The sequence below is a fragment of the Asterias rubens genome, chromosome 1 (assembly GCF_902459465.1).
Source record: "Asterias rubens chromosome 1, eAstRub1.3, whole genome shotgun sequence".
NCBI lineage: Eukaryota > Metazoa > Echinodermata > Asteroidea > Forcipulatida > Asteriidae > Asterias > Asterias rubens.
The window spans coordinates 4,305,434-4,447,575 of record NC_047062.1 but is presented as its reverse complement, the minus strand read 5'-3'; the positions used below and the strand labels follow the sequence as shown (position 1 = coordinate 4,447,575).

General features: G+C 38.4%; 13 protein-coding genes across 13 annotated transcripts in view; 4 read left to right on the top strand and 9 right to left on the bottom strand.

The window, feature by feature from the left end:
- Positions 1–9,609: 9,609 nt before the first annotated feature.
- On the bottom strand, positions 9,610–12,694 carry LOC117294311. Its single transcript, XM_033776674.1, has 3 exons — positions 12,507–12,694; positions 11,854–11,989; positions 9,610–11,429 (listed from the first exon to the last, which is right to left on the bottom strand). The coding sequence occupies exons 1-3, from the start codon at positions 12,692–12,694 to the stop codon at positions 11,097–11,099; spliced, it is 657 nt and encodes a 218-aa protein (XP_033632565.1). The 3' UTR covers positions 9,610–11,096.
- An 11,127-nt stretch (positions 12,695–23,821) lies between these two features.
- Positions 23,822–27,753, bottom strand: LOC117297452 (lactadherin-like). Its single transcript, XM_033780499.1, has 4 exons — positions 27,279–27,753; positions 26,199–26,310; positions 25,119–25,471; positions 23,822–24,016 (listed from the first exon to the last, which is right to left on the bottom strand). The coding sequence occupies exons 1-4, from the start codon at positions 27,633–27,635 to the stop codon at positions 23,873–23,875; spliced, it is 966 nt and encodes a 321-aa protein (XP_033636390.1). The 5' UTR covers positions 27,636–27,753; the 3' UTR covers positions 23,822–23,872.
- Positions 27,754–30,323: 2,570 nt separating this feature from the next.
- On the top strand, positions 30,324–37,884 carry LOC117292953 (maleylacetoacetate isomerase-like). Its single transcript, XM_033775138.1, has 7 exons — positions 30,324–30,380; positions 31,743–31,794; positions 32,488–32,630; positions 34,668–34,745; positions 35,568–35,615; positions 36,434–36,615; positions 37,620–37,884. Exons 1-7 carry the CDS (start codon positions 30,369–30,371, stop codon positions 37,744–37,746), a joined length of 642 nt encoding a protein of 213 aa, XP_033631029.1. The 5' UTR covers positions 30,324–30,368; the 3' UTR covers positions 37,747–37,884.
- A 5,146-nt stretch (positions 37,885–43,030) lies between these two features.
- LOC117302883 (left-right determination factor 1-like) lies at positions 43,031–45,632 on the bottom strand. Its single transcript, XM_033786886.1, has 4 exons — positions 45,313–45,632; positions 44,629–44,887; positions 44,095–44,331; positions 43,031–43,373 (listed from the first exon to the last, which is right to left on the bottom strand). The coding sequence occupies exons 1-4, from the start codon at positions 45,599–45,601 to the stop codon at positions 43,031–43,033; spliced, it is 1,128 nt and encodes a 375-aa protein (XP_033642777.1). The 5' UTR covers positions 45,602–45,632.
- A 1,711-nt stretch (positions 45,633–47,343) lies between these two features.
- On the bottom strand, positions 47,344–51,911 carry LOC117296737. Its single transcript, XM_033779784.1, has 4 exons — positions 51,782–51,911; positions 50,205–50,404; positions 49,365–49,478; positions 47,344–48,809 (listed from the first exon to the last, which is right to left on the bottom strand). The coding sequence occupies exons 2-4, from the start codon at positions 50,371–50,373 to the stop codon at positions 48,646–48,648; spliced, it is 447 nt and encodes a 148-aa protein (XP_033635675.1). The 5' UTR covers positions 50,374–50,404; positions 51,782–51,911; the 3' UTR covers positions 47,344–48,645.
- A 386-nt stretch (positions 51,912–52,297) lies between these two features.
- On the top strand, positions 52,298–64,453 carry LOC117294149. Its single transcript, XM_033776601.1, has 17 exons — positions 52,298–52,397; positions 53,021–53,183; positions 54,082–54,277; positions 55,387–55,505; positions 56,016–56,142; positions 56,693–56,783; positions 57,121–57,292; positions 57,656–57,778; positions 58,178–58,285; positions 58,874–59,011; positions 60,006–60,119; positions 61,207–61,398; positions 61,920–62,062; positions 62,778–62,930; positions 63,332–63,472; positions 64,171–64,383; positions 64,436–64,453. The coding sequence occupies exons 2-17, from the start codon at positions 53,060–53,062 to the stop codon at positions 64,451–64,453; spliced, it is 2,172 nt and encodes a 723-aa protein (XP_033632492.1). The 5' UTR covers positions 52,298–52,397; positions 53,021–53,059.
- A 27-nt stretch (positions 64,454–64,480) lies between these two features.
- LOC117295755 lies at positions 64,481–67,316 on the top strand. The gene is made up of 4 exons (XM_033778494.1): positions 64,481–64,551; positions 64,804–65,055; positions 65,958–66,162; positions 66,658–67,316. Exons 1-4 carry the CDS (start codon positions 64,516–64,518, stop codon positions 66,693–66,695), a joined length of 531 nt encoding a protein of 176 aa, XP_033634385.1. The 5' UTR covers positions 64,481–64,515; the 3' UTR covers positions 66,696–67,316.
- A 2,439-nt stretch (positions 67,317–69,755) lies between these two features.
- On the bottom strand, positions 69,756–76,602 carry LOC117291140 (replication stress response regulator SDE2-like). Its single transcript, XM_033772685.1, has 7 exons — positions 76,403–76,602; positions 74,643–74,760; positions 73,902–74,013; positions 73,372–73,541; positions 73,002–73,113; positions 71,941–72,247; positions 69,756–71,292 (listed from the first exon to the last, which is right to left on the bottom strand). The coding sequence occupies exons 1-7, from the start codon at positions 76,505–76,507 to the stop codon at positions 71,068–71,070; spliced, it is 1,149 nt and encodes a 382-aa protein (XP_033628576.1). The 5' UTR covers positions 76,508–76,602; the 3' UTR covers positions 69,756–71,067.
- A 71-nt stretch (positions 76,603–76,673) lies between these two features.
- Positions 76,674–96,590, top strand: LOC117291129. Its single transcript, XM_033772677.1, has 19 exons — positions 76,674–76,978; positions 79,361–79,565; positions 80,137–80,303; positions 81,116–81,413; positions 82,001–82,086; positions 82,829–82,948; positions 83,388–83,490; positions 84,158–84,333; positions 85,220–85,453; positions 85,982–86,190; positions 87,286–87,423; positions 88,613–88,753; positions 89,439–89,667; positions 91,068–91,272; positions 92,033–92,299; positions 92,603–92,803; positions 93,839–93,990; positions 95,101–95,317; positions 96,206–96,590. Exons 1-19 carry the CDS (start codon positions 76,817–76,819, stop codon positions 96,343–96,345), a joined length of 3,450 nt encoding a protein of 1,149 aa, XP_033628568.1. The 5' UTR covers positions 76,674–76,816; the 3' UTR covers positions 96,346–96,590.
- A 2,763-nt stretch (positions 96,591–99,353) lies between these two features.
- On the bottom strand, positions 99,354–111,879 carry LOC117292906 (DNA polymerase alpha subunit B-like). The gene is made up of 14 exons (XM_033775086.1): positions 111,706–111,879; positions 108,648–108,772; positions 107,874–108,005; positions 106,979–107,082; positions 106,019–106,209; positions 105,576–105,664; positions 104,929–105,150; positions 103,910–104,080; positions 103,397–103,435; positions 102,968–103,035; positions 101,885–101,990; positions 101,191–101,297; positions 100,335–100,521; positions 99,354–99,622 (listed from the first exon to the last, which is right to left on the bottom strand). Exons 1-14 carry the CDS (start codon positions 111,797–111,799, stop codon positions 99,470–99,472), a joined length of 1,788 nt encoding a protein of 595 aa, XP_033630977.1. The 5' UTR covers positions 111,800–111,879; the 3' UTR covers positions 99,354–99,469.
- Positions 111,880–113,589: 1,710 nt separating this feature from the next.
- Positions 113,590–123,026, bottom strand: LOC117289750 (NF-kappa-B inhibitor epsilon-like). The gene is made up of 4 exons (XM_033771017.1): positions 122,274–123,026; positions 120,260–120,365; positions 119,300–119,558; positions 113,590–116,617 (listed from the first exon to the last, which is right to left on the bottom strand). Exons 1-4 carry the CDS (start codon positions 122,711–122,713, stop codon positions 116,208–116,210), a joined length of 1,215 nt encoding a protein of 404 aa, XP_033626908.1. The 5' UTR covers positions 122,714–123,026; the 3' UTR covers positions 113,590–116,207.
- A 3,469-nt stretch (positions 123,027–126,495) lies between these two features.
- On the bottom strand, positions 126,496–138,035 carry LOC117300636. Its single transcript, XM_033784327.1, has 8 exons — positions 137,865–138,035; positions 135,098–135,176; positions 134,802–134,901; positions 133,262–133,386; positions 131,283–131,517; positions 129,938–130,075; positions 129,184–129,291; positions 126,496–127,355 (listed from the first exon to the last, which is right to left on the bottom strand). Exons 1-8 carry the CDS (start codon positions 138,025–138,027, stop codon positions 127,278–127,280), a joined length of 1,026 nt encoding a protein of 341 aa, XP_033640218.1. The 5' UTR covers positions 138,028–138,035; the 3' UTR covers positions 126,496–127,277.
- Positions 138,036–140,082: 2,047 nt separating this feature from the next.
- Positions 140,083–142,142, bottom strand: part of LOC117298126 (neudesin-like) — a 2,781-nt gene continuing 721 nt past the window's right edge. The window contains exons 2-4 of the mRNA XM_033781341.1: positions 141,268–141,328; positions 140,848–140,951; positions 140,083–140,357 (exon numbers count right to left, since the gene is read on the bottom strand). Of these exons, the coding sequence (XP_033637232.1) occupies positions 140,217–140,357; positions 140,848–140,951; positions 141,268–141,328 (306 nt within the window). The 3' untranslated portion in view covers positions 140,083–140,216. The remainder of the gene's footprint in view (positions 140,358–140,847; positions 140,952–141,267; positions 141,329–142,142) is intronic.

Genomic DNA, 142,142 nt, shown 5'->3' with positions numbered 1-142,142 from the left:
TATGTTAAAAATTATTTGTAGTAACGTAACTACAAATAGTGTCCAGTGCCTCTTAAAGGAACACGTTGTGTTATGTTCATCTCTGCCCCCAAAGTTACGTCTTTTGGTATAGCGCCCTCTCGTGTTGCGCTAGTGCTCTTCGCCAATAAGTTTTCTGTAGAATTCGGTTTTCGTCGAACCACTCAGTAGAAAGTGCCTCTTTTTCACCTTAAAGGATGTTATGACCTGTAGTTACCTTGAAGTCTATCTAGTGGTAAGCTTGTATTTTATTGTAATGGTATTGTAGATTAATTTTCAGTAAAATGTTGTCTAATTAGCATGTATTTTTCAGTCATGTTTTCCCGCCGTATCATTTTCCGCCTTCTAGTTTTTCTCTCATTTACGTAGTTTTCGTTCCTTTTGTTCCCTTGATTTATCATTTTTGTGTCAAGGCCATTGTTAAGCTGTTGGGTAGTTTAGTGAACTAGCTTGTCCAGGCTCCCTTGCTTAGGGATGTTTACTCTTCAGGAAGTTCTAGGGCCTTTTTATGGTTGTATAACTACGCTAGTTGTGTGAGTTTAAGACTTAGTTTTTGTTTATAGCAGGGCTCGCCTAAACACTTCCACTCGCCATTTTTATTTTGGACGCTATGAATATTCATGAGCTTGTTTCCTTATTTGGGCCTTGCCTGCTTATGACTGGAGGGCTTTCACTCGCTGTGTGTAGTGAGTGCATTAAATAATTTATGCATTGTTGTTTATTTTTAGGTTGAAGATGACGAGAAGAGTAGTGTTTTGAGCAGAGGTTTATATTGTTGAGGACATCTTGAGCCCGAAGAGAGAACAATTCTGTAAGAGTAATTTCATGCTTGGGAAATTGTTATTTCTTTAATTAAGTGGTTTTTTGGTGATCTTTTTTAGTTATTTGTTATTCCGGATGTTGTTATTGTGCTATTAATCTTTATTCAGTTTGTACTTAAATATATTGCTCTGTACTTATAGTTGTTGTACTTTCTGCATTAAACTTTCAGTTTTACCGTTTTGTGGTACACTACACATTGGTTATCTGTTTGGAGTAGAGGGCGCCCCGGCTCCCCAAGTCCTTCACACGTTGCCTTGGATCGATCGAGTTGGTCTTTGAAGAGCGTTTGTAACCGTTTGTTATAAAATGCATAATATGGTTGGAAAGATGTTTTAAAAGTAGAATACAATAATCCACACGAATCTGCCTCGAAATTGCACAGCTTTCCTTTTACCTCGTCGACAAACACGGTCGGCCATAAAAGGCCGACCATGTTAGTTCGCAAAGCAAAAGGAAAACCACGCAATTTCGAGGCAAATTTGTGTGGATCATTGTATTCTACTTATAAAACATCTTTCCAACCATATGCATTTTATAACATACGGTTACAAATGCTTTTTATACTGACAACTCGTCAGATCCAAGGCAAAGTGTCCCTTTCAACTCACTTTACATGCTAAAAAAAACCCGGATCCAACGGTTCACTATTGGTGTAATTACAGAAGCACACATTGACTCGAGCTTTAATATTGTAACATTGATATTCTTATTACGGATCGCCACGTGTGAGTTCTGTGGCCGAGGTCCTTTTTGTCGGAGTCCGAGTCTCTCAGGTCCATGTCCGAGTCTCATTCTACACCCCCAAAAATAGACTCGAGACCGGTCTCGAAGGTGAGACCGGTCTCGAGTCCTCAAACAGTGCCGATGCTTTTTATTGTTTAAAGCCATTGGACCCTTTCGGTACAGAAAACAAAAGTTCACAGATTTACAAATAACTTACAGGGTTTACATAAGGTAGTGGTGAAATACTTCTCTTAAAATTTTATTCCGTGAAATGCTTTACTTTTTGAGAAAATAGTAAAACAATATCAATTCTCGTTAACGAGAATTACGGATTTATTTTAAACACATGTCATGACACGGCGAAACTTGCGGATACAAGGGTGGGTTTTCCCGTTATTTTCTCCCGACTCCGATGACCGATTAAGCCCATATTTTCACAGGTTTGTTATTTGATATAGAAGTTGTGATACACGAAGTGTGGGCCTTGGACAATACTGTTTACCAAAAGGGTCCAATGGCTTTAAAGGCAGTGGACACTATTGGTAATTACTCAAAATAATTATCAGTATAAAACCTCACTTGGTAACGAGTAATGGGGAGAGGTGTATAAAACATTGTAAGAAACGGCTCCCTCTGAAGTGACGTAGTTTTCGAGAAAGCAATTTTCCGATTGAGCTCAAATTTTCACAGGCTTGTTATTTTATGCATATGTTGAGATACACCAACTGTGAAGACTAGTCTTTGACAATTACCAATAGTGTGCGGTGTCTTTAACTGTTATGGTTTGCCATAATTATAATTAATATTTACACCTTAAACATTACCTTTACTCTTTACACTTCAACGGCAGCTTTAAGCAACCTTTGAGTGGAGATGCAAGCTTAAAAAAGGGATGTGGGTTATCCCCCTTGGCAAGTTTGAAGCAAATATAGGCCTTGTCCCCATCGCAACCACCCATTCCGCTCAGAACAGCTTCGGTCTTTATGTGCAAGACGCCTCCAGACAGCGGTGTGCTACTTTGTCCCGATGACAAACTTTGTTTGATATCTGGCGCTCCAGATGTAACGTTTGTTCTGCTGGCTGAGAGTGAGAGCTTCCACAGGCCGGTGCCTGTCAGGTCCTGAACAGTTGACGAATACGTGGTTACTTTGACCCAGAAGGCAACCCTCAGATTGTTCACACCAGGAGCTGCCCCCCACGACGATAAGCCGAATTTGGCAGTATGAAATGAAACGTTTGGTATGACTGAAATATAAAGGACACATACATTAAGTCATTAGGGTGATCGTCAAGATTATTTTAGGAGAACAAAATACGAAACACAATAACTGATCTAGGGCCTACCGTCTGCGTTGACCATGTCAGAGTATACAACAAGCACGGCTCCGGCAAGCAGGAGCAACGCCCAGGCTGAGGGTAGTCTTGCCATTTTCCCGTTGTCTTCTCAGTAACCCGCGTGAATATACAGATTCAAACTTGGTTACATGTGAGCTGAGTAATGAATTCTACAACAAGTGGGGACCGTTGTGTTTGCGATTTTCTTTTGAATCATTTTGTTGAAAACAAATGTTATCGATTTCGCTGCTGCCAGTGGCTAAGCCTCCTCATTCAGTCGAACATGACATTTCGAAGGTTCTAATGTCTATTGATGAACGAAAGTTTTTACCATAAATACAACATCTGATAAGAAAGCTTCACACCTGAAAAGATGTGATTTTCACTATTATTAAATAATCAATGACAATCAACGATTTAGCCTCAAAACGGTATTTAAATCATTTGGGAGTTATGCATCCCTCCCCCACGTTTCATTTGTTCACATTCAAGGTCCCTAATTAAAGGTGACGAATGGTGACGTGTTTTGGTAATTAACCGTAAAGTAATAGTGATACCATGTACCTCCCAGCTGCACACGTTTCTCTAAAACTCTCATCTGGGTTAAGCACACGGATTCCAGGTCGCAGTGTCCTACATAATTTCTGTCAAAATTGCAGTCTTCTTTTTCATCACAGGCTTCAGTATAAGGCCGTGTCCGAAACGGCGACTTAGGCTACAGCTACGGCTAGATCGCGCGCGTCTGCCTATTCTTCAACACTGGTAGACGCGCTGATCTAGACGTAGCTGTAGCCGAAGTCGCCGTTTCGGACACGGCCTTAGCCTTTTTGAGATATGGCGGACACAATGCTACAACACTATATAAGGCTTGGGTAAGTCTATCTGTGTACACCCAAACCAAACAGTACACTCCTATCACATCCGCTATACCTCAAAAAAGCTTATACTGAGCGTGCTTCCTTACAGTGGACCCGGCAATATCTTGGTGCCAATAATTGTGGTTTCGATGTCGTCACAGCCGTATCCATGACGTGTGGATTAAAATAGTATTAGTGCCATACATCATGTATTAAATAAGGGAATGAAAGGGTACCGATGAGTTCTTAAACGGTCATTTAAAACCGGCAGCAGGGTCGTTGCCGTGTGATAAAGGCCCGAGCCAAATGCGAGGGCCTTTATCGCACTGCAACGACCCTGAAAGGTTTTAAACGGCAGTTTAAGAAAAGTCACTACTCTTTTATTCCCATTTATAAATGTCTTTTTGGTTAAAAGTCGTAATAAAGTAAGAAACTCTGTAAAACTTATCCGTTTTGCGACGCGATTGAGCTCTGTACGTCCGTGTGTTGCATTAGGGACTTTTCGTTTTCGACGACGGATGGTTCTGCGACGGTTGTTCATGCTAAACGTTGTCGTTTTCAGCACAACGAATATTCATCCCAAGTACTGTCGTAGAAATTGAGGGACGACCGTCCTCAAAGCCGACGCATGCGCAGATGACGCCAAATGAGGACATTCTCGATTCCCTTGTTTTTATCCGCAAGGATAAAGAAAGGTATTTGAACAACCAGAGATGCCACTGGATAAACGTGCAGTGACGTAAGCATTCAGTATGTTGTGTTTGGATTGGTCCGAGGTGACGCTTGGATCTGCATTTTATGTATCTAGGTGAATGTGAAGATGGACGAGGGTTGACCTACGCTGAGGCCACTCAATGGTGTTATTCACGAGCCTCAAAGTGTGACGTCAGATGTTCAGGCTAGATTTACTCGTCCCCATCAGGGAAAAATTTCATAAAGCTGTTTAGTTTGCTAAGCAAAAACAGACTGTGGGCACTAGTTGCAACATTGTTAATGTTATGGATCTTTAGTTGGTAACCAGTTTCTACTGGGCAAGATTTGTCTGTGCTTAGCAAGTTCTAGCAAGTTCTTCCCCTGCAGGGCTCTATACCGCTGGATTCTGCGGTTAAGATCACCATGGTCCGCTTGCTAAGCAAGCGCCGAATTCCTGTTATAGCCATGTAGGCAAATAATGCCTAGTTTGGCGCGGAGAGTAAGTACGGGCTCAGTCAAATACGCTTGACGTTTAAGCACGGAATTCCCTGCTTCTGTAAGCGCCGATTCTCTGAGTACGGCTAGCAGAACCATCAAATTGGGCCCTGCTCGTGACACCCAATGTAAACATCACCATTGACTCTGTTATTTATTAACCTATTTCTTTTGCGTGGGTAACAATCAATCGGCTGGTGGAATTGATTTAATTTGGATTAACTTGAGTTTGGGCTATTTTCAGCTCATCAAGGGCGAATCAAAAAGAACGACTTTCACTACCGGTGGAGAAAAAATCGAAGTATATTGATTAAAGACACGTACTCTCTTCCAAATTTTAAACGCGCAGCTAAATTTGTATACGTTAGTCATCCCCCAACATCAATAATCCTGATAATAATGGCTGTTTATAGGTAAAGCAACAACGTGGCTTATGTATGTCTTGATGGTCGTGTTTCCTGACGTATGCTGCAAAATCTCAGTACGTACACGTGTTTTTTCTTGTTTGCTCGGCTGACTGCCGCATTAAGCGAGTAGTTGAAGCATAGCAGGACTAAAGTCCTAGCTCTATGGTTGAAGTGGGATAGGTCCAGCCGACTTTTTGTTTCCTTTACAGTTTTTCTTCTTATGAACAAAATTCATTCCTTGCATGTGCAGCAGCCGTTTCACAAAACGCTATAAGGATTAATCCTATCTCGAGTTAAAGACAATGGACACTATTGGTAATTACTCAAAATAATTATTAGCATACAACCTTACTTGGTAATAATGAGTAATGGGGAGCTGTTGATAGTGTAAAACATTGTGAGAAACGGCTCCCTCTGAAGTAACGTAGTTTTCCAGAAAGAAGTTAGTTTCCACGAATTTGATTTCGAGACCTAAGATTTAAATTTGAGGTCCCGAAATCAACCATCTAAACGCACACAACTTCGTGTGACAAGGGTGTTTTTTTCCTTTCATTATTATCTCGCAACTTCGCCGACCAATTCAGATCAATTTTTTCACAAGCTTCTTATTTTATGCATAGTTGAGATACATCAATTTGAGAAGACTGGTCTTTGACAATATTAACAATAGTGTCCAGTGTCTATAACATGTAAGCATAAGTTTCTTTAAGCATAAGACGAGTATCCCGTCCTAGCTAGACGGGTTCAATGCGCGAACTCGTCCTATATGGTTAATCCAAAGTTCAATAGTTAAGCCCGGTTCATACTTCATGCGAACACGAAGGCGAAGCGAATTTGACGTGAATTTAACGTCACACCCTCCTTTCGCAGCGATTATTCGCAAGGAGGTAGAGCAGAGTTCAACTGCTGCGAATTGTTCGTTGCGAATTTGTGACGTCAAGATTCGCTTCGAATTCGCATTCGCAGGAAGTATGAACCGGGCTTAAGAGTTTGGTGAAATCGACGGCAACCTCAGGGGGAGCTGTAGATACGCTCAATCTTCTGCTTTTGAAAATAATTTTGTTTGACCATCACACTCAGGATGTCCTTGATGATGACAAAGTACAGCTTGTGCCCCCAGCTCTCTACCAAACCATAACCTCTTCCTCGTTGATCGGTTCCATCATGACCATGGAGGTTTCCTTCCTCCATTGTTCCACTGCCTCTAGCCAGAGCCGTATATTGGGATTGTAGTGAATGGACAGCGCCCTCTTTTGAATCAAAGTCCTTCCGGCATTGCACCGCGTAGGCCTGTGGCAGGAGATACTATCCCCGGAGATTCTGTGTAGTGTCTTCTTATTGGGCAACATCAAAGCGAGCTTGTGGATTATGCATTACACCTCTCCTCCCCAAAACGGTAGAAATCAGTTAAGAAAAACATAAAGCCACAAAGCGATTTCGTTATTAAGGCTATTCGCTGCTACGCCATTCGATCGTGCTGGTTTTGGGTTTTTTTTTTGCGTGACTTGTGGGTAGCTGCTGCGTACGCATTGAATAAAGATTTAGGTTTCCGTGTATTTGTAATTTTATATTCCCGTGACTTTATTTTCCCTCATTAAAAAATTTCTCCGCAGTCAATATCAAAAACACATCAAATCTTACTAATTAATCCCCATTTGTTTCAGTGTATAGTTGACAATCTTTATATAAAACTGAACAATAAAGCAACAGGCTACAATACACGGAAACGATATTGTCCCTGCGTGGGAAAATCCCCACGTACACAGAAATTTTGGTCTGAGGGCAAAATGACTAAAATTTATACCATCCTGTGTACGTGGGGATTTTCCCACGCAGGGACAATATCGTTTCCATGTATTGTAGCCTGTTGCTTTATTGTTCAGTTTTATATAAAGTGTTATCTAATTATAGACAGCTCGATTTCAGAGTATATAGGCCTATTGTGTTTGTCAAACGACCAGAAGGCAGTTCCCGGCTATTAAGGTCAACTTGCCTTCTTGTGGTGGTGATGTACGTGCTTCAACGAATGTTACCATGGCGAAACTATCATAACATCGAGCTTAGTTGAGGCAACCACCACAAACAAAAACAATATTGACAGGCAATTTGCGTTCAAGTGTTTAATTTTCCTCATTTCGCACACCAAAACGCATGGCAGAGTAAAGTGTTATCTAATTATAGACAGCTCGATTTCAGAGTATTTAGGCCTATTGTGTTTGTCAAACGACCAGAAGGCAGTTCCCGGCTATAAAGGTCAACTTGCCTTCTTGTGGTGGTGATGTCCCGTGCTTCAACGAATGTTACCATGGCGAAACTATCATAACATCGCGCTTAGTTGAGGCAACTACCACAAACAAAAACAATATTGACTGGCAATTTGCGTTCAATGCAATTTATATGTTAGAAAACAGTTTTTATTTCATCTTGAGTATAATAATAACGTCGATGTAGGCTAACACTAAACAGCACATTTTAGAGATATATTATTGGAAAAGGCAGCTACAGAGTCATGTCAGAACTCGTGACGTTGCGTTGCAAAAATCAGCATGCAATAATACCCTCACAACAACGGCACACTGTTTGATGAGCGATTGTGTCGTGTGGCCAAAGTCTTCAAAATAATCAATATTCGGGCAATAATTTATTCAAAGAAATTGCTCTCATGGAAACTTTGACCTATTTGTAACATGTCAATATGAAAACGCTGATGAGGCGTTTGTTATTCGTTGAATAGTTAAAATTAACACTTAAAGGAACACGTTGCCTTGGATCGGTCGAGTTGGTCTTTGAAAAGCGTTTGTTATAATATGCATATGGGTAGAAAGATGCTGTAAAAGTAAAATACAATGATCCACACAAACATGCCTCGCACGGTTTTCCTTTTACCTCGTCGACTAACACGGTCGGCCATTTATGGGAGTCAAATTTTTGACTCCCATAAATGGCCGACCGTTAGTTCGCACAGTAAAAGGAAAACAATGCAATTTCGAGGCAAACTTGTGTGGATCATTGTATTCTACTTTTAAATTATCTTTCCAACCATATGCATTTTATAACAAACGGTAACAAACGCTTTTTCATAGACCAACTCGTCCGATCCAAGGCAACGTGTTCCTTTAAGCTCCAGGGGCAACCCTCCAATATCCTAGCATAGGCCTCTACAGTGCGAAATGCTAAGACATAATATTCGAAAATACTTATGAGTCCCACAGCTTTTTACCAAAAATCTTACAACAATATAATATTTGTCAATTCCTGGCTTGTGCACAGTCAATTAGTTTTCATGATTAATTATTTACAAATTTAAAAGCAGGCCCGTCCCGAGAGGGCGCTGTTCGTGACGTCAATCGAGGCGCGATATTTGAAGAGAAAGTGTGTAGTCTGGCCCCATACACTACGTTTGGGTACCTTATCGGCATAATGCCTACTTACAGAACTACTGTCACATACACTCTTAAAAAAAATGGGTAAAATTTACCCAACTTTTACCCAAAGATGGTCGAATTATCAACCGCTTGTGAGTTGGGTATTTAGTACCCAACGGTATTGGGAAACCCTTTTTACTAAAAAATGGGTATTTTTCTTTGCCCATTAATTGGTTAATACGTCATTACGAATCTATTGGGCAAAAACTGTAAACCATATAATTGGGTAAATATAATTTGCTCAACAAATGGTTCATTTTATCGTTACCCATCTGTTGGGTTTAAACGTTTACCATATAATTGGGTAAATATAATTTGCTCAACAAATGTTGTTTTTTCGTAACCCATCTGTTGGGCATAATCGTTTACCATATAATTGGTAAATATAATTTGCTCAACACTTGGTTCATTGTTCATTACCCATCTGTTGGGCATAATAATCGTTTACTATATAATTGGGTAAATATAATTTGCTCAACACTTGGTTCATTGTTCATTACCAATCTGTTGGGCATAAACGTTTACCATGTAATTGGTTAAACATATTGCTCAACAATTGGTTCATTGTTCATTACCCATCTGTTGGGCATAAACGTTTACCATGTTACATGTAATTGGGTAAATATAATTTGCTCAACAGTTGGCTCATGTTTCGTTACCCATCTAATGGACTAAACGTTTACCACTAAAGTTGGTATTTTTTGACTCTGTAATTGGTTCTCCTGTCCTTATTAATTGGGCAAATTAATTTTACTGCTGATTGGAGAAATGTTGTTTGGTCTACAATTATGCCCATGCATTGGGATGTTTTACTCAACAATGGGTTGTTTTTTCTTTTCCCATCGGGGGGGGGGAGGGGGCGTTAACTACTTGTTTGTAAACTGATGTAGCTAACTCATGGGCACTGTGTTTCCTAAATATTGATTACAAAGAGAAAGATAAACACATTTTTATAAATTATTGATATTTGTATATTTTGTTTAATCCTGGCAAACATATCACATCAACATCAAGGTGATTCTTTAATTTAGCAGACATAATCAGCATGAATAGTACACAAAAATAAAATATAGGTTTATATATATATATATATTGCATATCACGATTAAAACACTATTTTTTAAAACACTTAAACGTGATAAAACTTGTTTTACTTAACTACACAGACCACATTGGGTTTGCAAAAAGAGGAAAGACAAAAATACCTCGGATTATTTCATGTTTAGATTACCAACTGCACCAACCCTGTATTTGCTTAACGAGGCAGTTGTGGCATTTAGAGAAATATTCCTGAAAATGATTAATTTTTTTAGATGTGAATTTTAGTTATAGTAAAAAAAGTAAATTGATGAATTTACATGGAGCTTGAGGTAGTTCTTTAAAAACAACTAAGTGCTGCTTTATACAAAACGCTTCTATGTAAATATAACAATGGTATGGATTGTGATCAATGAGTGTACATGTAAAAAATAATGGTTGCAGCTAATTAATATAACTATAAAGTTTTATCATGGTGCAGCCATCTTGTTGTTCTTCTTTTCAAAGTAATGTAACCAAACTGAGGCTCAAATGGCAAATAACCTTGTAGCCCTCTCCATGATTTGAAATTTTGTGCTATCTTTTCCAAGAGGGTGAATATGCTCAGGGCAGGCAAAATATGGCTGCACTGTTCCAAAATTCAAAGTGGACTAACAAAATATCCTGTGATTTTCTCAAGTGCTTAGTTGTTTAAAAGCTCAGTGAAAGTACAATGTTATTGTACAGACACAAACAAATGTGCTGACAATTTATTAAGTTGAACTGCTCACAGCTTTGGAGAACTCTTTATATAACAAAAGTAATGAATTAAAGGTATAATATTATGGCTTTGGTAATTTTAGTTTAAATCTGAATTTTTACAAAGGTGTTGTACCAATACGGATGAGAAATGTTTGCATCTAAAACATTGCAATCTTTGAGTGAACTGTATTTGAAAATGCAACAGTTTCAATTGCAACAATTGAAATTCGCACAATATAAAAGTCCACAAGATGACTGATAAAGAAGAAATAGTAATTAGCTGATTGAAAACAAATGAACACCAAGTTTGCTGAAGATTTGTATGGATTAATTTTTGTGTGTGAATTTAATTATTGTTTTCTTTCTTTTAGAAAACCCGTTTTCGGAAATGGGGGGGGGGGAACACACCACCTTTTACAAAATAATGTAAAACTTTGTAACATGAGAACAAGAAGAATTTTAACTTTATTAAAAACGGTGTCAAGAGGTCTGGTGTAGAAAATGACACTGGCCTGACCAATATAGTCTGTCCAACAATCTATCTATCTAATGCCTTTTCTTGCTGCTTCCATTAGGTAGGCACGCATGTCTCGCACTGCAGGCCTGACTTTTCCTGGAAGTTCATAAATCACACACTGAAGAAACTCCCAAACAGCTTTTACCTTTTGCTGGTAAGACACATTAAATACATAATGTGCCTTAAAGGCCATGTCAATTCCTTTGAGTAGACTCGGCGCCTCAATTGCTCGGCGTTCCATTACTGTGAACACCTGCGATGGTAACAGTTTGTTCTTACCAACTAGAGCAAGAACAAATGGCTGCGGTCTCTCCAATCCGTCAATACCCTTCAAGTAGCCTTCAATGTTGGTGATTGCCTTTAATAAGAAAGAATTGAAAAATTATTTACCTCACCAGCAGGCCAGCTATGTATGCAACAATGTGGATGCAGCCACAAACTACACCTCTCCTTTTTGCCAAGAACCTTGTTAATGTTAGATCTTGCAGCTTGATTAATGCACTAAAACCCTGAACAAATTGATTAATTTGTTTAACACTGGAAACACTACTGTGGCAGTGGCAATAATGTTATGAAGGCACAAGCTAAACAAAAAGAAAAAAGAATTCAATTCAATATGACATTTTAGTCCTATCCAAACAGGTTTTTTAATAGATTCCTTGTTTTTAATCTTTTTGTGACTGATTTGGTGACATCTCCACTGACATCCCCCAACGCAAATTTGTTTGCTGGGAACAGCCATCCCCAAACTAAAGCCCAAGATAGAGCATTAATATTCTTACCGGTTGCAGGTCAATGAATGCCTCCATGGTCATACCAAAACATCCACCCACTTGTCCACCCTTTGACTTTGCACCAAGAAGTAGTGGCAATGTGTAGAATGCCAAAGCCTTCTTCTCTTCTGTAAACAAAGAATAACTTTTTTAATTGAGAAGGAAATGTTCACCAATAAGAAAAAAATATTCACTTACGAAAACAACATTTTAGTCACTTGAGAATTTATACAAAATATTTGGTACACCTTGCTTGTTGAGCCTTTATCACTGCTTAGTTGGTTGATTCGTTGTCAATGTAATAGCTGCCTAGTCAACTTATGATATTAATTTCATTTAGTTTTTCATGTTGTGCTCTTTGAGGCTTTGGTGGTGTAGGGACAGTCAAGTTTTTTTGTTAAAAGGCCTAACATCACAAGGCCTAGTGTGTTTTCCACACAACATGCTGTTTTGCTCTTGGTCATAGAATGACCTTTTTATGACATCTTGGGAAAATAAAAGAAGCTTGAATTTGAATTGAAAAAATAAATAATTGCTGGTGCACAATTCAGTGCAGTGGGAATTGCTTGGCCTTCTTGTGAAGTAATAATTTGGCTTAAAACACAACACGGAAAACTAGTCAGGATTAAGCAACATACCCTAGTATGTTCAATTATTTTTACCTGTCGACAGGGTATTCACATCTTGTACATGACACGCCCAACTGCTCCTTCCATGAAGAGTTCATTACTGATGCATAGAGTAAGATAGACTCAATGAAGTGAGGTTGGTTGTTTAACTTTATGGGCGTGTTTGGCCAGTATGTGCCTCTTATAACTAGAGCAGTATGAAAATACCTCAGTACAGCCATCTTGGATACATGTTATTTTTTGTTTACTTCCAGAATTAAGGCCATGAATAAATTTCAGATGACTAAATAAATGTTTCACTCCTCCCCTGACTTTGGTCAAACACTTAAAACAAGTGTACTCCATTTTGACATGAACTAGCACAACTTACTTCTTCTCTCCAACCATGTAAGAGCCTAACTCTCACCCCAACTTTGGCAATCAGTTCCTCTATAGATTTCTCATCCAGCAGAGAGAGTGTCTGTACATCTACGTGCTGATCTAAACACACAAATAAATAAATAATTAATGCAGGAAAACACAATTAAACTAGACATAAGAATTTGTTTGATAACAAATTCGAGGTGTTCGGATTTCTGGCCTGAATTAACGAGCCATCACTTTTTAAGTTTAGTTGACTAGGGAGATAGTGAGCTATGCTGTGTGTTATTGTGAAAACAAAGTGAATAGCTATTAAATAACCTTTTTTCTAAGCGTTTTTTAGAACTTCCAGTTTAGACAGGTGAAAAGGTCAATACAAGGTCATCAACATATTCTTTTTTGTGACATTAATAAAATACACAATTTTGAATGGACATTTTTTCATATTTTCATTCACTTAGGCTCTAGAGCCCAAAATAACATGAGTTGTTACTTTAACTTCCGATTTCGACCGGAAGTAAAGGTCAAATGGGGTCACGTTGTGCACCGCATTTGTAGATCTTTATAAGAGGTTTCATGTACAAAAAGAATCTTGAACGTAGCTCTTTTGGTTTTGAAGATATGATTTTTCAAATTATTTAAGGTTTATTTAACGTTTATTTAACGTAATGACGTCACCATTCCAAAAAAGTTGCGGAGCCGTCTACTCACCGAGGTTGATGTTCATGAGAAGTTTCAAGTTCATACAAGTTTCAGTTTTTCTCAAAATTGGCGGAGAACGTTCAGGCAGAAGAAGACGGAGAAATGAAGGTTTGTCATATTAAACTTCAGCTTCCGGTTTGACAGGATTTAAAGGTCAAATGGGGTCACACTTTGTGCAAAACATATAGAATTGCCAGAGAGCTCAAAATTGATGTAATGATTATTAATGTACCACGTTTCATTAATAAGATACACAATTTTGTATGTACAAACTTATACTTCCGGGTTCGACCGGAAATGAAGGTCAAATGAGGTCACACATTGTAAACATTTGTAGAATCGTCGAAGGGCCTTAAAATTAAGTTATTATATTAATACACAAAATAATATTATTCAGATACGATTTTTTATAAAACAAACTACTACTTCCGGTTTCGACCGGAAGTAAAGGTCAAATGGGGTCACACCCTGTGTAAGATTTGTTTAATACTTCATGACCTTTCATATGGTGTAAAGATCACGTATGTAGCATATCTGATTCTGGAGATATGAGTATTTTAATAAAAAACTTCAATTTAATATAATGACGTCATCGATGACGTCATCATTCCAAATTTTGTTCTTTGTCATATACACGCTTTGGTCTAAGTACGTGGTAAGTTTCAAGTCCGTACATGCTGTATTTTTTGAGATAGCAAAATAATTTTTTTTTCGACCTCGTGTACCATTTTCGTTGTGACGTAGCTATGACGTCACACATTATATTTTTAGAATGCTCTTGAGTTTAAAAAAATTTTATGCATTGGACATTTTTTCATATTTTTATTCACTTAGGCTCTAGAGCCCAAAATAACATGATTTGTTACTTTAACTTCCGGTTTCGACCGGAAGTAAAGGTCAAATGGGGTCACGTTGTGCACCGCATTTGTAGATCTTTATAAGAGGTTTTATGTAAAAAAAGAATCTTGAACGTAGCTCTTTTGGTTTTGAAGATATGATTTTTCTAATTATTTAAGGTTTATTTCACGTTTATTTAACGTAATGACGTCATCAATGACGTCACCATTCCAAAAAAGTTGCGGTGCCGTCTACTCACCGAGGTTGATGTTCATGAGAAGTTTCAAGTTCATACAAGTTTCAGTTTTTCTCAAAATTGGCGGAGAACGTTCAGGCAGAAGAAGAAGACGGAGAAAACTAGACATAAGAATTTGTTTGATAACAAATTCGAGGTGTTCGGATTTCTGGCCTGAATTAACGAGCCATCACTTTTTAAGTTTAGTTGACTGGGGAGATAGTGAGCTATGCTGTGTGTTATTGTGAAAACAAAGTGAATAGCTATTAAATAACCTTTTTTCTAAGCGTTTTTTAGAACTTCCAGTTTAGACAGGTGAAAAGGTCAATACAAGGTCATCAACATATTCTTTTTTGTGAAGTATGTGGAGCCCTTTCATATGGTGTATATTGTCGAGATGGCTTGTGTAGTTAAGGAAATATGAATTTATGAATATTGACGACTGTAGAAGATTTGTTTAATACTTCATGACCTTTCATATGGTGTAAAGATCACGTATGTAGCATATCTGATTCTGGAGATATGAGTATTTTAATAAAAAACTTCAATTTAATATAATGACGTCATCGATGACGTCATCATTCCAAATTTTGTTCTTTGTCATATACACGCTTTGGTCTAAGTACGTGGTAAGTTTCAAGTCCGTACATGCTGTATTTTTTGAGATAGCAAAATAATTTTTTTTTCGACCTCGTGTACCATTTTCGTTGTGACGTAGCTATGACGTCACACATTATATTTTTAGAATGCTCTTGAGTTTAAAAAAATTTTATGCATTGGACATTTTTTCATATTTTTATTCACTTAGGCTCTAGAGCCCAAAATAACATGATTTGTTACTTTAACTTCCGGTTTCGACCGGAAGTAAAGGTCAAATGGGGTCACGTTGTGCACCGCATTTGTAGATCTTTATAAGAGGTTTTATGTAAAAAAAGAATCTTGAACGTAGCTCTTTTGGTTTTGAAGATATGATTTTTCTAATTATTTAAGGTTTATTTCACGTTTATTTAACGTAATGACGTCATCAATGACGTCACCATTCCAAAAAAGTTGCGGTGCCGTCTACTCACCGAGGTTGATGTTCATGAGAAGTTTCAAGTTCATACAAGTTTCAGTTTTTCTCAAAATTGGCGGAGAACGTTCAGGCAGAAGAAGAAGACGGAGAAAAAAAAAAAAAAAAAAAAAAAAAAACTTAACAATAACAATAGGTTTTCGGCTAAAAGCCGAACACCTAAAAAAAAAAAACTTAACAATAACAATAGGTTTTCGGCTAAAAGCCGAACACCTAACTAGACATAGTGTTTTTTGTTAATTACAAAAACACGGTGTTCGGTTGGACGTTACGTGATGACGCAGTTCAAAAACATTGAACCATAAAGATGTTTTTTATACAATGCGTCGTTATTTTATAGTTAAGCTTGTATCACACTTTTGAACGCCTTGTTTCTTCACAAATGCAATATGTTTGTGTGAGATTGACATCAGTTTTTTTGTTTGCAACTTATGAAAGCCCTTTAAAAATCTAGCTCACCCCTGCACTGGATGCTGTACACAGATTTGATAATCAACAGCGCCCTCTTTGGGGGCAAAAAGAGAGCGCTGTTGGGAATTCCCCCACAAACTTTCGCGCCATATGATTTTTACACATTTTATTGTTATTCAATACCTGATGACGTCATTATGACGTAATTAGGCCTGTGTTGTCTTAAAAATACTAAGGTTCAACTATCTATTGAGTTTCAAGGTTCAAATCGATCTCAATCTTGAGTTATGCCGTAAATAAGCTCAAAAGTTGTTTTTTTATGAAAAAAACACGAAGGCGAACTTTGACCCAGGGTAACGACCCGGAAGTTAAGGTGGTACGATTTTAGTGTTAACTTTTCAAATGTTGTCCAAGTCTTTATCTATCCGATGCCCAAGTATGAACATCATAGCTTTTATATTCGTTGAGATACAGCAACAAGCAAATGGTCCTTTTTTAACATTTAAAAAACCCTGTCATGACGTCATCATTCTAAAAAAGTGGCGGTTTCATCAACTCACTGGTGCCTATGTACATAGTAAGTTTTAAGTTTATACAAGCTTAACTTTTGTTTAAAATTGCTTGGGAAGGTTCAGAGGTAAAGAAGAACACGAGGAAAATTAAATCTATGAACAGATTGTTGATAGCTTTTTAATTTTCACAGAAAGTAAAAGTGTAAATCTATTACATTTATACCTTTCTTTGCACAGAAAACAAATGCTAAGTTTAATACTTGTTAAAGCGATGTATTTTATTAGTAAAGAGCTAACTATGTGCAAAGTTTAAAGGTTTTGTGATCCTTGTGATGTTTAACTCAAGAGTAAACTTCTTAAAAGGTTAAATGGATTTGGGGAAACTTTATACGAAACAACAGTTTACTAATTTTAGACTTGTGAAGTAAATAACTGTAAAAGACTTATTTATTAAGTATTACAGAGGTTTCGCAAGTGTACGACACGGGTACAGATACAACTAAGATAACTGGGATGCACGTTAGATTTTGTTAGGCATTAAATAAACACTTATTTTGAAAAGCAATGATTTGTACACAAAGCTTTACCGTGTAGCGCGCTTAACACTGCCGTGAGTGCCGGATAGAAACACCCTTCACGAGTCGATGTCACGAATCCGCTTCCCGGTGTTTGATCAAAACATAACCAATGTTCGTCTTTTTCTGGTTGCATTTTCTCACATAATTAAAAGTCATACGAATCGCTGCAGTAGGTGGCCATCTCAGCGAAGCTTCGTCTTTAATTCCGTTTTGATAATTAAGCCATGAGAAGGGCGAACAGGGGAACAATTTGACGCCGAATATGATATGAGCGGACTTCAATTGTAAAATGTTGGTACACCATTAAACTAGCGCTACGTTGTAAGTACAATGACCTGAGACTTGTCAAAACATGAATCGAAATCACGCGTACAGTCAAACGTTGCACTATTCCGAGCAGAACACACAGGCCTCGTGGACTGAACAAGGTGTGATCAATGGAGCGGAACGGCCAGCCAAAGCACTTTTGCAGTGTACGCAGTTATCACGCGGGTCAACACATCCGTGGGCTTTATCGTCCGATTTCGACCAGAGTTTCAGGTCAAATTGGTATCATCTCTGTGGGAAAGTTTGAGCAGGATCACTCATCCATAACGGGATGCAAAATTTATGTTGAAATGTTACGTAGTTTTAGAGATCAAAAATTGTAAAATTGTTCAACCTTTGGTTTGAACCGGAAGTCAAGGTCAAATGGGGTCATTTTGTGTGTAGCGTTTTTTGAAGTTTGATCGACCTGTCCGATGATATGTAGATTGTCAAAATCCACCATGTGGTTCAGGAGTTATGATTTCTTTAAAATATTTAACTTTGATTTGTTGTAATTCAAAACCTGATGACGTCATCATGACATCATTAAGTTTGTGTGGTCTTATTATTAAGGTTCAATTGTCTGATGAGTTTCAATGTTAAATTCCATATCAATCTTGAGTTATGACAACAAATTGTCTTTTTTTACAAAAAAACACAAAAAACACAAAGGCAGAGTTTGACCTTCCGGTACGACCGGAAGATGAGGTCATGCGATTTTGGCGTTAACTTTTCAAATGTTTTTCAAGTCTTTATCTATGTGATGCCCAAGTATGAACATCATAGCATTCATATTCGTTGAGATACAGCGAAAAGCAAATGTCGTTTTTCAACTTTAAAAACCTTTCCATGACGTCATCAATGACGTCATCATTCCCAAAAAGTGGCGGTTTCGTCTACTCACTATTGCCGATGTACATAGTAAGTTTTAAGTTTGTACAAGCTTTACTTTTGTTTAAAATTGCTGGAGAAGGTTCGCAGGGAAAGAAGAACGCGAGGGAAAAAAAAAAAAAAAAAAAAAAACAGAACAATAACAATAGTTGTTCGGCTGTTGGCCGAACACCTAATAAATAAATTAAAAAACTAGTGCTGAAAAAGAACTGGCCTTATTTTACAAATGCAAATATAGTAAACACTCCATATAATTAACCGTGCCAAGCCAATAAACACAGCTATAGGAAAACTTCACACTAAACTTCTCTGGAATTGGTAATTCCTGAATTAGGAGAGAAAAAAATCTGAATGACCATCGATGGGCAATTATATGGATGGGAGTTTGAACATATTTTTGAGCTGTGCCTTAAAAAAAAAAGCGAACAATTCTTAGGCAGCTTTGGCAAAAACAATGTCCAGCAATCCAGTATAGACCAATATAAATACATGTCGGCGAGGCCAATAAACTGTTAACTGTAAGAATCAACTTTTTAAATGGATTAATATAGTGTTCACACATGGTTGAGCATGAACATGCCAGAAAGTGTAAACCAGGGCATAAACATGCCAAAAGCACTTGGGTGGCTACATGGATTCATCACTCAACAGAGTCAATACACTATGTAGCTATTTTATGGTAGTCGGGTCAGATTCAGAGCATGCACATCGTGTCATTTGACAACAAGATGATTGTTCCTTGCATGAAAAGGGTAGAGATTGTTTACTATTTTTCTTATTACAAATACATGTGCATGTATTGGGCCTGAATTAATAATGGAGATAGTTTCTCAGTAGTAGATTTTTAAAAATTATTAACAAGTACTTACCAGGCTTTTCTCCCTCTCTTTTCTGTAATGCCACTTCATTCTTTTGCTGTTCCACGGCCACTTGCGACCAGGGCCACGGCAGAGGGACCCCGTCGACGTCGTACTCGTAGCATGCAGAAGCAGCACTGGCTGGGGCCTGGTGGTAGAAGATCCCCCTGAATTCTCTCGATGTTTAGAGGTTTAAATTTCGGAATCGATCCAGGCTTCTTACACAAACTTTGAAACTTCTAGTGCATCCACAAACAACCAAATAGTCGGCAGTATTTATAGCTGATACACTAGAAACAAAAAGCTTCGTAGCACACACGCACGCCTGTAGTGTGGATGAAAACGCATACACAACACACGGAGTAACATGGCGTAATCTTTGTTTACTCTCGTTGCTTCATGGGTGTGACGTCACCATTTTTTGACCGCGTTCATGACGTCCGCTGGTTTACAAATCCGCTTGGATTTCAGTGTTGGTTTAATAGCCGGGAACCAGTACAGGGCGGGAAATTTCAAAATCGAAGAATCGAGGTCAAATTTTTTCGGTCAAATTGTAGCAAAACTATTTGGAGAAAAACATGACCACAACAATGAATTGATAGCTGAACACAACATAAACAAGTTCTGATAGTGATTTTAATGTAGGAGTACCGTTATAGTCCATGTTTAAAAAATATTCTTTACATCAAAATGTAATTTGCTAATTACAAAAGCCTCCCTTAATAATTGAGAGTCGCTGAAAGCATTTGTACATTAATTAGGATGACAGCATTGTCCTTGTTTGAGTTACGCTTGACTTGTTGAAATTAGTCAAACTCACTTTAAGGCAAATTATCTCTTATTATCTATTCGTCTTACCTTGAGCGAAAATTAATCTAATTACAAAAGCCTCCCTTAATAATTGAGAGTCGCTGAAAGATTTGTACATTAATTAGGATGACAGCATTGTCCTTGTTTGAGTTACGCTTGACTTGTTGAAATTAGTCAAACTCACTTTAAGGCAAATTATCTCTTATTATCTATTCGTCTTACCTTGAGCGAAAATTAATCTAAAGTTAAAGGTCTGTAGTTTTAACCCTAGCAGAGTCTTTCGCTGGGGCTACATGCCCCGGTTGGAGTTATGCTCGACAGTCTCCTGACGATGGCAAGATCAGGTTAGTCTAAACGCTGGGACCAATTTAAGAACCCAATCCACGGCAGTGTTACTATAGTTAATAAGGATCATATAGGCTAAAGTAGTAGTCCCAGCCAATTTTCTATACCTTCTTCTCGTCAGGGCCCAATTTCATAGAGCTGCTTAAGCACAAAATTTGCTTAAGCACGGAAATAGCTTGCTTATTTTACACATGTTACTGAACAAAATTTCATGACATATACATTGCTTGTGACTGGTAGTTAGCTGTTGTTTACTTAGCATAACAATTGAGTGGAGTCCTGGCCGGACACAATGGTTCTACGGACACAATGGGTCGGACACAATGGTTCTACGGACACTATGGGTCGGACACAATGGTTCTACGGACACTATGGGTCGGACACAATGGTTTGTAGGACATAACGGGTCGGACACAATGGTTTGTAGGACACAATAGGTCGGACCCAATGATTCTACGGACACAATGGGTCGGACACAATGGTTCTACGGACACTATGGGTCGGACACAATGGTTCTACGGACACTATGGGTCGGACACAATGGTTCTACGGACACTATGGGTCGGACACAATGGTTTGTAGGACATAATGGGTCGGACACAATGGTTTGTAGGACACAATAGGTCGGACCCAATGATTCTACGGACACAATGGGTCGGACACAATGGTTCTACGGACACTATGGGTCGGACACAATGGTTCTACGGACATAATGGGTCGGACACAATGGTTTGTAGGACACAATAGGTCGGACCCAATGATTCTACGGACACATTGGGTCGGACACAATGGTTTGTAGGACACAATGGGTCGGACACAATGGTTTGTAGGACACAATGGGGCGGACACAATGGTTTGTAGGAAACTATGGGTCGGACACAATGCTTTGTAGGACACAATGGGGCGGACACAATGGTTTGTAGGACACAATGGGTCGGACACAATGGTTCTACGGACACAATGGGGCGGACACAATGGTTCATAAATGATGTCGGACTTAATCGTCACCGTCGGACACAATCTTGCGTAACACACGTACCACACACTACACAAGCCCTGCTGCTGAAACCATGCCGCTTTCACCAAACTATTGGGCGGATAGGCAGGCTAGGCGAGGCCGAATATGTTACCAAGAATGGGCGTTGTGGGACAATTATTTTGGTATCGTTGGGAAAGCTCTGGGCGGGGAGGGGGAAGGGGTCTTCTGTTCTAGTGAAGGCCGTATCTTTTGCATTTAAGGGGTGTTATTGTTGTTGTTTAGTTGTGTTTTTCCCTGAAATGATGTAATTTACCTTTAACTGCATGTGTACAAAGTTATCTTTAATTGCTGTTTGGGATGATAGTAAAAAAAATATCATGCAGGGCCGGTTTCCCCTTCGGCAATATTGGAACGGTCTAATGTTGTAGCAAAGAAGTAATATTTTAACCAATTTTTATATACACAACTTGTTACAACAGTCCAGTTAAAATTGCCCTAACTCTGGTAAAATCCATTTGTCCAAGTCATGGCATTTACGTTTGGGCAATTTTATAACAAGCAGTCAAAAAACAGTGGACAAACCGATGGTATTCAATAAAAATTGCATTTTTGTTTTGTTGTTAAACTCCTGATAAGAACTTAAATTTTAATCAACTATTTTAAGTCACCATGGTCAGGTTATTTTTGCCCAAATCCATCATCTCTAGTCATGGCAATTGCTTCTGGGCAATTTATAACCAGCAGTTTAATAACAGTAGCCATCCGTTGGTTAACTTTCAAATTGCCCATCTTTTAGTGTTATTAAATTCCCAATAAGAAGTTAAATTTTAACCATCTATTTTAGTCACCATTTGTTACCCAATGGTTAGGTTAGTTTTGCCCAACTCTGGTAAGATCTATCACCCCTAGTCATGGCAATTGCTGTTGGGCAATTTATAACCAGCAGTTTAATAACAGTAGCCATCCGTTGGTTAACTTTCAAATTGCCCATCTTTTGGTGTTATTAAACCAATAAAATATAAATTTTAACCAACTTTGCTAGACTTTCCTGCTTCCCAACTGTTAAGTTAATTTTCCCCAAACTAATAGTAAAATCCATTTGACCAACTCTTAAAAGTCAGTGTTGGGTGATTTTTTACCATAATTACCAACAGTTGTACATAAACAGACCAACTGTTGGCTAAAAGGGGATTGCCCAACTGTTTTTACCCAACTTTTTAACAGTGTAGCAGACTGCACGCATGGCTGCTGTGCGGACGGTCCACTCGGATTACCCGGCACGGTGAATCGCATGCAGTGCCAACACAAGATATTGACGCTATGCGCAAGTTTAAAACATGCCCTCAAAGTTGAAACAATACCCGATTTTGTTCACGTAAAGCAAATGCTCCTTTAGGTTCGTCACGTCTTTCAGGTACCTTCTTCGACTTCCCACTAGCTTGAAAAATTGTTGGGATGGCGTCGAAATGGTGCAACCAAGACCAAGAGTTATCATCATGGTTTATGACGTCATAATATCCAGTCTTCGTTCCAGCCGCAGTTTGGTTACATGGAAAGGGATGAAACTAAAGTGCCCTTGTATAGAGCGATATAAGTTTCACTAATGCTACTTGTATCATGCTTGTACAGAGCGGTATAAATTTCAATAATGCTATACTCTCACACTGGGGAGAATATGCTAGCGAATGTGCTCACGATGAACGGAAATATTTAACAATTGCTCACACTTCGCAAAATCTGCCGTGTCTTCGTTAGATTTGGTAACAAATTCGGAACGTTCACAAGTTATTCTTCACACCTCAATTCATGATCGGTCAAGTTATGATGCTAAGGAAAGGAAATATTTGACACTCGCTCAAACTTTTCGCAACATTCGCCGTGTCTTCGTAAGCGTTGGTAACAAATTTGGAACGTCCACATCTTAATCCCCACCTCATTTACGAAGATCGTTGAATTTAGAAACCGGTTTCTAAATTGCAGCGGATGTTGCGAAGACGGTCATTCACCGTCGAATTGGTACGGTTGGTAAAGCGTGCGTAAGCGTTGGCAACGTTCATAAAGACAGTGACAAGCATTGATAGTAGTGGGTGTGAGACCAACCGCCATTTTGGACGAATTCAACACGAAATTCAAATATTCGTCTTCGCAAGAACATTCGCCACTCTGTCAGAGCAGCAATACGAAGCGCTTCCTAAATTCAAGTGATTGTTGTGAAGACGGTAATTCGCCATCCGTTTCGTAATTAGCGTCGGTAAGCCATTCGTGCTGTTAGTAAAGCGTGCGAACGCGTAAGATCTTGATAAGGAGAGGTTTAAGGACGACCGAGGACATAATATTCACTATAAAATCGAAACATTTTGGCGCATTCATCGCGAATTTCAAAGATTCATATTCGCAAGAATATTTACCCAAGTGTGAGAGTAGCGTTTAGCAGCTGTGGCGATTACCAGTTGGTTATGTATAAAATAATAAACCAGTCAGGCATGGCGGCATGAGTGGCCAGCTCATACAACACAGCCAAGCAGTTCGAACCGAATAGCAATGAAATCGTTCCACTCCACCGGGATAAGGCGCACCACTGTCATCAGGATGGGCGCATCAAAGCAGCTTTCCACAATACCATGCGAGTTAACATTGCCATCAAAAACCTGGGTTGTTAGGAGAGAGGAAAAAAACCCATTGCGGTAACGTATTTTCAATAATGATGGATTTCGTGATCGACCGCCATATTTGATGTTATATAACTGACATACAGATCCTTGTCATTTGATTAGTTGAACTTACTTCACACGTGACATTCACTATTATTACTCCCATCCGCACCGGCAATCAACTATTCGCCCATGGGGAATGGCATTTCCCTTTCAACAGTTAGGAGCATCTATGTTCTCAATGTTTTGAGCCGTACAGTGCCGCCGCGCTGCTGCTAAAACAAAGGAGCACCTATATGCAAAAGGTTGTGATCTGATTGCTATTAAATTTGTGCATTGTTGAATACAATTTTTTCCGAACCAGAAATTTGTGTGATTTTTCATGTTATACTTTTAAAATACATCAAATGACAACGATATATATGTCAGTTCTTATAAAACAAATATTGAGTGGCTCAGAGTGTAAATTTCACCTTGCGATAATATTCCTCCCATTCCACTCTGAGCCACTCAATATTTGTATAATAAACAATGGAAAAGTGAACGCGTGTTCGCGCTGTAATAGACCAGCAATAGACCTTTATCACGCTTTCACCATATTGGTCATATTGTTTCATGTTTCCACGTATTAATATGAATGCTAATATTCATTGCGCATGGCACCGGACTAGTATTTCGTCCAGCCTCAGTTTGCTTACAATGAGTTGGAATGGAGTAAAATCAAGATGACCACACGTGATAAAGGTCTATAACCTTGCTCGCGACCGCGTGTACTTCAGTAAATGGTGGTAAATGACGAATCCATCTATTGGAACAACGAACGAAATGCTCTGGTCAAACTGAGCTATCGTACCATGTTTTTTTATTTTTGTGAACTAAACCGTCCGCCATTTGCCAAATAATATGGATATTATTGTGACAGTAACAAAAAACAGCTCATGTTTAGTTCATTAGGGAAGATTTCCGTATCCTGGCATCACAAGCGAGATGCTTAGACAAGTGTTTATGTTCTGAAGGCCATTTTACCTAGTTTTCAGTGCTTTCCACACATCGGTGTGTGTGGGTAAAAAACGACTAACATAAGAACAGTTGTTCTCACCTGGGACACTCCGAAGTCATCATTCACAGCAAGTAGGGATGACGTCAATGTCTCTCTGAACTGAACTTTGTACTTGGTCACCCATTGGTTCGTATGATCCTGACGCCCCTGTATGAGTACGCATGTCACGTAGGTCGGGCTGCCTAGATCTACCTGTATCCATTGGTCGAGGTTTGCAACGCGGGGTTGCCACGCACCTATGATATCCACGTGTGTGGGAACTTTGTTGAGACGTCCATCGGCGGGAGTGCTGACGTCGATGTACCCCCCTTCTGCGTTCCAACTGCTTGAAGCGGTGATACTGCCGTCAGAGATGGAGCCATCTTCCATACCAAGTTTGTTTTTGCAAGGATCTGATTATGGAAAAGAGCTTGTGGTTGAATTTGGAGTGCAAACAACCAACCAGTGATAATTTGAAATAAGATATTGGCAGAAAGTTACGGAGCACGGCCCTGGAAAGGGACAGTTTGTAAAAGAAAAGTCACAAAATAATTACACAAGTGTAAAGATAAAATTCAGATAAAAATTAAACAGAAAATGTATTTTGTTCTCTCGAAATGAATGTCGTTCCCTCGAATCCAAAGGAAAATAATGTGTATTATTATATAGCCTGTTCCGTATTTTTCTTTTAATAATATTTAATATTTGAGTTTATATAGCGCTTTTTCACTCCCGAATGGGTGTCTCAAAGCGCTTCAAATTATTACCCCTGGTCACTTGGCCTTAATTCACTCCTTAAACCATCTCAGCTCCCTGGGGAGTATACAGCCTCGTGCAACAAATGCGCTACTCGGCTAAATCAATCACAAGAACCATCTCTGCCCTCACAGGTCCCCATTTACCCCTGGGTCGAGAGAAGCAATAATGGTTAAGTGTCTTGCTCAGGGACACAAGTGTCACGACCGGGATTCGAACCCACACACTGCTGAACAGAATCAGCAGAGCTTGAATTCGGTGCTCTTAACCGCTCGGCCATAACAGTACATCCTTAATGACTAAAGCTTCAACATTTTCAGCAAACTGTAAAATTATTGAAAATAATGAATTGTTTAAACAGAGTGATAGAATAAACCAAATTACTGGTAGTTGTTCCCATTGTAGATGCTTGACCGGTCGTTGTTGCCATTGTAGACTCTTGCAACGTGGTATACGCAATGGTTGTTGATTCATTGGGCTCGGTTGTGGCGTCAAACTGTACCAAACAAATGACAAGATCCGTGTGAAGTCAGTTTAATATTTACTATGTCTTTTAAAGGCAGTGGACACTATTGGTAATAACTCAAAATAATTATTACCATAAACCCTTTCTTGATTACGAGTAATCAAGAAAGGGTTTAGTAGTATAAAACACTGTGAGAAACAGCTCCCTCTGAAGTGACGTAGTTTTCGAGAAAGACGTATTTTCCACTAATTTGATTTCGAGACCTCAGATTTAGAATTTGAGGTCTCGAAATCAAGCATCTGGAAGCACACTACTTCGTGTGACCATGATGCGAAAAGGGTGGTTTTTCTTTCATTAATATCTCGCAACTTCGACGATCGATTGAGCTCAAATTTCCACAGGTTTGTTACTTTATGCATAATTTTATGTTGAGATACACCAACTGTGAAGACTAGACTTTGACAATTACCAATAGTGTCCACTGCCTTTAATGGCGTTTCCGTGTGAAAAGTGAAACAAGCTCCTAAAAGCAACCAGTTCCTGAATAACAGTCATTTTGTACAAGCTTTCTTTCGGAGGCATGGCATTATATAAAAACAAAATAATAAGAAAATAATTAATAGTGAATGCCTGCATCATCTGCATGCTCCCTCAAGTATTCACGCTCACCAATCTCATGTTTTGAACTTGATGGGGCCTACACTTTTGCAAATAAAAACACGAATAAGGAACACGCATTATATTTTTATCACAGGTTGGCAAACTGTTTGGAGTAATTGAAAGAAAAAAAATTGGATGCGATCTGTATAGCAATTGATGGGAATTTGGGTTTGACAAAAGCGATTTATCGATAACTCTTCCCAAAACTAGTTCTACATTTTATTTTATTTTATTCAACATCCGAACAGCGCAAGCGTTTATTACAGGACGAATCAAAACATTCAACACCATAAATCCCTTTACGGAATATTAAATAAGTCATTAAATTTAAACTTCACCTGTGATCCTGTGTTGATTGCGGAGGTCGAGATGTTCTTCAGTTCATAATACGAGTAGCCATCTTGATGATGAAATAACCCAGTAGCTTCCTCCCTCGAGGCGTTGTTCAGCTGACATACTCGATTGATGCGATCGTAGTTGAAAGAAACACATCGATGATGACGGAGACACCGGGCCGAACACCTTACAGCAGAGATGCCCGAGATATTCAGGGACGACTGGCCGAGGAGTCGGGCTCGATGCTCGGGCGAGAAAACCGCCTCTCGCTGCAGACTACTACTGCTACATGTTAATCCCATCATTCCTACCAGAAACACTTCAAGCAAACTTAAGACAACAAATCCCTGGTTCAACATTTCTCCCTTAATATGTTGAGTTCTTTTTATTGCGATCCACTAGCATCGAATTTACGGTTATTCTACTCCCCAGCGAAACACCTTTGTTTCCCCCTTATCAATAAAGTGTGTACGCCAACATCGAGAGCGTACGAGCTTTCACGAGAACAGACATCCGGGCACCTCATCAGCTATTTATAGGCTCTGTACTGCGTATGTGGCCCTTTTCGATCAATCCACGGCTTCTTGCGGAAGCCGAAATTAAGTTTTTAATATGCAGATTAGGCGCAGGCCATTGATCTCCATAATACTGTCAGTATAATCATGGAGGAAGAATGGAGATCAATGGCTTAGGCTAGCTTGGCCTTTGACACTGTGCTGTGCGTGCTGGTGCGTACGTACGCGCTCAAGGCTTCAGACGGGAGGGGACGGAGCCTCGAAGCCGAATTTAAACTTAAAGGGAAGGTACACGTTTACTCAAAACAAAATAATATTAACTTAAAAGCTGACTTGGTAACGAGCATTGGAGAGCTGTTGATAATATAAAACATTGTGAGAACGACTCCCTCTGAAGTAACGTAGTTTTTGAGGGAGGTAATTTCTGTCTTTTATTCCTATCTGAAAGCACACAAATTCGTCCAACAAGGGTGTTTTTTCTTTCATAATTTTCTCCCAACTCCGATGACCAATCGAGCTCAAATTTTCACAGGTTTGTTATTTTATGCATAATGTTGAGATAAACCAACTGAGAAGACTAGTTATTCTTTGACAATTACCAAGATTGTATCTTCCCTTCCCAGCTCAGGCTAGCTTGGCCTTTGACACTGTGCGTGCTGGTGCGTACGTACGCGCTCAAGGCTTCAGACGAGAGGACGGAGCCTGAAGCCGAATTTAAATCGTAGCGTCATACGTTATCGACCCTCATATGTTTTCGAACCCCAACTTTGATTCCCGTTTACCGCGAGAATGTGCAAGCTGCACCGTTGACAGAAGCTATGCAGTTTACTCACGGTCTGTATTTTCATCAGGCTTAATAATCATGCTGAGAATAAAGTTTCCTGTCGTTGGTTATGCTCAAACATTTATAAAATGATTGATTTTTGGTACAAATCACTAGTGCATTATTATACCAACATTCAAATGAGTCAAAGAAACATCATCCAACCTCGAAAGTTCAAAACAAAATTACTATCTGCTAGATGGATCACGTGAGGTGATTACTAAATTTATTTGGGATGCTATGTTGTGCTTTTTTATTAACTGCATACTGTAATAAATTCCGATAAGCGTAATAAATATTAAGTCTACATTACATTAAAGAGAAAATATCATAGATTGTTTTTTTATCTCCTGAAACCAAACATTACTGGTCTGAAATGGGGGAAAACGGATTGTTATGAAGTGTGTGTGTTTCAAGGGGGGGGGGGGGTGTTTTACTTTCATGCCTTATGATATCTCTGGATTCTAATATAGTAGCCATAATGCCTTGGGACAAAAATGTAATTAAATTTGTTAAGTAGTAATTGAATAATATTTTTGATTTATTTTGCACGCCATACTAGCTTCTGAATATTCAATAAAATACCAACCAAAGAAAAATGTGAAAACATACGACGTTGCTCCAATGTCGTGCATGCATAAGCACTGTTAATGGCGGACTGTCTCGCGCAACGTAAAACCAAAACTTTTAAAATTTCAACACACCATAAAGTGTAAGTGTTATTGTTCAAAAAATTGGATAGATGATTTTAAAAAAAACATTTAGTTTTTGATTGTGAACAATTTTCCTGTTATCCTAAAATTTATAAGACGTAGAGGCCTTTCTGTCAATACGCAACGTCACAGCCTGGTTTGAGGTTGGAAACTCATATAGCCATACACAAGAAAAACATGGCACTCGAGTAACAATTACACAAAAAGTTACAATTCAAAAAATAAGCGACCAATCATGGGAGATTTATTAAATTAATTGAAGATTTGCAAAAAAATGTTGAATTAATTTGGTCAAAAAAATGTCCACACATTGAATGTTTGCCAACATTCGGCCGACCGTGCCAACCATCGCAGTATGACAGTTTCAGTATTGCGACAGTTGTTTTTAAAAAAGAACTTGGGTTGCGATGTTTTAATATTTTTCACTCCTTGAACATGGCTAATTAAACTATTAAATTATTTAAAAATATTAGTTGTCATTCACTGGGACACCAGCTGAATCGCAGAGCGTCAAATTCGTTTTGCACAAGACCAACAAGTTCTTTTGATACGGTATAGGCCTACTCCTAGAACTATTTCGGTTTCATCCGGCCATCGTCTCCCGTCCGGCTATCGTCTCCCGTTACGGGAGACGATAGCCGGACGAAACCGAAATAGTTCTAGGAGTAGTATAGGGCCTACTTTATTATAACAGAAGAATGTTTGAAGATGACGCACCGGAGATGCTGTCCTCCTTTTGGGATGTTAACGTGGGCCGTGTCGGAGGATGATCAAAAAAAGGGCGCCATCAGAAGAAGTTTGTACCCAGTTCGCCATATGGGGGGGGGGGGGGGGGGCAGAATCTCCAGCCACACTGAATTCATTCCCCCGCCCCCTTCTTTGGCTGGCCACACAACACAGCAACTCAAATGAAGTAGCGCCCTCAAGAGTTAAAAGTTATTTTCTGTAGTTTGTGTACGGTACACGTTTTGTTGAAAAAGCTGGTACGTTTCGTCCGCTGTCTGCCAACCACTAAGCCTGTCTATTATTTAATCCATTAATATGGCTGGAAAGGTGGGTGACTTAATTAATCAGTGTGTTGTGTCCGCCTTCATTGTCATATGTTTCTACTACGTACTTTTGTTTTTCCATATACCATAAAAACAACACCAAACTATAGTTGGGACGATTATCAAGTTGGGACGGAACAAATGGATGGTGTGATTGCATGAACTGTGCACACTGTCGGGTCAGTGCACTATGATCATGGTGGTGCATGGAGGTAGAACCTCCATGTTGAAGTTCGGTGTAAGAATGTATGATGGATGCCGAGTGTAAATATTTGTGTCCCGCAGCTTACAATCGTTCGTCCCATAACTTGCATTGCATTATTAATTTTTTAAGAGCTGCTGGTTCCTTGCTTCCAAAATTGCTGGATAAAATTAAAAACATTCCCTGTTTTGTGTTTGTTGAATCATTTCTACCTCCATGGTTGAATCAAATTTCTTGTTAACTTAGTAATAACAAAGTCTTATGTATGTGTCTACTTTCTTTAAAGGCAGTGGCACTATTTGTAATTACTCAAAATAATTGTCGGCATAAAACCTCAATTGGTAATGAGTAATGCCATGGGGAAAGGTTGATACGCTTACGTTTACGTTTACGTTGATACTCGGCAGAATCCTTAAGTGAAGACGTAAACAACATTGTGAGAAACGGCTCGCTCTAAAGTGAAGTAGTTTCAAGAAAGAAGTAATTTTCCACGAATTTTATTTAGAGACCTCAAGTTTAGAATTTGAGGTCTCAAAATCAAGCATCTGAAAGCACACAACTTCGTGTGCCAATTATCTCGCAACTCCGATGACCAATTTAGCTCAAATTTTTACAGGTTTGTTATTTTATCATTATGCATATGTTGAGATATACCAGGTGAGAAGACTGACCTTTGACAATTACCAATAGTGTCCACTGTCTTAAATCTTACAACAAAGAACAACCACGGAGGTAGTACAAAAAATACAATGCAATTGTGTAGAACCGCCAGGTTTTTTTTGTGGTCATATAAATGGTGATGCAATTGAATATTCATAAATGAGTGTGCAATGGAAGGTATTCCAACCTTGATCAGCCGAAGTTATTGCTACTTCAATTTCAATACATTGCAAATTATCTCCACCTTCTCATCTTGCAGTTGAATTATTGATAGAGGAAAACATTGTTTACTTTTTGTAAAACCCAGTAGGCATTTGGCTAAAATTAGTTTGTATTTGAATGTTAAATATGTTGAGCATTTTCAGTTCTATAAAAGTACTGGCAAAATAATTGCCTTTTTTGTTTTCTTCCTTTATTTTGTCAATACAGTCCAATTCCCAAAGCCAGTTCATGTTACCTCTTTTTAAAACATATATTTATTAATTATATCTGTTTCATTTTCAGCCCATTTTGTATTCTTACTATCGAAGCTCCTGCTCTTGGCGAGTGAGGATTGGTAAGTAGAGGTTGTACCCTAACGTAACTGGATAAACCAATTTATGTTTACTGTGAATTATCCTGCTTTTCAGTTATATTTTTTCTCTCAAAATAAATAACTTTTTTTTCTTTAAAAATCATGTTTTGTATTGATGCTTGATGTTCACCAGAATTTCAATTGTTTAGAATATTGTAACTTTTCTGTTGTCATTTATTATTACAATGTTCTGCCTACTTTTGGCCTATTTATACTGTCAATGCTTTATCTTTACAAGTTTTCATTGTTATTTGTGTTGTTTGTGCTGTCAAAAGCCACACATGACTTTACCCTAGTGGGACCATAAAGTTGTATCTATCTATTCATATGGGTTGTTTATCAAAACTGCCAACTGCATCATTTCATTACTACATCGTTTAGAATCATTGTAACTTGCAAGTTGTTTTAATAATTATTGCGTTTAATTATCTGTCTATTTTATACTTGTTTTTATTCTGTCAAAAGGCCAAACTTATGGCTTTCCCCTGGTTGGACCATAACAATTTATCTATCTATACATATTATTTGATAGTAGATAGTATCTAGCCCCCTATAAAATCTATTGTTAGTTTTATAATTGTTTATAAATAAAAACAAAATTAACAAAATCAATTGAATTTGTTATCTTCAATTCGTTTTCATGAACCATTCCTTCCCCTTTCCCGATCCCAAAAGCATTGGCATTGAAAGGAATCGAACATGAATATTCAGCGGTGAATCTGTTAAAATCCGAGCAGCTTGGGGAGACGTATCTGTCTGTGAATCCAACAGGCCAGGTTCCAGCCTTGCAGATTGACAGCATGGTGCTCACCCAGTCAGTAAGTCATGATCAATACCAATCAAACATGTAATACAGACCCTATTTATAACGCACAGCGCACGTACACACGCATCTGCTGTCAGCCATTTTGTGTGTCAAAAAGGAATGGACACCCCAAAAGGGCAGAAAATTGTTCTGAGGTGCGTTAAACACGTGTACCATCCTTTTGTGCACGTTTTGTCACAAAGTGGCGGACAGCAGACGCGCGTGTATGTGCGCTGCGCGTTTTAAATAGGGTCTATTGCATCTCTGGATTTACGCAGAGGTCACAGAGGTCATGGCCTCAGTGGCCCCTGGTCTTGGCCTTGGTGCCTCTTCAAAAGATTCCCATAGACTCAAAGTTTTCTAATGGAATTTCCCTTTGGGAATTGAAAACGGCCCTGCCCTCTCAAATATGAACTTACAGGCTGCAGTATTTATATGCATTTGTTTTTGTATGTCCGTACATGTATATTATTGTATGTGCTTGTGTATCCTGCAACCGTGGACTTTCTTTGTCCTTTTGTTATAGGTCATCGTTTTGAACGTGTATTCTTGAAATTGCCTACATCTGACTCATTTTCAGAGAGCGGGTCACATATTGTCAATGGTTCAGGAAAAGTCCACAGTTGTAAAACATGTTGTTGCGCAAAAAAATAAGATAATAAACAAAAGAGGGCAAGTAGGAGGCCCACGATTGCAGGCGTATACACACTGGTTTGCGTGTATATATGTATGCGTATATATTGTATATGTTTTTTGTTTTATGCTAAGGTTCTTTTAACTTTCCTTGGACATTGTATTTTGTGTATTTTCTTGTAAATATTTTATTGCTGCTTTCTGTAATCTTGGCTTACTTAGATTGTTTATACATTTTAATGTAGCCAGTGGCATTGGCTTCCGAGTCACAGAGATTTGGTTCCAGGCATGTGCTTTTGGCCTATATTCCTTGCTGTTTGGTTTTGTGATTCCTGTATTTTGCATTGTTCTTTTTGTTATGCCGAATAATGGGTAATAATAATATTAAAGGAACAGGTTGCCTCGGTTTGGACGAGTTGGTCTGTAATAAAGTGCATATAGTTAGAAAGATGTTGTAAAGTAGAATACAATGATCTACACAAATATGCCTCGAAATTGCATGGTTTTCCTTTTACACCATCAACTAACATGGTCGGCCATTTCGTAACCAACGATTTCAAACGCTTTTCAAAGACCAACTCGACCGATCCAAGGCAACGTGTTCCTTTAATATGGGAAATAGTGAATGGCCCTCACGTTTCGACCCTAGCAGCGTCTTTCTCGATTAAGCCTTTGATAGTTCCTCTTGAATGGTAAGCTGTTTGCAACAGCTAATTCTATTTCTCTATGAAAACTTATGAAAATTTATGAAATAATGGAGGCCAATGGGAAGGAGTTTAGACCAAATTTATTTAATGCATGCTTCCAATGCCATGTCATTCAGTATTTAAAACAATGACAGTAGAAACTACACACTCTCACTTACTGTGGTGTTGCTTAGCACTGTTGATTGGTGGAAAGCGAGGCGATTGAAAGTTTGGGGGATTTTAACAAAACAAACTTGCACAATCTCTCCAAGGTTTCTACATTCATGTCCAATCAATTAAGATGGTTTTTTAGCTTTTCATTACAAGTTAAATGTATACAAACCAGATGTATCATGCTAACTCCTTTGTTGAAAAGCTTTTGATAATGAATAATATTAATCATAATATTTATTCGGGCAATCACATTTACAAGCACATGTACATACATTAAAAACATTTAAGAAGACAAAGTAAAACAACAGTGGGGTGCCCAGGAGAGCATAAAAGTTAAAAAAATAACTATCGCCAAAAGGCGTATGTCTCCTTAATCCCCCAAAAAACATTAAGGCAAAAGAGGGGAATATAAAAAAGCACAGAAGATAATAGAAATCACTGAACAACTATAAAAGGCAAACAAGGAAAGATATACACAAAAATGCACAAATAAAGGATATTCGTTAAAAAGCAGGTCTATACATCAAAATGGTTTATGGATGGAATTCTCTTTTCAGAATGCAATTATTGAGTATCTTGATGAGACGAGGGATGCTCCATCGTTGCTTCCTAAAGACCCAAAGAAACGCTTCCTAGTAAGTATTGTAAATCTCTGTTATTGATATCTTAATGATGACATCAACGTCACAATGGACACAACTCCTGCGAAATTGCAGACAGTGTTTACCAGCTTCCAGTTAGCTTGCATGTTGTTAGACTTCATAAAGGCACTCGGATAATTTACAGTGTAAAAGTACTGAGAGATAGCAGTTTTGATGCCCGTTTTAGGTTGACAACTTATTTTGACACCCTATCAAAATTTTGCTTTGGGCTTTGGGCTATCTGTTGTAGAATGAGATACTTACAGCAAATATGTATAGGATAATGGCCAAGATGTACATAATTCATGGTTAGGCTTGACCCAAGGGCAAACCCTGAGGGCCAGTTGTATCCCATCAAGGGCATTATGCGACTTTCCCTCCAACTTTGACATCATACTATTGTTCGTGTGCTTGACTGTTTCACACAAATGGCATGATATTGTTTAATACAGTCCCATTAGGCCATTCTGGCAAAAAAAATGGAGTGATAGAACAATAGCATGACGTCACAGGCGGCAGTTAAGCACAGAAAGAACACATAGTTTTTAGCAATATTCAAACATTTTTAGAACCACTTTGGTCCCATGTACATGATTTAACAAGTGTAGGAAACAAACTCGGGCACTTTAACGGGTCCCAATGTTCAAATACACAAGTAACTTGCAGAGTCTATTTACAAAATTATGTTTTTGTGGAAGTTTATGTACCCTAAATGTGAATTATTTGCTTTTCCCATGAAAGTGGGTCCAGTACTCTCTATTGGTTTGCATAATTGATGTAAATAAAAATGTCTTTCCGCTTCTTCTTGCGTTTCAGGTTCGCGAGCTGTCACAAGTTATTTCTTGTGGAATCCAACCCGTTCAGGTGAGCACCAAAGCTACATGTTAAATTTTTTAATTAATTACCATAAAAATGTACCGGTACTGGGTAAAGAGCTTTGGAGAGCTGTTGATATTAAAAAACTCAATAAAAAAAAATACCTCCCGCCCCTACGTATTAGGCAGTAGGCCTTTTTTATGCATCTGAAACCACAAAAATCTGTGCAGCAAGGGTGATTTATTCTTTCATTATTTTCTTGCAACTTTGGTGTCAAATTGAACTGAAATTTTCATAGGTGGTTATTTTATGCATATGTTGAGACACACAAGTGAGGATCCTGTTCTTTGACAATTACCAAAAGTATACCGTGCTTTTAATGAGTAAATAAAGCTGACGGTAATTAAAGGTTTCATGGCCAAACATGGTTGTTATGTCATCAGAGTGTGGGTTCTGGTCCGGGTCATGACACTTTACTATAATTGCTTCTCTTCAACCAGGGTTATAAACAGGGAACCTATGAGGGTAGAGGTTGATATTGTCTAGGAAAAACCTTTGGAGCGATACGGTTGCCCTGGTGGTTTACTCCCAGGGAGCTGGGAAAGATTAAAGGAAAGTTATTGGCCCCAATGAACAGGACACCAATGTAAAGCGTTTTTAGACGGTTATTGTGAAACGCGTGATATAACAACATGTAATTATTAGTAGTAGTAATTGTTGTCATTTTTGTTCAATGTTTTGATTCTTCCTTACCTGGCGTACCTGTAAGGACAATCCAATTTTCCCTCAAGAAAAACATCATGTTACTTTGATGTGAAAGTCAAGAAATAAGCAACTTTTATTTTTCTGAATCGTTTTGCCCCCAGAATTTAAAAGTTCTGCGCTACATAGGAGATGAGAAGAAAGGGGAATGGGGTCATAGAGCGATCAAAGAAGGCTTTGAAGCCCTTGAGAAGCTTTTAGAGCAGACTGCTGGCACGTACTGTGTCGATGATGAAATTACTATGGCTGATCTTTGCTTAGTACCACAAGTGTATAACGCCAACAGGTAAGAAGGATATTTTGATTATTGTTTTTTACAAAGCATTGTTTTATCCATCCTAAAGATGTCAAATTTTCTGTAAATTTATATTGAAAGGGCCTACTAATAATCATGATTCTGTTCCCTGTAACTTGCTGAGGAAAAGGGAAATAATTGTTGTTACTTATTTATTTTGTTAAGTGCTCACCAAGAAATGAAGTTGAAAGGCAAGCAAGGTGTACTTAACAAGTTTTGAGATGTTGGTATAATAGTAGTGAAACGTGCAGTCATTTAAAAACAAATGATGGATAGAGTTGTCAAATGATGGATAGAGTTGTTTGTGGTCAGCAGGTTTTTTGAAAGGATCGGCTCAGGTACAGGAAGCAAAACTATTGTTTTGTTAGGCCTTACCATGGGTTAAGGAATGTCATTGTATCAGCTCAATGCACAGACATTGTTGGGCTGCTGAAGGAGAATTGACTGAGCCACCCACAATTATCTTATGTAATTTAGACAGAAATTATTTTCTCTGGAGAATTGACACTTGGATCAAGTTATAAGAACTGACGCTTTCAGATTGTCACTTAACTAAATTGTTGTACCTTTTGAAGATTTTTGGCCATGACATGAATCCATACTCACTGTGAAGTGGGATGTATGCAATATAATTTACCTATAGAAGTTTAAGTCATAAAGTTTGTGAGAAAATAAGTGTTTCTGTTCGGAGAGTCCTGTAAATCAAGTTAAAATAGTTTGTACATAATTTTTGTCTCACTTTGACGAAAAAATAATTTTTGTGAACACTGTTGTACTCATTTCTCAAAAACTACAACACCTAAGCAAGTACTATTTTCAGGGAAGCTTTCTACCATTATTATCTTCAAACCTTGTAAGTTTAATGTAAATATGTGTACATGTACATTTGTTATGTGTCCAACTAGAAGTACCCAAACCCTGTCAGTGCAACATCCAGTGACCTCAGGTGGATTAGAGTATAAACTAATGTTTGATTTTTGTTGATGGAATTTTAGATTTAAAGTGGACATGTCCAAGTTCCCAGTGATTTCCAGAATCAATGCTGCCTTGATGGAACTGGACAGCTTCAAAGCCTCACACCCAAGCAAGCAGCCCGACTGCCCTGAAGATCAGAGGCAGTGAAGGGGCAGCGTGATTCGAGCTTTCAAGAGAGAGTGTCATATATGCATTGGTAAAAGGGTCAATCATGTTTTAAAATATTTTTGAAAGAAACTGCTTGAGGTCACTGAACACTTTTGGTAGTTGTCAAAGACCAGTATTCTCCCTTGGGGCATCCCAACATATGCATAAAATAACAAACCTGTGAAAATTTGGGTTCAATTGGCTCAGCTTTCGTCTCTTATTAAATTCAAATGTTTTAGTGAAAAATTACTTCTTTCTCAACTACGTTACTTCAGAGTGAGCCGTTTCTCACAATGTTTTATACTACCATAGAGTAAGGACCTTACTCTATGATACTACCAACAGCTCACCATTGCTCGTTACCAAGTAAGTTTCTTATACTAACAATTATTTTGAGTAACTACCAATAGTGTCAAGTGCCTTTAATAGATGTTACAATTGCATCGGGGATAAAGATTATTAGTTTGGGTTTTTACTCTTACACTGATGAGTCTTAGCAAGTACTTTCCCGAGTTCTGTAAAAAAAATCGCAGGCATATTACTTGGGTGGGATTCGAAACCACAACCTTTGCAATTCTAAACACCAAAATAAATCATTTTAATGGTAACAGTTTAAAATATCACTGACTGTATAGTGACTTCAAGTTTAAATCATCTGCAAAAAATAAACTTTTCTGAAAATATAAAAAAAAGTCTCACAAATTTGATATTACACTCACTTAGATACTGTACTCTCAGGTCAATTGTTACTGATATTTACTTACCTAGTACAGCAGTTGTGTTTCTGATAGTTTCTAACATGTATCCTTTTCACAGTTTTGCTTCAATATTATGTGATACTTGGAGGTTGGTTTGTTTTTAAAGAGGTCTGGGTTATATGTCATAAAGAGATAAAAATGATGTGTAGTTATTTAGCATAGAGTTAGTATGGGCAATGCTCGATTTATTAGGTAAGTCTGTTGTAAAGACTAGTGTTTTTTTTATATAAAGTAAACGTGATCATTTAGTTATTTTGTTTCGTGTGCATTGATACTCATTTTATGGGTAGCGTTTCTACTGAAGTCCTGAAAAAAAATCTGCTTAGATATTGTTTATGGGTCATGTTTCATGGTGTGGTGAAAGAGACTATGGCAAAGGAGATCAAGTTCACTGCTGGGTTATTTCATGTATAGAGCAATTTGCAAGAGTAGATTCAGTTTGATGCTGTAGAAATATTACTAGATATTAATCTCTGGTTCTGCTTTAATGATAGGGTATTTGTTCGTGTTGTGGTTTACTTTTCCCTATGAAAAAATCAAAACTGTGGCAGAAGAAGCAAACTATTTTTCGTGATTCCTCAGATCTCTTGTAACATCACTCACAGCAGCCTCTGGCCTTGTCACACAAGGCAACTTTTGCAGGCAACTTTGAGGCAACCAACTACAGTGCATGCTTCAGGGCCACTTCGGTAGCGCATGAGTAATCTTTTAAACAATGCATTACGATAAACAAGAATAGGTGAACTTTCGAATGTGAAATTGTTAATGCCCTTTCTTCTTGGAGATGCCTGGAACTGGTTGCCCGTAAATTGCCTCGTTTGACATGGCCAAAACAGGAGCAAATATTGAAGAGATGAAGATTGGTCTGTGGTTGAAGACATACTGGGAGCATGAGATGATTTGTTGTATGCTCACCTGGTTCCAATTTACTTGTCCAGAATCCATTTTCTTCTGTTGGACCTATGGCGAACACCTGCACAACGACTGCTCATTGTTTGAGTTGTGGTGGTTGTATACATGAGCAAACACAGTTCATTATTCAACAGATCGTCCCGTCTCATCCAGCTTCAAGCTAACTGTCACAACTAGATTACTGAGTCTTTAACCTGATTAAGGCATGAATAGATTGTTTTCTCTAATCGAATCGCTGGCAAGGTGCCTGTGAATGGTTAAGTGTCCTAGTCATCGCACTGCTAATGGGTCAAGAGGTGCATTTTGGACACCTAATTCTACCTCCATGTTTGAAGCCCCCATCATTTTGGTATTTACCCACAAGGGAGGAGGGTGCTTGGTCAACCCAGTCAGTCTAATTGGCAGTCAAACCACAACACAACCAGACGAGGTAATGTCCTCAAAGGGCACCCTAGAATGGCAAACAAGTGCATTAGTTTAGGGTGTCTGGAAAGCCTGTGTTGGCAAACCTTAATTGGTTTGTATGGGAGTGGATCGCAGATTTGCAGGTTTTGGGAAAGGTTGTCAAAACTTTAATTGAATGTTCTGTGTGCTGAACTAGTTAGTTCGTAAAGCCACTTTAACGTCTACCTCGTCTGTTTTGCCGTCCCAGAATTGAGTGCAAACAGATCGCCCAAATGCTCTCTGTTTGCACTTATTTTTTTTTAACCGGGTAGTTCGGGTATATAGGTCCTTGGAACCGTTTACTCTTCTATATACTCTTCTTACCTTGGGAGTAATGTGTGTTCTGGTTTCCCCGTCTTGAATTGCTTTATTACACATGAAACATTCAATGATCATAGTTAAAGGTGTTTTGATTTGTTTCTCTATATTCTGAGACCGTCCCAGTTTCTTGTTGTCGTGCCGTATGGTAGTGACTAATAGGACACATTTTTATGCGTCTACGCCTGAAAGAAATATGGCACAGACTTTCGTATGAATTAGTTCAACTTGGGCCTTTAATCACAGGAATTGATAAAAAATAAAATGGTAATTGTGCCATTCGTAAAGGGTACACTATAATGTACTATTCGGAATCAGAATAAGTTTTGCGTGTTCACCGTGTTATTTTATTGCTTCATTATGATAGTATGTCAGTTGTGTCTAACCAACATTGACAAGTTACGGGTGCCGCGTGCCCCCTACAGGTGCCGCCCATTTTTAAGACGGTTGCATACCCACTGTTGATCTATGGTTGAAGACACTTGATTCCCTGTCCACTTTTTACGCAAATTCTCTAACAATGCGCTCGTTGGTCATTTGTGAAAAAGAGGCCCCGGGTGATCGTCAAGTCTGTTTTCGTGGAAAAGTTTATAGCAGATTGGGCACATCCAAAGACATAAAATAGAACCATCACCTCATCCGCAAATGGTTTTAAGTATATATAGGCTGTAGTATTTTAGTTTAAGTCAACTTTTTAAATTGTAAACAACGAAAGCAAGTTGATTCAACTATTTTCGTAAAGGGTTTACCGCTACACAACAGCAAAGCTTCAAACGATTTTTAATTGTACAGCGTCGGGCCTCATGAAAGGAACACGATGCCTTGGATCGGTCGAGTTGGTCTTTGAAAAGCGTTTGTTATGAAATGCATATGGTTAGATATAAGTTTAAAAAGTAGAATACAATCATCCACACACATCTGCCTCGATATTGCGTAGTTTTCCTTTTACTTTGCGAACTAACACGGTCGGCCATTTATGGGAGTCAAAAATGTGTCAAAAATTGACTCCCATAAGTGGCCGACCATGTGTGTCGAGAAGATAAATGGAAAACCACGCAATTTGGAGTGATACTTGTGTGGATCATTACATTCTACTTTTTACATTCTAAAAATATCTTTCTAACCATGCATTCTATAACAAACGGTTATCATGCGCTTTTCAAAGACCAACTCGACCGATCCAAGGCAATAACGTGTTCTAATTTTTTTTGTATTAAACCGATTGAGAACCATGTAAAAGGGGTGCAACGTTTACAAACAAAATCATATATTTAAGGCCCTGAAAATGGTTCATTCTTTTTTGCCGAGAGCCGAATATAGGCCATTTTTCAAGATTGGTGTTCGACGTTTGGAAATTTTAGAAAGTGTGCGTCTGGGTGTTCTTTTATTTGGTGGGAAGATAGCTCGACGGGCTTTCCTTTGGGACAACCCTTGTTAAATTGAGCTGTAGATGAACATTTATGGGAGTGTCAACTGGATAATTTGCTCTTTGTAGGTAAACATCTGCGAGACTTCTAAGTGTTTTCAGAGTATTTTTTGAATATTTATTATCATAGACTGAATGCCAGGGGAGTAGTGAGTGCATGCATCCAGAGGCACAATTATTGTTTCCAAATTGGTGAACAAACTGTGACGTCAGAGCGGCAACATCAGCTACAAATGCATATGCATAGAATGTGGAAGAATACCGCTGGATTTGATCTGAAGTTGAGTTCACTGTCGTTATTTTTTCATCATAATAAAATTGAAGCCAAATGTAACTTTTTAATTGAAATCCACCCGGTACAATGTGATGGGAAGGAGGCCTAATGGGTCAAGTAAGCTAAAAACCAGAAAGAAAAGACACAACTAAAACAACTTGTATCAATTATTGTTATACGGTAATAATTTATGATAATATTATATCTCTTTACATTAGAATTATGTACATAACGCTTGTTTGTTACTACTTACATACAGCTGTGTAGCTCAGAGCTACTTATATAATATGGTATGGTTTTACATAAATTATCTACAAAAGAGGTAGTGAAAACACAACGCTGGTGATAAACAAAATAACCCCTAAAATCGTCTTCGTTTGGTTGGCGCAATATACCTTTATCATGGTGTCACCATCTTGTTTATCTTCCATTAAACCATTGTTACCAAACTGAGGCTCGAAGTAAAAAATAGTCTGGCAGCCTTTTGTGGAATTAGAAATAGAAATAATGTTGCTGTTTGGTATACAGGGAACCTGACCAAGATTGCAGTGATAGCGTCATTACACCGTCATCGCGATGTGGTCACCTGTGTCGGGTACCCTGTGTACAATAGCTCAAATTCTCGTATCATAACAGGGGACCAGATTATATTTTCCTTTTAGCCTCGGGTTAGTTGCATCATAGTTGAAAAACAAGAAAGTCAAGATAGCCCCATCATGATCAAGATCAATTTGCACAGAGTGAGTGTTCTGTTTGTACACAGAATTGAGAGGCGAAATATTATTGTCCTAACATACTTGGCATTGTCACGTGTTTGTATTCTGGTACGAGGGAAACGGGCGGTGAACCAATAACCAATTTCGGAAAAGTGAGTTGGCAAGTGATTACTCATTTTGAATCTCGAAAAATAAAATCAAAATGCAAGCTCACATGTGTAAACAGAATGGTGGTATTTAAAAGCCTAGTAAAATTGAAAAGGTTGTTTGATAAACCTAAGACTTTTTCTGTCTCCATAACAGCCACATTTCTGTCAACCAAAATATTGCTTTCTTTCAATTAGTAAAAATATCGCGACTTTAACATTTCATTTTGAATGAAATGTATATATGTATATTCGATTAATAATAATGTATGTTCGAGTGATGATGTGTACTAGGCCGTACACTCGCATTCATCAACAATCATATTAGGTATTTCCTCTACTTCAAGTTCACTGACTCCGCCCCGCTCAATCAAGTACATCATGGGTAGAGATGAGAATCTAGCCACACCACATGTCTGGTAACTACCGGGTCTCAGTCCAAAAACATCCCGTAAGGTTCGGCGTGAATGATGGCTACGTTGGCAAGGTCCGGCGCAGTCGTAGGATTCAAAGCCAGCTGGTTCTATAATCCAACGGTTGGTCCACGAGGTACGCCTGAAGTCCACGTGTTTGGGTATCCGACAGCAGCGGTCTGAGTCTGAGCCGTCTGTGGAGCAGTCTACGGGGTCGTCACTGAGGAGGAGATGGGAAACAAGAATGGAAGATTGGTTATCAGTATTCAGACCACTTTCATTGGCCGCCGTTTTTGATGAATCGTGCACGCGTGAAAGGCTATCATTGGCTGAGAGTCGTGCACGTGTTTTTTTTTTAGCGGTCAATGACGTCACCTGCAATCCATCTATTCATGCAGGAGGGATTTGGATAAAAGTGATGGAGTAATATTGAGACAGGGAGTAGAAATTTGCTGTACCTGAATTATTTTGTTCAGTAAAAAGCAACAAGGAAAACGAAATATGGGAGACCGTCAACATCTAGATAGCTCAGTTGGTAGATTCAATGATGGAGGAATGTCATTTCCTTCCTCAATGGTTCAACTAGTCAATTTGTTTTGTACAAAAGTGGTTTATGTGTCGTTCACGTAAGAAAGACTTTCATCATGTCATATGTCATTATCGTTCTGATGAGCCCAAACTAAAATTCCCATAGTATTTAAATATTCTGTTTTGTTTATGAATGTGCTGGCTTCGCTAGTGAGAGTTCCAACAACCTTGATTTGATCAGTTCTTTTAAAATGATTTCAGATTGATATTTGTTGTAATTCAAACAAACACAAAGTCACTCAAAAATGTTCAATCTAAAATCATTTTGAAAGAAATTATCAAATTAAGGTTGTTAGTAAACGACCGATTCTCTTAGAATAAGTTGCACCGGAAAATGGTGATATAACACTTACATTGGAGCGTATTTGATTGTGTAGACGATAAGCATCGGCACACCTCTCTCCTCGTGATCTGGTTCTTCCTCCGGACTGAAGTGCACACGCTCGGCAACCCTCCTGGCGTAAGACCCGGATCTCACTGGGTCCACGTGCAGTTCCAGACCCAAGTTGGTCGATGGTGTCTCCAACCATTGCGTCACGGGGGCTGTGGCGTCAAAATTCTTCCAACCGAACGAGTCCAAGTTGATTACTCTGTTGAGACAGAACAATTTAATACCATTAGAGAACAATTCAATACACTATTATGAATGTATAGTTTATATGCAATCAAACTATCTGTTTTTGGCATCCATCATAGCAGCAATTGGTGACGAATTACGGTGATGTATAAATAAAGACAGATTTATTTGAAAAAAAGCCCATTTCAACTCGGAAGAAAACTGATCTATTTCAAAAGACAATGTCCGAAGTCGAAAATGTGCACAAAATCAACAGGTTGAATTCCTATTGAAAAGATTTTCTTTGAAAATGTTTCTCTGAAATACTAACCTTTCATCAACTTTGCATAGTGTACTTGGACTGTCGCCACCTCCTTGCGAGTTGTTGGTAGTCACCTGATGGAGAGAGGTGAGGCCTCCGGTTACTCCGTGGCGATGGGTTGCATTCGGCTTATGGATGGAATGATTCGGTAGTTCCTTGTAGATCCGGAGTTCAGCCATCATTACCTCGCTACCTGCCGGCAGGGATGACATGTCGAAGGTGTAGACATGACGAGACTGAGAAGCGGAGACAACTCGACCGCGGATACCTTGATTAGATGAACAGATTAAACTTAAGTTGTTGATTTTTGTAAACACATATTTTGTTTATATTATTGACAAGTCCAGTTTTTGCGGAAATGTACATGTAACTTTGTTTTAGGAGAAAGGGGAGACTGCCTCTCACACAAAACTTTTGCAAAAATGGGTTTCAGTTTTCTATGGCACTGTACAATGAATGAATAAAGTGTAAATCGGCTGATCAGCCGAAAAGTTGCAAGCTTGCATAAAGTGAATTGAAGAACTTTGATGGTTTGCCCTTGGTATCAAAATAAGACAGAATTTTATTTATTGTTTCAGGCGCATTTCAACTCTTGACTTGTTCATATAATCATGAAATAAAAAGGGGCCGTTGATTAAAAGATTAAATCATAGTACAAAAAGAATAAAATAATTTAAATATTATTTTACTTACCAGGGTTCTCACGTACTCCTTGTGTGATAGTTTTCCTTTTCATACGGTGATGTTTCAGAAGCGATGAATATTTGGCGTAAATATGATCCGGGATGACTATGTCTTTTCTGTCGATGCTGGGTGTGGCTGAAGGGTCTTTAACACCGAGTCTCTCCATCAAGTCCATCTCAAATGGGTCTACTTCAGAGTCCATCCCCCGGAACGGGTCTGGCTGAAAGGGGGCACCAAGGCAGAGCAGCACCTCGGAAACGACGATAATAATCCAGAAAGAGAAGAGCCGAGCTTCCATGATATCTCCAGGAAATTCCAAGACTTGTGAAAATACGGTATGACGAGGTAGAGCAATAGAGGTACAATGTAACAGCTAGAGGTAGTGAGATGACACTGATGTTGTAAACTGGTTATCCCAGCTTTTTATGATTGCCGATGAGCTGAACAAGTCCAGACGGTTCATCCAGTAGCATGAATGATCAGGTTAACACAATCGGCGTAATCCATTGATAACCCCGCTACGTGATTACACAGGCTGACGGTGGGCTCAATTATGCCGTCTGGTCTGTGTGCAAACACAAAGCAGGATCCGATGGACTTGGCATTTGGAGGACGTTGAGAGGGGCAGACTTTTTCGGGGAGGCAGACTTTGCAGTATAACAGGGCTTGACTGTTCTTGGGTCAGTTTTACTCGCGTGGTGCTAATTATAGAAGAATGCCTCCTTCGGACGGGCATAATTGGTAAAAGAATAGTGTACATCTTGTGTGGTGTGTGTTTGTAAACATGGTCGACTAGACGTACTAATACAAAATAAGCCATCTTGAAATTGATCTGCTGACGTCAGTACAAGGGGTTGCGTTTATTATTAATTCTGAGGCATGTCCATGTGCCTATTTCATACGTCTATATAAAACCATACAGAGATAGGACCCACAAAGATGGATCCTTTCTCTTGACCAAAACAAACAATCAAATCCGCCATGAGTCAATGAACAGTTAGGTATGTATCTTCATAAATCTCAAGGCCGAACACCATTATATGTTTTCGCGAAAACTGTTGAGCGGTGATGGTCATTGTTGGTTGCATTTAAAATTTAGCTAAGTAATTCCTTTGAACTTTGGTTATTCTTTCATACAAAAGCAACATTAATGTCAAACTTCATGTTCATTAAATGATAATAAAGTATACGATTAAAGTTGCGTTTCACATGCCACGGTCGTTCCCCTGTAGACAAATCTCCATGCTTGAAAAATGTGTATGACCAGATCTTTTAAAAATTATTTGAGAATCATTATCGGGTAAAAGAAGAAGTATGGTTTATTCCCTAAGTTTTGTCAGAGATAGTACATGCATGTTTATGTCGGGCATTTTCAAGGCTATTTCTCTGGAGGATTGACATTATTCAGATAGAACCTTATTACACTTTGTCTTGAAGATACTACAACAGTAAAGATACAGCAGGAAATGGGTCTAGATCACGTTTATGTTTCGCTGTTTCATTTTCCAACACCATAAATACAACAATTCAGTTATTTCTGAAGTTTAAAACATTCTTACCAAATACATTACATGTATACACATTAATTAGCAATATGGAGAGTAAAATGGTTGACGTGAGTGGACGCACTCATGCGCACAAGCGATATCATTGCAGACTGTCACTTGGTGAATGTGTGAACTGAGCCATTAAGGGCGTCACAAACATCTTTGTGTACCCGTTTCAGATGGGGCTTGTCGTGATACAACCAAATCAACAAGTCTGAACAAGTTGCACTCGCCTGAAAGTGTCTTAAGAAATCCTGGGGGCCAACAATAGTGGCTATAAACTTGAGTGATTCTCCTTACTCGAGTGGATAACTGAACTTTTCACAACTTGTTATAGAACGTCCAAAATTACAATAAGGCTGTTTGTTGGTTTTTGGGTGTGTTCATCATCTTTGATTGATGGTGCAGATTTGCCATCATACAATGTTTAGTATAAATTAACGCCAATGTACTGACAATTATTGGCTATTTAACAATAATATTACACAACAGAGCATGTATAATTATGGCGCCCTACAAGAATACAGCGACTTGTAATCACCATCAGAATTACACAAAGAGATGAAGAAAATACATAACAACAAACCTAATCACAGGCTAGGAAATGGGTGAGTTGAATTTGCGCTTGTATGTCGCAGTAGTAGCGGGTTTCCCTGATATCACACGGCTGGTTGTTTCCTAAAAGGGACAACAGCAAAGAATGAGCTGTCCTCAGCCCTTCCCTTTGGAGCTTGAAACAACTAGCCGGTTGAAATCGGAAGAGGAGCAACCTGTGACCTCCCAGCCCATCTGTATATACAATGTAAGATTGGCAGAAAAGTAACAAACTAGGAAATTGCCATTGGAAGGATCTATATACAAATAGAAATTTGTTAAACACGATTGTTTTCTTGATGGGGAGCCAGTGGTGAAGTGAACGCAAAAATTTAGCTATAGATAGACCTGGGAGATCCACTTCCCTAGCACCGTACATAAATGATTTGGCAGATTTAGTAAATGCCTGAAAGTACCTATGATCTGACAGCGTTCTGACAGCATGCATTTTGAGTGATGAACAACATTTCCCCAAATTGTGAATTTGAAAATAACCACTTTTGCAGACAATGATGTGACTGTTCATTAATAGGGATTGGTCAAGAGCAACCTCAAGATGTTAACAGCTGTGTAAGGGACAAGTGCAAATGAACTCTTTAGAAGAAGATGCGAGGTAAGTACTGATGACCTTCGGTAAACTTACCACTTTTTTATTTTTTATAAAAAAGTAAACAATAGACGCACGGCGGTGATAGACAGTTTATACGAGTTGCTTCCACTGCTTTTATATGTCCATGATGCTAACAAAATAAAGGAGGGCATCAGTATTTTTTTCTCAATATTTTTTTTGTAGGACTCAAATCAAAAACTACTCACTAGAGTTCTCTACTCACTCTAACTTGCGGGATCTCACTGATTAAAACTATGCAATATAATACTTCCTATTGCAATCATTTCCAACTTTTCTTAAGTTAACTTCTTTAATATGAACCGCTAATCACAGTTCTATTCATGCTTTTACTACACATGAGTAAATTCAAATCATTAGTAGGATTGATATTTGGCCCTTTGGAGAAAAGTAGGAACATTTTATTGAGTACATACAAAAGCTGACCTATATTGGCTGCAACTTTTACATACGTCTATACGTCTACGGTTTATTACAATAACAATTTTGCAGATTTTTCTGAGAGCAAAAAGAAAACTCGAAATAAAACTATTTTGTCTGCATTTGCACTCACTCATGAACAATACGGAAATCCTATCCGAAAATGTCATCACCGTGGAAAAGATTAATTTCCATTGACTCCCCTTTTCTTGAAACTAGTTTTGTTCTGTTGTTTTCCTGCTGCAACTTTACTTTGAGGTGTGATGTTTTTTTTGCTGAAACATCTCTCTTGATCGGTGTCTGTGGCACCTCTTGCTCTGAAACATTAAAACAAAATCAAGAACTTGGATTTATACTTTTATGTATTAGGGTAACTTTTGGAAGAAGAACAGCCTTATATCTTACTGGGGAAACAGTTTCATATTCGCAAAAGATGAATGAAACAGTAAGATGTGTCAAAACTAAAGTGCACAAGGAACATTGTCTCAGGGATGGGAGGGGGTGCAAGTGCCAAGAAATCCGTATGGCACAAGTTACATCTACACTCTACTAGTTTTCACACATTTTGTTTCTTTCTTTTTTCGATTTATACTTTAAAATCTGTTTTTAAAGTGTGTTGTGGGGGACTGTTAAATTCTTTTCAAAACTAAAATCACTACATCCCAATATCACTGATCCTCGACCCCTCCTAAATATATTGACTTTTGTGACCCTTTGCTATGAAGACCCTACCCTACACACTTTGAAAAAAATGTGTCACAAATAATAAGTAAAGCTGTAACAATGGTTTTTTTTATGTAGGCACATTTTGCCAAATTAAGTTTTACAACAGCTAGTTTTTTTCTTCCCCGTGGAAAAACGTAGTATTTTACCGGGTGTTGCTGGTGGTCGGTGTGATGCACTGCATGGCGTGCATTGAGTCCGAAGAGACATATGTGAAGGTCGTCGAATATGAGCAGATGTTGGAGTTTGAGGAACATCTTGACCTACCAAAGTAAATACACAATTCTCTGGTTTTAGTACGAAACAAGGTTTGTTTTGATACAAACTGAGTTTGTATTAAAAAAGCCGATTGACATTAATTTTTCCTATTGCAGTTTTGTCACCCTGTGTGCTATTTCTTGTCTCCTGAACCCATCGTGAAGAGTATTTTAATCGGATATTAAAACTAAAACAAAAATATTGGAAAAGCTAGGCCAATATGAAACATAAGGGAAGAGTGAACAAATGTGATTTTGCATACATGTTGACCTACCCACTTTAACTCCCTTCTCCCTTACCATCCTTGATTGATAACACTCCAGCAGGCTCTGATACCTTGACCCCCCTTTCACATTCCCCCCAAAATGAGAACGTCATATCCACAAACAAATGAATGTTTCGAAATGTATCAAATAGGAATATATCTAGTTCTGCCACTGCTCTCGTTCCACAACCTCAAACTTCCTACTCACAAGTTTATATCAACTCTATTACTCAATCCTGTCCAACAACATTTATAGCTGCTGTTCTCAGAGTCAATTCTTCCTTAGTCCAACCCCAGGTACCCCTCCAGTCATAACTCTTCCCTGGAGTATTTTGGAGGAAAAAGAACCGAGAACCAACAGGCTGGGAACCAAGAACCCCACCCAAACTTAATTGTACTTGTGTAGTTTTTGATGACTTCAAGTATCACAAAAGAAAGATTATTTTTATATTAGAGCAAAGGTTACCAGCAACGGACTGTGGACTGTCTACCACAAATGATGGGTTCATCTCTCCAATATCTGGCACAGCTCGTTGGGCTGGAGAACCAGATGATAGTGTTGTCCCAACGAAAGGTGAGCATGGAACATGGTGAAATGGTGAGCTGTCAAACAAAGTTGTGGGTCTTGTTGCCATGGTCACGCAGGCGTTTTGTGACCTGACTCATCTGTGAACAAGATTTGGGGGCACAAGTACATTTAACATTATAATTTTTTAAACACCAATCCATGAACCACAGCCACAGTAGGCAAAAATTAACAGTTACGTTTAATGTAGGTCTCTTTTATTTTATTTTATATATACACGTTTAGGCACCAAACCACAATTTAAATAATTATTTAGGCACCAAACCACAATTTCAATAATTAGTCAATCTCATTTGTTGTAAAAACTAAAACTATCTGTAACAACATTCACCTGTGGGTCTTAATCGTCTTACTTAGGCCTAATACTAGGTTAGGGCACTCATTAATACTTCATTAATCATTGTTTTAGCCCTGGCTGGTAGTGGTATCACTACTGATGTACTATCCGTTGTACAGAGACTGACGTATCTTACCGGGGGCTGGTCATCTCGCCACCTAGCAAGCTCGCCACCAACAAAGTCGCCACCTGCAAAGTCGCCCCCTAATCGGCTCGCCCCGAGTTGTTACAAAGTCGCCCCCTTACAATGTTGCCCCCAAACAATGTCGCCCCTAGCAAAGGTGCCCCCTGACAATGTAGCCCCCCCAGCTAATGTCGCCCCCTAGCAAATTTGCCCGCAGAAAATAATTAAGGATTCTTTCGCTAATATAATGGCTTAATTATTGTATTGGTTAGGTTTAGGGTTAGGGTTAGGGTTAGGGTTACGGTTAGTTAGGGTTACGGTTAGGGTTACGGTTAGGGTTAATGTTTTAACTATATTGTTTTTACCATAAGTATTGTACTGCAGCCTTAATTATTTTCCGAACAACATCTGGGGGCGACTTTGCTTGGGGGCGACATTTGCTGGGGGCACTTATGCCAGGGGGGCGACTTTGTTTTCACCCAGGGCGAACCGGGTAGGGGGTGACTTTGCAGGGGGCGACTTTGTTGGGGGCGATCCCTTGTCAGGTGGCGAGATGACCAGCATTCATCTCACAACCCTGCATGAGCAGCGAGGTGGGGCTTCTTGAAATAGTTTCTCACTTTTTAAAATTTATGTAATCGAAAACGTATTCAGCCCATCCACCCATCATGGTAAAGCCGAGCTACTCAGTGTAGCACTTTATTATTACCCCCCCCCCCCCCCCCAGAACCATCCGACAAGATGGTAATGAAATAAAATGTATTACAAACTGTCACACTGTCACATTACATGCATTCTAGCTAGCCGTGGTTCTGAATATGGCGAGTCGAGTGTGCTAGAGTGTCAGTGTAAATAAATCACAACGTCAGCTAACTCTCCCCACACACACCACCAGTCAGTCACACAGTCACACATAAATAAAAAAGTGAATAAGTTGCAGTCGTGTTTTCACTCCCTACTTATTTATTGTTCTTTACAAAAACTGTTCATAAATACCTTTTATAGAACTACAGGAGTTGATACGAGTACTTCCTTGCCAATATTCTCGTTATGTTGTAATGTCAAGCACAAAACAAAGTCAAAAAGTTTCACGTGAGCAGACGACAACATCGATTTTCGCGGCTATTTTGTGTACGTGTTTGCAAAAAGGAATTTGGACCACTGCATTTTGCAGAAGGTAATACGATAGGGAGCCCCCAAAGTTTCTGAACCGTTACTTTTGTAAAATATATCGTATATTTAATTTAAAATAAGCAGTTTATGTTTGCACTTGCATAAATGTTTGTCTTGCACCCTTCGAATTCTGTCTGTGTATTTGTTTTGTTTACTACATGCATTTCAAAAACTTTGCCACCCCTCCGATTAACAAGTCTTGTTCCTGTACTGCAATAGTTCGGAAGCAAGTATTATGTGTAATCGTTTCTGGTCGACCTAATTTTACATAGCTCAGCGTGGTGTCATGTACAAATAGTCTGCATTTTAATTTTGACCGACCGGACGACCCTGGAGATTTTTTACTTAAAATGGTGCAGAAAATAATTGGTTCTTTAGTACATTTTTTGTGGAATACTTGGAAGGATTGAAAAATCATCTAAAAGTGCAAGTTCAGTGGGTATGTACGATTTGACTTTGTGTGTATGTTTGAACAATTTTAATCTCGTTAACAGATGAAAAAAAGCCAGAAGAAACGTCTGAAATCGTGATTTGGTTGGGATCAACAACAGCCATGACTGACACTGACAGTGACAGCAATGAGCAAACATGGCAAGGGGCATGAAAGGCCCTTATTATAATTATATTTATATTCAATAGTTTTGCAGGGTAACTTGAGGATAACTTGATTTGCAATCGTTAAATCACATTAAGGTTAGTTTACTATTAAACATTAACAACATAATTGCGTGACCGTCTGAGCATGGAGGTAGAAATCTACCTGTATGGTGGTCTGATTTCTGCTGAGAAAGAAAAGTCTGGGACAGTTTTTGTTTCTGTTAATTCTCAAAAAGTAGACACTGTAATAATATACCTAATTCCAAGACGTAAAAAAGCTTTACGAATCATTCTTTTGTATTTACAATAATAATTATCAATATTGAAGATTTGGCTGTAAATCAGCTGTATAGGCTTACAAACATTGACAAAACCCAATGTATGGTAAACCCTAATAATTATTATCTAGTTTAAAATAACATTATTTTAATGCTATCCAGTTTATTTTTTACTTCTTTTCTACAGATCTCCTACAATGCAGTTAATGGACAAATCTAATAAACCATGACAGATTCACCATTCACTAAAAAGAGGAGTGTCTTTGTGAAGACGTACTCCAAAGTCCGACCGCTCCAGACCTTCAGACCACATTTCCCACCATCCAAAAACACTGGAAATTCATTACCAGGTATTCAGTCAAGTACAGCTAAATACATCAACTTGTATACTAAAATTTGTATTTTGTTTTTTTTTGTTTTCCTTGAAGAAGAGAAGCACACAACTTTGATGAGAATGTGATAACCTTTTGAATACTAAAATGTATTATTTATTGAAATTAAAACTAAAACAATGTTCTTGGAGAACTTAATATTATCTTAATGTACCGGTAAACTAATAATTTGCAGCATTCTTTAAAGACACTGGACACTTTTGGTAATTGTCAAAGACACAACTTCTCACTTGGTGTAACTCAACATATGCATAAAATAACAAAATTTGAGCTCAATTGGTCATCGAAGTTGCGAGATAACAATGAAAGAAAAAACATCCTTGTCACACGAAGTTGTGTGCTTTCAGATGCTTGATTTCGATACCTCAAATTCTAAACATGAGGTCTCGAAATCAAATTTGTGGAAAATTACTTCTTTCTCGAAAACTATGTCACTTCAGAGGGCGCCGTTTCTCCATTGCTTTATACTATCAACCTCTCCCCATTACTCTTTACCAAGTAAGGTTTTATGCTAATAATTACTTTGAGTAATTACCAGTAGTGTCCACTCTCTTTAACAGATTGAAATTGTTTTTTGACATCTCACATCTTATCCATGAACCTCAAATGAATTTGAACACTGAGTTATATCCAATGTTAAAATGTCACATTATTATAAGTAAACAATGAAGGTTCCATTTATTTCAAAATCTGTCTAAACCCCCCTGTCTATGAAGTTTAACCATGAGATACTCCTCTTTTCAAAGGTTAACATTTCAGGGTTTGTTGGTGTTTTGTTTGTTCTCCAATCGGGTTCATTTAGAATGCAGTTGTTCACTGTTGTGATACAATTGTCTTATTTTTATTTCTCTTTAAGCTTCACCATTCCGTTGTGTTTTACCGCCAAGTATTGCACCAACCGTGGCTCCTGCTAACTCACCGTCTTCAGATTCTTCCTGTTCAGATCATTTGGACATTGAGATAATCCCTTCAAGCGAAGCGGATAAATGTGCGACCGAGGAAGAAGATGAGAAATCGTTTGTTACTCTTACTCCTGGAGCCAAGAAATCTAAGTAGGTTTGGGGTTTCACTCATAACATTTTCTGGAATTGAATTAAAGAATGAACTAACTAAGTCTGTGAGTGCCAACAATATACTGGAGAGGATAACTCAGGTCTGTTTGCTTCATTTTTAAAAGGGCAAGGGCACCAAGGCATATTGTCCTTGGTAAAGGGCACCCTATGAGGAAATTGTAAATTTTTACTGGAGCATTGCAAGGGCAATGACCAGGGGCATGGAGGCAATCACCTTTGTTGCTATCTGATGTGCTATTTTCAAAATTGTTATGACGTTTTTGTCTTTGTACCCTTTTGTGCCTTTGTTATTTTTATTGTCTGGATCGCCTTTAGATAGTGATTATTTTCGCTTTTTGGTTATCCGCAGGCTTGTTCTCTGTGTAGTCATGTTTGTATTGCCTATTCTGTGTATGTCCTGCTTGCCTGGAAATAAATAAATAAAATAAATTGACTCCAACTAGTTCCCATGGGTAAGGATCAGGCATGCAAGTTTATTCTTTTGAAGACTCTTAAGTTACTTTCAACAGCTTAAATGCCAGGGAACAACCACCTACTAAAGGTACATTAGACAGGCCGGAGACTTGGTTCTTTTAAGGGCCAGGCAGTTTTTACTTTGAAAATTGAATCCTTTGAGGGAAATTTAAATTTCTACTGGAGCTTCTCCATAAAGTGTCTGATCTCAATTTCACAAAGTGCTAACATTCACCGTTGGATGAATTGTCTGTACTACCATAGTGCTTTGTATTCTGCCATCACACTTTGCTTAGCAGTTAACTCTTTGTTAAATCAAAACCATGCCTGTCTAGGCTAAGATCTGGGCAATACTTGCTAGGGACTTAGCGCTATTACAGACCTGAAATATGTTTTTACTTGCATTTTTTTATCTCCAAAATATCCGGCATGTCATGTTGGTTTGTGGTGTGCACTCTTGCATGCCATGTATAGTGCTTGTTAACTAAATATGCTGTCATATTTATATAAAAACTTAATTTAACTTAAAAAAAAAATTGAGTATGTAATGGCTGGATTCAAGAAAGATTAAAACAACTTTTACATTTCATGAGTTTTAACACTTGGTATTTTCATTTATGTTTGACAAACTACAGGAAGATTGACACCAAGAAGAAGTCTTCTACCCCGTTGCAGAACATCAGTAACTTCATCAATGAAAGGCATTCTAATAAGGTTGTACCTAAGCGGACAGGAGCTCCCTTCATGTGGCTGAGTAAGTGGTACAAAATAATTGGCTCTTTCTTCAACATAAAGTCTGTAGGATGGGAATAACTTTCCTTGATGGGCGTCAACATTTCAACTGCATCCAAAATAGCCTTTGTGGGTTTGATTGTAAATTATTGTAGCAAGCAGCAGAGTGTTGGTTCGAATCATGATCATGGAACTTGTGCCCTTTAATTAGCAAGGCACGTAACCATTGCTTCATATAAAGTTGGGAAGGTAGAGCATTCTGCTCTACCAGCCAGGCTCCTAGTGGATGATACTCATGACTACATCATTATGGACTGTGAAGGGGGTAACCCTGTTTCAGCCCCAGGAGTGGGTGGCAATGTGTCCCTGGTGACAATTGATCTGGGTCGATAGCCCAAATCAGTTAAGAGTAACCCTCACCTTGAAGTGGCCTTGTGAGTACGCCAAATATCTCATTTAAAAAAAAAAAAAAAAATATTGTTTTCTAATATTGCTATGGTTTGATTATAACCACCATAATTATTTATTACAGACACCAAGAGCAAACAACGTGCCCAGCTAGACTCAATACAAGAGTCGGATCTGGAATCCTCTTCAGGTGATGATTCTGAATGTGTGACTGATACCAGAGGCAAACAGAAAGCGGCTGATTCCAAAAAGTATGTAGACTAGCTTGTATGGTAGATACTGATGTCAAGCTCCTAACCTACACTAGACTGAGGCATGCATAATAGAAAGTAATGCGCTCATGGTTATTGTTGTTTTTTCACTGCTTTGCTTTAATATTGCATGAAAGGCACTGGACGCTATTTGGTAATTACTCAAAATGATTTTGAGCATAAACAACTTACTTGGTAACAAGCAACAGAGAGTTGTTGATAGTATAAAACATTGTGAGAAACGACTCCCTCTGAGGTAATTATAGTTTTGGGGAAACTGAGGTAATTTTGCACTCAAACAATAAAATACTTCAGGCCTGAAGCCTTTTGTTATGCATCTGTAAGCACACAAATTTGTGCAACAAGGATACTTTTTTTTCATTATTCTCTTGCAGTGATCAATTGAGTCAATATTTTCTCAGATTTGTTATTTTGTGCATATGCTGGGATACACCAGTTGAGAACACTGGTCTTTGACGATTATCAAAGGTGTCCAGTGCCTTTAGGAAACAGCATCTTAGTTCATCTTTACATTTATTCATCTATACAGGAAGACTGCTGCTCAAGACCCAAAGGATGTTGAGATGGAGGATTGTCAAGAAAGAAGAGGCGGAGTGAAGAAAAACCGTCAGCACAATCAGGTTCCAAAAACACTAATCCTTTCAAAGTTGATTTGTTTGGACTTTCCTCATTTGTATACTCGGTACTTTCCCAAGCTCTGTGAAAAAATATATCACAGGGATATATACTCGGGTGGGATTCGAACCCACAAGCTTTGCAATTCTAGAGCAGTGTCTTACAACTGGACAGTAAAAAATACTGAGTATACAGTGCTAGCACACATCGGTGTATATGGGTAAAACCAAAATTAACATTCTTTATCCCAGCTGCAATTCTCCATCTATATCATACATTTGTTTTCTTTGATATTACTGTATGGTAATTTACTTTATGCATTGAGGTTTTTTTTCTGTTTAGTTTCTACAGCCAAGAGGAGGCAAGCTGCACGTACCATTCTTTGTACGAGGCAGAGGAGTTTTCTCAAGTCCACATTGTAGAGGAGGCAAAGAGCAAAGTTCCTCCCAGCTCAGTGGATCTACTGCATATTATACTGATAGCTGCAGTACTGCTGCATACACTGGGGAAAATGGTGAGGAACTTATCGTAGAAAGATGTGTCCCTAATTTGCTGATTCTCTATTTGTCTATTAAAACAAGTATTCCATTTAGCTAGACAATACTAAATATTACAAAAAAGAAAAAAAAAAAAAAAACTCACCAGGCCTGATGTTTTGTTCTAGAAAGCACAAGGGCACTAAGGCGTGCTCTTTGTTGTACTTCTATGAGGAAACTGTAAATTATCATTAGAATTAGGTTTAATGGGCAGCAAGGCAATGGCCAAGGACTCAGTGAAGCATCAAATAAATCAAAATTTCAGCTCTGGTAATTTTTTCAAATTGTGCTTTCAAATTTACTATTTTAATGTTCTGATTTTGTACAATTTGATCAATCAGAGGTAACATCTGATGACTCTACCCTGATGATGTTTGATGACACGGGAAGTAGATACTCCACGACAGAAGACACCCTGATGGAGGAAGACTACTCCGACATTGAAATACTCAGAGATGTTCCAGGTTTGTGCCCAAGTGTTTTGATGTCACTCTGTTTTCTGGATTAACTTGTTTTGCCCACTTGAAGGGGGGGGGTATCATTTAAAGGGAAGGTGCATATTTTGGTAATTGCTCTTAAATTAATGGCAGCTTTCGATAGTATACAGCATTTTGAGAATCATTTCTACTTAATTCCAGGCCTGCTTTACACTAGAAACAATGCTCAATTGAATCCAGCAGGCAGTTAAAAACCAGGGCAGGGGTTTGATAAAGCATCGGAAATTTGAGTATATTTAAAAATGTATAATGTTCAATTAAACTGGACAATTAAACAGAGGCCATGGTTTCCAGCCAATAAATTTCGACAACAACAACCTTGTTTTGTTTCTTCATATCTGGAATGGATTTGATTCTTTTATACAGACCCAGCAGTGAGGGTCATGAAGTCTCTTACTCCCAAGGTAGCCCAGTTGTTCTTACCCAATGCATCCATGGCTACACAAAGAAAGAATGCAGTCAATACAACCAAAGGTACTGCATGAACTATATGGGGAGAGAGAGTAGTGGTGTGAAAGAATGAGGAGTAAATTTCCATCTATCAGACATATTATTCTTAGCCTGATTTCTGATTTTTTTACCATTGGAAAAATGAGAAAAACCGTGATTAAATATTATTTTTTGGTTTTGTACCCAGACACCGATCTGTTTTAAGCACTGTATACTCGGTACTTTCCTGAGTCCTGTGAGAAAAATATCACAGGCATATTAATCGGTTGGGATTCGAACCCACGACCCTTACCGACTAGACTATCGAGATTGCCTGGTAGCCAGAGGCAGTTCGAATCCTAAGTTAGGCAATGGGTACCGCAACGATATAAAAGATGTTAAATTTGCACTCGGGATAAAGAATACTAATTGTTGTGTTTTTTGTGATTAAATACCTGAAAAGTCTATTTATTAGAATAATGTTTCCTACTTTTTTTCCCAGAACCAAATTTCATGCCTGATCTATGTTCAATTACAAATTTTTTTGAAGGTATTATAGGACAATTAAGCAGTGCTAAGGTCTGCATGACCTTATAACTGTTTTCATAACTGTTTTCATACTTGTTATTACAGCTATGCCTAGAAAAGTGTCTTCAGCATGGCTCAACAAAAAGCCTGTCACAGGTCGGAAGAACTCCACCCTGGCAGAAGATGTGTCTGCATTGAACATCCAGGAGTACGACCCCATCCAGGAAATATCAGCAATCAAAGGTATGGAATAGATAAGAAAACTCTCAGAAGGAGTTCGGTTATGTGATGCTTGAAGATTTGCATGGTGTGGATAATTGGATGTAACTATTACTAGTAAATTTGTAGGTACAATCATGTGTAAATCTCTTTTGGGAACATACTTCAGCTCTTCCAAATTAGACTCAAAACACATTTATTTGTGTAATCATGCCATACATTACTTTGCTTGTATATTTTTTTGTATCTCCTGTACAGATGCATTTTTTACTTGTATCTTTATTAATAAGTTAGCTTTTTTTTAAGTGCTCTGATCTTTGTTGGGCGAAATGAAAAATGCCTGTATACATGTTATAGTGTTGGTTCAGCCATAGGTGGGTATCTTAAAAAATCTGGTAATAACAGTAGAACTACTTGACTCAAGTTTAATAAGCAAAAGTCAGCATGGTGGTTGCTATTAACTTTTAGAACATATGAAAATTGCTGTTAAAAATGTAATTAAATGGTTTCCTAGGGTTTTCTGAGAAACAAGGGGATTGCTGTAGCTTTATGTTTCATAAAAATGTTCCCTTGCAATATAAAGAAGGCACAAAGAATGTACAAAGATAGAGGAAAGTAATTATATTAATTGGTTTTTACCCATACACCGATGTTTAAGCACTGTATACTCAGTACTTTCCCGAGTCCTGTGAAAAAATATCACACGCATGTTACTCGGGTGGGATTCGAACCCACGACCCTTGCAATTCTAGAGCAGTGTCTTACCAACTAGACTACCATGCTTGCCCAGTAGCTACAGGCAGTTCGAATCCTATGTTTTGGCAGCGGGTACCGCAACGATAATAAGAGATGTTAAATTTGCATCGGGGAAAGTAATTATGTGCTAGGAAAAAGAAAACTGAAATTTCAAGCACCTTGAACAGTCTTTTTATTTGTTAGGTCTTGGGGCTGTTTTCCATGCAGTTGTTAACATTTTCATTACATTAATTTGTGTTTTGTATCATTTCATCGTCTCTAGAAGATAACTCCAGGGCTAAGTTTGCAACCAGCAAGATAACATCAACACCAACAAGCAAAGGCAGGAACACATTGATTCACAACAGGTTCATGCTGGACACGTCATCTATTGAGGGTAGGATTACATCAATCTAACTCTTCTTCTTGCAACATCTAACACACATCGGTGTATTGGTAAAACCAAAATTAATATTCTTTAATCCCCGATGCAAATTTAACATCTCTTTTATCGTTGCGGTACCCCCTGCCAAAACATAGGATTCGAACTGCCTCTAGCTATCGGGCAACCTTGGAAGTCTAGTTGGTAAGACACTGCTCTAGAATTGCAAGGGTTTGTGGGTTTGAATCCCACCCGAGTAACATGCCTCGGGTAAGTACTGAGTATACAGTGCTAACACACATCGGTGTATGGGTAAAACCAAAGGTAATATTAATATTCTTCTTGCATTATTTAGGAAAAGAGCAAATGTCAATCATACTTTTTTCTTTTCCTTTTTCAGTCAAGAATTTACACAAGATTACAAATAGCCATTTCAACGGATTAACAAACAAACAAATTGTAAATAAATGTCAGTTAGAGCAAAGAAAATATAAATTATTTGTTAAATATCTCTAAGGCTTTTCCACTATACGATTATGGATGTCAAGGTTATATACTTTTTATATTGGGAATGAGTATAGTGTAAGATTTGCTGTACCACCCCTGTCACCCTGAGGGGACAAATCTCTTTTGAATGGTGTATAGGCCCTGTAAATGCCACCAGTTATTTTCAATTCACACTATCCAGAAGTCTACCATGCATTTGGTGTAACTGGAAATCTTGCACTTAATCATGGGGCAAATGGTCTGAAAGGCACTGGACACCTTTGATAATTGTCAAAGATCTGTATTCTTACTTGGTATATCCCAACATATGCATAAAATAACAAACCTGTGAAAATTTGGACTCAATTATTGATCGAACTTGCAAGATAATAATGAGAGAAAAGGCCTCAGGCTTGAAGTCTTTCAATATTTGAGCGAGAAATTACCTCTTTCTCAAAAACTACGCTAATTCAGAGGGCGTCGTTTCTCACAATTTATACTATCCACAGCTCTGATCCATTGCTCGTTACCAAGTAAGTTTTTATGCTAACAATTATTTTGAGTAATTACCAATAGTGTCCAGTGCTTTTAATCACTCTCTGTAAATCTCTGCTAGGTGATGCATGTGCACTTCCAACCATTGAAGCTATGCCGACATTGAGTTCATCCTTATTCAGTGAGTCCTATATGGCATCATCAAGTAATCAGAGACCAGGCACTAAGAAAACCTTGGGCCCAGCCGAACAGTCTGAACAGAAGCTTGCCTCTGCTCCAAGATCAGTCAAACTCTCGTCGACTTTTAGAAGTAGTTAGTATTTATTTCGTTTTGTTCATTCCATATAGTTTATATGTTTATTTTTGATAGTAGTTTTTTGTATTTCATATACCGTATTCGGTGGATTTGTTTATATTAATGTTTGATGTAGTTTTTTATGCAACCAAGCTAATTGAGTCTTTTGTCAGAACAAGCCAAAACAAGCCAACAGGGGTTAAATTTTCACAAATATTTTTGTGTAAATTTAAATGCACAATTTTATTTTATTTTATATTGGCAACTACCCCCTTCCTGATGAATAAAATCAAAAAAGGGTTACAATTAGCATTGAAATAAAATGTGCTAATTTGTTTTCAATTAACAACTTTAAACCACCTTTTCTCAGTTTTATGCTCTCCTACTTCTTGGTGTTTCTACTTTAACCTTATTTTAAAGTGTGGTATCAACAGGGGATTTTAACAGTATTAAAGCAAAGATTATGCTCTTTAAAAATGTACACAAACACATTTTAAATCACCTTTTGCTTGACTGTATTAAAATTTTGACTTGTACAGTGAGCACACCACTCGGCATTCAGGGGAAGAAAGCTCAAACACTGGAGAGGTCCTCCCCCAAGATGTCTCCAAGAATCTCGTTCAGGCAATACCCCAAGTCGGCATCGAGCAGCCTCAGAAACAACACTGCAATGGTCTCAACTGTGAGTTCATCAATGTTTAAATTAAGATAAAAGCTTTCCTAATAAACCACAAATGTACCCAGTCAGTTTCCCTTGTGGTTTGTTGGTTGATACAGGCATGCAACTCTTCTGCGTTTCCGCGGAATTCCGCATTTTAAAAACAAAGTGATCGGCGCTAAAAAAAAGTTTCAAAAAGTATGCATGCCTAGTATATGCCTGGCAACAACAATGTACAACTACAATAATGTAAGCCTAGTATATGCTAACAATGCACCTTGGAGCATAATAAACCTCAACATTTTCTAGGGTACCATTTTGAGTCTCATGTCCCGTGGCATTTCGACTGCCTCGCTCCGTACTTGGGTTGTGCCTTCGAAAATGTTCCAAAGGAAAAAATGCCTGTTGAGATTTGAAAGTTGCATCCCCTTATGGTGATCCCTCTGCTGCCGCTTCCTGGGTTGTATCTTAAACTCGGGTGTGATCCCTGGCTACATGGCAGTTTTGAGTTGATTTGCCTTTGACTGACTTCCCCTACCTAGCAAAAATATTGACAACATAGGGAGAGTGCATTGGTGGGGCTCAACACGGAGGTCGCATGTTCAAATACTGTTCTAGTAAATTTGTTTTGGTTCATCTGGAAATTGAATTTTGAAACAGAAAACATTTACTATAGTTTAATAAAAAAAAATTGTGTTTTTGGTGGGTTTTTCTTATTTTGTTTTGTCTTCTTTTTTAGGAAAGCGTGTCTAGGAACAGCAGCAGCAGCAAGCAAGTGAAGTTCCTCTTGTCCAGTAAAGCCCGAGAAAATTTCAGCGAGCCTGCCTCAATTGTACCTTGTGCGGTGATACATATACCAGAATTGTGCCCATCTCCTAGCATCCTTAAGAAGGTAAGAAATTGTCTCTTTGATAACAACATTTCTGAAAAAAAGTAAAATGGAAGGTGGAAAGTAACATCAAGTCATCACAACTAATTTGGGAGTTCGGTGGTTTTTTTGTTTTTTGTGTGTGTTTGTTTCTCTGTGTAAATTGTTCATAGATGATGCTGTTTCAACTAATTTCCCTTAAACATTGGTGCTTTTTCCATTGCAATACCTGAAATGAAAGCTTGTATTTTTCTCTAATCTATACAAAATCTAGGCCCAATCTAAAGTTTAAATCTAAATCTTATGGTCAAATTGGCCAACAATTCAGACGTAGAAATCTTAAAATGGGTAGATGTAACAACTATTTGTAGGAAAGAATACAAATAATGAAACTATTTGTTTGAATCTTGTCAAATTTACTTTAGACACATTCCTTTGAAACGTCAAAGCATCATGACACTTTAAGATCATCAATAAGCAAAGAGAGCAGAGGAGGTACAAGGTTGACCAGCACACCTCAGAGACCATCAAGAAAAACTAAGGGAGCTCATATGCTAGCATTATCCGTGAGTAGCCTTCATGTGACTTGGTAACTGAGTGCTTTTTAAAGGTAGGGTATTAGAGAGGTTTTTGTCAAAGAAATGCTGATTTATAGGCCAAATTTTCAAGAGAGATACAATAAATGTCACATGTGAAAGTTTCAGCTGAATACAGCAAAAAAACTCATGGTATTTTAGTGGGTACCAACCGCATCTCTGGCTGCAGCATTTCATGAATGGACACCAACCTAGACTAAAATGTTTTTGGTTGAAAATTTATTCAACCACAATACTTCAAAGGAACTCCTTTCTCAAAAGAGTTAATATTATCAACAGCTGCAGTGCTTCCCAACAAGTAAGTTTGTATGGTGATTAATATTTGGAGTATTTACCAATTATGTGACCCTACCTTTTAGTGCTTTGTCTGAGCTGTCATTGTTTTGCGTGATCTAAAAGTGTAAAGGGAATGTAACAGAATAGGATTGAAAAAAAGTTAGTGGGCTAACATTTTGACCCTAGCTTTCCAGCAAGACTGCTAGGGTGGAAACTCAGACTGCCCATTAACTAATTTTAGCGTTTATACCATCGGTCCTTTTGGATGATATAAAGCAACATTTGCAACGGCTAATTCTATTTTCTCAGAAAAGGATTGAAGTAAAAGTGAGCAAATGGATCTGGTCAAAACATAAGATGTATTTATTGTTTGACTTTTTCTTCCTTGGCAGTTTGATGTGTCGGCTGTAGATCTCCCATCATGCAGTGATGATGACTTGGTTTATATCAATGCGCCAAAGCAACTACAAGTCAAGGCTACGTCTAGTGTGACCCACCAGAAGGAGGCACCATCCACACCGGCAGTGTGGCACAGCACACAAGCAACACCGGCAGTGGGGCACAACACACCAGCAACACCGGCAGTGGGGCACAACACGCCAGCAGTCGGGCACAACACACAGGCCACACCAGCAGTGGGGCAAAACACACTGGCAGTGGGACACAGCACACTGACAGTGAGACACAGCACACAAGCCACACCGACAGTGGGACACAGCACACAAGCCACACCGGCAATGGGGCACAGCACACAAGAACTCATGGATTTTGATGTAACTGAATTTTAAATTTCACTCATCACTGATGCTGATTTGATTAAAAATTCCTTTTTTGATTTGATACGAAAGTATCAAAACGAGTCAACAAAGTATTTTAAAGGGTGCATTGTTATGGAAGTTAGTCTGATTTTAATTTTAATTGTTAGGCATCGGTAGCCTTGATGTTTAAACATTGGATGTATTCTGTTCATGAAATTCATAAAACTGCTACTGGTTTAAAGCAAACCTCTCCATTATTCTCTCTAGCCCGAACCCATTCAAATTTCCACTTCATTGTCCAACGAGACCCTGAAGCCAACCACCAGCACCCCTGAGGAGGTGCAGCAAGGTACCCAGCACCCAGTCACCCAGCACCCAGTCACCCAACACCCCGGCCATGCAACCCCTAGGGGGCAGCTCAAGAGAAGCAGCCCAAGCAGTGGGTATCCTGGAAAGCCAAACAAGAAGAGAATTCTGGACAAATGGAAGCTGGAAGTCGCTAATCAGCTGACGCCAATGGTAAGGTAGTGTGGGAAAGTTCTTGACATTGTGTCGTAAAAGAAGTAGAGTTACTGGAAAAGATGTTCAGTAATTCCTTTTCTACTGTTATCTATTTGGTGGTTTCAATTCAGAGAACTTATTTGACGAGAACTTAATCTCTGTAGTTGTTATCTTTTGTAATGTTTGAGGCAGCAGGAACACAAATCTAAATTGTGAATCATTAGTGTTAATAAGAAAAGAGGCTTAAAGTACACGTTTTCTTTTCCCCAACAGGTTTAAGCAAAGAGATGTTTTTTTCTCTGAGTGAGCTCGCCGCTAAGCACAATCTAGATTTCCGTTCCCATTTCTGGAATGGATTAGTGACCCACAAAATCAAGAATGTGATGGACTTAATAAACCGTGGATTCCTGTCCCACTACCAGGACAAGATTCTCCAACCACCTACCCCAACTTTTGTGTACCCTATTCACTAGACCAAATCAACTGGAACCTTCTTGAGTGTTAGATTTGACTTTGCTTACATGTAGATTGTCCCCTTTAATTTATCTGATAAAGTCGTTGTTTCTTCCAAAGGCTCATTTTTGTAATAAGTTAGTTTCTAGTGTTTACACTACCATTTCATGCCCAGTTTAATTTAAACAGTATTTTTGACACTTGGAAGCTAAACTACTACAGTAATGTACATCTGTAAAGGCTGGTTTATAGTCGGTCGCGTGATGGTCGGGTGATGAAAATCTTGACGCGTGATAAAAAAAACCACAGATTTTAGGCCTCAGCGATGACTATAAACTGTGTCGCGTGTCAAAATTTTAATCGTGCGACCATCGGGCGACCAACTATAAACCGGCCTTAAGGTTGATACAGCATGCCGCATTACACTGAGCATACTCTATTTACCAGGGTACTCTTTTGTTTTCCAGGTGTCCCCTCCAGTAACCTGCAACCGAGCCACGCAGAAAAACCTTCCCATCCAGAAGAAGAAACTTGAGTTTGCAGACAAAGCAGTCGGCCTACCAGAATGCATCATCTCAAGACTCGGACCATCACCCCTAAAACCAGCCAAGTTCTGGCAGTATGTCAGCAATGATGTTGAAGACTATGAGAAGATAAAGAATATGCCGCAAGGTCATTGCCCTTAAATTTCACAAACTCCAAACTTCAAAAGCGCAAAATAGAGAAAGATTCACAAATTTGACACAAGTGTTAACAACACTGGACACGTTTGGTAATTGTCAAGGACCAGTATTCTCACTTGGTGTATCCCAACAAATGCATAAAATATCACACTTTTGTGTGCAAAGGCTTCAGGCCTGAATCTTTTATTATTTGTGTGAGGAATTACCTCTTTATCAAAAACTATGTTACTTCAAAGGGATTTGTTTCTCATAATGTTTTATACTATCAACAGCTCTCTATTGCTCATTCATGTTAGATTTTATGCTAACAATTGTTTTACCAATAGTGTCCAGTGCCTTTTAAAGTAACTAAGAATGGAAAATATACATATTAGGCTATCTGTAAATAATAGTTATCACATTTTGCTCTGAGTTTGAAAAAAAATTGCTGTTATTGGTTCATTGTGAAGAGTAATGGTTTTTGTTCTCCTTCTTTCCCCCACAGATATTATGGAGACAATCCCAGATGCAGTGTTTTCATAATGTGATATATGCAGAGTGTGTGATGACTGATGTCTTTCCAGTCACTACTGTCTAACACTACTGTCTGGTTTAAGCCGGCCTCAGGTCGACCTGCGATTTTCTTGCGCCCGCAACAAACTGTCGGCAACGCGCAGACAACGTATGCCCAGGCCACAACAACTGAGAAATCTTGCGCCTAAGATTGGTTACCGTTCGTCGGGATCACGTCCTACATGTTAAAACTGTTCTACTCTTGCCACTGTTCATTTGTTTCGAGCGGCGGCTGTTTCAGATTGTCTATATATCATCGCAGTTACGCTCGGGTCGTAAATATACGCCGACTGAAAAGTTCCAAAGGGTCTTAGCTCAGGTGCATTGTGATCCTGAAAAGTGAGTCACTGACTGTTTCTTGTTGCACAAGGTCGACCTGAGGCCGGCTTTACATTTCGATCCAGCTGTGATCACAGAATGCCAAATTTAAACATCATGGGTTGTAGAACAGTGTCCTTCCCTGCTCAGGTTTTTTAAAGAGAATGAAATTGTTTTGTTTACAGATTTGTCCAAGTTGGATGGTTATTTATTTCAAAGTTTGCATTTATGGCAGCTTGTAAAGTTGCATCAAAATGAATTAAATCAAACATTGTATGTTATTGTACATGGAACGTATTTATTGATTACAAATGTTCAAAGCTTAATATAAAAAGTTTTTTATTAATTCTATTCAAGATTTTTGCAAGAGTTGTGTAAATATCACTGTTATAGTTTTTCAATGACTGGTACTATGTTTTGATTCGGTAACTGAAAAAAAGAATGAATTTTCAGTATTGGTGCCTGTGGTATCCAGTTGATATAAATCAGTTTAAAGCCATTGGACACTTTCGGTAAACCGTATTGTCCAAGGCCCACACTTCCTGTATCACAACTTCTATACAAAACCACAAACCTGTGAAAATTTAGGCTCAATCGATTATCGGAGTCGGGAGAAAATAACGGGAAAACCCACCCTTGTTTCCGCACGTTTCACGTGTCATGACATGTGTTTAAAACAAATACGTAATTCTCGATATTGAGAATTGATATTGTTCTAATGTTTTCTCAAAAAGTAAAGCATTTCATGGAACAATATTTCAAGAGAAGTCTTTCACCATTACCTTCTGTAAACCCTGTAACTTATTTGTAAATCTGTGATATTTTTTTTTATTTATTTTTTTTCTGTACCAAAAGACGTGTCCAATGGCTTTAAAAAGATCAAATCTTACTTTCTGAAATGTGTTTATCTTCTCTAAAAAAACTTGATTTGGTTCCAAGCAACAAGGTTTTTTGTGGCGTTGGCCCTGTGCTTGAAAACCAAACACCATTTTTTTGCAATTTTGTGATTGCCGAAGATAGAGTTAACAAATGCAATAAAATAGCTGTATACTGAGGCAAAATGTAGTTTATTGTAATTTGACAAAACGATAAAAGTCTTGTCTGAAACGGTCGTGATTTTTGGTATGAACTATAAAATGGAATGTATACTTTTGATTTCTAAAGTAAGAATTGAACAAAATAACTAAATAACTGTATGCAAAAAAAAGACTTTTGATGTTTATTTATCAGTATTTAATATGATATTTAAATATTATACTAATCTTAGATGTATATGAGTGCATTGTGGCCGAAAAAATTCACAAGGGATTTTTTCATTTTGAAATTGAAAACCCAGATTTCACCGAGTGTTATTATTCTGTGACAATGCAAACACAAAATACATTCATAGATCCTTGTCATTTGATTTTTTTTCACAATAAACACAAAAAAGACATGAAAACTTATCCACCCCACACTCTGAAAATCCTTCTGAACAATGTGAAGAACTCCATGTGGTCACTGACCTTGTCTGTCATGACACAACCTTGCCTTGTTTGGACGAATCGGCTAGGAATGATCAGGCTTGTATGCTTCGTTTTTGAAAGTACAAAGGCACCAAGGCATTTTCTACTTGGTAAATGTCTACATGATTACTTCAAGGGCACTAAGGCAATGAACAGGGGGCATGTTGGCAAATGCCTTTTTTCCCTCCATGAAGTATCGGGCCTGAATGATTATTTTGGAATCGGACTCTGATATTAAATTTTGGAGTGTCGCTGTAACTGTACAATGCAAAAAGGATGACACATAACATGTGTTCCACCAATCAAATGACAAGGATCTAAGTGTGTGTGGTTTATATACAATGTAACGAACAAATGTTGCCATGATAAGTAATAAACTAAGCAAAGAATTTTGTTGAAATCAAAGTATGGCATTGAGAGATAGTAGAACTTCTTTTGTTGTAAATAAATTTACTGTCAACTGCTATTTTAAGTTTGCAAATAGGAAAACCAATTAACCAAGGACAAATTGGAATTGTTCAGGAGCTCAAAAGGTCTTCCTTTCAGGTGACGGGGATACTGAAATGTTAATTAAAGTTTGGAAGCATCATAAAAGTTCAGAAATTAACAATCCCATGATAATACTCATAAAATTATTTTTAAAACTGCTGATGTGAACTTTAATTTCAAAGAATATTAAAGGAACACGTTGCCTTGGATCGGTCGAGTTGGTCTTTGAAAAGGTTTTGTAACCATTTGTTATAAAATGCATACAATTAGAAATATTGTAAAAAAGTAGATTACAATGATCCACACAAGTATCACTCGAAATTGCGTAATTTTCCTTTTACCTCGTCGACTAAAACGGTCGGCCATTTATGGGAGTCAAATTTTTGACTCCCATAAATAGCCGACCAGGTTAGTTTGAAAAGTAAAAGGAAAACCACGCAATTTCGAGGCAAATTTGTGTGGATCATTGTATTCTACTTTTTAACCATCTTTCTAACCATATGCATTTCATAACAAACGTTTACAAACTCTTTTCAAAGACCAACTCGACCGTTCCAAGGCAACGTGTTCCTTTCAAAGCATTTAGCAATTATTAGCTGTCAGAACGGGTATTGTTTTCATCAAAACTCTATTCACTTAAATAATAACACATGACTTTTCTTGGCGACAACTGTACTTCTTGGCATTAACAGATTTAAGAGAAAAATGATACGTCATATTGAAGCTTATTTCTTGTCTTAGTCTCTAAAAATAACTTACACCAATCATGACCTCATCAGGTATCAAGATACAACAAATCAAAGACTGTTTAAAAAGTTTAAAATGTCATAACTTCTGAACTTAAATAGAACAAGTTCTGCTCTTTCTAACATATTGAAGGTTGTTACTTCCATCATTACAAATATGAACTTCATGTTTAACGAAATCTCAATCAAGTTTAGACACAAAAACTGGCTCATCAATGGGGAGAAGTAAACAGTATTTAGAAAAAAATGGTATCTAGCAATAACTTCACTCCGGCAGACTCGTAGAGTAACAATTTAAAACAAATTTAAATACATAAAAAGTTTATGTTTTAAAATTTACAAATAAAGAACTTTAAAATGTTCCCCCCTCCCCATTTCTAAAACTATCATTAAAAAGGAAAGAAAAAATACAGAATTGGAAAAAAAAGAATTCCAGCAAAATTATAACCAAAGTGGTACAATGGACCATTAGCCCATGATCTCCGCGAAAATCACACACATACTTTGACAAGTACAACATTTTATCAGATGGGGAAAAAATACAATGTTAACCATTGAGAATTTAGAGAATGCAATTTTCAACAAGTTTTGCGGTTTTCATAAATTGACTGACAGGTGCACATACATAAATGCTCCACTCCCATTTTGTTGACAAAGCAGTTGGCGTGTACTTGCACATTTTAGCCGTGAACAAAAAACATGTATTCCTATGTATTCTTTCTGAGCTCAAGATGGTGTTTTCATCTAATAATCCAGTACTTCCAATGCTATTGAGATTACTCGTACTCTTGGCAATGCCAGCTGGCACAGTTCAAACTACACTGGAATAGGCCTCAGCGACTAGTTGGCTTTACTCAACTAGTCAGGACAAACTTTTAACTCCCAAGATGCATTGCGTCATATTGTGTGGCGAAGGCGCAATATAGCAAAATTCAAGCTGAAAAATGAGGGATTGTGTCACTGACGTCTGATTGCATTTCAGAAGTTAACTATGTTGTCGTGATTAGTCTAGAGCAGCACAATTGGTAGTCGGGAAGTCTTAAAATGGTAGTCACGACTCGACTTAGCAGTCAATAGTCACGACTCAGACATTAGTCACACGAGTCGCCCAGGCTAACATTGGGATGTGGTTAAGTTTGATAAATTTCTGGGCTATAACTGTAATTGCTAGCTCGAAGTAAAATCAATGTTGGCAGTCAAGGCATCAAGGTTTTCTCCCTTGAAAATAGATATACTTTTACCTTCCAGCTTCAGTAGGAATTAGGGTGAAGAAGTTGTAATGTTCTACTTTCCTTTTGACTTCTTCCCTTTGCTTGGCTTTGCCAACAGGCTTGGGTCAATCATTTCCTGTTTGACGCCCTTCACTAGGAACAATCTCTCTGCCCTCTGCTGTAAGGTACCACCACACTTCATTCCTAGAGCCATGAGAGCTGACTTCAGGCTGTCTAACCCGACTGATTCTAACTCCGCTACTGACGAGAAGTTCTCCAAGTCCAATGGTCCATTCTCCTGCAAAGAATTATCATAAATTTTGAGATAAAAATTTATGAGCCAGGATCAGAGAATTAAAACAATGCACCCAAAGTTCATGTTAGATAAAATAAAGAGCTGTATGTTAGATAAAATAAAGAGCTGTAAAAGATGTCAAATGTAAAACTAAAAAAACAAATCAATCGGAATAAGTACCAAGACAAAACATATTAACAACTAAGGATGAGAGGCTTTTCTGTGTATCACTATCACAAAGAAAATCTTTCCTTCTACAAAATGCTTCTCGAAAACTTAGAGCTCGTAGCATGAAAATTTCTATATGTACTGTGAAACAATCCCATACCTGTAATGTGAATGAGACATACTTGAACAGCTAAAACCATATTGAACAAAATAATGCTCAAAATTATTGACTTTGTCCATTACCCATGGATTGGCTAACCAGAATAATTTCAGGCAGTCTGATTGCTGAAATAGAAGTCAGGCCTGGAAGTACACGGAGGTTGCCCCTGGTCTTGGCATTGGTGCCCCTTCAAAAGTTTCCCATTGACTTTAAGATTTTCCAGTGCAAGTGCCCTTTGCAAAATGAAAATGGCCTTGCCCTCTCTCTAGGATGAATTTCCGGGCATGAGAAGCATTGACAATACTGCAATAATCTGCACTTACATTATCTGTTGACTTGTTACTACCGTCACCTCCACTTCCACTGCTATCTTCCCCTGGCACGGGAAGAGCAGCCAATAAAGGATGCTTAGCTTCTGTTGAACTACTTCCTTTGCAATCCTCTGATGCCTGTACATCAATCCTACTAGTACTAGGCTGAGGGTCGGGCAGTGCCTCTTGGTCCGAGGTACTTGATGGGCTGTCTCTCTCATCACGACTGCTCGTTGATACGTTGCTTGGGTCTGAAGAAGCCTCCATTGCTCTCTCCTCGTCATCGCTTTCTTCGCTCTCGCTTCCTTCTATTCCCATCCTGAAAAACAAATCAATACACACACAAAAGTAAGCGATTAGGGAAGTTTGTCCACCGAGGCAAGATAAAGAGATGCCTGAAAATTTCTTTCTGATGTCTCCATTCTGCATTGGATTGTTGTATAAAGTCCAGTTTGAACGAAAGGTTCAGCAAATGCTCACCAGGCTGGAAGAGATGAATGTGAAATTTGACAAAGTATAACTTAGTCACTATCTTCAGTCTTCTGAAAAAAACTAGACCAGGCTAATTTGTTTTTCTTCTTAGATTAAGAGACTAAAGGCCTGGTCACACAGGCCCCGATAACAAGAACGAAAACGAGAAAGATAAAAATGCACGCCCTCGATAGGTTGAATGAGCGTGGGCGTATTCTGCTGGGAGCAATTCAACCAATCGCGAGCGTGCATTTTTATTGTTCTCGTTTTCGTTCTCGTTATCGGGGCCTGTGTGACCAGGCCTTAAATCTACTACCCAAACCTGAATTAAGGTCGTGTCTGAAGAAATGGTTTAGTACAAACTTTTTAAAAGTGTAATGAGAATATTGTTTCTTGCATATGGTGCCTTTTATAATGCAATCTTTTTTTTAACTGATCATAGTTGTCTTATAATTATAATTACATTTCTTGTTTGTGTTCAATCTTAGAGCAATGGGTACACTTTTGGATGTAAACCGAACCCATATTAACCCAGTGCCATGCACAGCATCATCATTGTTAGTGTTTACTGTTGGCACATTACTATCAACCCACACACTAACCATAGGGTAGTAGACCTCTTGCTGCCTCTAGTGGAGGTTTGTGCTTTCCTCTTGGTAGCCCTTGTTCCTGATGTTGAGGCACCGGTGTCGACAGAGGCGGAAGCTTGGATGCCTGAGTGATAAATTACAACAGTAAAGGAAAATATCAACCAAGGCCACAACTTGTTGATTAAGGCCGAAGCTTGGAACCCCCCCACCCCCCAATCTGACATCAAGGCATCAATTCACCTACAGACATCTCACCAATGCCAATACTTGTTCTGGTGAATGCTTGGAACATGGATTTCTTTGTTACAGATCTTGGGAAGAGGAAAGTCTTAAATGTCAAAAGTGAAAGGCTTTATGGAGCGATTACCTCTTTTGCTCTTACCTTGTGATATGGCATCATCCAGATTGTCCACCACCTCTTTCTTCTGCTGATCATACTTAGGGTCAACGAAGATGTGTCTGGGTTGATGTCTCAGTCTCTCCAACTTCTCTTCTCGTTTCTGCTTTCTCTCCTCTTCCATCTCAGCTTTCTTGCCAATCCAGTCGCTCAACCTTTTAACAATTCAGATGCATGGCTGGATTACAATAATAACATCCAGACATTGTCGTTGAATTCAAATAAAGGCTAAAATAACACATCTTGATTTAGATCACAGTCGTCTCAAAAAAAAAAATTCAAGGCATTGTGCCACTCTCAGAATGAATAGATATTTTTGATGTGTTCGTTGAAGGTGAGGTGCTTGCGATAATGACTCCAAGGTCACAGACATTCAATGTTCAATATTGAAAGCATCCCTATTTTATTTGAAATATGGACTATTGAAAAAGCTGGCAGACTAGTGAAATGACAAACTAACAGGACTGCTGGCTAGAGACTAAAAACTTTAAGGGCAAACCCTGTACACAACTCACTTCTTTTCATTGTTCACGTCCCTCATTCTCCGCCCACTGAGATCTCGACATGCGTCGTGGTTGGTCGTCTTATCAATCTGTGCTCCAATCATCCGCAACATGGATCCAAACCCTGAAACATCAAATCAAACTATTTAGCTCTTAACACATAATTCCACAGAGCCCTCAACCAGCGCCCTCACCGAGATCAAATGAAGACCTATCATTGGTTCAGAGTTGTGCGTGGCGCGTACGCACTTCCACATTTCCATTGTTTGACCTCAGCGATGGCAGCCAATGCAAGGGGTCTATTGGTGTTCATCTGTCCAGCGGCTGTCCAAAGATCCAAACTTGTTTTTTCTTTCAGGTTTATAAATGGTAGGCCTACAGTACAGCAGGTCTGATACTTCACAGAGCCAGTGGAGGCAATTGCCTCCCTGCCCCTGGTCATTGCTCTGATGCCCTGTGATTTATTTCGGTACAAATTAATATTTACCTCTTAGAAGATGCCCTCTAAAAACATTGCCTCACCTTTACAAGAATGACCTGGTACAAACCACCCATTCTTAGCAAAGCAGTATTTTTATTTGCTTTTAAAACAGAGCATGAAATTGGGCCGAAAGGTTGATTAATAATTTACCATGGTCTATTGTGCCTCGTGGGGTAGTTCCCGGCCACAATGTTTGGTGCAAGGATAAAGCCCTGGGTTAAATATGAGGAATATGCAGCCTCACCAGAATTACTGAGTGTCATAGATCTTACCTCCTTTGCCACCATTGAGACATAGCAGTGCTTGATAGTTTGCTCCTGGTACAATGATGTCGTCATTGCAAACTCTTTGCCCTTGATGATAAAGATGCAAGAACGGAGAAGGGATTCCCTACAAAATGGAAAACCAAACAAATATTTTTTAAATTCATTGTAAGTGCAATCTTCAACAAGAAGTTTTTTACCCAAGTCTTCAAGAGAAGGTCCGATCAACAGGGAAACAACCTTGCAATTGCAATAAATAACATTACCAAAATAAAAACAATTGGGGGCCTACAAAAAGTTTAGAATAACTTTTAAAAAACAAAGTTAAAGGGAAGGTACACTTTGGTCATTACTCAAAATAAATATGAACTGACTTGGTAACGAGCATTGCACAGCTGTTAATAGTATAAAACTTAGTGGGAAACGACTCCCTCTAAAGAAAGAGGTAATTTCTCACTAAAATTTATAAGACTTCTAGCCAGAAGTCTTTTATTTCTATCTGAAAGCTCACAAATTCGTCCAACAAAGGTGTTTTTTCTTTCATCATTTTCTTACATCTTTGATGACCATTTGAGCCCCAATTTTCACAGGCTTGTTATTAAATGCTTATGTTGGGATACACCAAGTGAGAACACTGGTCTTTGACAATTACCAAACGTGTTCAATGCCTTTGATAAAGAGTAACAAAAGACTAGCGACTTGAGAAGAGGTAAGACTAAAGCCGTGTTCGTAAATTGGACTTTTGGGTCTGGTTACTTATGAGCCCGGCATACGCAGTAAGCTTTTAACCTGAATTTCCGGAGAAGCGCAGATGGCACACGATAAAAGTCAGTAGTTCAAACATCAGCAGACCTTTTATATAGTCACATGACAGTATTGTTAAGTTACCAGAATGGTGTGTTCGCATTGGACTTCTTGTCCCTGTAAAGTAAATATTCATTGTTTAGTTACCGTGGCTCAAATTGGCCTGTTTTAAAGTTAACAGCGCCGTGGCGGTAACTTACCACCCCGCTATGTTACCGGCTGTTCGCACTTTGACTTTTACAGCTTAATCATTAATAATACCAGTAAGTTTAAAACAATTTGTGGCGATAAGTTAATGAATATTCAATGCAAACACGGCTTAGGCCTTCTAATCTAAGGGATAACTTTCCGTATGGCGCCACCACTTTTTCACTCATTTTTACACAAAAAGGGATATCTTATTGAGGTAAATTAGATACTATATTATTTCATATCGATTGAAAAAGTGGTGGGGAAAAGTTTCCGTATGGCGCCACCACTTTTTCATTCGATATGAAATAATATAGTATTTAATTTACCTCAATGAGATATCCCTTTCTGTAAATATGAGTGAAAAAGTGGTGGCGCCATACGGAAAGTTATCCAGTGGTGGCGCCATACGGAAACTTTTCCCTTCTAAGTTCTAGTCTTAAGATTAAGCCATGTTCGCATTGACTATTCATTATTACTATTAAATTATACTCAAAATAGTTATCTTAAAATGACATTCACATTATAAACAATTCTTTCAGTTTCAGTTTCACTTTTTATATTTAATATTACTTATAAACTTTAGGTAGGCTATATAAACTTAAAGAACCACATTACTAAACATTACAATTAAAAAAGTTACTTTGCGCAAAACTGGGCTTGAAATCAATTGCGCAAAAAACACCGAAGAAATGCACCTTCATGTGTACAATCTACATGCTCTGCGCAATGCTGTCTAACTAATGCGTCATACGTTTTTACAATTACATTGATACCTCTAATTCGCATATTTTTCTCTTCAGATTTTCTCCACTGTTACAGCAAACATCTGGATCAAGACACAGCGTGTTACCTCTAAATGTTCTCACAAACACAGACATGGTTTCTGATTTGCCTCTTTTACAGTAAATATGAAGTAATTGGAGACTTTAAAAAAACGCAAAATGATGAACTCTGTTTTTCCCAAAACGTTTGACTTTTTTTTATTGAAGTTGTACCGCCCTCAAGAGCTCAGCATACGACCAGTCGCTGCTAAGGACGCCACACTCGACTCATGATCATAAAAAATGATCAACACTCAAAGACTAGACTGAAGTCAAAAGTAGTGCTGAAGATCGAGAGCGCCCACCCTTCCCTGTGAAAGTGTCAAGTAACTACTGACAACCAAGTGACATTATTCAACTGCAAAAATGGACAATGCTGATTTGGAAAAGTTGTCGATAAAACCGGGTGTGCTGAGCCCTAAATTTCATGTCAACACAACAGAATATGGAGTGACCCTTCCCTGCAATGTGGAGAAGTTGACTGTCGACTGTTTAACAAGTGACAGCAATGCGTCTTGTCAAATTTTGGTAAAACTGTGTTCTTTCCTCCAAGCTTGGACATAGATGTAGCAGTAACTTGAACGTTTGTAGTTCTCCTCTACTCTTTGCATGTTCCCTTAAAAGAAAACCAACACATTGTTTGTGTTTGTACTATTTGTAGTATACTTTTTTTAAATGTTGACTGTAACTAAGTTTGTTTGTTTGTTTGTTTATGTTTTAATTATGCCTACTTTTAAGTCCATCACCAACAAAACCTGCTCACTTGACACTATTCCGTTATGGCTAATCAAAGAGTGTCTACCCATCCTGCTACCTGTTATAACCAGAATTGTCAATGCCTCGCTCACGTCCGGTGTTTGCCCTGAAACATTAAAGCAGTCCATCATCACACCTGTGCTCAAGAAACCATGGATTGCAATGTAGTACTCAATAGCTTTCGCCCGATTTCTAATGTTAAATTCCTTGCCAAACTTACTGAAAAGGCTGCCTCATGTGAAGTCATAAACCACGTCAACAACAGCAACTTTGATGAGAAATTTCAATCCGCTTATAAAGCACACCACAGTACAGAAACGGCCTTGCTCAAGGTTAAAAGTGACATTTCACATTCTCTTGACAAAAACAAAGTTGTTCTCATGGTTTTACTCGATATGTCCGCAGCCTTCGATACAATTGATCATCATATTCTTTTGGATAGGCTTGAGACCCGTTTTGGTATCACAGGTGTTGCCCTTGCATGGTTCCAGTTTTACCTACATGATCGCTGTACCAAATTGTCCATTAGAAATGCAGTATCTGATAACCATGTTCTTAAATGCTCCATACCACAGGGCTCTGTAATAGGACCACAGGGATTTATCATGTACACTCATCCCATTGGCGACATCATAAGAAACCACAATATTAATTTTCATGTATATGCCGATGACACCCCCAACTTTATACTGAGTTTGACTCCAAGGTTCTAGGTGATTGCCAACGTGCCCTTAGAAATCTTTCTACTTGCATCTCCCAAATCAACACCTGGATGAGTAGTAATAGGTTGAAACTAAATCAAGCCAAAACTGAATTTATGGTGTTTGCCTCTCCGAGGGTTCTTAACACACTTCCCAACATCCAGCTCGATTTAGATGACATATCCAACCCCTCTGCTACTGTTAAAAATTTGGGTGTAAATCTCGACTCATCCCTCTCCATGACCAGTCACATAAATTCTGTATGTAAGAGTGTTAACTTTCATATCCGCAATTTATGGCGTATTCGCAGGTTTCTAACTCAGTCGTCATGCCATCATGCTGTCAGATCTTTGGTTCTTTCTCGCATTGACTACGCCAACACACTATTGTACGGTGTCAGAGAAGTTGATTTCAAGCGTCTACAGCGCCTTCAGAACAAAGCTGCTCGTCTTGTGTTTGCCTGTGGCAGAGAACAACATTCCTCTGACCTGCTGAGATCTCTTCACTGGCTGCCAGTATGAGAAAGAATCAAATACAAAATCCTCCTGTATGTTTACAAATGGTCTTCATGGTCAAGCACCAAAATACCTCACAGTAAACTTCATCCTCTACAATACTGGTCATTCTGAAGACCGTAAAAGGCTCCGCTCTGCTTCTGATGTCACACGCTTGGTTGTTCCTCGCTCCTATAAAACGGCTGGAGACAATCTATTTTTCAATGCAGCTCCTAAGCTTTGGAACCAACTGACTTGTGACGTCAGAGAAGCAGAGTCTACTTCGATCTTCAAGCGGTCTCTCAAAACGTTTTTGTTTCCCCACTGAGAGCCTCTTGTAATTTTCTTTTGTTTTGTTTTCTACTTATGTTATTTTGTTTTTCATGTGAGGCGCTGTGTTAATTGTAGAGCGCCATAGAAATGTTTATTATTATTATTATTATTATTATTATTATTATTATTATTATTATTATTATTAATATTTTATTTTATCACAGCATGCAAAAGAAAGATCTCATTTTCCTTTGTGCCGGTAGCTCCTCGAGTCGGGCTACGTCCCGTAGGCTTAGATCTGAAGGGTCTTTCTCAGGATCCTCGCTGTTCCCAAAAGCACTGCCTTCTGTAACAGATCTACCCTCACCTTTGTCCCTATTTCATCTAGATGTTTCCCCAGTGCTTTGGGAATGGTGCCAAGTGCTCCAACCACCACGGGGACTACTTTTACCTTTACCTGCCAACTCTTACGAAGTTCCCTGGCCAGGTCCTGGTACTTCTCTCCATCTCCTTCGAAGCTACCCTTATATCACCTGGCACATTCTTCGTCTTATCTAATAGTACAACATCCGGTAGCAAAAGGAACCTCATAGTTCTAGGAGTAGGTATTATCCGACTTTGTATTAAACAACAGGTTTATTATAATAAAATTTCAAAGATTTGTCTGAAATACTAATTTTAAACAGGGAAGTGGTGGAGAGAGGACTCTTCCACTTAAAGAGGGGGATGTCACTGCCATAAAGATTGAGGTGTCAGCTGAAGATGGTACAACCAAACTGTACCAGATTAACGCAAAGAGACTTTCAGCTAGTGACGCTTCTTTGACAGGAATCAAAGTATCCAGTGGTGCCTTACAGCCGGAGTTTAGCTGCGATGTTTTGGAGTATATCTGTAAGTTGGAATAATAATAGATCCAGTAACTGGGGCGCTGAATAGTGCCCCGGTTACTTGGTCTAGAATATTATTATTAAAATAACTAGTTAAAATATATAGCGAATTTTACAATAACATATCAATGTGCTTTACAGTAGTGCCCTGGTCATTGGGCCAATAACATTCCTGTATTCTTTCTCAGCAACCTGTATGCCTGTATTCTTTCTTGACTGCTGTGGCGCTCTCAGAAGGCTTTTTCAAAATACAATATCATCTTCTACCCTCACAAGTACCCCATTTATACCCCTGGGTGAAGAGAAGCAATTGTAGTAAAGTTTCTTGCTCAAGGACACAAGTATCATGGCTGGAATTCAAACCCCCACAACCTGATGACTAAAGCACCAGAAATAGGATGCTCTAAACCGCTCGGCCATGAAATCCCTGAAAAAGAAAGGAAAATCTGTGGAATTTGTAGATTTCACAATTTCAATAAATTTTTTTTTATTTTTTAATCAATGACATTTTGCCCAAAAGTATCTGTTGATGCACATCACTCAAAAAAACCTCTTCTTCTTTTTTTAATCTAAAGGTGCAGTTCCAAGCTCCACAACAACTATTACTGTGACCCCTATTGTTCCTGATAAGAAGACAGGGGTCAAAGTGTGTGGGTCAGATCCAGGGTCAGAGGTCAGTCTCAATATTGGGCAGACAGAGGTCAGCATTGAGGTCACTTCAGTTGATGGGTCAAATAAGCAGGTCAGCATATATAACAAATTTGAATTTTTCTAATGTGATTTCATCTCTGTAATGGTGGACACCTTCATTCATTCAGTCGGTGCGGAGCATCGGATGATAATAATAATAATATTAATAAGACATTTGTAAAGCGCCTAATGATGGCCATGATGATGGTCCTCCATTGCTGTACGCAGCTCTTCCCGACACAGGCCAGAGTCACCTTACTATAACACAACTTAGTTTGGATAGGCTATACACCCAAACATTTCACTCCTATAGTGGCCACCATACCTCAAAAAGGCTTATATAGAAGCATTGGCTGTGCTTTTCTTTTCTTTTTCCCAACATTTTTTTCTTCAGAATTACATCAAAACATTTAGAATAATTATTGCCAACTTGCACAGGTTAGTTTATGGTTCGGCATGACTAGTCAAGTCAACCTAATGTTGAATAATATAGAACACAAAAAATAATAATAAAGAGAAATTTATAAAGCGCAAAAACAATAGCAGAAAGAATCCGCCTCAAGGTGCTGGAAAAGAACAACAATAAAAGTCTGGACCAGACAAAATTTATACAAAGCAAAGTATTATACAGTAAAATAATTTAAGGAATCTAGATACATAAAGCTGGCAAAAAGTTAAAAAGCTAAACAACCATTTCAAAAGATGAGATTCACAAAAGTAAAACAGAACAATGTCAAAGTCATAAATACTGATCAATAAAATGGACAATACAAAACGGTATTTTCAGTTTACAATGTAAAAATTATGTGCAATTACGACAATAGGGTTTTAAATAGTTTTAATTATTGTGTAATTGTATTCCAGGTCTACTCAGTCAGCGTAATCAGAAAGTGGTTCAGTCAAGCAGTCACCTTCATTGATCCGAACCAAGCACTGAAGTTTGAATGTCCCATCACCTTAGCCCCCCTCTACCGTCCCGTAAGCATATCGGGCTCAGATCCTAAGCATGTCTTCAGCGAACCCATCATAGATGAACTCACTAAGACATCAAAGCAGGATCCGTTAGATGCCACTCCCCTTGACCCTGAGTGGAAGGTCACAGAGAGGGCGCTAGACAAGGAGATCTCCGGGGCCATTGTAAAATGCCCGTACAGCTTTCTAGGTAAATCAGATTTATTTAACAATTTGCTATAGATAAATATTTACAATTATAAACCATAAGGGGAACTGACTGGGTAAATTCTTTTTAATTTTGGTTTGAACAAAGAAAAATTGACTAGAGAGCAGTATTTTAGCCTACAACCTCTGGTTACATTTTTGGTGCTCCACCAACTGAGCTAGTATGAAAGAACTTGCATTCCCGTGAGTTGGCCACTGTCCAGATTGTGTCGTAAACTTGGGTGTTGATCCCTAGCTATTCGGAAGTTACAGGTTGTATGGCTTCTGACTGGTACACCTGAACAAGGATACTGACAAAATAGGGACACCGCCAATATAGGGCTAGATAGCTCAGTTGGTAGAGTAACGGCATGCTAATCCTGAGGTCAAAGGTTCAACTCTAGTCATTTTGTCTTTTTCCTTCCAAAATTAAAGATTAATTGTGTGAATGAATTTTTTTACAAAATTCAAATGACAGAGAGACTTTTTACAACAAACTATTTTATTTATTTATTTTATTACAGCAGCAATGCAAAACATACATGTAGGTTCAAAACTGTCATCAAAACTTTTTGTTAATTTATTTTACAGGATGCGAGTCAAAAGTCAAATTGTCTGAACTTGGCAGCCATGTGAAAAGTTGCACCCTCAAACCAAAGACTGATACAGAAGTCCCTGTAAGTATATACCACAATGCTTGACAAAAGTGTACTGGTCATGCTTCACCCATTTCACTCACCTTAATGGGAAAGTACTGCATTTTTGATTTTTGAACTAACCTGTGCAAATTACTTTCAAAAGTTGGTAGCATTTTTTAGATATTGCCAAAGATCTGGAGCGGTTATGTCCACCAGGAATAATCTGTAATTGGACTACCCAATTCAATGTTGCATGCAGAATTGTTTCTCAGGTTTGAATGTTTTTGAGTCCCTCTCTGTCCAATTCACACACAATCTGGATCTAACAATTACCACAGGCCAATCGGAATTGCATTGAGCTAGTTTTTAATTGTAGGAGGATTGAAGTGAGACAAGTTTAATCGGTGGACTTGGCTTGTAGATATTTCTTCAAATACTCAGGTTCTTCTCAGATCTGTAAGTTTCTGTCGTAAGAGATTCTTTTAAGCAATAAAATGGCTGATATTTTGTTCAAAAATTACACACAAATATATGCCAGATTTGGATCCGGAAGTAATGAAAACGTATGGCTTCATCAGACGAAATGACTTACCAGTAAATGGTTTGCACATTGACCACCTTCTTTGATGTAAAACAATGTAAAAGTGTGTGCGCTGCGCACAACTCTCAGTCAATGATAGCCTTTTACACATGCTTGTTTCACCAAGAAGGCGGCTAATGCAAGGGGTCTATAGGAGAGTTTATTATTCTAGTAATTAAACAATTTTAATTTTTTTTTTAGGGAGAAGCAGACACATGTGGAGATTGCAGCAGGAAGGTTTTGAAGGGTGAAAGTGACTGGCATAAAGCCAACTTGTGTACCAGTAAGCACTCAGATAGAGACATCAAACACTCAATTAAGGTAATCATCCCTAAAGGTTTTTTTCTAATCCAATAGTGGTTAAGTGTCTTGCCTAAGGACACAAGTGCCAAAACAGGGACTTGAACCCACACCCCACTGATTAGAAACACAGTGCGTTTGACCACTCGGCCATGCTGTGTAAAACTCTTGTATAAAATCTGTGTCTAAAAGTTACTGTTGTCTTAATAGTTTTGGTTTTCACTGGACACTATTGGTACTCAACATAATCATTAGCATACAAACTTACTTGGTAATGAGCAATGGAGAGCTGTTGATAGTATAAAACATTGTGAGAAAGGCTAATTTCTCACTCAAATAAAGAAATACCTCAACCCTGATCTTTTAATTGGAAACTACAATGACTAATTGATCCAAAGTGTCAAGTGTCTTTAAAGAATTCCTGAGGATCAATTCATGTATTTATGTTTGTGTGTCTCAGGATCATTCTTGGGAGAAGAGTCTTCATCAGACTGGAGGATCTGGCAGCCAGGATGAGGCTAAGAAGCAGATTGGACTATACAGGAAGAGCCTGCCAAAACAAGGTCAGTATAAAGATGCTTTAATCATCTCACTGATGTATTACAAGAGCAAAGAGCAAGCTCTCAGCATCATTCTGCTCAGTATTAAAAACATTTACTTGATGAATGCTAGGTGCTTTTAACCGTTGGCAGGGTTTGCTCTTAGCCTTTTCAGTTACTAACCAGCATGACCAAATTTCTTGACATTTCACCAGGCCCGATTGATTTTCACTAGTCCATATTCAATAAGGATGCTTTTCAACATTAAACAAGACAGCCGGACCACTTGAAGAGAACTTTGACTGGTGCTCAGGTGTTTTAACTTTTATTTGGCTTGCGGACCACTGTTAGGAGAGAAAGACCCAAATCAACTGCCACCAGAGGCTTGTGGCCACCTACTCCTTGGGCTGAAACAGGGTTACCCCCCCCCTTCACAGTCCAGAAGGATGTAGGCTTGGGTATCATCCACTAGGAGCCTGGCTGGTAAAGCAGTATGCACTACCTTCCCCAAATTTGTACGAAGCAATTATGAACAAGTGCCTTGTTCAAGGGAAAAAGTGTCACGACCAGGATTCAAACCCATACTCTGCTGCTGACAACACCAGAGCTTGGATCGGTGAACTAGACTTCTCAGCTACGACACATGCCAAACAGATAATCAACTGGAACTTTGTTTGTTTCTTGTTATCAGGACAGGCAGGCAGGATCCAGGGAGGGAAATCTCCCTTGGATTATTTGCAAGTAGCTGCCGTCAATCTAGCTCTAGCCATGAAGCAGAGCCCTAAGCAAGCCAGTCATCATTTCCAGTTAGGACTCGTTTTGGAGGAGCATTATTATGCACAAGATATGTTTGGCTACAAAACTGAGGTTTGTGCAGCAGCATGTGAACCCCTTAAAAAATTAAATGCAAGCGATTCAAAAGTAGGACATTTTAACTGAGAAAGTTTTCAGGTTGCAATATGGAAAGTGTGAAGGATTAATGCCAAGGTCTTCTCATACCTTTTGCTGTAAACTTGTAATACATTTGCTGTAAGATTTTGCAAGTTTCATATTTTTTTGAGAAATGAGTAGATGGAAACAAAAGGTATTGTTTTCCTTACTAAGTGGGTTTTTCAATACTAGATATCATAAACATTGGAAAACTTATTTTTTGAGGAGTGTTTTAATAACTCACTGCACGGCAGTGCATTTAACAACTAGAAGTTTCCTTAATCCACTAAGCAAAAGTAGTAGTCCCGGTCGATGTTTTACCTCCCCCATCAGGTAGGACTTAGTGAGCAAAACAGATCTTTTATTATGGTTTTATTTGTATTACTATTATTATTAAAAACTAATTAATCTCCCAAAATCTTAAATCTAACTTCGCAGCAAGACCCATGTTCTCAAGACCAATCTACAGCTCAAAGTACACTTGATGCTACCGCAAACTAAACATACATTTGATACCCCTACATGCAAAGTCTTAAAACCCATATTAGGTAGGATTTAAAACTTTGCATGTTTTTTGTTTATGCAAGTCGCCAGAGGCCTTAAGGTGTGGGCTACAATTTATTTTTTCTAGGGGCTGTTGCCACCTACTCCTGAGGCTGAAACAGGGTTTCATATATGGATGCAGGCTTGGGTATCATCCATCAGAGCAGGTAGAGCAGAAAGAACTACCTCCCCAATGGTGGAAGTATAACTAAGATTGGTTTGCGGATAACACCATGTTCAAACCCATATTAACAGAATCAAGTTTAACTACTGTTTGTAGGAAGATGATGTTGGCCTGGGAATGGCTTCCCTTAGCTTGGATGCCAAAGCAAGCAGCAAAGAGGATGACATCCAGGCTATCTGCGTACAGCGAGGGGCAGGATCCAATGCTCCACTGGCTCGACAACTACAAGCCATCGATGAAGAGTACAAGTTCCTCTTGGATTCTGGGCAGTCGGGGAAAGCAGACTACGTCCAGGGGTTGTATATATGGAAGTCTAAACAAGCTCTCCAGGTAAAGCTGGGCATCATCGTTAATGGGTTCCTTGCATCTCCATTAGGTGATCAGCAGTAGGCCTACATTATGAGTTGTTTAAAAGGCACCAGTCTATTTGCAGCCTTAGTGCCATCACAATTGTTTGAAATGAAGACATTTTCACGAAAACTATATTTGAAAACCTAAAATAGGGCAACAGCTGATTTCGGTTGTCATTACCAAATCTAAAGGACAATGTAATTACATGCTGAATGTTGGGCATGAGTCGTTACTCTTTTTGCCTGACTCACACGACAGTTTAAGCCAAAATGTTCACAGGTTTGTTATTTCATGTATAGGGTTGATAACACAAAACATGAACACTGCGACTATTTATGTCAGCTCTACCAATCCTGTACAATACAAAAGTTTTTATTCCTTATAAATTAACTTCTTTTAAACCCTGCTTTGACTTTTTGTTTTTTATTCCGAGGAGGCTGCAAAAAATAAAAGTAGTAATAATCAAATGAAATAATATTTAATGCTTTCTTTTGTTTCTCTATGCAGGATGGGCGGGCAGCTCAGGCAGCCTCCGATCAAGAGACGCCCCTCGGGCAAGCTTACCTCAAATACCTAGATGCCCTGTCCCTTGATCAGAATAATGCCATCTACAATGTCCATGTGGGTCGCCTACTTCTCCTACAAGGCAAACCTGATGAGGCCTTGATCAGACTTCAGCTAGCCGTGGGATTGAAACCCAATCTAACTATTGCAAGGTGGGTTGCTGGGGCTCAATAAAAGCTTAATAGATGTTTAAAGCCATTGGACACTTTCGGTAAACAGTATTGTCCAAGGCCCAGACTTCGTGTATTACAACTTCTATATAAAATAACAAACCTGTGAAAATTTCGGCTCAATCAGTCATTTGAGTCGGGAGAAAATAACGGGAAAACCCACCTTTGTTTCCGCACGTTTCGCCGTGTCATGACATGTGTTTAAAATAAATCCGTAGTTCTTGATATCGAGAATTGATATGTTTTAATGTTTTCTCAAAAAGTAAAGCATTTCATGGAATAATATTTCAAGAGAAGTCTTTCACCATTACTTTCTGTAAACCCTATTGTAAATCTGTGAACTTTTTTTTGTTTCTGTACTGAAAGTGTCCAATGGCTTTAAATAATTGTGTTCCCCCTCTGTTTGTGTCTTTATTCAATTTTTGTGTTAAGAGCACCTTGACTACATTTGATAACGCAGTAATTTTTGTATTTTACCAGTCAATGTTTTGATTTTAATTAGAGTATCCAGTAATAAACGACAAGGGAAACTGACTGGGAAAATGATTTAAATATGTTGGGGTTAAACAAAAATAAGAAGCTTGCCATAGCACCATGGAAATAATTGTTTAAAGTTTTGCATTTTAATCTGTACATTCTGATGTACTTTAGAGTGAATGATTCTAATACAGGAGTGAACTAATGAAGGATCAATTTAATGTAGCACAAGGCAGGTGGAGACCTCAGACCTGGCGCCTTGTAGAAAATGAAGAGGTTTTAATGCTTGGTTATGACTAGACCCAGAAAATGTTTAAGCAATATTTTTCAGCTCTATGAAATTTAAATTTGGCCCAAGTACAGTCAATACGAGAATTCTATTAGGGCCTTATCACACAGGGCATTATTTCCAGGTTACTTGGAGGCAACCAACTCCACTTCATGCACAAAGGAACTTAATGTGAACATTTTAATGTTGCTTCGGACGGGTTGCCTGTAAAATGCCTAATGTGACATGAGCGAGGGTGGGCCGCATGATGGTGGCTTTTGCATTATTGTTTTGTGAAGTATAAATTCTTCATCTTTGTTTTGTTCACTTAGGTTTTACCTCGGCCTTGCTCTTGCTCAGCAGAAAGGAGGAGTTGGAAATCGAGCTAAAGAAGCCATCACATATCTCCATGATGGCTGGATGTATCTCCTGCAGTGTGTTACACTAAAGGCGGAGTCCGATTCCGATAGGTTGGTGTGGGCTCTTAAAGCTTGGTTTATACTTCTTGCAAATGCGAATGCGATATAAATTTTGACATGACATGGCTGTTTCTGCAGCGAGTGTTTCACAGGAGTTGAGCACATTTCAACTGTTGTGAACAAATCGTTGTGAATTTGTGGCGTCAAAATTTGTAACGCATCATATTTGCAAGTATGAACTGGGCTTAACTCTACAGAATTTATATCTACACCATTGTATTGTTTATCAGTTTATTTCTTTTAAACTCTTTTTTTCACACTGGTGCTGATACATGTCAAAGTTGGAACAATCAGAGTATGTGCTACAACAAAACCCAACATACTTCTATGATATTGATGCTATATTTACAAGATTTGCTTCCAAATCTAAAAACTTGCTCTACACTCTATGTCTGTACAATTTTGTGCACAAAGTGTATGAGTGAAATAAATTTCAGTCTCTCAAAAAAAAATACTTCTAAGCTCTGGGACCTGACCCCCTCTTAGATGTGAAACAGTCTAGTCAATATTACGAAGGACTTTGACTCTCCCAGGACATTTGAACTTAAACAGTGAAATAAATCAGATCTGCCATGACTCGGTGTTACCAGCCCTCAGGGTTAGTAATTGACAAAAGGATCAAGTTCAAAACACTACTCTACATCTACAAAGCTCTGAATGATCTGTCGCCTGTCTACCTGAAAGACTGCATTGCCACCCATGTACCATCTAGGGAAGGCCTGCGATCGAGCCGGGACGTTACTCGTCTTTCCATCCCTAAGAGTAGCAGGCGGATAGGCGATGGATCATTCAGTGTTTTCGGGCCAACTCTCTGGAACACATTACCAAATACCATAAGGTCCTCTCAAACAGTTTCAGCTTTCAAACGCAACCTCAAAACTTATTTATTCTAGTGTAGTATATTTGCTATTGTTTGTGTGTAAAGCGCATCGATCGATTCTTTGGAATTGCGCTATATAAGAGCTGGTTTTATTTTACTTATTCTTATTATTATTATAGTGAGGTGTTGTACACTGGCTCAAGTAAATAAAAATACTTAATTGAATGGTAGTGAACACAGCCGCACACCCGAGTTACATATGGAATGCAACACTGCGATTTCAATGCCCAGTGATGGAAATAAGTGCATAACAATGCTTTGCCCCAAGACTAAATGCAATCTGTTTTTATATTTACACAGTGTCGTTGACCTTCCTCTGCATTCTGAGGATCTTTGGCGATCCAGCAACATCCAACTCTATCGTGGGTGTGTCACACTGGGAGGACTCCTTAAGATATCACAACTGCCAAACAAAATGGCAGCACAGAATGTATTCCACAGGTATGTGCATGGTTATGCTTATTTCCAGAAACAGTGTGAAGCAAAGTTTTACCCTTCTTGGGGGACAACTTTATTTGTTTTTACTAACAGAGAAGATTTTTTTTCCGTCAACGCACATCAGTGTAAGGGAAAAAGACAAATAATATTTGTTGTTGCTTTAGTTTTTTTGCGACCATGTTTTTGTATCAACTGCCCATCTTGCTGCAAAATTGTACCATCTTAAGGACAATGCGATTCTTGTTCAAGTGACTCAAACACCATTCATTCATGTAGCTCTTGATCAACATGGGTGAGCCATTCAGTTGGGGAATTGTTTATGCTTACAGGCTTTGTGACATTGCGCCCAGTTCTGTTCTCATACAAACATTCTGTGGAAAGCTAGACTGCATGTAAACAGCATTATTATTTTATAGAAGATGTTAAAGTTGCATCGGGGACAGAGAATATTAATTTTGGTTTTTACCCATACACCGATGTGTGTTAGCATTGTATACTCATGACTTTCCTGAGTCCTGTGAAAAAAATAAACAAATTAAAAAGTTTGTAAGACAATGCTCTAGAATTGCAAGGGTGATGTGTTCAATATGCCTGTGATATTTATTTCACAAGAAAGTACTGAGTATATTCAGTGCTATTTTTGCTTTGCTCTTCATTTCTTTTGCATTTCATTTTGTTACCACTACAGTACAGCGTTACTTGCGTCCCAAAACCTGTGTTCTCTGGTGTCTCGAGGTGACACTTATCAATCCTTGGAGTGGATCCTCCTGGATTGTCACTCCAATCTCCTTGAGATGCTGCAAGAGACCAATCCAGGGAATACGTCTTGGATTGCTCAACGATGTCAGCAAGTCACTGCTCTTATAAGATGTTCATCCCTACCCCAAAGCATTGAAATACTCCAGTTGCAGGAGAAGGTATTATTTAATAATAATAGGCAGTTTTCGCTTTAGCGCTTTGTCATACGGAAGGGCATCTCGAAGCGCTCATTATTTTTTTACAAAGTTTGTAGAGGCTATATGTTCGAATTATAAGACCCATACAGCAGCAAGGTCCTGTGGCGCGATTTTCAGTAGACCATACCAGAAAGCACCGGGGTGAACCACTTCTCTGAACTGTATAAGTGTATCTTGGTACTTTCACATGCATAACACAACACATGGAACTAGTGGCTTTGCATCCCCATCTGAAGGGCGAAGCAATAATGGTCAGGTGTCTTGCCAAGATCGGGACTTGAACCCCTGCTGATTATAGCTTGAGCTTGGTGCACTAGGCTACCCACCCACATTGTTAATTATTTGATTCATTTTCAAAAATGAGTGTTATTTGCATCCCGTTGAGACATCTTTTGTTCTTTCCTTGGTCCGCCTCCCAAAGACGTTGTACACACAATTCCTTGTGGAGCACTCCAGTCTTTAGAATTATCCCATGGAGACCTTTGTGTTCTCTTTTCTGTTTTGTTCTCGTTCTCCAGAAAGTAGTGAATGTGAAATAAGAAAGAAGAACACTTTTTAATAGATGTTAAAGTCACCTGGAAATAGAATTTTGTTTTCTTTCAAACATAAGAGTATATGCTTACGGACAATAAAACAATTTTTTTAGTAATTGTTTGTTACGATTTATATGTTTAAAAAATATATAAAGTTGTTTGGGGGCTGACTCCGCCAACCCCTTTTGTGACGTCAATCGAGGCAGACTTTGCCTGCAATGCGTATAGTAAACACACGTGCAAAGTACATGTTCGTCCAAGTCGTGAGTTGGTACATTTCAAAAAGTGTTTTTCTGCATTCAGCAGCAATACACCTGGTCGCCATTGCCGGAAAAAAACCCTTTTTTTTTTTTTTTTTAAACGTACAAACTCACGACTTGGTCCGTAGATGTACTTTGCAATTGTGTTTACTCTACGCATTACAGGCAAAGTCTGCCTCGATTGACGTCACAAACAGCGCCCTCTCATGTCGGGGTCTACTCTTAAATTTGTACATAACATAATAACTAATTTTTTAAAACCTTAGTTAACTGTTTATTCACATTCCACTCATCAAAACACATATATTAGTGTCAAAAGCTTTATTTTGAAAAAATACCACTTCCAGGTGACTTTTAATTTGCATCGGGATAAAGAATATTCCTTTTGTTTTTACCCATAAATACCAATGTGTGTTGGCTCTGTATACTCAGTACTTTACCGAGTTCTGTGAAGAAAAAAAATCACAGGCATATTACTCGGATGGGATTCGAACCTACGACATTTGCAATTCTAGAGCAGTGCCATACCAACTACAACAAGTGTGTGGTTTCCTTTTTTTGGTTACAGACGTGCCAGAAGGGTGTGATAGCCCAGCCTACATCCAGCCAGACACTGTGCCAACTTGGAAACTCTCAGCTTGCTATGTATGATAACGATCCAGCTGCAGAGTCTGGCAAGAAGGCGCTGGTTGATGCTAGACTGTCATACCGAGCTAGTATAGCACAGGAAGGGAAAGCCATCACTGGCAGAGACATCCCGGAGCAACTCAAGGGTGAGATTGACTGAATTCCTGTAAAAACATATGTATATGGAAAGGTTATCTATCCTGATTAGTTGAGAGGAGATCACGTGGGCATGTTTAAATAAGGCAATAAAAGGGTAGCGACGATTTCTTAAATGGCCGTTTAAAACCAGCAGGGTCGTTGCCGTGTGAAAAAGGCCTTTATCGCACGGCAATGACCCTGCAAGGTTTTACACGGCCGTTAAAGAATGAGTCGCTACTCTTTTATTCCCATTCATAAATGCCTTTTTGGGTAAAAGGCGTAATAAAGTAAGAAACTCTGTAAAACTGATTCGTTTCCGACGTGATTGAGCTCTGTACGTCCGTGTGTTGCATTGTTATGGCTGAGAAGACAGTTTGCGGATCCGTTCATGCGCGTTGGTGTAAGACATTCTTGTTTTCCTTTCACACACAGCGTGGCCAACTCACCGACAGCGCCTGCATTGCCCGTAACAAGAAATGTCTTGCACCAAGACTAGTGCGTAGTATACGAAAACAACAGGTTATAAACAGAGCTCCAGCTGGTCATTATCGACCATTTAAACACCCCCACGCGACATGCTCTATACCAATCGGAACAGCGAAACTGTCTGAGGTATTTATGAATGTGTGATATAAACATGGTGAAGAGTATTTAAAAAAGTGCAAGGTGTGCAAGCTTATTCAGGAAAATTGTATAAAAAAATTATCCATTTTAAATTTATCATTGGATATTTTTGTTAAAACAATACCTTTTTGACATTGATTGCAGATCAAGCTTGGTGGCAGAACAAACTGAAAGAAGAGGAAGCCAAGAAAGCAGCAGCTGAGAAAGCCAAAACACCTGCAACAGGAGCGACTAAGGTACCAGCGGGTAGAGCGCCTGCAGCAAGAGGGAGAGGGCCACCTGCAGCAAGGGGTGCACCTGCAGCAAGGGGTGCACCTGCAGCAAGGGGTGCACCTGCAGCAAGGGGTGCACCTACAAGAGGAGGGGCAACTACAAGGGGTGCTGCAGCAAGGGGTGCTTCCAGGGGAGCAGGTAGGGATTGTTCGTTATTTGTTTTTGGGGGTTGGTAAAAAAGAGAAACTCTGGAAAAGCTACCACAAGGGTGATACAATAACGCAAGCTGGCAACAGCCATTCTCTCTCAAACCAATGTTTGTATGAATTCAAAAATTGGTTTAACGTCTGTGATTATGAATTGCACAAATCAACCAATTGTGATTGTCAATTGAGTAACCATAAAGTTGCACAGCTATAAAGCCAACCGGGTATGGCTACAGTTTGACTTCATTTCTGTCTTCATTTTTAAACTCATCTCTTCTTAACTTCATGCATCCAGCACGAGGGGCCGCTGCACCCAAGGGATCTTCCACTCTAGCAAGAGGGGGTGCAGCAGCCCGTGGAGGTGCAGCTGCCAAGACACCAGCTAAGGCAGCCCCTAAAGTATCCCCATCAAACAGTGCAACCAAAGTAGCAACCCCTGCAAAAGCAAATGGAACAGTCACTGCCAAGACACCAGAAGTCAAGCCTGCTGATACAGGTAATGGTGTGAATAGTACGTGCAATGAACTTGTTTAGATGGTCTTCCCAATCAAGGGAATTCGGCAAACTCCCAAAAGGGGTTTTAAACGCAACAGGCAATCTCTCCCATACAAATTAATTTGTTACACAATTATGAGTTGCACAAATCAAGAAATTGTGATTCAGTAACTAGAAGACAATAACGATTCTAGTCATTGTGAAATCAGCGGTTAGCTTGAGGGATTCAAACCCACAACTTTGTGATTGCAAGTCCTGCAGTCTAACCACTTGACCACAGTGACACCATTTCTTATATAATTATAATAATTAACAATATAAACTTGTAAAGTGCAATTTCTAATAAAAGATTATTCGAGGCGACACAGAAGATACTACAATGTATTTCTCTACAGGGTTACCAGAAATATATGATCATAATAATGTCTTCCGCTTAGGCTATGGCTGCTGGCTGCTGAAGAATATGCATTTTCAGTGATCCAGCCATAGCCAATCTCAAAGCCATTAATTTGGACACTGAAGGAGAAGTGAGAAATTTATCAACATTAAAGACAATGGACACTATGGTAATTGTCAAAGACCAGTCTTCTCACTTGGTGTATCTCAATATAGGCATAAAATAAAAAAACCTGTGAAAATTTGAGCTCAATCGATCAGAAGTTGGGAGATAATAATGAAAGAAAAAACACCCTTGTCACATGAAGTTGTGTGCTTTCAGATGCTTGATTTCGAGGCCATCAAATTCTAAATCTGAGGTCTCAAACCAAATTCGTGTAAAATTACTTCTTTCTCGAAAACTACACTACTTTGAGCCGTTCCTCACAATGTTTTATACCATCAACCTCTCCCCATTACTAGTTACAAAGTAAGATTTTATGCTAATAATTATTTTGAGTAATTACTAATAGTGTCCACTGCCTTTCAGATGGGCACTAATCTTTAAAAATTTCCAATCTGGTACTTTGACTTTGGATTGGTTTTAAACATAAACCTAACCCCTTTGTATTATTTCATAATCTACTCGTAATACAACCAGCCAAGCAGGCAGCTCCTGTTTCAAGCAATGGTCCGCTGAATCGCATCACACACCCAGCACGACTTGGACTCGCAAGAGCCCTTGCTAAAGATGCAGACGATACTACCGAAGCTCAGATGCTGTATAATGATGTCATTGTAATGGCTCCTCAGGTTTGTCAAATATCAAGTATACAGGCCTGGAATTACAACATTTTTAGGGCAAGGCCACTTTGGTCTTGGAGAAAGCCTCATTTTGGAGGACAGGAAAGTCGGTAGTTATGCACTAAGTTCATAAGTGTGAAATTAGAAAAGTGCATGAAGTGATATGAAAGAACTGAAAAACAAAATAAAACCAACGGTGAACCATATCCTTGACTTTGATACACATAAATAAGTTGACTACTGGACATTATATTCATCCCAAGGAAATTGGACCATCTTCTGGTACCACAGAGGCCCGAGGAGGGAAAGACGTTAACTAGGGACTGAATGCCAGTCCATATGTGTTTCACAACACACATCTCTGTCCTCAATATGAAAACAGATTTGTATCCAGGTTCTTTAAAGACACTGGACACTATTGGTAATTGTCAAAGACTAGTCTTCACAGTTTGTGTTAGCTCAATCAGTCGTCGAAGTTGCGAGATATTAATGAAAGAAAAAAAACACCCTTGTCGCACCTTGGTCACACGAAGTTGTGTGCTTTCAGATGCTTGATTTCGAGACCTCAAATTCTAAATCTGAGGTCTTTAAATCAAATTCGTGGAAAATTACTTCTTTCTCGAAAACTACGTCACTTCAGCGGGAGCTGTTTCTCACAGTGTTTTATACTATCAACCTCTTCCAATTACTCATAAACAAGAAAGTTTATGATAATAATTACTTTGAGTAAATACCAATAGTGTCCACTGCCTTTAACAGAAGTGTTTTAATTGAATAATTGACTTATGAGCAAGATTAACCACAAGTAGTTCATTTCAGCAATCAAAGGACCTCTTTTAGTTTCCCCAGATTCAACTTTTCACTTGTTGTTCACTGATCTCATCATGAGAGGGTGCTGTAACCAGTCGTAAATTGTCAAAACAATTTTAGACTCCTATTTAATGTCATCTTTAAAGAATGTACCCCCATTTCTGTACCCCCATACTGCGGTTTTGCTATTTTATGTTTTTTTCTGTGTAATTTTTAACAGTTATTTTACCTTGTAATACCACATAATTCAGCTTTGTGCTGCCAGTTTTTTGTGTTTTTTTTCATAAAAATCTTGCATTCTTTGTGAAGGTCCACGATGCTTACATTGAGCTGGCTGATCTTGTGGTCAAGACTGAACCCTTAAAAGCAGTAGATGTTTACGACCGATTCCCTTTCCCTGAGGAGTCCTCGTTTGACGATGCGTACCTACACGGTGAGGCTGTACGACTTCTGATGAAGCATGAACAGTTCGATGACACCAGGCTGATAAAGCACATGATCTCCTGGGGGAGGGTCATGGGAATCGGTAAGAATCATAGAGTTATATATAAGAACTAGAGGGCGCACTGGCCTATATCTGCGCTCCGGCATGCGCGCAGGCGGCCATTTTCTAAGTTGACAAAACTTGCATCTCACAGCGTGTGTTTGTGCGGCCATTTTGTAAGTTGAACAGCATCGCGTGAGTGTTCAATAAAAAAAAAATCAAACATGTATTTCATATTCAACGCGCGTTCAGAATGACGCGCTTGTCATCTTGCGGTCCCGTGGCGTTTGTGCACGAAGCATCACTCGTGCGCCCTCTAGTTCTTATATATAACTCTATGGTAAGAATTCACAAATAGTAGACTTTTTATGAACTTGGTAAAAAGAGCGTGGAACCACCACACGTATTCAAACATTGTTGTCCGAGCTACATTGTAACTTGTGAAGGTAACAAAAGGGTTTTCTTTAATGTGACCTCTTACGTCACTCAAAAACCATAAAATGATTCGCGCTCATACCGCCGGGCAAAACCTTTGTATTTTGGCAACCAGCTAGAAAGTGTATGCAATCTTACCATGACATTGCGTCTTTTCGGCCGGTGAAACATGACGTATACAGTTTTTTTTATCAACAGAGGGCGGTTTTAACAAAATATAGGTCACATCATCTATATAGACCATTCATTTCTTGTCAAGAATTTTTTTTTCTGTCACCTAATAACCTAGAATTGATTTTGTTTTAGGGACATAGAAATTATACTAATGTGGGAAACATTGGTCCGAGTCAAGTCAGGTCAACCCTAACACGGGTCATTACCATGCAATGAACACTAACTTTGTGCTCACACTGTTATTCAGGAATTCTACATGAGATTTATTGTTCTTCATATTATAATGTTTTTTCCCCATTCCCCCCACCCCAACCCCCTTAGGATGTCTGGAGAAGTATGTTGAAATCCTGGATGCTAAATTCAAGTCCAAGCTCTTGATGACTGTCTACGCGGGAGTGAATCGAAAGACGGTGGAGGACCCAGATATGCAAGCATTTTTCAAATTCAAAATGTGGCTTTGAGAAGCAAGTTTATGCTACTCAGTGAGAGAACACTAATGGACACGTTTTGAAGAACTGAAGGGTGTCAGGTCTCGGCATTCTAATGCACTGACCCAACTCAAGTTCTGGGATATACGTAGACCGTATTGAATATGCAGCACTGTTTAAATATCTTCCCTTCTACATGGTGTCTGTGCGCGTGAGTGCGTGGATGTGCCCTAGAAATCAAACCAGGAATGTCGTGTGCTGCGTGCTTCATTGATGTACGCATTTGGACACGCATGCGGTTCGCCTTACAAGATGGCGACTTACAGAGCAAAAAAGGGGTTATTCAATACAGTCTATTGGTTTGGTTGCCGATGAAAACACCTTGAGGGCATATTTGTTTATAACAGCTTCTCTTCTCACCTGCGGTAAATGGGTACCTGTAAGGGGCAAAAGTGGTTCTTTTCATTTAGCTTAATGCACTACATTCTTGGCAGTACAGACTGTAGGGAGGAGCTGTTTAAGGATTTACAACCAAGTCCCAATGGCAAGGGGTAATAATGTTCAAGTCTCAAACTAGCAGATTCAACTGCTAGATATACATTTAGTTTGCAAGGGATAAAAACGAAGAAATCAAACTGAAAGCAAGTTTGAATACTTTTGCCATGTTTTGTTCTTTTTTCACTTTGGGAGGATGTAAGTGTAACATTTGAAGAAAAGTTTTACATATTTTACAATTTTGAAATAATTTTTTGATTACTAGCATTGCTGATCTCTCTAGTAATGTGTTCTGGCATTGCGTTGGTCTGTTCCTAATTACATCTTGTTGAAGTTGATCGGACAGCCACAGATTCAAAGAGTTTGTCATTTAATAGACAGTGAGACAGAAAGTTGGAGTAAAAATATTTCCTGGGCATTTATTATTAGACATAACTTAGGTGTTAGACGTTAAACTTGAAGCGGGATAGAGACTTATATTTGGTTTTACCCAAACACTAATGTGTAAAGCACTATATACTCGGTACGTTTTCAAGTCCTGTGAACAAAAGAAACAGGACTCGGGAAAGTACACATTGGTGTATTAGGGTAAAACCAAAAGAACCAAAGTGCATTATACATTCCGTCCACATGTAATTCCGTCCAAACATGAAATAAGGACACGTTGACCTGATATTATGGTACAAATACAGAGCTTATTCATTAGTATGTACATATTAAATTTTATCCAAGATTCATTTTTGTTTAACAGCGATACATTGTTAAACAATAGCAATACAATTTTATACAAAATAAAGAGAAGGCCAGAGGTCTTGTTTTCTAAGAGCAGAAATTTATTAAACACTTTAAAATTGTACTTTAAAAAGCATGACTCCAGGTTCTAACACTTGAAACAGGCATTGTGTTCTTAAAGAGGGGCTTCTTTTTTGACTCAAGATAAAGTTGGTGAAAATCTTTTACCAAAGGTTCAAAGGTTATTACTGTGGGGAGAGAAATTTGTATTGGATACATTTATATGTAAATCTGTTTGGTTTATACTTTTGAAATAAACTTATTGCAGTGTGTGGAATTTTGAATAAAGTTTGCAGTGCTCAAAAAACCTCAGAACTGTTTTCCGCTTTTTCTTTTTAGTTGATATCAATTTATCAAAATTATATTCTAATATGGATTTCTTTATCTTTATATTGAGTGGCTGAATAAAAACGACAAGTTGACCTGCCAAGATAGGATTTCCATAACTGATATTAAAGGCAGTGGACACTATTGGTAATTACTCAAAATAATTATTCGCATAAAACCTTACTGGGAAACTAGAAATTTGGAGAGGCCGATGGTATAAAACATGGTGAGAAACGGCTCCCTCTGAGGTAACGTAGTTTTCGAGAAAGAAGTAATTTTCGACGAATTTGATTTTGAGACCTCAGATTTAGAATTTGAGGTCACGAAATCAAGCATCTGAAAGCACACAACTTTGTGTGTGACAAGGGTATTTTTTCTTTCATTATCTCGCAACTTCGACGACCAATTGAGTTCAAAAGGTCAATAAATATAAGCCAAAACTTTAAAAACCTCATGTGCGTGAAACCAGAACAGGCAGTTAGAATATTACTAAATATCCATAAGCTCTTTACAAACGCACGTTATGAGTAAAGGTATTTCTTTAGTGTGCTGAAGTTTTGCAAATATTCTTATATTTCCCATTTTGTAAGTATTCACCCTTAAAGGAACACAATGCCTTGGATCGGTCGAGTTGGCCTTTAAAAAGCGTATGAAAGATATTCTAAAAGTAGAATATAACGATCCACACAAGTATCACTCGAAATTGCGTGGTTTTCCTTTTTACATCGTCGACAAACACGGTCGGCCATTTACAGGAATCAAATTTTTGACTCCTATAAATGGTCGACCGTGTTAGTTCGCAAAGTAAAAGTAAAACCACGCAATTTCGAAGACCAACTCGACCAAGGCAACGTGTTCCTTTTATACCTAGTCAATTGTTGATTAAATTCTTACACTGACTTCACACCGTTTCATACACTTGTGTTAGATACACAAATCTAATCAATTGTTCATCCTTCACTATAAATAGCCCTGTTAAAAAGAGTTCTGCTTATAAAGAGTACGTTTGAATTCCAAAATCTCATTTCTGCTTATATTTGCCAAGTTATGAAACAACATCGGAAGAGGCAGTGAAGAGATTCAAGACGACTTTATTTTATTTACAATGCTATTTTTATTTACAATCTTTCCCAATTTCAAAATTATTTATTTTCGTGCGGTAAGCACCGGTAGGTTAGCATGCCTTTTCAAGTGCTTACGGTTAGCAGCACTATGAAATAGAAATAGCACGTACAGCAAGCACAAAATCGGCCACTAAGCAGCGCTTTGAAATTGGGCCCCATAGAGCTGATTTTCTGCTTACTGTACGATTTCCATTTCAAGGCGTTGCTAACCGTAAGCAGACAAAAATGCATGCTAACCTTCTGGTGCTTAGTGCACAAAAATGAATGACGTAACATAACAAATCCATGGTGAATGCGCAAAAAGACCACCTAACACCTTAGCAAATTTTTCTGCTACAGTAAGCATGAAAATTTGCTTACCGTTAAGCAGCGCTATGATTTTGGGCCCTGCATCCCTAAGTAATCTCTTAAATCCTACTTCAAATCCTCATTATCTGGGCTGTAGATCGTGCAGCGACTCCACTGCCTGTAGTGGGTTCCTTAGAAGGTGCAATGACAATCTTGGCATACGTCCCTCCGACTTGACCTCTCGACAAGCGACCTGGGTTGATGGTGAGACATCCGCATGCTTCCTGTTGTGGAAAAAAGAGAGAGCGAGGGGGAAAGGTTACTTAATGGCTCAGTTAGGAAGAAGTTGAAGGGTGGGGGGGGGGCCAACAATATCAGGCACGGAGTTTCATTCTTGAGGGTGCAAGATCATTTTCACTTTGCAAAGGGCACTTCCATCGGAACTTAAAGTCTATGGTAATTTTTGAAGGGGCATCAAGGCAAAGAACAGTTCATGGAGGCCATGACCTGCAGGAACTTCATGTAATTCCAGTCCTGCAATATTGTGGGAGAAATGCGATCTTTAAATACGACATTGTACGAAAAATTGGTATCTTCAAAGAGGTCTAAAATATTTTAAATAACACTTTGTTGACTTACTTGTTCATTGAATGAAACCCCAAAAAGTACCAGTTCAGAAAGAATAAGAATCCATAGCCAATGAGAAAGTTTTAAAGCCACAAACCTCTAGAGATTATACTTAGTCAAGGACACCCCAAACCTGTTGACTTGAAAACCATAAAACACTTGCAGTCATTCGGTTTCTACACATTTATGGGTAAGCTCCTTGTCAGAGTTTTTGCCATTGTGCATGTATTGACCAGGGTTATTGGTGAATATAAAGTGACCAAAGGAACCAACATGAGCATTGTGTCAGTGATTTAAACTGGTTGTCATGAGACTGAGGATTTTTTTTCTCAGATCCTTGAGTCGAAAACCCAACTCTGATCCCCTCACCTTAATGAACCACCTGAGGTCCGACGGACTGATGAAGACATCGGGAGTCACCTCCATGTGAGAATAACGCTCAAAGTGCTCGTAGTCAATCGGCATAGTCTCTGGGGGCGGGTACAGCGGATAGTAACTCTGCTGGGTTAAGATGTGCTTCGTTAGACGGCCAAGACGATCCGACGAACCTGGAGGACTGAGGAGGGGAGGAATGAGTTTAGTTTCATTTAATTTGATTAATTCTGGTTATGGAGCCACGTTTTCTCAGCGAACTTAATCATTACACTAGCTAAGAACCCCAAAGAGAGAAGACAAAAAAAGGAAGGTTCAGTTTTATATTTTGGAGAAAAATCTCAGAGAAATAATCCGGGGAAAAACCTATGCAACCAGATAGGGAATAAAAACCTAATCTACAAACAGGGTTTTTTAATCATAAGTTAGTGATTTAGTTAACTTTGCTACAACTTTTGTTTATAAAGATTTCATGATCTCAAATTCTAAATCTAAGGTCTCAAAATCAAATTCGTGGAAAATTACTTCTTTCTCAAAAACTACGTCACTTCAGAGGGAGCTGTTTTTCACAATGTTTTATACTATCAACTTCTCCCCATTACTTGTTACCAAGTAAGGTTTTATGATAATAATTATTTTGAGTAATTACCAATATTGTCCACTGCCTTTAAGTCGCAGGTTCAAGTCAAGTTCAAGTAAATTTGTCTTCGCTGAACCCCAAAACTAGAAGAGACATGTTGTGGTTTTATTTATGACCTGATCGTTTGCGATTCTATTTTTCCTTAAAATGAGAGTCTGATACAACTATTAAAGGGAACCAACTTCACCATTCCCCAAACATATTAAAACTTACTGGGATATTTCTTCACTCCCTAAATGAAAGAGAATATCACTTGATGTCAATCCAAACACGATGCCATTGATAACGAGTGTACAGGGGTCGGGTACCAGATGTACTCTCTGTATGAGAAAAACAAACATATATCTTTGGGTTAAAAATCATCTGACAAGCGGCCATATTGGTATTCCCTAATTCAACTCGGTGATAACTAAAATGAGGCTTTTGTCATTGTAGACTGGTGCCTTTGATTTGTTTGGGTTTTTTTATTTAAAATCAGAATAACTAGAAATTCACTCTCAGTTGCCTTTTCATTAATTCAAGAATCTCAATGATATTTTTCCTTTTTTTTTTGTAAAATTTGTACTCGTTAACATATATTTCCATCTTTATCGATGTCACATTCGATTTTTTGCAGTAAGTTTCTTTTCTTTTAAACCAAACAGTAATTAGTCATTTTAGTCAACCCAAAATCAAACAATATTAAATGATAGTTTTGCTATCTGGGCCCGATTGAATGGCACTAATGTTTACTGCAGAACTCTGCGTTTTACAGGGTGTCGGATACCAGCCCAATACAATTTTCTGGTCGCCTGCTCAAACAGACTGAGTTAAGCAATATTTCCAGCTCAAACAGCTCCATGAAGTTGGCCCCAATTGGCAACACAAAGCGCAAGTGCTGCATTATATGAAAGGTTACGTTACTCACATGTTTGTCTTGGAAATTATCTGGCGTTGGGAAAGGAGGTTGTGGATAGATAAATTCATGATGAACATCGCGTAGAGATGGCACAAAGACTAAGTGGGTTCCGGCTCTAGAAACAGGGGAAGGAAAAGAGGCCACATTGTAAGTACTTCAAAATAACATCAGGGATTGATTTTACCAAGCACTACAGTGCTTGGTCTTAAGATGAATTGTTAATATTACCACAGTGGTGTGTATAGTGACATCAAACTTTGCTGGATTTGGAGGGTGGCACGCCTTTACTCAGGCATATTTGGTCTTTGGAAAAAAAGTAGGAATATTTTATCGAGTACAAGAGCTGACCTATATGTACACAAGGTGATGCCTTTAGTGGACCTTTCAGGCTGTTTAATCATAACTTGTCTGATTTTTCCCAAAGGCAAAAACAATCGGAAATCAAACTTAAGTGGGAAGTATATCACGCCTGCAGCCGATTCCACGAAACGCTAGGATTAATCCTAAATCGAGTTAGGACGAGTAACCTGTCCTACCTTAGGATGGGTTCAATTCGTCCTACGTATTTGGATACGGAACTCAACTCGTCCTAAGTCCTAAGATGAATCCTAAGTTAGGAAGAGTTGGGTGAAATCGACGGCTTAATTCCTTTTGCAAGACAAACTGTCCACAGCGCTGTCCCGTTAACAGTGGTCAGCTGGCTGAGCTGGGTAAATAGTAGATAAATCAAATCGACAAATATCCTTATATTCTATAAATTATGAACTTGTGAAAAAGCTAGGAGACCTTGGGTTGATTTCACAAAGAGTTAGGACTAGTTCTACCTTAGGACTAGTGCTAGGAGATTTACAAAATGTGTGGCTAGTCCTAAGTTAGGACGAGTTACTCGTCCTAACTTGAGATAAGACTAGTTTTAACCCTTGTTGAAATCCACCCAATGGTCCCACTGGCTGGTCATTAGACAAATTAAGGACAATGGAAAAACCCTGTATTATCCACTAAAGGTTCTTCACAAGGAGAACTCTCATGAATGGAAGAATAAGGAAAACTCAGAAGAATTGTGAACTTTAAAACAAATAATCTCCGACGTACTTCCTTGTGGCTTCTACTAGTTTTGTCATCTGCTTCTTGAACAAATCTTCAGGATCTTGCGCGTAATCCTAGATAAAGACAAAAATAATTCATGAGGGATTTCTAGAAGTTAATCCATAAAACAATCACTCATAAAAAACTTTGGACAAACACTCTGTAAACTATAGAACTTGAGTGCATCGCCCTTTATAGCCCAGATATGACACCCCGTGTGAGCTTTGAAATTGGCTGTTTGTATGTAAATGATTTCAACTCTAAGTGATTTCCCTTAGGAATTATGTCCAATTTAAGAAGAAGTCTTTTTATCAAATAAGGAGAATGAGTAAATTAAAGGTTTCTAATTGATGGCAAATTGATGAAAATGTTTTTTTTTTATACTATTAAATGTGGAAATAAGATGGGGTGTGAAGTAATTTTACAATAACCTACCTTGATTTCTGCGTGATGTACATCCACAAACGGCCCAAACTATGAAGAGAAATCACAGAATGAAAAACATTTGATGAATTTATGTTGGCAAATCTATGCCAGAAATGAGCATTAATTAAAACCATGTTGACTTCAGATCCATTAATCGGAGGTCTTTCTCCTTTTTTGTGAGGGGGGGGGGGGGGGGGGGAGGGGTTAACAAAAGTTGACTTTTTGAATTTTTTTGTTTTGAATTTAACTCTTCCAATATCAATAAAGTACTTCCTTTTTAAGCAAGAGGTCTGGAGTTACACGATGGCCTCCGATGCCGTGGTCTTGGCCGTGGTGCCCCTTCAAGATTCCCATGCACATTTTCGTATGGAAATGCCGTTTGCAAAATCATAATGGCCTTGCCCACACAAAGATGAAATTCCAGGCCTGAAGTGGTCCCAAAACAGTAGCTTTTTTTTTTGTTTTTTTTCCTGCTAAATTTTGTCAAGAAAAGTCCAGATAAATTTGCGAAGAGTCACTCACAAGAATGCAGACATCCGGTGTGTCTTGAAGTAGAACTCTGACTAGATCGCTCATTGGCTCATAACTCAGAGTATCAGCCGTTGTGTATGGTCCACCAGCCACCATGACATGTAATGAACCGTAGTCTAAGAGTGAGTTATCCTCAGACTCACAGAGAGGTAGAGGAACACTCTAAGAAAGAGAAGAAAGAGACGGAAGATGAAGTCTTGGTGATTGTTCTGGTGAATCAAATGTGTTTAATGCTCTTCACACAAGCAGTCACCCACAATGTGGCTGACTGGGCAGAAAGCATCTACAGTACCCAGTCTGGCTGTACTGCTTGGGGTCTAGTTTAGCTGTAGAAGAATGGGAGTGAAGGTGGGCTGCTGTTCAAAATTTAGGGGCAGGAATAAAATTACTTGTTTTTATCTAATAAGGGGTCGATCTTTACATAAAGTTTTGGTGATTGTCAGAAAAAAGTATTGAAGTGTTCTTTAACCTGAAAGGTAACTTTGGTTATGGACCCAATGTACGTGATGTTATTTTAGTAGGGCACCCTCACATAGAGGTTGAAAGGACCTGGGCCCAATTTCAGTGCTCTGCTTTACCGCTGAATTCTGCGTCATTCACTTTGCATTTTCTTTTGCACAAGTATGTACAGGGCAATGAATAATCACAATGGAAGTTATGTTATAGTTATAAGACACTTCAACTTCCCCTGCTCTGTTCAGTAAGTAAATGACTTCTGTTAATTTTTGCTTAAGTGCTAATTGATTTCCTTTGTAAGTTTGTTGGCGGGCACCTAGCATAGGCAAAAACTCCCATGAATCTTTTAGTTATATTTTTTCAAATTTTAGGTTGAACAAGACCAATTTACTACAGCGGTATTAGAACCTCCAGATTAATGTGCCGAAAGTCACATATTCAAGTGCCGCTCTAGTGAACTTGTCTTTGTTCAACCCAAAATTATCTACAGAAACCCAGTCAGTTTCCCACATGATTTATTACTTTAATTTAAGAGAGACAAGATATTTACAAACCTCATATATTTTAGAAGCCACCAGTTTGACGCCTTTACTGTTGATTCCGTCCATGGCAATAATCTGACCGGGAAACAAGGAATATTCCTTGATCTCGGACAGGTTCAACATGACTTGCTTGCCCGCTGACGTCTCCACCGATCCCTCGAGGATCACAGACTGGGAATTTAGACGCCCACTGCTGGTATCGCAACAGACTCGACCTACCACCGTCACTGGTTCCTTGGAATAGTAAAACATTTTTCAAAGCAAAACGAATTTTCACAAAGTTAGGTACATATATTTTCAATAGGTGGTGTGATTCAACAGCCATTTCGAAAGAGTGGGACACAGTTTTGCAACTTTTTATTCTTGGGGTGACAGGAGGAAGGGCTGGTGGCACTTCAACTATCGATTATATCACTGCTCTGTGGGGTTTTTTTTCTTCACAATTAGAAATACGATTCAAAGAAAAGTCTCTGTTTGATGAACTTTTGGTTAATCACCACAAAATTTCAGTTCATCCAGGCCCAACTCTCTGTTTCGGGGTAAACCCAATGAGGTAAATATTAATTTGTATGTGGCTCTTGTGTCCTCGAACAATACTTTCTTATGCATTTGAATTAAGACAACCATTTTGATGTAAGAAATAGACATGACCTCCCTACCTGGATTGGAAGAGCTAGGTGTGTGAAGCTTTCTATGTTGTATTTATCTTGAATTTGCTGTCCCATACTCTCAATCATATCATTCAATACTGAAAACAAAAATATTCAGCAAAATTAGTTAATATGGGCATTGTTACAAGATTGAAGGTCACCATTTGAACGAAAAATGCAAGACCGCCAGACTTGTCCAGTCATGACTCTACTTTCCGGATGCTTAAAAAACTTGCCTCGGGCCTGCAGTCTAGTGTTCATTTTTTGCTCAAAACTTCAAGAAAAATATTTGGCAACCTTCATTTAATACTATGAACCCCTAACAAATGACATCAAATATTTTCCATTTTTTTCGCACTAAAGAGCTAATCCACTTTCCAAATTTTGACAATCCCGACTATTATTTAGTTAATATTGTTTTTCGAGGGTTCATTGTCTTTAGAGCAACTTACTACTAGCTTTGTCTGTAAATTTCTGGAACATATACTTGTAGTTCTGCTTGAGTGTGCCCTCAGGATCGTAGTATTCCACTGAACACGTCGCTGCGTTGGTACCCTTCCAAGTTGTCCCTTCTGTTGAACCAAACTTTGCAACTACCTCTCGTTTATTGGTCCGACTGCCATACTTTTGTGACGGTGTAGCACTTATTGTTTGCAGAAAAAGAAAAAAAATAATTCAAAACAGTTTTTAAATATTTGTAACTGTTGATTTGCTCCAAGAATAAAACAAAGTGTTAATCCTTTCCGTAGACTGTTTTCCTGAGAAAAAAAAAGCTCCTTCTAAAACTTCAACTGATTACTTCGATGATATGTTTCTTGATAATTACAATGATAAAATCATCCTTACTCCCAGATGAGAAGCTGAATTGCGAAGGATACAGCTACAGCATGCTCATGCTCAAACCGCAAGCATGCAAGGGCGCCTTTGGCAGCTAGCCACATTGACTCGTAAACATCCACGGGACACAGCCAAAGTTCTAAAGTGTTTGAAGGTCCTGAGTAAAAACTTTGTAGCACAGGAGAGAACCAATGCATGGCTTTAGTCGGGAATGGAACCTGGGCAACAGTGGTGAGCAGCGAGCGCTTAACGCACCTGCAACCCATAATTTATGGATATCATCGAAAGTATTCATGATGGACCGCCGTTTTAAACACCCAAGATATCGGATATTACAAGTTTCAAAGCTGGGCCCAGTTTCATAAAGCTGCTTAAAAGCACAAAAAGTAGCTAAGCACAATGAAATTTTGCTCAGCAGAATATGATAAGCAGCCAAACTACCATGTCACACGTACAACATGTGACTGGTATCCTGCTCATTTCTGCTAAGCAGAAAATTGTTTTAAAAGCAATATTTTCTGCTTATAAGTAAGCAGCTCTATGAAATTAGGCCTAGGACACATACTTTGACTTACACTGTAGGTGAGAAACTTGATGGTGAAAACGTCACACTATTCTGACCCAATAGTCTCTTGTTGGTTGGATTCTCTGGTGTCGTATGAAGACGTTTATGTTTATTCTGTGTGGCAGGGAAGCAATATTAAACATTTGAGAAACTTACGGTTCATTTTATACTTTAAGCCCAAGAGAGCTATTGTGAGAAATGGAAAAGCAAATGGACTGGCAGATGATAAGTTGGCACACAAATAGTTGTTTAAGAAAGTGATCTCAGTCGTCACTCATTCACTGCTCAAATTTAGGGGAACCCACAAGACTGCAGGGCATGTAGCTCAAAATAATAAAACTGGACAAGAGTTTTGTCAACAAGAACATAATTCAAATGTGGAAAAAAATGCCTACACAGTTTAAGAATTGAACTGTTTGTATTTGAAAAGGCACATTTAAAGAAGATTTATCTGATTTGTTTCATGGGTATGTATTTTTCCAAACCAACAGAATGTATTCAGACTGTAAAACAACGCGTCAAAACACATACAAGACCACCAGGGCCCAACTTCATAGAGCTGCTAAGCACAAAAATTTGTTTAGCATGAAATTTCTTCCTTGAAAAAAAACAGGATTACCAACCAAATTTCCATTTGTTGCATATTGCTTGTTACTGGTATTCAGCTGTTGTTTGCTTAAATCCTGAAAATCACGTGGAAATTTGGTTGGAACTCCTGTTTTTATTGAGGAAGAAATTTCATGCTAAGCAAATGTTTGTGCTTAGCAGCTCTATGAAATTGGGCCCAGACTTGTCTGGTCATGAGTTTCACTGTCCTCGGACCTGCAGTCCAGGGCTTCAGCCCTGTGGTTCAAATGAATGTTTACCGTCCCTACATTAGGCTGCACTGGAGTGGTTGCCATTACCTTTCCAGCTTGAGGGGTGTATGAATTCATCAGATCATCAGATTCATCAATCAGCGAGTCTGAAGGAAAGAGAGCTGGACTAGACTCAATATGAGATGACACCTTGGTAGCTTTCCCTTTCTTACATATTCTCTGGAATTGAGCAACAATCAAAATCCAATGAAGTAGGGTGGGATGAGAGAGTCAGTTTCATTGTGGAGCCCTAGCAAAGAAGAGTCAACTTTTCCACAATCTAACAATTTTTGTAAGAGAATGGCTGTTGCCAGTTTGGGGTTTATATCCCATTGTGTGAGTTTACTGAATTCCCTTGATAGGAAGATCATCTGAACAAACAATAAACAAACAAGATCAGAGGAAAAGTCTTTAAACAGTAGGACATTAAGACATAATGACTCACTGACTTCAAATGTTTCTTTGACTTTATTTTTAAAGAATCAAAGACTATTGACTGAAACAGTGTGACGAGATAAACTTCAAGTACTCAAGTGTCCATCTGATCCCCTGGTGTGTGGCCCTCCATTGGAAGGCAATGATGAATTACCATAAGGAGTGGTCAGAAGGCACTCAAACAGAAAACACCTTCACAAGTAAGTGAGAGGTTTTTGACGGTCCTTTTCCACAGCTCTCACCAGAAGTACGCATGCTTGGACCTATGCACGCAATACTGTGCATGTGCCGCAAAATAGGACAGTTGTGTTTGCTGCCGCCAGCGTCTCAAAAGTCTCCCAGTCTTCCAAAGAAAATACACATTTAATATTTTGACCTCAAACCAACCTCCTGTTCCAATTCTTCAAGTGATTCTGTTGAAATCTTCAAGTCGCTTCGACTTATTGAAAATGCCACCCATTCTGATACGATGCTAGCGGAGTCCAACCTGTAAACCATGCATAGTTCCTTCACTGTAAATTGAACCAAAATGCAAACAAAAATGCATTTCATGTATCATGAAAAATATAAAAAAAGGAAAGAATGGTAAACATTCCCTGAGAATTGAACAGAATTATAATTTTGATTTTTATGAATCTAGTATATAGGTTATTAATATTATTTATAAAACAAATTGCTATAGACCGCCTCCAATATATGTATGATGTCACAAGCTCAAACACTGTCCATCACTTCGGTCAAAGGAAGACCTATCTACTGCAATAATCATTAGTTGTGCCTGGCGTGTACGCACATTTTGCATTGCTACTCTACTACTACTACTATCGTAGCGTCATACGTTATTGACCCTCATATGTTTTCGGTCCCCAACTTTGATTCCCGTGAAATTGTGCAAGCTGCACCGGTGACAGAAGCTATGCAGTTTACTCACGGTCTGTATTTTCATCAGGCTTAATCATGCTGAGAATAAAGTTTCCTGTCGTTGGTTATGCTCAAACATTTATAAAATGATTGATTTTTGGTACTAATCACTAGTGCATTATTATGCCAACATTCAAGTGAGTCAAAGAAACATCATCCAACCTCGAAAGTTCAAAACAAAATTACTATCTGCTAGATTGAGTTTCATTCTGCTTTAGTCACTAGATGGATCACGTGAGGTGGTTACTAGTATTTGGGATTCTATGGTGCGCAAATGTGAGGAAAATATTAAAATATTTTAAGTGAAAATGACAACAATTTTTTTTATTTATGTACTGCATAACTGTTATAAATTCTGATAAGCGTAATAAATATTAAGTCTACATTTAAGAGAAAATATCATAGATTGGTTTCTTATCTCCTGAAACCAAACATTACTGGTCTGAAATGGGGGAAAACGGATTGTTATGAAGTGTGAGTGCATCAAGGGGGGTGGGGTGTTTTACTTTCATGCCTTATGATATCTATGGATTCTAATATAGTAGCCATAATGCAATTAAATTTGTTAGGTACTAATTGAATAATATTTTTGATTTACTTTGCCCGCCATACTAGCTTCTGAATATTCAATAAAATACCAACCAATGAAAGGTGTGAAAACATATGACGTTGCTCCAATGTCGTGCATGCACAAGCACTGTTAATGGCGGACTGTCTCTCGCAACGTAAAACCAAAACTTTAAAAATTTCAACACACCATGAAGTGAAAGTGTTATTGTTAAAAAATTGGATAGATGATTTGAATACAAAATTATTTAGTTTTTGATTGTGAACAATTTTCCTGTTATCCTACTGAAAACACATGACACCAGGGTACTTTCTACGTACTCTAGCCTAAAGTCTAGGGCAGCTAGTTAAAGCCATTGGACCCTTTCAGTTCCAAAAAAAAACCAAAAGTTCACAGATTTACAAATAACTTACAGGGTTTACAGAAGGCAATGGTGAAAGACTTCTCTTGAAATATTATTCCATGAAATGCTTTACTTTTTGAGAAAACAGCAAAACAATATAAATTCTCGTTAACGAGAATTACGGATTTATTTTAAACACATGTCATGACACGGCGAAATGTGCGGAAACAAGGGTGGGTTTTTCCGTTGTTTTCTCCCGACTCCGATGACCGATTGAGCCTAAATTTTCACAGGTTTGTTATTTGATATAGAAGTTGTAATACACAAAGTGTGGGCCTTGGACAACACTGTTTACCGAAAGTGTCCAATGGCTTTAACAGGTAACACCACCAGACATACATAAATAATAAGTCTAAGTCTGTATTGTGTAAGCTTAGTAATGTTAGTCGTAATGAAACAACAGTCTGACAACGACAGTGGCGCTCAGGTAGTGCAATTGCAATGAGTGTAGTTTGTATCGTAGGAGGTCCTGTTTTTCGAGCTGTCCCTAAAATCGTGGCAAATCTTTTACCTCTCTGTGCGCGATGTAAACAGTCTCTAGATAAAAAAATTGTGGTTTTATTTGCCAAGCAAAGAGTCTCCTCTCCCTTGACCAAAACTTAGAAACAAGTAAGGCTCCACTGGTTATTTGCACTTGTAAATGAAAAAAGGTTTGGTATTTTAGGCATTTCTACAAGGTACAAAAATATGTCATAATGTTGAGGCCATATAAAAATATTTGCCACCCCAAAAAGTTTCATCGAACACTATTTCAATTCACAATTCATGATGATCAAATCATGTGACTGAATATTTTGCTGAGCATTCTGAAAAAAAAATACAGAGGCTTAAAGAAGCCATGTGCCTCTAATATTTTTGGAGATTTTTATTTTTTAACCCTCATATCAATATTATTATTAATAATAAAATTTAACCATCAGCTTGTTGATTCAATTATCACTGTTTATTTATACCCTTTATTATAAATTTTAAGGGAAAAAATGGGAAAAAACTAAATAAAAATCAGATTTGAAAGCCAATAATTATTCACACTTTTTATTAAATTATTTATTTTTGTTGTTTTTTTGCAAATTACCATGGTAATTTATAAAATTTCATTAAAATATTTTGAATAAAACGAAGACAACTGCTGGCTATAGAGTCATACACAGGGTCTCAAAGAACACTTGTAGTCACTGTAGATGTTTCTTCCATGTATGGCTTCACCGGGAAACCACACTTTCTTGTTTGCCGTGAAAACAGGAAAAACTCAAAACAAATGGGGCCAGTTTGAAGTCATCGAAGATCGGTGTGTAGTGTGAACATTTCAATGTCCATCAAGTTTTAATATATGTTTGCATACTTCATATTAACAAAAGAAGGTAATTAGGGCATCGGTTGATATAAGGCATCATTATTTTTTTCCCAATTCAAGAAAAAGGCATAATAGCATGAAAACTGGTAAGGGGAGGATATAGTGTTTTTAATGTGTGCTGTGTCAGTGTGACACCAATAATGTGTTGTTGTATTGTTGTACTTCTTGTAATTGTATAGTGCACTCTCTGCATACTTACGTTTTTCCACCACGTCGGGATCTGAAAGTTCAACATCAAAATCTTCGAACTCTTGAACCAGTTCATCTTCGGTTATCATAGATGTCGCCATCATTTTGCCCCCTTCTTTGTTCGTCTAGTTGTTGGTTTTAATCGAGAAAATCTGTACTTGGCCGGATAGGTTGTGTATCGGAACTCGCGCCAAACTTATACAGTGAACACAAAAACTGTAGAGGGCGCTCTTGAGGCCTTCGCCAAAAATAAATTGCAAAGTTACATGACGTGGGTGCATGCTGGAGATGGCACGTTTGCGAGTGGCGAACGTGTCGTCCAGCATGTACAAAGTTTGTGGCGAACGGGATATCATTATCAAATGGAAAAAACCCTCTTTGAAACAAAATCGAACGCAAACAAACACCAACAACAAAAGATGGAGAGGCCTATGTCTGAGGCTGAAAACAAAAGCAATTTTGTTTCCCGCAAGCCGTGCACAACGGTTCCAGGTATTTTTTCTCTCCAATTGTTACTAGGCCATAGGCCTACTCCATGGCTAGACCAACTTCTATAATAGGCCTAAAGTTACGCCTATCATAATTATTATAACATTTTTATTTTATCGCCGTTTTTGGTGGAAAGTAGCGAAAGAAACCGTTTAAAAGTAGCTATTCTCCTACTTCTAGAAACTATAAGGCTCCCCGGAGCCTTATAGTTTCTAGAAGTACTATTCTCCCTCCTTTTCCAAGGGGTACACAAAATGTATTGTAAGCTGAGGAAAATGAAATGTATTGTAAGCGGAGGAAAATACTGTGTGGTGTAGGGCTTTTATCGAAACATGATTCAACGATTTTTGTTAGATCTTGGAACTGAGGGGGCGGAGCCAGATACCTCCCTCCTGGTTGCGTCACAAAAATCCTAACAAATCAGACTTATTGGCCTTTGCCCACATTTTTGTTACTCAATCCATGGAGGAAGAAAATAGCTCAATCCACCTTTATATTTAATAAGGATTCGCAATGCCATAATTACGCGACATTAGTGTTAAGACCGTCATCAATGATCTACCTAGGCCCAAATAAACCAGCATGCAGTTGATGTTTGTATAAGAGCTAGGACCAACCTAATTCGCCCATTACCTGCTAAATCACAGCCTCTTATTTCCGTTTCCCATCACAGAAGTCCTAACTCGACTTTGTCTGGCCTGACCCAATCTTTTACTGAGAGGCCTATCAATAGTTAGACACTATAACTATTGGTAATTGTCAAAGACTAGTCTTCTCACTTGGTGTATCTAAACATATGCATAAAATAACAAACCTGTGAAAATTTGAGCTCATTTTGTGCGTCGAAGTTGCGAGATGTGAATGAAATTTAAAAAAACACTTGTCACACGAAGTTGTGTGCTTTTAGATGATTGATTTCGAGACCTCAAATTCTAAACTTGAGGTCTTGAAATCAAATTCGTGGAAAATTACTTCTTTCTCGAAAACTACGTCACTTCAGAGGGAGCCATTTCTCACAATGTATTATACTATCAACCTCTCCCCATTACTCGTTACCAAGTGTGGTTTTATGCTGATAATTATTTTGAGTAATTACCAATTAACAGTGTCCACTGCCTTTAACAGTGTCATAGTCTTGTGGTTCAGTTTGGAGACTAGGCTGTAGGATGCAGCAAGTTCAAAGTTAGTAAAATTGAAAAGAAGTCAACAGTCAGACAAAAGAATGGGGGTTATGAGGACCCCAGCCTTGACCCATCCCTTGAATCTTTGCCTGCATTTATCTAATTAAATGATTGTGTTTGTCTACAATCTACCTCAATCTTTGAAACATCACAAACTGAAAGTCGAAAGTAGTGAAGGAAAACAAAACACCCTAAGAAACAACTCAATATTCAAAACACACAAGTTAAATCTCTGAATTAATTCTGCCGCAATTTTTTATTCACAAAAAAGCTTTCCAGCGACAAAACAAAATTGAAATAGGAAATCATAAGTTAATTTTTTTTTAATGACCGATCATAATGGGGTATACGGGAGTAAATAAATAAGGCCAATTAACTCTTAAATTGATTACAAATGTCCCTATTATCAGTCGCTTCAAATGAACACTCTGTTTTCTTTACACTACAAACCCTCACTCTATCTTACATAGAACTAGACCAATGAATTATTTATTACCCCTTTCCCCAACAAAATTCTAGTCACCCCTGATGATAACACTAAGTCATGGCACTAAGTCATTTATTTTACTGTTTCCTCCCAAATGAACACCTGGAGTTGAATTCCTTTATATCTTTGACTTGACCATACAACTCTGGGACCTGTTTTTCCCCTCTAAGATATTATCTTCGAACTTGTGGAACCTTCCAGAATCTACACAATTCCTGCTGTTACTTCCTCACAGGTTTAATATAGATCTACAAAAAAAGTAAATTGTGGTAATAATTGAGCATATTTGATAATAATTGAGCATACACCCACTTCCGTGAAAATCCATTTTCAAATACCATTAACACCATTGTAACAAGGTAATAAAGTTTACATTTTCTTTTCTTTTTAAACATGGACAAACTAGTATCAGATAAGATTTTGAATACTTTATGACCATGTGATAAGATAACAGTGATGTGCCATTGCTTTTTAGCTTATGATGTAAGAACTTTATAGATCTCTAGGTGTTGGTGCAAAAGTCTTCTTTGTGAACAACTATTGGAAGCATCAAAGACTCACCACACTGTACATACAACTTGACTGCAAAAGCCGTTTTATTACACACTAGGACAATGTGCTTTCCTGCACTTTTTCAATACCTTTTTTTCCAGTAATTTGGTGTTCATACAACTCATTCAATGATAGCCCTTTCCAGTAAACAACAAACCCCCTATAAAAGACTTTCCTCCTGAGCTTTTTACCCACACCCCTAAAAACAACAAAAACGTCAACAGCAAGGTATTTTTACCAGTGAGGAAAGCTTCCAAACTTACACTTAAATATCTGCATAAGCACTTAAAGACATGCACTCTCTCCTAAAAAGTGCCTCAATTAAAATATAGCATCTTGAAAAGCATAACTCACAAATTCTTTACACGAATACATTAAAACTATAAAGTTCTTCTGCTAGATACATTACAGGTGATTGGTCAAAAACAATTTGATCATACTATTAATGTAACACCATCAACCATGACTTTCTGTCAATAAAGAGAATCGCACTGGTACCAAATTGTCTAATGGTGCAATTCAGACACCATCTGACCTTTCATAAAGTATAAAACAAAGTCAGTTGAAAAGAGCAAGGAAGGGTTTCTAAATGAACTTTAACAAATAACACAGCTTCAGACATTTGTATAAGACTCCATTATCCTGAAGCCAAACTGTGCCAAAAAAGATTCAAATAGACCTTTATATGAACATGGTGTATGAGTAGGCAGGGATGAGAGTCAATACTGACAAGAAAGTCTGAAACTCGGTTAAACTTCTAGCAAGGCATGTTGAAATGATGGCATTTTAAACCTTTGAGTAACTCCCAATTGCTTTGCAATGCGAGTACAAATCTGTTCATTTTCAATGTTTCATAATAAAAATTGGTTTACCCCTATCTAGAATAGTGATGTCAATGCATAAGGTCTAATGTAATGTTTTTACAGTGACATTACTAATTTGCAAATTTGGTGCAAGTGGTGACAAATCTTGACTGTAAAGACTTGCCCAGTCCTTCGGAGCAGTTGATGTTTTGCCCTCTACAGGTCACTAATAAAAAACCAGCATGTCGCAATCCAGACTATTTTTACATTAACTGTTTGACGGACTTTATTGGTCCACGACAGTGAAATTATTGCCATTAATATGAACCCCATCATACCTCACTTTTGTTGTGAATATTTAACAAATTACAGGTTTCTTGATAACATCCACAGATGAATCACACTCTTTGTTGATGTTTGACTGGTAGAATTCTTAGAAAATTAATCTAATGTAAATATGAAAAGAATTGATACACAACCATGTCCCGAGAAATTACTTAAAACTACATGGCCTAATATTCAGGCAAATTAATCACATATGAACTGATGTATTTACATTTATACATACGTCTCTTTCTCCTTCATAGTGTCATAAAATATGAAAGATAGTTCCCACTTGATGCAACACTGTGCACAGCCGGCCATTAATTACGGGCAATGATAAATAATTTTTTCAAATACAAACAATATGCGTTCTGCACAAATGCTGCGTTTGGGACAGGCCATTTTTTTATTTTTTTTATTTACATTTGTTGCCGTAATTGGTCGGTGGGGAACTTAGCTGCTGCATAGAAAAGTTAGAACACCTGACGAGCTCAAAAAAAACAAACCAAAATTGCCCATATTAAAGATGGCGCCTATTTGGAACTACCTATTCACAAATGATACATATCCTACATTGTATACAAAATTTAACTGCCCAGTTTCATAGCTCAGTACATACTTGTAATGCATACAGCATGCCCATGTTCAAAGCGAATTTATACCGTTCAGAATACCCTCAATATTGTCCTTGTATTCTAATATCTGTGTACATACTATCCTCAGATCCTGCGTTCATGTACAGCATCAATTCTCCATCTCTTGACAGGTCACAGGGTCGCTCTCCTTCAAAGTTTCTGAGGTCTTTATCTGCTCCGTTCCCCACTAACAACAGCATGATGGCCTTCAGGCCTCGCCCTACTGCCAAGTGTAAGGGTGTGCACTGGTCAAAGGTCAACGCATTAACATTGGCACCCAAGTTCGCAATGAGGTACTGACAAAGAGAAAAGTCACCCGCCTCTACAGCGTAGTGGAGAATGGTCCTTCCGCTCTTTCCATCCGGGGCATTTATGTCGCCGCCTAGCTGCACAAGGTACTCCAACTGATCGACGCTACAAGCGAATCCTGCAATATGGATGCATGTGTAGCCTGCAACATACAAGGGGAGAAAAAAACATTATTAAAACTTCCACTTGTCTTAATTTGTGCAGTCTGTGAAAATAATGTAACAGTAAAGAGGGATGGGATACAAATCTCTCTATTAGTAGTGTTATCTTTTGTCATAATAGCAACGTTATCACATTATTGATAATCAATGCATCTCTTCCTACAAAGTCTTATTTATTATTTAATCTTGGAGAGTCGACATCCTATCTCATGCATAATACATGGTTAAGTATTTTCTTGTGCTGACAAAAGTTGTGTTGCTGTTTGCAAATTTCTATTTATTTGTGTACTTCCTTGTGGTCTTCCCAGGAGCCTATAAAACACTCTGTGGTCACATGATGTTTATGATAAACACTTGTTTCTGAATAAGAGGACAGTCTTTAATGCCATGGTAGTCTCAAAGGGTATTCCCCATATGCAAATTTGAGCAGTCCTATTCACTATTGACCTTTGACCCAACTGGGTAGAAGGTCCTGAATGGGCTCAGTGCACAAAGTCATCCAAACGTGAACACTGAACCTTATCAATAATACCCAAACAATTGAAGGGGGTTCTCATGCAACTGTGGGTTTTTCCAGGGGGATTTTTTTTTCTTGAACTAGATATAATCTTTTGTGTAGTGTTTTTCTTCCCAGGGTCTCTCCAAATATAGAGGAAAGAACAAACAAGTTACAAAAGCCTTCATTGGGGATTTCTTTTTTTTATCACAACTAAAATCTGGAGCGGCAGATAATTAACCTGTACCCTGAATGTAATAAGGGTTTCAACAACAAGTGTATAATGTTAAACTACAGGGCACAAAACAAACTGGGCATTTGGCTGCTGGCCAGAGTCCATGTAACAGTCCAAAGATCATGCGTCTTATTGACCTCAAACTACATGTTCACGGCTCAAATTTGTGAGATATTTCCTACGAGACTACAGGGCTTGTACTAGCTCAATATTTTAACTGTACTTGAAATGTGTGCACAAGACCAGTGAAAGCGAGAAAAAAACTTCCTGATAAATTTTAACATGCATTTTAAATTTTTATTTTAAGCACTGCTAGAGTAAGAGAATATTGATCTCATGTAAACTTCATTACTCTAACAGAACTGAAAGGTATTTTCCAGACTCATGGTCAGCATTTGAACATAATTTGTGTCTGTTCAAGACATTACAAAAAGCGGTAGGTAAAACACAAAACTGCCAAACTTGTCTGGTTGTGAGTTTACTGGCCTGACACTGAAACCGTTGGCCTGCGATCCAGTGGAGCCCTACATGGTCTTTCTAAGGGAACTCTTATTGAGCATTTTTTTCAGTATGCAGACTTGTTTCGAAGTGAGACTCGAATCCAAAATCTCAATCCCCTTTCCAAATAAGGAAGAGAAGAAAGGAAAACAGTTCTAGTCCTGTACAAAAAAAAAAGCACTTGCAGCTGTGTTCCGAACGACACAAAAAAGCCCTCTGGACTGTTTTATTTTGTTGTTTTCCTCTCTATATTTCCTCTCTATATTTGCCAGTAAGCTTATTTGCCAGCTTCATTGATTTCATAACAAAGTGGATTTTAACGTTTCTAAAGCTTGGAATCTGCTCGTGAAGTAAGCCCAACCAAGATGCCAAGGGAAAAAAAAGATACATCGAGTGCCAATATTATTTTGAGTGTAAAATGCTAGACATACAGTACACAAAATCTGATAAAACTCTTTTGATTAGACGCATTTGAAGGCATTTAGCAAACAAAGTCAATTATTTCAACTGGTTAATTTCCAAGGCGTACAATTTATGAAAGCTAAAAAATTCATCCTTGTTCAAATAGAATTTACTTTGCAAACAAATTCCTGATACAGCCTCCATTATTAACTATACAGATGGTCTACATGGACTGATGTATTGCATGTTGTACGTGTGGCATGTGCATCAGCCCACCATGAATCTGTTTCAATGTTGGGGAATTTCCAGTGGTGAGAAACTCTGCCAAAAATTTCCCAGGGGCATCCCACGACTGAGGAAATTGTCATGGCTGTGCTTGGGAACTTTCCCAGGTCAGGCAACACCATGCTATGTCTGTTGATTTGAGCATGATTTGAGCAAGGTACGCAACAACATGGTCTATACTTCAGCAGGACCATCACAGCCAGTTACGGAACTCCCTTTACTTTTAGTTCTGGGCCATTGTTTCCTGTATGCAATGCAACTGGTTGTAATTTCAATCAACTGGACTTTCCAATAGAAATGTCATGCGACTCTCTGATCAAAAGACAATGGCTGAAAACACAACAGGCAGTAGTTGTTTTGCCCGGGGCTATCGATTTTGAAAGCAGGGAAACAATGCTCATGTTACTCATAGAACAATACATCAAAGGTTAATGAGTGGGGTGTGGTTCTCTGTGAAGTTTCATCAGCCTTTATGAAAGAATCAGGGCTGTTGTTGAAATGGACCAGCTCGACCAATCATTTCAACAAGCTCGCTGGTTTAATACTTGACCAGGTCTAAATAAGAATAATAACAAACCAACGTGCATGCATACTCTGCGTTGATTTTACCAAAGCAGACAAGTTGAACCTTGACAATGTAAGTTTCAATTTGTATCTTCTTATTTTGGATAAAAGATGGACTGCATTAAAAAAAAACTCTACTTTGATGACAAAGAAATGTTCAGTTAAATTTTTTGATGAACTTACCTTCAAAGTTTCTGAGTTCAAGATTCTGTGGAAGCTGTTGTACCCCACTTGCTCTATTCTGTGGAACCATCCCTCTCTTACGCTCGAGTGGAGATATTCCTTCAGTCAGAGCTCTGATACAGCCCTCATCTCTCAGTCTGCATGCAATATGAAGAGGAGTGTCGCCGTTTCGGTCGGTGCAGTCGATTTGGGCATTGCCCAAGACGAGAACACGACAGATATCTTGTTGCCTTGTTAATACGCTAAGGTGTAAAGGAGTCTGTTTGAACAAACAACAATTAAATGTAAAAGAAAGGGCAAGGCCATTTTCGTTTGCAAAGGGCAATTCCATTGGAAAACCTTTTAAAGTCAATGGGAACCTTTTAAAGGGCACAAGGCCAAGACCAGGAGCAACGAAGGCCATGGGCTCCGTGGCCTGCTGAGTTTAAAGACACTGGACACTATTGGTAATTGTCAAAGACTACTATCAACCTCTCCCCATTACTCATATACCAAGTGAGGTTTTATGCTAACTATTTTGAGTAATTACCAATATTATTGTCCACTGCCTTTAAGTTTTATTAAAAGCTGTGACTAATGGATAAGAAGTCAAACTTTTATATAACGTGGGTCCAACCTATCAACTCCTTTAAACAAGTTAACTTTTGATGTTCTGCATGTTGAAAATTACAAAGAAACAAGTGGGATATATGAAAGTAGCATAGCAATCCTGTCTTGAGCCCACGCAAAAATTCCGTACAAAGCCTGTAGTGACTCAGTCAACAAAATTCCCCAAGTGAAGAACAACGAGGAAACTGATATCATTTTGTTCTGACTCTCTGGTACTCATTTGCTTAGCAAGGAAGGATATTAAGCAAACTTTCACAATTAAAGCCAACAGTTCCTTATCCTTTCATGTATTCTGTAAACAATTTTAAACAAATCACCTGATAAATAAGTAAAGTTTGTAACAATTCGTACCTGCATAAGATCATTGCTGATGTTCAGTAACTCAGGATCTGCAACAAAGATGATGAATTTTTCTGCGAAGTCCACTTCCTTATGAATAATAGCAAGATGAAGGGGCCTGGAGGTTACAAAATTTGAGAGAGGAAAAAAGAGGGAATAAAAAAAAAAACTAAAATTCTGAACATAAACTACTATGTTTCCTATTAAAAAGAGACATCCTCGTCAGACTTGACCCGGCTCTTTATTCCTAGATCAAAAATTAAGGTTGGGGAGTGGGGACACAGCCTTCGCAGATGCTGCACCGCACTTGTGGAACGCGCTACCAACAAGTCTGAGAGAAGCTGCATCGCTGGCTGTGTTTAACCACCTACTAAAGACATTTTTCCCCCAGAACCATCCTAATTTGGCTTGTTGTTGGTCCTTTATCATTTTGCTTTTGTCCTTGTGTTGCCCTCCATTTGTTAGGTTCTCTGTTCTTTGTATAGTGCCTTATAAATGCTTTGTTTTATTACTATATCATATCACAGCATGCAAAAGAAAGATCATATTTTCAATCTTATTACAGCATGCAAAAGAAAGATCATATTTTCATTTGTGCCGGTAGGCCTCACTCCTCGAGTCCTGTTTATGTTATAAGTTTGTTCACTTGCCACTCAAGAAATTCACTTTGCTTATATGCCTGAAGGATGAACCACGCTCTTAAGAGGAAATATTATCATGATACCCCTTTAAGAAACCGACAAAAGTGAGGCGGGGGGGGGGGGGTTGATACGGTGGCATTTATATCCTGTATGTCAGTGGTGAATTATCGATTTCAGTCAATTCAATTGCAAGTTCAAAGAATCCGGTGACTCAATAATGTTACGTTGAATCAATAAAAACATTTCCCTTTTCGATAACATCTTTGTCATCCAAAACCATTGTCTCGCTTCTTTTGTATTTTGAAAACTTTTCAATTATTTAAGTTCACAGTGAAATTAATGTTCCTTCCTTTGTATAGGCTACTGTTGGGTTTTTCCAAGTATCGAACCGCAAATGCAAGGGGACTTTCCCAGAAACTTTCCCGAAGATTTATAAATCAAAACAATTTGTCAAGTTAAGTCTCACTTTCAACCAACAGCACCATTCACTAATCCCAGACTATTATACAGCGTGTACACTTCTCTTTCAGATTCAGCCGGCATGTCCAGGGTACGACACTATTATTATATCTTTTTTTTTCAAATGTCATATGTGCAATTAGGTAAAAATGTTACAACATCGATCATGTGCTCTTAAAAATAAAATACAAACAGTTTAGGGAAATTACACAATTCTCAGAAAGTCAAGTATTGTCGCCATGGAAAACAACGGTGAATCACTTTAATATAGTTCACTGCACTCTGTGGCACCGGTCATGTTGGCAACGATGAACCGGGTGTATTGCCGACTGCGCAGTGCGCACCACATCATCAATCAAACTGAGTAGGCTTTGTATGTGCTACACGGGGGAATTCCCTGGGAATTTTTTCCAATGTGCAATTTCCAATGAACTTTGACTTGAGAAACTTTGGTGTGATTTCCACCGTCCGGGAAATTTTAAGGCGAGTGTCACTGTAAAATGGGTATTTTGCTCTTTCCTGTCGCATCCAACAAGACATACAATGTAATTCACAAGATGCTTTATCAAATTCATATTGCAGTTACCCCTATTCAAAGTTCAATTCAATCATGCTGACAGGGCAATTTTAGAAATTCAATTATTCATTAAATAAATGTCACAAATTTGCAATTTAGTATGTGTCCAACATATTGTTTAACAAAGCAAGGCTGGATTATTTTAATGGGAAACAATTGTTTTGATACAAATTACTCAATTTCTTAAATAAATCTTTTGTTACATTACAACATGTACTGTTTACAAAACTAATGTGATTCAAAGGTTGAACTTTAAGACAGAATAAGCGTTTTAATCAAAGTGTGTAATTAAAGCTAATGATTTAAAGAAACAAACTTTGTTAAAATTTACAATCAAAAGCTAACTTACGTATCTCCCTCTTGGTCTTGGTCGAAGGCATCATCTGTAAGACGTCCCGTGCATCTTTGTTCAGGATATTCCACAATTCTTGCAGTTTCTTCCAAATTGTCGAGTGTTTCAGACATAGTACACTCATCATGATAAGCTTCATCGATGTCTTCTACTGTCGTTTCAGTCTTCTCGGTTTCTGTTCTTGTTTCATGTGAAAGATGGAGCTGTTGCAGGTGTGATGTGAGAGACGTCTTCTCATTTATCGAAGCCAGGCTCGATTCCCTTTCGAAGCTCAAGCAGTACGCCGAATCAACAGAACGTAACGAGTCAATTCCGGAGTCAAATCTCTCGTCTTGAGTAACGCTGGGAAGTTTAGATTGTAGCTTATTCATGTTCATATGAATCTCTGCTGGACTATCCATGACGGAGTCTGTTTCAACATCACTGGGTAAAGACATCTTGTCTTTGATTTGCTTCTCGAATCGCTGGAAACTACACACAAAATGTTCCGTTTGTTGTGTGTATTACGTGCGTTGCTTCAGTTGATGATGGTCAAAATCAAATGACTCGTTTACCGTTGCGTTGGCGAAATCTAGTAAGTACTGAAGTTTTTCACAGGTTGTGTGGATCTAAACTGATACCAAAGGGAGCACAAAATACTGAATTATACAAATTCAAAATTTACTGCAACTAAAAGAGATTCCTTCCTACTCGGGTTGAGATGCTTTTTGTAAGTGTCGAATTTGTCCACGCAGCCGCCGGTCGTGGATGTAGAAGGGGATTCCCCTTTTCAGATTTCCATACAGCTGATTGGCCAAACTGAACATGTGATATCACAGCCAATCGGATGGTCTTATTTGGGGGAATCCCACATATTTTAACCGCCTACACGAACAATGACTCGTAAAAAGTACATGCATAGATAAAGGTTCATGTAAGAGCTATCAATAACGATTTTGGTATGAACTGTGTGCAATAATAGTAATTAGGATAAACAACTGTTAGTTAGATGCATTGTTGCTCAGTCATGTAAACTTTATTTGCTCAAACGGAAAAGTTTAAACTAAAACTGCACGGTTACAAAATATAAGGGGTTTCGCAAGTTGTACTTGTTGTTTTGTCTGTTGCTGTTTTAATTTGCCGTTGTTTTGTTTTAGTTTAATCTACCTCCATGGTTTAATTTAGTTAGCTTGTTAGTTTAGTTTAGTTTAGTTTAGTTTAGTTTAGTTCAGAAGTTTGGTTAGTTTTGTTAGTATTTTTTTTGTTTTGTTTTGTTTTGTTTGGTTTGATGTGTTTTATTTGGTTGGCAATGTTGTAGTTGTTGTGTGATGTTTATTTTGGGAAGGGGTGGTGGAGTTGCACCAATACTTACTATCTTGTAAAATACTACTATGTTTACTACGGTATAATCATAGAGCTATGGTCTTATTATATAGCTCTATGGGTATAATGAAAGCACAACATAGTAATTTCATGTGATGGTTTGGTTATCTGGGGATAAAGAGGGCTATTTTGTTTATTTTGTTGTCAACAAGTGAAAAATACAAATGTGGCCTGGTGCCAATAATTCAACGCACAAGAACCACGAAGATCATGAACGGAACTAGTTGTAGAAAGTTGATGTTCATTGAAATGAAACAAACGGGTTTGTCTCTACATTAATCCAGCCTACATTGTTATCATTACTTGGAGTTTGTTTGAAAAAGGGTTGATTTAAAATCCCACGCATTCATGTACAAAAGAGGCTCCGCTCATGGGAGGCTTTAGGTGAGGGTTCAAGGCTTGCCATACAGGGAATGACGCACGGACACGGGTACACTGCAGGCTCTGACGCACTACCCTTACGTGCTAATGTACCAAAACAAACTTGTTCTAGCTCAAACCAGAATTATTGGGTAAATACCATTTTAGCTGTTTTAGTTGAGGGTGGCATCGATGAAAGGGACTCATAGTTTTAAATTTTTCCAGAAAGTGCTACGGATCCAAGCTCATCAGCTACTTGATTCTGATGATGAAAGGTACAACAATTCTTGGATTTTTGCCTGATTTACGTGACCATTGGAACGTCGCTTTTACAGACAATGTATCAAAACAAACCTTTTCTGGCATGCATAAAAACACAATTATTGGTATGAAATAATCACCCTCTAGCGTGTTGAGTTGAGGGTGAGGGGTTAATAAAAAATAATTAATTGAAATTTTCTTGCCTACAATCCAAGCTCGTATCAGTTGAATGAGGGCTCATCAGCTACAACTTGTTGTTTTGTGTCAACTTAGTGTTGATTTATAGGTATTAAAAATATATACAATAAAACTCACAGAAAACTGTCACTGTCACAACATACAACAAACTTGAGGATTTGAATCTCTTGTAGGCCTGATTGCTGCAGGAGGATCTGTTGAGATTAAAAATGTCAGACAAGACTTTTATTGATTTCTAACCAATTGGGAACCGTTTCAGACGAAATCATAGCTTTTTACAAATCACGTACCGTCGATATATCTCCACGAGCCCCGTGAAGAAGCCAATGCACCACGCCCACATTTTTATTTATCAATATCTTTTAACCACTGGATCATTTTCCCCCGGTAATTTTTTTAGCTAAATTAAATTTTGTATCGGCAAATCGTGAGATATATCATGGGCTTGCAAGGGGGGGGGGGGGGGTTATACACCACAGCCCCCGCGAGTATCCATGATAGATACACCAATGCTTGTCTTGTTTGAAAAGTATCTATTTTAATATACATGGGCATCTATAGTTAAATGTGCCCCACAATATACCACAGAAATATGACTACGGTCACTTCCCTCCATATACAGACAGGGCTGTATGCTTCGTTTTCGAAAGGGCAAGGGCACCAAGGCATTTTCTCTTTGGCAAAGGGCACCCTATGAGGAAATTGTAAATTTCTACTGGAGCATTTCAAGGGCACCAAGGCAATGGCAAGGGGTGAAGTATCAGGCCCGTTGTAACAAACAGTTATCTTATAACAATAAGAATGTTGCCATGTTAACTTAACGGGCGTTAGGTGTGGTGCTACTTACAACAGCATTGCACATTCAGCAAAAATCCCAGGGAATTTCCAGAAGTCTGTCATGCGCACTGATGCTTGTTTCAATTGTAGTGAACAATGCAGGCATACTTTATGCGGTGGATTGACAGAAAGGGGAAGTTTTTAATTAGTTGATGGATTAGAATTGTGGTTATTTATTCCTGAAAAAAATTACCCGTTCTGTCCACTCCATAAAAGCAATATAAAATAAAGAAAAGCAACGGTAAGTAAGGTAGGAAGAGTGAAACTGCAATAACAATCTTGAAACTGTTTGGTAACGTGTAATAAATATCACATGGAATATGGAAAATGTTTCTTTTGGAATAACACTTCACTGAAGTGTGATGGACTATATGCTTTCACAGTCCTGTGGGGGAAACCAATTCTAAAATGGGTTTGTTGTTTGTGCTTTTAGTACTGGGCCAAATGTCACACAGCAGTTTGGCATGAGACAAATGGGCGAGGCACCAATTGCAGCAGTGTAAACTTTATGGAATGTTGGCATGTAACCTGCATGCCCAGGCGCCAGAATTTGTATCGCCTTATAATGCAGAGTAGCAAGATTTTAACTTAAAATCAATATGGCAATCTCTCTCGCACTTAAAGGAGTAGAATGCCTAACATAATAAGCATTTACTTTAAAAATTAGATTATCAAAACGAGCTCTTTCCACTCCAATATCACAGAGCATACAAGTATTTGCCTACAAATGGGGTATACATGATAAAATTCCTCAAAGGGCTGTTTTTTAGGGGCTGTTTTTTAGGGACTTTTGAATAAGTTTACCCAACCACATACCCTATCTCCTATTTCACACAAACTTGACAGAAACATTTCATTCACCTCCTAAGGTCAGTTGCTGTATTATTTATTATAGACCATTTTCAGAGAAAAATTCTATCATCAAAATAATATTATAAACTGTATTAATTTCATTAAAAAAAATTGAAACTTATATTGTGTCCTTTACATACATAACATGATCAAAAGCACATCACACAATGCACAGAATTGAAGAAAAAAATAGACAAAGAAACGACTAGGCCCAATTTCATAGAGCTGCTAAGCACAAACATTTGCTAAGCTTGAAATTTCTTCCTTGATAAAAACAGGATTACCAACCAAATTTCCATTTGTTACATATTGTTTGTTACTAGTATTCAACTGTTGTTTGCTTATCCTGAAAATCTTGTGGAAATTTGGTTGGTAATCCTGTTTTTATCAAGTAAGAAATTTCATGCCAAGCAATTTTTTTCTATGTAATTGGGCACATGTCAGGAGGCCAAAGCTCAAACAACTGTACGGTGATATGTCTGTCATGCCAACAGAGAACTAAGTTACCTATTACATAAGCCTAACGATGTTTAGTGGTAATGTGTCAGTCTTTTCAGGAGACAGACGTAACCCTACTTATGTTTGATGTAAACAAACAAAATGCAAAAAAGACAACCACATAATAAAACACAAGAGAGAGGTATGATGTAATCAATTGTATCAGATTTGTCAGCTCAGAGCTATTATAAGGTCATTAATTGCAACTTCATGCTAGAGTAGAAACAGTTTTGTGTTTATTTCAAATATGTCAAGGTTTGTATCTTATGAAACCTTGTATGCAATAAACCAACATTGGCAAAGTTACAAGACAGTGTTTTTACTAAACTGAATTTTGACTAGTGCCATTTATTTTATCACCTACAAGAAGTTCACCAGGGGAAAAGTTACAAAATTTCTCTCAATATTCTTTGAATTTTATTACCAATTATATGGAAAATCTCATTAAAAAAACATAAACCAGCTGTAGTTCCTTAGTAATCTTTACAATTTCTTTTATAGATACAAAAATGTACCTTTTATCTAATCTGTTTAATTATCAAGCCAAGGCTGCCAGAAGATTTGGTTGAAGCCCTTGCCGTCATACACACAGATTCACTAAAAACCATCATTTTGCAAACAAAACAAAACAATTTATCTCTTAAGGATCTTCTTCGGAGGTTCGCCACCATCTTCAGATTCTGGTCTGCTTGATTCAGGAAACTTGAGGTCCTGTGTTGGGAATAAAGGAATTAGATTCTTAACAAAACCTTCTTCTAAAGCTAATCCCCAAGTCTAATTTTACTTTTTTCTTTTTAAGGGGATTCAGTCGTTTAAGACATTTAATTAGTACATCTGTCATAACTATGCTGTTCACTTAGTTTACTCCATATGGTATGAATTCAGGTCGTAACCATTAGAAATCTTTGAAGGCTTGATTTCAATAAACTTCAATAGACTAGTAGTTTCACGAGACATACTTTTTACAAAGTGTGTGAGATAATTTCCCAACATTATTTGTTCAGTATTTTGAATAAACATTACATGGAATATCTCATTAAAAAGCATAAAAAGCAACAACAAATTGTTCCTTTCAGTCAACCGGACACATAAGTTATTTTGAGATTACAAGAAAGGAATTTTTTACACTTGTCCAAGAAGAACTAATGGTGCATCAAACCCTGTTACATTTTGAAACTAATAAATGTTTTAAAGACAGTGGACACTAATATTGGTTATTGTCAAAGACCAGTCTTCTCACTTGCTGTATATCAACATATGCATAAAATAACAAACCTGTGAAAATTTGAGCTCAATCGGTCGTCAAAGTTGCAAGATAATAATGTAAGAAAAAACACCTTTGTCACACGAAGTTGTGCTTTCATATGCTTGATTTCGAGACCTCAAATTCTAAACTTGAGGTCTCAAAATCAAATTTGTGGAAAATTACTTCTTTCTCCCAAACTATGTCACTTCAGAGGGTTTGCACAATGTTTTATACTATCAACCTATTCCTATTACTCGTTATCGAGAAAGGTTTTTTGATAATATTTATTTTGAGTAATTACCACTAGTGTCCACTGCCTTTAATGGAATATTTAGATGGGTTTTATGAGTAGAGTTTTTGATTGCCATAGGTACAGTAATATTGAGAAGGCTCAGGCTGGAAGGCAGCGCCCAACTCTGGATCTTCTTTGCCATCCACCTCTAGGACCCCCAGTCAAATCGAGACTAAACAACTAATGAGGGACAAAGCAACCTGGCACCACTTCATCAACGCTGCTTCTTCTATTCCGTCTAAGGACGAAGGATGGTAATGATGATGATGATGATGAGGACCCCCCATTCCAATCACACCAGGGGCATGAATTAAATGGATTTGGTTTCAGGCCCTCTCTGATTGCATGGGATTTCCCTGGAATAAACCCCTGGGGTTTTCCTACCACATCCAAAACTGAAACTTCCTTCCTTGTCTTCGGTTCCTGGCAAGTACAGTGATTTAGCTTTGCTTTTGTGGGAGTCCTTGGCTTCACAACCATATCAAATAAATTTAATGAATTGAAAACAATACACAGGACACTTTGTGGTTGTTGTATGGCTGAGACCAAGGTTTGTTTTGAGACTAATAATATTGATACTATCAAAGTCTGATATAGCGCAAATATCTACCAACAATGTACTCTAGGGGCTTAGTATATACATTCATACAGAAAGAGAGGTTATTGAAAGTTATGAATTCTGAGACCCAGTTATGTAGACTGTTACGGCGCATTAAGCAGCCACAGCTGGGAACACCGGGGAGTACCCCTTCTCTTTTTGATAAGTGCACTGTTTTTTTTTACATGCATTACACAACACATGGAATCACTGGCTTTACGCCCCTTTTTGAAGGATGGAGCAATGGTGTCTTGCTTAAGGACACAAGTGTCACGGCTGGGGATACGAACCCACACTCTACTGATCAGAAACACCAGAGTTTGAATCTGGTGCTCTTTTACCGCTCGGCCAAACAATTCCACGAGACTGAAACTAGGGTTTAAATGGTTGAGAAACAACAAACCTTTAGAATCTCTATCAGAGTGTCGACTAATGGTCTGTCTGGTGGTGTTTTACTGCAATGTATTAACATAGTGTTACCGTGACGATCCAGAACAAGATTCCCGCCCATCTGTCCAAAAGAGAAGAAAACATAGAACTGTGAAAGCAAAAACCTCTGATGAGACAAGAAAAAAGGCAACATGAGCAAATCACGTAGAAACAGAAAACTAATACAAATACTACAAATACAGACTTATTATTGTGGCATAACAATGTCTTAGTGGTTATTACTAATCAAGTGAGAGAGCTTAACAGAATACTCTACATGTAGGAGGGTTTGTTACTTCCAAAAGAGTTTTTTCCCCTGATGATGACTAGAACAGGCTAGTTAATTACCGAATTTCTTGACAATGAAGTTAACAAAGAGAAGTCCCCTTTATCCATAAAAGGAAAGTAGATGTAGAAGTCCCAGGCAATTTCAAAACCTACAGCAGACCTTTGCAACGCAAATTATACCCATATTGCGAATCAATACTTTAAAACCTGATAAATCATTGCGACACTTCTGGAGTTTAGCTGTAATTAATGAAAGAGTGAAAGTTCATTTAAAAAAGATCTTAAGAAATAGTCTGATTAGCTGTAAGGATTGAACCATTAAACTATGACTACAAAAAAAGTAATCATCATCCCTTGGAAAAAAAAAAACCATTGTGAAATTTCTTTCCCCTAATAATTTAGAAAGTTCAGAGGAAAAAGAAACTCCTAGTATGACCAACCTGAAGTGGATCATCCTCAATGTTTTCTGCCGCTGAGGGAAGGGTCCTACCCATTGCCTTCATGTCAGCATAGTACATCACCGTGGATATGCTCCATACTTTAGATATAGAGATGCCAAGACCCATAGCTGTATAGATCTACATTGGACACGGAACATTGAAGACAAATTATAAAGAGAAAGGTTTGAAATCGTGTTGAGATTTTTTGTATTAATTTATTCCTGGAATTGGGTTGCATGCCTGGGTTCTATATGTAATGTAATGTCTGTCCCCTTATTCTAGACCCAGAACCTCCCAGATGTTACAATTCAGGAGATTTACTAGACTTGATGATTTCAAGTCTTAAGACCGAGTCACACTGCAACGATAACGAAAACGATAACGATCAGGACGCAGAGAGAACGCACTCTATTGGTTGAATTGTTCCCTGCAGAATATGCCAAGTCTATTCAACCAATGGAATGCGTTCTCTTTGCATCGTTACCGTTATTAATTTTTTTTAACATCTCTTGTTATCGTTATCAGTCTCGCTGCAGTGGGACTGGGCCTTTAGATCGCCGTTATTCTTCTGCATCTCAGCCACAAAAACACGCCCCCACATTATTAGCTATCACGCGCCCTAACTCGCAATGACAAAGGTTGATCACAAGAAGGCGCTGTTTGTAGCGGCTATCAGGACAACTCTATAGAGATTTACAGACTCAGTGCTTCATCAGAAACACAAAACAACAAGCTTTGACACAATGTGGACTTTTTCTTTCTCCCTTTGGTGATTCAATTACTTATTTCAAGAAAAATTAAAGGTTCAATTATGAAATCAGGAAAAAAACCAGGGAAACCACAATCCTGTTGAAACTCATTTTTTAAAAGCACATTTCGCAAAACACCAAGCACATGTCTTGAGACGATTGGTCAAGAATACCTTTTCAAACCAAATGTTCTTTGAAACTATTTTTTAACTGTTGAACAAACTTTGTTTACAGTACTGTAATGATTGAACTAAACTGAACTGAATTCCCTCTAAGCTGTATATTAATCACATTGTTCATCGTTCAGCATTAATGGAATTTGATTTTGTTTTCAGGTGTAAAAATACTTCATGACCACGTAATCCTGACAAATATAAAATATGGATTGATGATGCCAATATTGTACAAGTCTGTATGATTCATTTTTGAAAGGGCAAGGACACCAAGGCATTTTCTCCTTGGTAAAGGGCGTACTATAAGGAAAAATTGTAAATTTTTACAGAATTTCAAGGGCACCAAGGCATGACCGGGGGCATGGAGGCAATCACCTCTGTTGCCTCAGTGCTGTTGTATCTTTATAACCACAAACAACCCACCTGTCGATCTGCATCCAGAAACATGTCAAATGTACACCCTGTTTGATCCAACCAGTCCATAGCGCCCTCCTGTGAGCCGAAAGAGATAACCACGACGTGACCTCCGTACCTGGTCACCTCCTGTGCACGCTTCTGGAGCTCAGCCACGTGATCACGTCACGGTAGTCAGGCAAAGTGTCGTAGAAGAACAAAGATGAGATGGCCCTTACTGAGGAGGCTTCCCAAACGTGTTACACTATATTTCAAAAGTAAAATAATAACAAATTTAAAATCACATCCAGGAAGTTCTGACAACGTTCATTTGATATGGAAAGGTTTGCGGTAACACCATGCAATGACTATCTCTTTTATGAGTTTGGGTGGAGATCGTCTTCTGAAGAAACCTGTACTCTGATGCTGCATGCTGCTTAAGCACTGTGGAGATGGAGCTCGGTCATTTGCAAAGATTGGCTTAACCCAGGACAAAGCCCTTCACTTACTTTCAGCTTCAAGAAATCCCAATGCTTGTATTAAAGGCAGTGGGCACTATTGGTAATTACTCAAAATATTTATTAGCATAAAATCTTTCTTGGTGACGAGTAATGGGGAGAGGTTGATGGTACATAACATTGTGAGAAACGGCTCCCTCTGAAGTGCCATAGTTTTCAAGAAAGAAGTAATTCTCCACGAATTTGATTTCGAGACCTCAGGTTTAGAACTTGAGGTCTCGAAATCGACCATCTGAACGCACACAAATTCGCATGACAAGGGTGGTTTTTTTTCTCATTATTATCTCGCAAGTTCGATGACCGAATGAGCTCAAATTTCACAGGTTTGTTATTTTATGCATATGTTGAGATACACCAACTGTGAAGGCTAGTCTTTGACAATTACCAATAGTGTCCACTGCCTTTAATGAAATGTTATTCAGCATTATCATGTTAAATGCCATCAAATTTTAAGGACCCCAATGGAAATAAGTCTAAGTTAATGGCTATTTGAGGTTATCCTTGGATAATTGCAGTATTGTGTCATAAAGTGCAGTATTTCTATCTTGTGTTCTATTTTGGTTTATCAGATTTCATTGTGTGTTCACCTGTTGTTGTGTATGTATTTTTGGCATGTTCTTGCTGTATCTTTATCTGAATAAATTCAATCAATCAATCTAGTGTTATTTCCTCATTAGCTTTGACAATATAGTTCAATTGATTATTGTTTTGATTTTAATCATCGCCATTCAACTGCTGTCATCTCAATGGTAAATATAGTGGGTGTGGTCTTTTAAACATTCTAACATCTTGAAATCAGGGCATAATTAAATAGAGCTAGCTATTCAAAACATGATGTTTAACAATTTTCTGTTGAGCAAAAGTGAGGATACCAGTCAAAAAAGGTGCATAGGAGTAGGACATGGTATTTTGGCTGGTAACCTTAAATTCGTCAGCATAATTCAACTATTTTGGGTTACTTTTTGTGCTTTTAAAAAGCAGCTCTGTGAAATTGGGCCTAGGTCTATGACACACTTATGCCATCATTTAATATGTATTGTTCAGCAAAACTATTTACCTGTCAAAGAAATTGTTTTCTAAAGAGAGATTTTCATTTAAAGCCATTGGACCCTTTCGGTAAACAGTATTGTCCAAGGCCCACACTTCGTGTATCACAACTTCTATATCAAATAACAAACCTGTGAAAATTTAGGCTCAATCGGTCATCGAAGTCGGGAGAAAACCCACCCTTGTATCCGCACGTTTCTCTGTGTCATGACATGTGTTTAAAATAAATCCGTAATTCTTGTTAACGAGAATTGATATTGTTTTACTGTTTTCTCAAAAAGTAAAGCATTTCATGGGATAATATTTCAAGAGAAGTATTTCACCACTACCTTCTGTAAACCCTGTAAGTTATTTGTAAATCTGTGAACTTTTTTTTTTTTCTGTACCGAAAGGGTCCAATGGCTTTAATGAAACATTTGGGGTACAAATTAATATGCCACTCACCAGCCAGTCCTTGCATTTTTAATTTCAATGTCACATGGTCCTGGTGAGCCTATATGAAGCTTAGAGTGGGATTTATCCTTCGCCAGTTGGGAGTCTGTTTTTTTAAGGAATACATTCCAGTCCGTCTGCAAAAAACATTATGACAATGCGTCAACAGATGGTATGTTACAAAATGACATCGGTGTACTACTAATGTGAGGGTCAAGGTTTGCCTCTGTTGGAACCATTAGTTCCAAGGTTAATACCCAAATTTAACGTGATATTTGCCCCTTCAAATGGCAGATGAGGAAGCTGAACATTTTGAATGGGTTTCAAGATGACAAAAAGAGATATTTCCTGATAACAGTCAATCAGGACGTGAACTTTTAGGCTGCCGACCCAGTTTTTATTTCCAGGCACTCGACTGCGACCCACCCACCGATAGCCAGCTGAGAGCAAGTTTGAGTGAGGCACTATAGGCAACCATTGGTTGATTTTGCCTGGTTACCTATGCATTCAATACATCCTGGGTACCAGGCAAAATCAACCAATGGTCGACTATAGTGCCTCACTCGAACTTGCTCTGAGTGAACCCCTGCTATGGAGGTAATTTGCTAAAGGCAGGCTAATCTTAACAGGGATAAATATTCAGCCAGTTTGTGCAAATTAATGAGAAATTGCACTCAACTTAGAATATAAAGTTGGATTTGAACCTGTGACCTCCGGATTAATGTGCAAGTGTTCTAGGGAAATCTGTCCCCAGAGATTCTGATACACCTCATCAATTATTAACATGGGCTGGAGGAGGTTCAAAAGAGGGTGCTTTTAGAAGAAGTTTGTACACAGTTTGCCAAATTTGGGGGTACAGAATCTTAAGGGGGGACAGAATTAGGCCTGGGCGAATAATTTGAATATCTGGTAAATGGCAAAAAGCTTTTCCTAACCTAACCGTGAATGCAATTTTTGACCTAACGGGATATCCGCAAGGGGCACGGATACCTATTTTAAAAAATGGATATTCCTGTTACAACAACAAAGTAAACGGATTCCTATTATCCGCCATTGTTAGGGCGACGACCGAAAGGAATTTGTTGGTTGAATCCTTTTTTTGTTGATGCTTTTTGTTAAAAGATTCCGAAAGCTTTCCTTCTACACGTAGAGTCCATCACGATATCAGAAGAAAAAGCAAATCGCCATCTTTAAATTAGATCCAGTTATTTTCATGAATGAACCGAGTGACACTGTCTAAAACTAATATCAATCGGCCCATACGCCACCCGGTTTCCTAACACATCAGTCAATGGGTCACAAGGTCTCATTCACAAACGAACGACCACAAACCAACAGCGCCCTCTTGCGGTTGTGGCGCTCACTACCTTTAGCATGTAAGTACGTGGGGAAAACATATTTGAAAATCCGGTCAACTTCAGATAGTTGGCCAGCGGTTAACTGAACACCAAGTTTCACTATTTGCATAGCACTAGACAGAATCTCCTGCCACACCAGCTCTCTTTACTTTGTTTCATTCACAGATGACATGTGTGACTAAGTTTTTTCTTACCTCCAACTCATCAAGTTCATGAACTGCATTCTCTACATCTTGGTTGCTAAGGTGATGACGAAGAACAGAATCAAAAGCCTTTCGTGTTGTGACACCCAATCTGTAAGGATAATAATAATAACAATGAACCATTGTTGTATAGCGCATATCACAATCACAGAGAAGTTGTTTAATGCGCTTTGAGAGCAAACAGTGCAGCACTTTTTTTCACAACAGATACTGTAAAAATGTTTTTAAAAAAATCATTCCCAACGTGTTTTTCTCATTTCAAGTCAAATTAAGTTCAATATATTTACCTTAAAAATGCATCTGCATATAAGCCAATGCTTGCTCCTAGAGCATTTATGTCTGTTTGTGCAAACTGCTGTACCGAATCTGTTCGGAAGAAAATAATGTGATTAAAAGGAATAAATCATATTTGGTTCTTGGCAGAGTAAAAAAGTCCTCAACCCCCATATTTTGGGTGTGATCCCTGGCGCCATGGCAGTTTAGGAGTGGTTGTATGGCTTCTGACTGGCACCCCTGAACAAAGATATCAACAAAAATAGGAAAATCGCCAACTAGCTCACTCAGCTAGTAGAGTGCCAGCTCGTTAATTCGGAGGTTATTGGTTTGAGTTCACCTCTAGTCAAATTCTCTTTGTTTAACCTCTAATCATTCGAAAGTTTTAATTTAAAACTAGCCAGTTTCTCTTACAAGTGGTTTATAAAAACTTTTGTCTTCAACAACACACGATATTTATTTGGCAAAAAGGAATTACCCGAACCTTATCACCTTGATAAACCTGTACAGCACGCAACTCATAATTTTATTCCCCTTTCCATGCAGTCAGTGTGACGAAATGTCATTTATATTTTAGGTTTATGAAGTACTCAAAACATTCCCGTCTGTGTGAGTAATCAGCTCATTTTAACCATGACCAAATTTTGTTTTGTACTTTGGTCTTTTGTTTGGATGTTGCACTCTAACATGTTTGATATTCAAAGACATTTATCATTTTTTTTATCAAAAAGTAAACTGACCCAAAATTAAATGCTTTCAGTCATGCGGATTAGATATTTCCAAGAGACATAGCGACTCCTACTTCTAGAATCTATAAAGCTCCCCTATGTCTAGAAGTAGGCGACTCCCTGCTAGGGGGTTTGCTGTGATGCAATTGCCAGAATATGGAATTTCCAAATAAGAGTTATTAATATTATGCCATGGGTGACCAAGTTTTGGATTACAGTCATAACAGTACACACCTTTGTGCTCTAGTACTAGACCCAGAAACTGGGGCGCTGTGAGTACTCCTTTTTTTTCTTCGAAATTTGTCATAATCGGTCGTATTAGCTAGTACAGCGCTAGCCTTGCTCAAGACAGTCGAATTATTCACTCCGAAAAAAGACCGCCGCTGTATAAACCCACCCGTATACACTGTGCGTAAAATGTGTAACCACATCGCACGACACGATGCCCCCGTACACTATCCGCGTGGTACGAGTGCGGATGACTTGTGGGCACAGTAGTGGTACGATGTGACAGTGTGTATATGGGGGGGGGTCGTGTGGTGTGATTACACGCACCACGCAGAGTGTATACGGGTGGGTTTACAACGGCGTCTTTTTCGGAGTGAATAATGTGACTGTCTTGAGCAAAGCTAGTACAGCGCCCCACTTACTGGGTCTAATCTAGCACCAGTGTGTCCATGATGAATGTTGACCTGGGCTGAAATTTTATCTTTGAGAGGGCAAGGCTGTTTTCCTTCTGCCCTCACATGTACCATTTACTCATGGGTGGAGAGTACTCCTAGAACTAGTATGAGGTTCATTTGGCTATCGTCTCTGGTTACGAGAGACGATAGCCTAACTTTGGCAGAACGAACCTCATAGTTCTGGGGAGGTAGTGCTTTCTGCTCTACCGGCCAGACTTCGAATTGATGATACCCAAGCCTACAACCCTGTTTCAGGCCTAGGAGTAGGTGGTAACGGCCTCTGGAAAAAATAATTGTAGCCCACACCTTGAAGTGGCCTTCAGGCCTTGTGTGTCAGGCGACTTTCATAAAAAAAAATTTAAAAAAATTAAAAAAATAAAAAGTAGGTGTAGAGAAGCTAGCAAAGTGTCTTGCTCAGGGACACAAGTGTCACGACTGGGATTCGAACCCACACTCTGCTGAACAGAAGCACCAGAGCTTGAGTTCGGTGCTATTATTATCTGCTCGGCCACGACACCCTAGTCAAGGTCTCAGACTTGATCTTGGTCTTAGTTTAGAATTTGATTCCAGTCCTTGATTACAACACTGATTGGCAATGTGATCAGTTGTAATTATTCAGCCCTTTCTATAGTTGCGACTTGCGATAACGTAACCCTCCTTCCGACGGCGGAGGGACATATGGACACGCGTCTGGGAACCAGACGTCTGGTTCCCAGACGCGTGTCCATATGTTTTGTACACAAAAAACGGATCTGGTGTTTTTTTCTTTCTAGGACGAATGTGTGCAGATAATTCTCCACGTTTATCCTGGGAAAAAAGTGAGGCTAAAAAGTACGGTCTCAAAATTAGCAGATTAAGGGTGCGTTCGTTTAGCTTCCCTGGGTCTACCCTGGTGTGTGGCGGTTTTTTTTTCCAGGACGAACGTGGGTAATGGACCCTTCCCATGAAATATGCTAATTACATTCACGCATGCATACAGACCCTGTTGGTTGGCAAAGGCCATAGAGTTGTGCACTGAGCAGACGCGCGATCGCGTCTGCGTCATGCAGCCATTTAGTCGTCATGGTCGTGTACAAAACAGCGCGATGTTCCCTCATTTTGCCAACCAAAACGTGCAATTTACATATTTCATGGGAAGGGTCTATTATCTGCACACGTTCGTCCTGGAAAAAAAACACGCCACACGCCACATGCTACAACAGTTGTATCATACGTAGCACCGGAGGATCGAGGGTTACGATATCAATTCGTAAAGAAATAATATAGGCCTGGCCAAGCTATGCCTATGGACATGATGGATTTGATTTGATAAAATAAATTAAAAAAATTAATATCGTGATACGGTAACAAAAAGGTTAGTAAGTGACCACCTTGTGCTTGCTGTTTTGCTGTGTTGAGAAGACCCGTGATTTTTTCAGTAACGTTGCTCAAAGCATTCAGTACTTGAGCTTCGTCAACATTTGAAAACATTTCTGTCATTTTTTTATCGCCGTTTATTCTTTTGCATACTCCATCCTCTCCACCCACAGACATCGACTGAGTGCACAAAAACAAACTAGTATTTTGCGGCAATTCAACTAAAGAGGGCGCTGTAACTGATTTATGGCTATAATTTATTTTGATTAGTAGACTTGATTCAAGTCCCTTTCCTTTTATTTTCAGTACCTTCGCCTTACATCAGAAAACTTAGGGACCTCACGCACGAAACTTGAATCAAGTCTTTGTTTTCATCGACACACACTAGACAGTGAAAGTTTTGCGTGATCAGTTCATTGTATATGGGCCGGGTTAGATCATTAACACATATCATTTTGAGAACGGGGTTAATTCGTTGTGCAAAATACTTTATTAACCCAATGGCATGGCCAAGAAATTAGATACAAATATGAAGGGAAAAAGTACACCCCAATTGCAATTTGCTTCTTTGGCCCTAACCAAATGATCTGCATGCAATGATATGGGATGAATAACTGTTCTAGCCTCTCTATTCTTGTTTGACTTCAAATTAAGTTTCCTTATTATATAAATGTAAACAAGAATAAACAACAAGATAAATAAAACAAAACAATTGTGCAATAATAAATACCAAACTATTTCCAGTTTTCAGCACCATAACACTGTTTTTAATCATTCATAGAAGTTTTTTTTAAAAAATAAAACAATTTGTGTTCTTATCATGACAAATATGTATTTGATATTAAATGCAGTCATGTTCAGGATTAGTGAAATATATATAAGTACACACAGAAGTTTTTTACTCAATTTATTTGTGGTTTATATTGATATCAATTTATTTACAACAGAAGTACAATTACATACAGGTCTCATAATTCAATCTAATCATACCCATCCGTCATAATTTTGTTATATCCGTAGGGAAAATGCCATATAAAATTTAGTACTATCAGAAGTGCATAAAAGAATAAGTTATAACAAATGAATTTAAAACTAATTTAACTGTAGTGCCTTCACCAAGTGTTTCCCAAGTCCCATCCTCAAAACCTGTGGTCAAGTTGCAGTTGAATCAGCGCCCAGCAAGGGTAAAATTTTAGGGGGATACTATTTGTATTTGAGGGCACTTAAAACAGTAGTTTTTGTTTGCATTTTTTTTTAACAAGCCCAAGTTTAGTGCTCTTATTAAGCCATTTACTTTTTCTTATAAGATGCTCAGTTGTGGCGATAACTTTTTTTTGCACAAAGATATTATCTACACGTACTAGAAAAAATAGTTTTTACATTGAAACTACTATATAAAGAAGCTATAATCTTAAGTTGACCCTCACACAAGATCTTAAATTGGGGGGGGGGGGGCATCTAGTTTCCTTAACTTAGGTTAGGTTTGTCATTAACTATAAAAACCAGACCTCAAATTTCATAGAGATGCTTAAGCTAAAAATATTGCTTAACCGTGTTCAGATAGCAAAAATGTGCAGTTGATCCCACTCAAAATGTTGCTGTGCTTAGCTATTTGTTGTGCTTAAGCAGCTCACTGAAATTTGGCCCTGTGGTCTCGATCCTAAGAACACATACAACATTCACAGGCAGCAGAGCAGGTTTGTTTAATATCTAACTGTATAAACTACTGAATACACCAGCCTGGAATACACCACTGTCAAAGTTTCAGCCTTTAAATAAGGGAATCAATGTGTGGTGAAGAGGTTTTCAACTAATGGTTTAAACCCAACGAGGCCTGGTTCTTGATAAATTTACCGAGACGAAGTCGAGGTAAATTTATCAAGAACCAGGCCTGGGCGGATTTAAACCACTTTTTTAAAACCGATTCAACACACTTTGATTCCTATTCATAAATACCTTTCGGTCGAAAAACATCAATACGTTTTGGTCAAAATTAAAATAAATGTAATAAATAAAATTTTTCAATGATTTATTTCGACACAACACCCCTCCAGCTATGAAATGGTAAGGCCCTCGGGTAAACAAGTCCTTACAAGGGAATGCTGATCACGTAGCGCGTATCGCGTGAGGTGGCACAACTGTTCCAGCCATTGCTCTCGACCAATAGGAATGAAGAAACTGTCTTATAAGCACAGGTGCAAGCTCGTGTGTCACGCCCATATTTCACTGGTCATAAACAAAGGTTTATACACACCAACGTGACGCGCTCTCCACCAATAGGAAGAGCGAAACTGTCTGAGGTATTATTGAATGCGGTTTTAAAATGAACTGTACAAAATTAAGGCAATTGTAATCAGACGGAGCTGTTAGAGATCAACCCTGTAGAGCGGTGGTGAATTCATATCCACTCTCTTAAATAACATGTGGCCAATAATTGGATATTTGGCTTTATATGTCTCCTTGAGAACGGTGTCAAGATTACCCAACTCTTCTTTGGAGAGACCATCCTGAGCAATGAAGAAAGGGAGCAAAAAGAAAGATAAAGACACCATGATGATGATTATAGCTTTATTTGCTGCAGCTACAAACTTGTTCAGAACAGCTGACACTTTTGTCAACAAAAGCTGGGTGCAAATTCATAGTGCTGCTGTAAACGGCACTTGGTACCTTTGGTAATTGTCAAAGACAAGTAATAGGAGACTTTCCAACGCTAGGCGGCAGCAGACATACCGGGTAAATTTCCATTGTTTACGTAGTTCTGAACATGCGCATAATTCTGAGAACAATGGATTTACCCGGTAAGTCTGCTGCCCTCTATCGTCCCAGAAAGTCTCCCATTGGTATATCAGCAATTATGCATAAATTAACAAACCTGTGAAATTGTTGACTTTATTGGTCATTGAAGTTGCAAGAAAATAATGAAAGGAAAAACACCCTCATTGCACAACATGTGCGCTTTCAGATGCCTAAAAATGGCAAAACAGCAAAACAACTCACAACATCAGAGGTGAGATCATTTGGATCCAGTGACATCTTAGCTACTGCTCTTGTGCAATCTTTGCCAGCCAGAGCATTGTAGGCGGCCCCTTTGCCATAATATTCTGGAAAGAAAAAACAAATCAATCTGAAACATTTTGTCAATGACTACTTCATGCAATGGGCGAGTGGTGAGCCACATCTAAAGCAATATGCTGTGCATCTAATCAATATCAGTTACAGCAACATTCACACAGTAATTCTTTCAATATATCAATGTCAGTAGAAAATTTGATATTTTGAAGAACAAAATTCATTAAAAATTTCACAGTAGTAATTCATTAAAAGTTTCATTGTAAATGCAAATTTAATTGTAACATATGTGAAGAAAACAAAAAGGTTAGAGATAGATGAGGATGAGACGAAAGCAATCATACATACCTTTACCTGACGTTACATCAAACACAATTCCTTTAATTGCCAAATAAATTGGTTGATCCGGCTATAACAAAAAGAAGAGAAAAGGAGTTATTTTGGGTATGACAATATGAATGAGTGATGAAATGTCATTGCAACCATTTTCCAGGGTTTAGATCATTCGTCCCACCAGGGCTATGCAACCATGCACTGTGTGTGAATACAAGCGACTCTAATAGGTACATGGAATTCAATATCAAAAACTGTTGATGCAGTCCGATTGCACTGGATCCAAACATAACAAGACTTTTTAACATTTTGGACATCTGGCATATATGTAGCTTTTGTAGTACTAGCTTGTTGGGTCATAGTTCCTACACTCCATTTGTTGGTACCAACAACCAAACAGGAAGAGACAAAAAACTGCTCAAAATTCCATCTATGCCTGAGGAACCCAGGAGATGTTGGCAGTTAATATAAATGATATTGTGGTACTTCTAGAACTATGCGGTTTCGTTCCGCTATCGTCTCCCGGCACTACGGGGTCGACCCAGGGAAGCTTATCGAAGGCACCCATTATCACTCCTCCTAGAACTATGCAGTTTCATTCCGCTATTGGCTCCCGTAACGGGAGACGATAGCGGAACGAAACCGCATAGTTCTATGCGGGTTTAATCCGCTATCGGCTCCCGTAACGGGAGACAATAGCGGAACGAAACTGCATAGTTCTAGGAGGAGTGATAATGGGTGCCTTCGATAGGCTTCCCTGGGTCGACCCCGTAGTGCTCACGCGGGTGAGCCCCTGACAAGAGCTAACTAATGGAATGATCACACTCTCCCTCTCGTGGTGACGGCATGCACCTCGGGTCACCCCTCTAAGTGACCAGCAGGGCACTGGG

Bases quoted from the DNA above. Each gene is read 5' to 3' on its own strand.
- LOC117294311 (XM_033776674.1), bottom strand. From the start codon at position 12,694: ATGGCTGTACTGAGGTATTTTCATACTGCTCTAGTTATAAGAGGCACA. The intron at 11,990-12,506 runs GTAAAAATAATT...CAATTAAAAAAG, and splicing joins TGTGAATACCCTGTCGACAG to TTATTCTTTGTTTACAGAAG. The intron at 11,430-11,853 runs GTAAGAATATTA...TTCTTATTAAAG, and splicing joins CATTCATTGACCTGCAACCG to GCAATCACCAACATTGAAGG.
- LOC117297452 (XM_033780499.1), bottom strand. From the start codon at position 27,635: ATGTTGAACCAGGGATTTGTTGTCTTAAGTTTGCTTGAAGTGTTTCTG. The intron at 26,311-27,278 runs GTGAAGTTTAAA...TGTTTGGTACAG, and splicing joins CAATCAACACAGGATCACAG to TTTGACGCCACAACCGAGCC. The intron at 25,472-26,198 runs GTAATTTGGTTT...TTCCATAATCAG, and splicing joins TACAATGGGAACAACTACCA to ATCCTTGCAAAAACAAACTT.
- LOC117292953 (XM_033775138.1), top strand. The intron at 32,631-34,667 runs GTAAGTCATGAT...TTCTCTTTTCAG, and splicing joins GCATGGTGCTCACCCAGTCA to AATGCAATTATTGAGTATCT. The intron at 34,746-35,567 runs GTAAGTATTGTA...CTTGCGTTTCAG, and splicing joins ACCCAAAGAAACGCTTCCTA to GTTCGCGAGCTGTCACAAGT.
- LOC117302883 (XM_033786886.1), bottom strand. From the start codon at position 45,601: ATGGAAGCTCGGCTCTTCTCTTTCTGGATTATTATCGTCGTTTCCGAG. The intron at 44,888-45,312 runs GTAAGTAAAATA...CATCTAATCAAG, and splicing joins AGGAGTACGTGAGAACCCTG to GTATCCGCGGTCGAGTTGTC. The intron at 43,374-44,094 runs GTAAGTGTTATA...TCTCCTCCTCAG, and splicing joins ACAATCAAATACGCTCCAAT to TGACGACCCCGTAGACTGCT.
- LOC117296737 (XM_033779784.1), bottom strand. From the start codon at position 50,373: ATGGCAACAAGACCCACAACTTTGTTTGACAGCTCACCATTTCACCAT. The intron at 49,479-50,204 runs GTAACCTTTGCT...TTACTTTGGTAG, and splicing joins CAGTCCACAGTCCGTTGCTG to GTCAAGATGTTCCTCAAACT. The intron at 48,810-49,364 runs GTAAAATACTAC...TTAATGTTTCAG, and splicing joins CCGACCACCAGCAACACCCG to AGCAAGAGGTGCCACAGACA.
- LOC117294149 (XM_033776601.1), top strand. From the start codon at position 53,060: ATGACAGATTCACCATTCACTAAAAAGAGGAGTGTCTTTGTGAAGACG. The intron at 58,286-58,873 runs GTACTGCATGAA...TTGTTATTACAG, and splicing joins TGCAGTCAATACAACCAAAG to CTATGCCTAGAAAAGTGTCT. The intron at 60,120-61,206 runs GTAGGATTACAT...AATCTCTGCTAG, and splicing joins GGACACGTCATCTATTGAGG to GTGATGCATGTGCACTTCCA.
- LOC117295755 (XM_033778494.1), top strand. From the start codon at position 64,516: ATGGGGCACAGCACACAAGAACTCATGGATTTTGAT. The intron at 65,056-65,957 runs GTAAGGTAGTGT...TTTGTTTTCCAG, and splicing joins CTAATCAGCTGACGCCAATG to GTGTCCCCTCCAGTAACCTG. The intron at 66,163-66,657 runs GTCATTGCCCTT...TTTCCCCCACAG, and splicing joins GATAAAGAATATGCCGCAAG to ATATTATGGAGACAATCCCA.
- LOC117291140 (XM_033772685.1), bottom strand. From the start codon at position 76,507: ATGTCTGTGTTTGTGAGAACATTTAGAGGTAACACGCTGTGTCTTGAT. The intron at 73,114-73,371 runs GTAAGAGCAAAA...TTTATCACTCAG, and splicing joins GGATGATGCCATATCACAAG to GCATCCAAGCTTCCGCCTCT. The intron at 72,248-73,001 runs GTTAGTGTGTGG...TTTGTTTTTCAG, and splicing joins AAGAGGTCTACTACCCTATG to GATGGGAATAGAAGGAAGCG.
- LOC117291129 (XM_033772677.1), top strand. From the start codon at position 76,817: ATGGACAATGCTGATTTGGAAAAGTTGTCGATAAAACCGGGTGTGCTG. The intron at 84,334-85,219 runs GTTTGTGCAGCA...TACTGTTTGTAG, and splicing joins TGTTTGGCTACAAAACTGAG to GAAGATGATGTTGGCCTGGG. The intron at 92,804-93,838 runs GTAATGGTGTGA...TAATACAACCAG, and splicing joins AGTCAAGCCTGCTGATACAG to CCAAGCAGGCAGCTCCTGTT.
- LOC117292906 (XM_033775086.1), bottom strand. From the start codon at position 111,799: ATGATGGCGACATCTATGATAACCGAAGATGAACTGGTTCAAGAGTTC. The intron at 106,210-106,978 runs GTAAGTCAAAGT...GCAAACAATAAG, and splicing joins TCAAGTTTCTCACCTACAGT to TGCTACACCGTCACAAAAGT. The intron at 105,665-106,018 runs GTAAGTTGCTCT...TTTTGTTTTCAG, and splicing joins ATTTACAGACAAAGCTAGTA to TATTGAATGATATGATTGAG.
- LOC117289750 (XM_033771017.1), bottom strand. From the start codon at position 122,713: ATGTCTTTACCCAGTGATGTTGAAACAGACTCCGTCATGGATAGTCCA. The intron at 120,366-122,273 runs GTAAGTTAGCTT...TGTAACCTCCAG, and splicing joins CAAGACCAAGAGGGAGATAC to GCCCCTTCATCTTGCTATTA. The intron at 119,559-120,259 runs GTACGAATTGTT...TTGTTCAAACAG, and splicing joins TCAGCAATGATCTTATGCAG to ACTCCTTTACACCTTAGCGT.